The sequence below is a fragment of the Pituophis catenifer genome, unplaced genomic scaffold (assembly GCF_029215685.1).
Source record: "Pituophis catenifer annectens isolate HBS135680 unplaced genomic scaffold, rPitCat1.0.hap2 SCAF_2, whole genome shotgun sequence".
In the NCBI taxonomy this organism is placed as follows: domain Eukaryota; kingdom Metazoa; phylum Chordata; class Lepidosauria; order Squamata; family Colubridae; genus Pituophis; species Pituophis catenifer.
The window spans coordinates 186999268-187143446 of record NW_027256882.1 but is presented as its reverse complement, the minus strand read 5'-3'; the positions used below and the strand labels follow the sequence as shown (position 1 = coordinate 187143446).

General features: G+C 42.2%; 1 protein-coding gene across 1 annotated transcript; it reads left to right on the top strand.

Moving 5' to 3' along the window:
- Nucleotides 1–59223: 59223 nt before the first annotated feature.
- MFAP5 (microfibril associated protein 5) lies at nt 59224–122500 on the top strand. Its single transcript, XM_070935292.1, has 8 exons — nt 59224–59246; nt 59537–59599; nt 62005–62043; nt 63248–63286; nt 81171–81197; nt 98131–98218; nt 120773–120846; nt 121654–122500. Exons 1-8 carry the CDS (start codon nt 59237–59239, stop codon nt 121770–121772), a joined length of 459 nt encoding a protein of 152 aa, XP_070791393.1. The 5' UTR covers nt 59224–59236; the 3' UTR covers nt 121773–122500.
- The last annotated feature ends 21679 nt before the right edge of the window (nt 122501–144179 follow it).

Below are 144179 nucleotides of genomic sequence, written 5' to 3'. Positions count from 1 at the left end.
ACAAAGTGTTGTCCAGGCAGGAAGTCACAGACAATGTAAGGGTCACGAGTAGACTAGACACAGCTGAAACCGAGGCACACGAGAAACACAAATCCAAACACCAAGGTGTAGCCACCATGGGATGGAAAGAGGACCACCCCGTCATAAAGGTAGATGCACTCAGAAAAGGAAGCCAAATACATGCATGACACAGAAACACTACCCAACAGGCCCGTCAGACACAACAGGAACAAAATGCCAAAAAGGTTTGAAGATTACGTACTATCAGTACACACAAACATCACGACACCCAACTCTTACGAAGACATTCTTAGGTTACCACGAGAAGAAAGGATTAGGTGGGAGGAGGCCATGGAGAAAGAGATGAACAGCCTGAGAGAGCTAAATGTGTATATCCCATCCAAGGTACCAGACAACAAGGTACCCATTGGGACAAAGTGGGTTTTTAAAATAAAGGAGCTTGAGGCCAATAAGACACTGTACAAGGCTAGGTTAGTAGCACAGGAGTTTGCGCAAAAATACCCGGAGGACTACACCGATACATATTCACCCACGGTCAGGGCCGAGAGTGTAAAGAGCGCCCTGGTGATAGCAACAATTCTAGGACTAGAAGTCTACCAATTCAACGTGTAGACAGCCTATCTTCACGCGAAACTAGACAAAGAGATCTTTGTCAGGGCACCTCCCGGAAGAAACACACAGGAGGGGGATACCTGGTTGTTAAACAAGAGTCTGTATGGGCTGAAGCAATCCGGTAAGAGGTGGTATGAGTGCCTAGCAAAAATTCTCAGGGACATGGGGTTCACAGCCACCTCCGCTGACCTATGCTTCTTCACCAAAAGGGAGGGCACATCCATTGAATACGTGCTTGTTTATGTGGATGATATTTTATACTGTGGCCAGCATAAACAGAAATGTGATGATTTCGCTGATAAGTTGGGGAAGCATTTCGCACTAAAAACTCTGGGGAAGGTAAACAAGTACTTGGGTGTCCAGATTGACAGAACACAGAAAGGGTTCAGGGTCTCCCAAAAGGAGAAAATATTGGAACTATTACACAAGTGCAACATGAGGAATGCCAAGCCGTGTGAAACACCCATGCAAATTGACTTTTTAAAACACATGAATGAAGAAGGTGAGACATTTAAGGACAATACCCTCTATAGGTCTGTCATTGGGTCCCTTCTATAGTCCAACTGGACTAGGCCAGACATCCTCCTAGTGGTCAACCTCTTGTCTAGGCACATCAGCGATCCAAAAATGTACCACTGGGAAGGTGTAAAATGTGTGCTCAGATACCTAAAGTAGAGCATGGATGCTTACCTAAACCTAGAGCCAGCGAACTCCAAAAGGCCCATATTAACCTGCTATGCCGACGCTGATTGGGCAGGCGACACAAAGAACAGGAATAACCTGTGGGTCGGGACCCCTTTGGGGGTCGAACAACCCTTTCACAGGGGTCGCCTAAGACCATCGGAAAACACATATGGTTTTAGGAATAATTTTCTGGTTGGGGGTCACCACAACATGAGGAACTGTATTAAAGGGTCGCGGCATTAGGAAGATTGAGACCCACTGTTCTAGAAGAACTGCCAGAAACGACCCAAATTAATAAAAAAAATAATAATAGAAGAATATGGTGAAATTGCAGGATTGAAAATAAATAAAGAGAAAACCAAGATACTATCAAAAATCTTACAGATAAACAGAAAAAAATTTATGAAGAAGACAAATATTCAGATAGTTAAGAAGTAAAATACTTAGGAATTCAATTAACAGCAAGATGTGCAGCTATTAAAGAAGATAATTATACTCAGCTAATGCAACAAATTAAACTAGATCTGGAGAAGTGGAAAAACTTGCAATTATCGATGGTAGGTAGAATAGCTGCAATAAAAATGAATATCTTGCTGAGATTATTATTTTTGTTCCAAACAATTCCAATAAAGTTAGAAAAAAAATACTTTGAGGAGCTAAATAAAATGATGTTAAAATATATCTGGCAAGGGAAAAGAGCAAGAATAAGATTGAAAATGTTACAAGACTCTAAAAACAAAGGAGGTTTTGGGTTGCCAGATTGGGAGCTATATTACCAGGCTTCTGTAGTTACATGGGTAAAAGAATGGATAAATTTGAGGCATAAAAGATTATTAACCTTGGAGGGATATGATCTTCAATTGGGGTGGCATGCCTTTCTATGGTATGGGAAAAACAAAATATATAGATATTTCCAAAGATATTATGTCAGAAATGCTTTGCTATTAGTATGGGGAAAAATCAAAGGAAAACATTATATGAAAATACCAGTCTGGCTCTCCATGATGGAGGCACCGATACATCCGAACGGCATTGATGTTTCTTGACGCACAGAAGGCTTTTGACAATGTGAATTGGCAATTTATGATAAAACAACTACAGACTATGGATTTGGGGGGAAGATTTATGATTGAGACAATTTATAGCAAACAATCTGCAAAAGTGATAATAAATGGAGATATGACAGAGAAAGTTAATATCATGAAAGGAACAAGACAGGGATGCCCTCTATCCCCATTGTTATTTGTGTTGACATTGGGGGTGTTAAATAGAAATATAAGACAAAATGAAGAGATAAAATTAAAAAAGAAGAGAATAAACTGCAAGCATTTGCAGATGATCTAGTGTTTATTTTAGAGGAGCCGTTAGAAGTAGGACCCAAACTGATAGAACAAATAGAGGAATATGGAGAGGTGGCAGGATTTAAAATTAACAAAGATAAAACAAAGATATTGGTGAAAAATATTACACAGAAACAAAAAAGAGACTTAATGAAGAAACTAGATATTCAGATTACCAAAAGGTAGGGTATTTAGGAATACAATTAACAGCAAGGTGTGCAATGATTAAAGATGAGAATTATTGCAAATTGAAAGGAAAAATTGAAACGGACCTGGAGAGGTGGGAAAAACTGCGAATTATCATTAATGGGAAGAATAGCAGTATCAGGATGAACATATTACCTAGACTGTTGTTTTTATTTCAAACAATACCGATAAAACTGGAAAATAAATTTGAAAACTTGAACAGAATGATATCGTAATTTATATAGCAGGGAAAAAAGGTGAAAATTAATATGAAAATGTTACAAGATGCAAGACTAAGGGGAGGATTTGGCCTACCAAATTGGGAATTATACTATTATTATATAGTATTATATAGTTTAATATTATATATATATTAATATATTATGTCTTTGCTCTTGCCAGTACACCAATATTCCTTCTGGTATTAAGCATATAAAGTTTACTCCTTTTTTAATTAAAGGTTTTGTCAAAAATTGATATTCTTTCCTCAGATCCCTTACTCTTCTAGGTAACTGTACCATCTCTCTATCTTTATACTTTACTGAAATATTTCTTGGTGTCTGCAATATTTCTTTTTTTATTGCTTTCCTGGTAAATCTTACATATACCTCTCTTGGCAATTTATTTCTCATTGCGTATCGAGTATGTATTCTGTATATCTCGTCAATCCCATTTAATATCTTTTCCTTGGTTTCCTCCATCACTTCCTCCAGCATCTCCGCTATCACTTCAGCCAAATTCTCTCCCTTCTCTTCTTCTATATTTTGAAATCATAAATAATAATCCACTCAATCCATTTCCAGAGAAATAATTGTTTTTTCCTGATCTTTGTCAGTTATTGTGAATCTATCATCTGTCTCCTCTGCTCTTTTTTCTGTTAAGTCTGCCTTTTCTTCCACTTTTTGTATTCTTTCTTCATTCTTTCCAATCATCCCCTTCACATCTTTAAGCTCCCCTTCTATCTTTTCCATTCTCTCATCCAGTTTGCCTATTCTTTCTTTAAAGTCTTCATGAAAAACCTGTATCATATTTTTTAATTCCAATTGCATGGCCATAGTGTCTTGAAGTTGATGTTGTGGAAGGTAACTATGCTGTTGTCACTATACAAGACCTGACAAGATGAAGATTGTCACGTTTTGTATACTGTAATCCACTGGGTTTATAATCCAAGTACGACTTTAATTTATAATCCAAATACCTAATCCACCCCGTTGGATGGATTAGCTAAAAATAGAGACCAAAAAACTCCACCAATCCAAAAAGAAAAAGAAAAAAGTAAAAAGAGAAAAGAAAGAAACAAAAACAAAAAAGACCAAAAAATCCAAAACTTCACACTCTTCAGGTTCTTCTTACCTTAATTCAAATTTTTATGTAGTAAGTTCAAACATCCAGAAAACCAACCAGCCAAGAAAGGAAGGAAAAAGAACAACAACCAATAATAATAATAAAAAAAATCCTGTGCAAAGAAAAGAAAAAAAGGGGAGGGGAGGTCAAAAAGAAAAAGCACAATTCACACTCTTGGTCCACCACAAAAATAAATAAAAATAGTAAAAGAAAAAAGGGTCACTAAGAGTGAACAAATAATAATAAAGTCCCAAACCAAAAAAAAGGAAAAAAAAAAAAAGCTCTCACAGTCAAGGCTGTATATAAAGTATCAACAATCTTGCTATTGCTCCTGCGTATTCACAACTTCAAAAGGCACACTATTCCGGCTTATGTTAGGAATAACAGTCTCAATATGCAGCTCTTTGCCAGACTCTTTCTTATCAGTCCAATCTACAGTCACATTTATTCAGTTTATTCAAAGCAATGTCTTTTTAGTGGTGCCTCTAGGTGGCACTGCAATTCACTTTCACTCAAGAAAAATAGGAAAAGTTTTATAACTATAATTCATACAATTGTTTCAACTCAATTCTATTTCATTTAGTAAAAATCCAAAAATCCAAAGTTTAAAAATACCCAATCAGGCTTCCTGCTCTTATTTTCTCATTTCCCAAATCAATTTTGCTAATTCATTCAATTCATTTCTTCCGCTTGGGCCAATCCTCTTTCTTGCTGGTAAGCTACTGGAGGTGGAGAGCTGACACATGCCCCACTTTCCCCTCCTCTCCTTGTGCCATTCACTTTTCTTCAGGGTATTTCCAGGGATTTATGAAAAGAAACATATAATCAAAAAGCCGGCTTCTCACCCAGATGGTTCCATGTCTGTTGCTTCTCTGCTTCCGCTGTGACTGCCCCAGCTTCGTTGCAGCTCATTTAATGGCTGCTTTCTCAGTCGTCTGGTTGAGAGGCTGCTTCTGACTAACCAGGGAATTTGCGATTTCCCTGTGTTAGTGTTGTCGTCCGCCAGCGGCCTGTGCAGATTGTGGCTGATCCTGACGATGAGGAGGGTAGTGTGGTGTTGTGCCAGCAGCCTGTGTAGCCAGGGCTCAAGTCGGACAGTGAGGAGGCTGAAGAAGATGTGGTGCCAGAGGCAGAGATTCAGCCAGGGTCTTCAGATCTTCCAGAGACTCCTTCAAGTGAAGAGAGTGAAATGGAGGAGCCTCTTCTCAATGCACGAGCATGCAGAGCTGCCAAAAGGCAGGAGTGGTTACTCGAGAGTAAGGCTTGGGGCTAATTGGCCACTCCCTTAGCCTATTTAAGTTTGCACACAGCTGGCAAACGTTGCAGGAAACAACGTGTGTTCATCTGGTCGTTCGTTGAGGATTTGAGAGTGAATTTTCCTTGCAAACCTGGTTTCTGGGCTAATTGCCAACTATTGTAAGCCTTTATCTAATCTTTGGAATTTCTGGCAGGCTGTTAAGGACATTTTTAGTAATAGCCTGCATTTGAAAAAGACTGTGTTTTAGTAAACGGAGTTGTTTGGAGTTTTGTGTGTGTTACATTTCTTGGGTTCCGTAGCTGGGGCAGAACAGTTAGCCAATCCACCATCCCTCTGAGACAGTTTCGGTCAATAAAGACCCCCAAATGGCTTTGATATCAACATTTCTTCGGGAGCCCCCAAGGAAAGCGTTGTCTCACCGTGACGCTGTCCATGCCTCTCCCCATACTCCAAATTTCATTATACCATTCATTTCTTTGGATATCCCAATTTCATCCCCAATATTTAGCCATCACTAATCTAGCTGCCATTATCAAATTTACAATCCTTTCTTTTTTTATTTCATTTATATCCCATTGTTCCACCAGCAACAATAATGCAATTCTTAGTGGACTTCCGGTCTGGCGCCGTGGCGCTAAAGTCAGGGAAATAGCAGGCTCTAACGAGCCCACGAAAACCCCGACTGACAAACCACTGTCCGATCAATCTTTGGACCGACCCCATCTTGTAGGGATGGGGGGAGAAGAGGAGCACCTCGGTGGGCCAGGAGGAACAGGCAAGTTCCTCGGAGGCCAGAGGGAATCCCCAAAGTCGGCGGTGGGGGTAAGCAGCCATGGCGGCTGCCACAAAGCCGCGGCGGACTGGGAAAAAGATTGTGCAGGAGGGAAGAAGAAAAAGCGAGTTTCTCGAAGCCGGGTGAGTGACACCAACCCAGGCAAGAAACAATACAATTATATGGATTTTAACAAATAAGACCCCAAACTTTAAGTAGCAGCTACAGATTCTTGGGGCTTGAAGATTAGGAGAAAAAAAAAACAATAATTGGAAATAAAGACCCATGACAGACTTTGTCTTAGTAAATTTGACTTGGAAGAATTGGCTTTTAACAACTTAGAAAATTGAGTTTCTCTTTAATTGGAATGGATTGGAGAAATGTCTCTTTGGGAGTTTACACCTTTGAAAAGTTAACGAAGCTAATAAAGAAAGACAGACAGATGGTTACATAATTGCCATGGAGTCTGCGGTGAGTAAGCAGGAGAGTGGATTGAAGAGATCTCCCTTTTGTTTGGAAAAGAAACGTTTTAAATGGCTTTTTACCTTGGATTACTTTGAAATTAACATCAGATCTATGGATTTTGGAGATTTCTATTCTGTCCTTGGGTGATTTTATGAAGAAAGAAGGAACTGTTTGGACTTTTTACAATGGAAACCAACAAGCCTAGCAAAAAAAAAGGTGTGGCGTAGGAACAAAAGAGAGGAAGTTGATGCATTATACATGGAACAGACATTATAAAAGCATTAAAGTGACATACAGAATTTTTTAATTTGAACAGATAGACTTTGAAGTGGAACATTTATGGACAGATAGGAAAAGGAAGAAAGAAAGCAGATAAAATTAAATGTAACTAAATTAAAATGTAATGTAATGTAATGTTTAAAAGCCTAAAGGTATAAATGATTTTTGGATAAAAACAGGAGGGTTTTTGGAGTAATAAAGATAGGAGGCACACCTAACACTAAATCATTGTCCTCTTTGCTGGTCTGGAACACTGTTGCTCCTAAGACAGGATTGTTTGTCAAAGTCATGAAATGTTCTTGGCATGGCTTCAAGTGGGATGCTCTCCCGTTATTGAGAATGGAGGTCGCAAAGATATTCACCTGGTTTGGGGCCTGCAGCCAGTCAACACAAACCGTTCCTAAGATGGCCCATCCGAGTTCTGTCTTGGGCAAATGGAGAGCCTGCTGGGCCTCTAACCACTGCATGGTGAGGGAAAGCTTTGGGGGCATCCACTCCCAACAAGAGCAGGATTTTGGCTTCAGGGTCTAGGACAGGAAAGAGATTAGCCATGTGTCTCAGGTGAAGTGTATTGCTTGCTACCTCTGGTGTTGCAATCTGACTGTGATTATCTGGTAAAGTGTCCCATTCTAGCAATGGTGGCAATGTGAATTTTGAATTCCCATCTATCAATTCTATGCAGAATCCAGTGACCTTCCTCCCTGTCGTGCACTGTAACCCAGTGCACGTTAATATCATGAAGTGTGTTTCCTCGGTTTGGATGTCAAAGTGGTCAAAGAAAGCTGATCTGGCTAAATGATTGTTTGCTCTGTGAGTCCATTATTGCATACATCTTCACAGCTTTTTCTGGGTGCCCAGCTGAGTAGACTTTAACTAGACAGATCTGGTGACATGAGTGAGGGGATGGTGAATCACCACACACTGATGTGCAGTTGACACTTGTTGCCGTATCTGGTGCGCTTTGTTGCCATGCTGAGACTCCTTAGTAGGAGGAGGGGTAGGAGTTGGCCATGGTGTAGGAGTCGACTGTGGAGTAGGAGTTGGCCATGGAGTAGGAGTCGGCCTTGGTGTTGACTCATAGTCTGGATGCAGGGCAGTTGGGTGATGGTTGCTTTGGCACAGGTAACAATGCACCTTTGCTATGCAATCTTTGGCCATGTGCTCCTTAGATTCACAGCACTTGAAGCAAACCCTATACTCCCTGATCAAATCCTTTCTTTTGTCTAGAGGCTTCTGTGGAATCCTCTGCACCTGTTCAGAGTGTGTGAGGACTTGTAGAATGGACATAATAGATTTCCATTTGTTGTTGGAGGTCTATGTTGAGCTCTCTTTGAAGGTTCCTCATCTGAGTTCCTTGTTGGCAAGGTGACGACCTGTGTTTTATGCACAGACACAGAAGTTTTTCCTTTTGCAGTTTGCGCTGGGCTTTTGGTTGAACCAGGTGGCTGGTTCTTTTGGCTGCAGGGGACCCTTTTCCTCTAAGGTTGAGATTTTGAGAGTCGTTGTATAATTTCGTTAGGTGGGCAACAAATTCTTGAAGGGCAGCGAAGGGTGGGTCTCTGCCTAGGTTCTTCACCCTGTAATTATCAGATAACTTGATTCATTCTTCTACAACTGCTGTTGTAGTTTTTTAATGATAGAACTTTGCATCTTAAACATGTCAAGACAGATAAGTCCGAGCAAGGCCTTATAAGTCCTTTTGTGCTGACCACAGCTGTGTAAGGAGGACAGAGAAGCTCCATAGCTCATCAGGTTCACTGAGGCTGATGGCAGGGAAGGGGTCAACATGATCTAGGAGTGATGACTCCGTTAGCGTAGACACGCCATACCGCTGATCAAGCATTTCCCATGATAACTTGAGGGCTTCAACTGGCTCACTTAGTTGGGATGCGTAGATCTCCTTTACTACTCTTGCAGATTGTGGTCCTAGCCATGCTATCATATGGCCGAGTTCTTTGGCTGGCTGCAGTTCTTTGGCTGGCTTCATCATTAATGGCATTTGAAAAGAAATGCTATCATAGCAAATATTCTGTGCCCAACCTGTCGAAGAACTTGTGCACCCCCCTAGATGCCAAATCTGCAATGTATTAAGTCTGCTGAAGTAGGAAGTAACATTCTGTTCGTTGATTGGTTAAAGTAACGTTCTGTTCGTTGATTGGTTAAGCTGCCTGACAGTTGGCAAGATAAGAGCTGTCAGGCAGAGTTCCAAGCAGTTTCAGTTATAGCTGTGGCAGTTAGCACAGCTGTTGTTAATAAACGGTTAATTACATGATCTTCGCATTGTCCATCGTCATTGATCAAGCCAATATATTTCAACTGGTGACGAGGATCAACTGGTCGATCTACCGGTCATAGTAATAAGGAAAAAAGAGAAATTTAAACTGAAGAAGCAAAACGTGAGTCAGTTAGGAAAAAAAAAAGAAAAGAAGAGGAAATGGCATCTGCACAGACCTTTCCTCCTTTCAATCCCAGTGCAGAGACGTGGGAGTCTTATTTGGCACATTTTGAATGTTTCTTAATTACAAATGATTATACAAAGCTGATGCCTGAGCGCAAACACGCTTATTTCCTAAGTTTCTGCGGTATTGAAATGTTTGATACTGCAATGACATTAATGACCCCACAATCTGTACATTTGGGAACATGGGAAGACTTTATAAAAAAAATAAAAAAAACATTACGCACCAGCCCCCTCAAGAATAGCCCGCCGCCAACACTTTTACCATCGTGATCAGGCCCCTGGAGAGACTATTAATCAATATGTTGCGGCTCTGAGGAGGGCGGCCAGGCATTGTGAATTCTTTGATTTAGAAGATTATCTCCTAGATAGACTTGTCAGTGGGGTCAGGGACCAAAGTCTTAAAAGGCGTCTGATTGCAAATTATGACCTCACATTTCAAATGGCATTGGATGAGGCGTGTGCTGCAGAACTGGCAGCATTGTCAGTAGCCAAGTTGCCCCGTGGATATACTACACCTAAGACGGAAAAAGACTCATCGTCTGTAAATGAGACAAATGAGAATCTGTCAGATTCTGATGGTGACTTTGAAGTGTGCCGTCTTCAAGAGTCTAGAAAACAAAACTCTGGCCCAACTAACATGTCAAGGAGGACGAATGCGTGTTTCAGCTGCGGAGGAAATCACCTGCGCACTAATTGCCGTTTTAAAAACGCAGAGTGCTGCCGCTGCGGCCTCAAAGGTCATCTCGCCAGAGTATGCAGAGCCCCTCAGCCACAGTTTGAATCACGTGTGCCACAGGATGGGGGCCGACAATATCGTCCTAATCCGTCTAAAGTTCGTAATAGTAACCAATGATCTTCTTCTGATGTGAATTTAGTAACACCACCAAATATGTTGAGCCAGCAAAAGATTCATCTTACAGTATTCATCGAACGGAAACCGTGCACCATGGAAGTTGATTCCCATTCTGCTACATCCTTGGTGTCATGGAGTACAATTAAATGACTAGTTCTGAAACTGGCTAAACGACAACTAGACCCCTGCCATCTCCTGCTAAAAGATTGCCAAGGAGCCAACATTCCGATTGTCGGAAGTGGCACATTCCGAGTACAATTTAAGAAGTTTGGTGGATTATTATCACTAGTCATTGTGGAAGGAAAATTTCCCAGCCTGTTGGGCCTTAATTGGTTCGATGCATTAGGTCTAACTATACAAGGGGTTAATGCCATCTCATCATCTGAACTGGACATGTTATGTAATGAATTCCCCTCAGTTTTCTCTGAGGAATTAGGAAAATACACCAGACAACTGGTTTCGTTCAGTCTCGACCCTCAAGTGCAGCCTCGCCGCCTTAAGCCGCGAAGAGTACCGTTTGTGTTGTGACCAAAGGTGGATGCTGAACTTGACAAATTAATAGCACAACGTATCCTGGAGCCTGTTGAGTATGCACCATGGGAGACCCCCATTGTTATTGCCATGAAGGTGGATGGTTCAGTGCGCATCTGCGCAGATTACCGAGCAACAATTAATCGTGCATTACAGGCACATGCATACCCCGTTCCTGTTGTGCAACATTTGTTGCACTCCTTGGGTAGTGGCTCCGTATTTGCTAAATTAGACTTAGCACAGGCATATCAACAACTGCCTGTGGATGACCAAACAGCGAACGCACAAACTATAGTGACACACCGGGGTGCTTTCCGTTGCTGCCGCCTCCAATTTGGGGTTTCAGTCGCCCCGGGAATCTTCCAGAGCATGATGGAGCATTTACTTAATGGAATTCCTGGGGTTGTACCGTACTTTGATGACATATTAGTATCGGACACCAGCACCACCGAACTCCTTAAAAGACTCAGATCGGTTCTAACCGAATTCCAGAGAGTGGGGCTCAAAGTTAAGCGAAGCAAATGTATTGTAGCTGTTTCCAAAATCGAATTCTTGGGTTTCCTAATTGATGGTAAGGGTATACATCCTACAGAGTCTAAGATGAATGCTATTTTACATGCCCCTGCTCCCACCAACAAGGCCGAACTTCAAGCCTTCTTAGGCCTTTTAAACTTTTATGCAATTTTCATACCACACAAGGCATCTATTGTGGAACCTTTGCATCATTTGCTGAACCGGGGGACATGTTGGGACTGGGATTCAACTGCAGCCTCTGCATTTACTAATGTCAAACGTATACTCGTTTCAAACTCTGTCCTCGCTCACTACTGCGAGTCTACCCCTCGTACTAGCTTGTGATGCTTCTCCTTATGGGGTGGGAGCAGTCTTAAATCACTGTTTCCCTGATGGCCATGAAGCCCCCGTTGCATTTTTCTCCCAGACTTTGGCTTCAGCGGAGCGAAATTATTCACAGCTAGACAAGGAGGCTCTAGCATTGGTAGCTGGAGTCAAGTGGTTTCATCATTACCTATATGGTCGACCTTTTACACTAGTGATGGATCATAAGCCTCTGCTTGGTCTACTAGCAGCTGACCATCAAACTCCGCAATTCCTATCCCCGAGATTCACCAGGTGGTCTGTGTTTTTATCTGCCTATGACTACACGCTCCTGTACGTTCCAGGCAAGAATCTGGCCCATGCTGACACCCTCAGCCGGTGCCCCATGTCAACGTTGCTCTCTGACCCAGCTCCCGCCTCGTCAGTCCTATGATTGAAGACTCACCTTTCGTTTTGATGGCGGCTGACATTGCTTGAGTTTCATCCCTTGATCCAGAGATCTCCACAGTCATGTCAGGTTACCAATCGGAGTCCAGCAGAATTACTGATGGGTCGCCGGCTGCGTACAATTTTGGATAGGTTACACCCCCGTTATGCCCCTGCCAAGCCTTTGGATTCAAGTAGGACATCTAAACCTTTTGGTGTGGGTGATAAAGTGTACGCCAGGAATTATGGGGGTCAGCCGTTATGGTTACCAGGTAAGGTGGTGGATATTACAGGTCCATGCTCATATAAGGTTGATATGGGACAAGGCAAGGTTTGGAGATGTCACCAAGACCAGCTACGGGTCAGATGGGGTACTGAACACAATATAACAGAAAGAGAGAACCAGGCAGGAGAAAGTTTCAACCAGGGGTTAAGGGGCGTACCAGAAGCTGAGAAGCTACCAGACGCTGAGCAGCAGATTTTGAGCCGACAGATTACTTCGGACAAGACAAACCCCGAGGGAGAAATCGAAACACAGGTTGAAAGCAGTAAATACCTGTAGTTATTAGAACTGCTGGGGAAAGTAATTCCTCGCAAGAGTCTGTGAGTGAGGCAGGGTTAAGACGTTCGATCAGAAGCCGGCGCCAACCGGCATACCTCCAGGACTACACATGCGCCATCCAGGTGGAAACGGGTGCAAAGTATTAAGTCTGCTGAAGTAGGAAGTAACATTCTGTTCGTTGATTGGTTAAGCCGCCTGACAGCTGGCAAGATAAGAGCTGTCAGGCAGAGTTCCAAGCAGTTTCAGTTATAGCTGTGGCAGTTAGCACAGCTGTTGTTAATAAACGGTTAATTACATGATCTTCGCATTGTCCATTGTCATTGATCAAGCCAATACATTTCAAAATCTATCCTTCTTTAGGATGTTGTAGGATCCTTTTGGACTTCTAGAGAGTTGTATGGTGGGTGCTGGTGGTAAGGTGCGACCCACAGAGTCTGGAGCAGGGCCAAGTGACAAAGACAGCTGGTAGTTTCCTACAGAGTGTTTCTTGACAATTTTGTCTTGCCATGACACAGGCAATGGTTGTTCTCCTTGCTGGCAGGCAGGCTGACTACTTCCATTGGGCTGGGCGTCCGCGCTCAAAATGCTTTGAAGGTTTGGCAGGAACATCTTAGCCTCAGCATTGAGGTTATGAATTGTGGTTACCTGTGTACCATCCTGCTGAGGATCCTTCATTGCTGCTGATGGGGTACTCTGGTTACCCCGAGTGTCTTGGTTTGTTGGGGTAGGTTGTCTACTTCCAAGGGAGGAGTCTCATGATTGTATGATATCAACTATTTGAGTAGTTTGTAGATCTGGTGGTTGAGGTTCTCCTCCTTGTCCCTGATGTAGAGAGTTCTGGCCATCCACATAAGCCCTGACATGCTCATACAAGTTCTCCTTCTCCAACTGTCTTGGATTGAGGCTGAATAGCTGAAGAGGCTGAAGAGTGGTTAGCCTCTGCCTGTAAAGTTTCAGCCCGTGCTGCTTTTTCCTTTGTCACCCATTTGTGCTTCAAATACTCAAGTCTGGCCTGAGCTTTGACAATTTCTTCCTTTTGTCTGACCATTTTTTCCTTCTGCCATTGCTCTTCCTCTGCCACCCTTAAGGTTGCCTTGGCTGCCACAGCTTCAACTCGTGCTTCTGCAGCTTTAGTGGCTAGATTCTCTGCTATCGAGGCCCGTGACCTCTGGTTATGATGAGAAAATGCTTTGAAGAATGGTAGGTGCCTGAGACGGAAGCTTGCTGTGAAACGCTGCTACCCGTCTGAGAGTGGGATGATTTGTGAGGTGGTGAGCACATGTGATCGATGGGATGGTGCATGCGAATGATGGGTTGCTTTGGACTCGGCCTTCTAGCTCATTGTATCCTTGAGATGAGAGGATGAGGCAAATGTGGCCTCATGTGGCCGGTGTGATGGTGCATGCGAACGATGGGATATTTTGGATTTGGCCTTCTTGCTCATTGTGATCTCTGCCTGAAGATCAGCTTGAGGCTGAAGATCAGCTTGGGGAAAGTCATTCCTGTTTAGAAAGAAGTTATTGTGGTGTTTGTTTAATGTTTGGATGCATTTTATGTCCTTTTCAAGCTCTGGGTCTTCTAACTTTTATTTATTTATTTGTTTATGTAATTTATATGCCGCCCTTCTCCCGTTGGACTCAGGGCGGCTTACAAAAACAAAACAAAGAATTACATAAACAATTAAAATCAGTTTAAAATTAAATTAAAATCAATTAAAAATTATTAAAATTATTTGAAGTCACCCCTATGGATTCAGCCCATTTGGTGAAAAAGCCACGTCTTCAATTCGTGGCGGAAGGAGAGGAGGTCCGGGGCTGTCCTGAGGCTGGTGGGCAGCCCATTCCAGAGGGTCGGCACTCCCACAGAGAACGCTCTCCCCCTGGGTGCCACCAGCCGACATTGTCTGGCTTACAGCATCCTGAGGAGGCCCGCTCTGTGTGAGGGCACTGGACGGTGGGAGGAAGGCAGGAGATGATCCTGCAGATACCCCAGGCCTAAGCCATGTAGGGCTTTATAGATAAGCACCAGCACCTTGAAACGAACCCGGAGAGCCACCGGCAGCCAGTGCAGCTCGCGCAGGAGAGGTGTCACACGGGAGTACCGAGAAGCCCCCATAACAACCCGCGCGGCCGCATTCTGGACTAACTGTAGTCTCCGGGTGCATCCCAAGGGCAGCCCCATGTAGAGGGCATTACAGTAGTCCAACCAAGATGTAACAAGGGCATGAGTGACCGTGGCAAGGGCATCCCAATCTAGGAAATGGCGCAACTGGCGCACAAGGCGCACCTATGCGAAGACCCCTGTTGTCATGGCCATCAAATGATCTTCTAGGGATAACCGTGAATCCAGGAGGACCCCCAGATTGCGGACCCTTTCTGAGGGAGTAAGGATCTCCCCTCCCATCACTAGTGATGGGGCCACTAGATCAAGAGATGCTGGTATCCACAGCCACTCAGTCTTGGATGAATTGAGTCTGAGTCTGTTTCTTCCCATCCAGGCCCGCACCGCTTCCAGGCAGCGGGACATCACAGAAAGGGCATCCCCGGGGTGATCCGGGGTAGTGATGTAAAGCTGAGTGTCATCAGCATATTGATGACACCCCGAAACCATGAATGATCTCACCCAGCGGCTTCATATAGATGTTAAAGAGCAGAGGGGAGAGAACCGACCCCTGAGGCACCCCACAAGTGAGGGGCCTTGGGGTGGATCTCTCTCCCCCTGTTCACAAAAACTGCGAGTGGCCCAAGAGGTAGGAGGAGAACCACCGTAAAATGGTGCCTCCCACTCCCAACCCCCCGAGTCACTGCAGTAAGATACCATGGTCGATGGTATTGAAAGCCACTGAGAGGTCAAGAAGGACCAGGATGGAGGAGCAACCCCCATCCCTGGCCCGCCAGAGATCATTTACTAGGGCGACCAATGTCGTTTCCGTGCTGTAACCGCGCCTGAAACCTGATTGGTATGGGTCTAGGTAGTCAGTTTCATCCAGGAACTGTGGGAGCTGCTGTGCCACCACAGACTCAACAACCTTCGCTATAAAGCAAAGGTTGGAGACTGGACGATAGTTATTTTTTTAAAATTTGATTTAATATTTATATTAAGGGAGTCTGGATCCAGGGTGGGCTTCTTGAGGAGGGGACAAACCACCGCCTCCTTGTGGCGGGGAAGACCCCTTCCCTCAAAGAAGCATTGACAACTGCTTGAATCCAGCTTCCAGCCACCTCCCTGGCTGCAGAAACGAGCCAGGAGGGACAAGGGTCCAATAAACATGTGGAGGCACCCAGTCGACCCATGATCCTGTCCACTTCATCCATCGAAACAGGCTCAAATTCAACCCAGATGTTACCATCAGGACAGGCCCCTGTCGGCTCGTCAGACTCTGACCAGTCAGAGTCCAACCCAGTCCGAATCTGAGTGATTTTATCTTGCAGAAACTGTACAAAATCCTCAGCTCTGCCCTGCAAGGGGTCCTCCCTCGCTCCATGATTGAGGAGAGAGCGGGTCTGTTGTGACTCCGGCTCCCGAGCCTGTCCTCATGGAGAAAGATGACTCTGAAAGTGATGGGGAGGAACTGACAAGGCCTCCCTCTCCAGGACCCTCCTTTCTGGCAACGCCTCAGGTTCCAGCTGAAGGCCAGGAGGAAGGCATGTCGGAGCACCCACTAATAGGGAGTGATGAAGATCAATCTTGGATTGATCCCAGGCAGCGTCGGAGGGAGAGGCGTGCGCAGCAAAGGAAGAGGTGTGAAGGGCCAGAGATTGCTGAGTCACTGAGCCATGCCCCACAGGGGATAAAAGTGGGTGGGGTTGCTCTGCAGGCTCTGTGATGGTCAAAAACTGCATATCGTGAGCTTCGGATGGGATATTTTTTGAAATTAAGGCTTGGACTTTGTGAATGACTTCTTTTTTTAAAAAAATAATTTTTTATTAATTTATTAACATACATGAATCATAATATATAATATATGACAATATACACAATACAAACAATCAACAAGTGCTCCCCCTCCCCTCGGGATCATTCCTGCTTCCAAAATCTTAAAGCTTCTTCTGGTGGTGGTATCCCCCTTCCTCCCAAAACACATATATTAGGAACTGTTTCCAGATTCCATTGAATTCATTTACTTTCATTATGCCCCTCCTTACTTTAATATTACAAGTCAGTTTATCATTTATGGCAATATCCCATACTTCCTTATACCATTCTTCCAAACAATAATCACCACGTGTCTTCCAGTTCCTAGAAATCATTAACCTTGCTGCAGTCAACAAATTTGTTATCAACTCTTTAGTCTCTTTTTTACACTTTATATCTTCCAATAGTGAGAGTAATGCTACCTTTGGTGCCTCTTCTACCTTTATTCCTACAATTTCTTCAGTCTCCTTAAACACCATTTTCCACAATTTTTGCACAAATTTACAATCCCACCACATATGTAAATACGTTCCTTTTCCCCCACAACCTCTCCAACAGTTATCTGAGTAATTCTGATTCATATTGCTTAATCTAACCAGAGTTAAATACCACCTCCATACCGTTTTATAATAATTCTCTTTTATTCTTACTGACATATTTCTCAACACTCTTTGTTGCCAAATTCTTTCCCAACTCTGTTGCCCTATTTGTATCTTCAAATCAGTTTCCCATACCATCATTCCTAAATTTTCCCTCTCCTCTTCCTCCAACAATATTTTATAAATTCCACTCATTGAGCCTTTTATCCCTTTATTTTCTTCCTTTACAATTTCAATTTTTTCAATTAATTCCTTGAACCTTGTTCTTTTTTAGTTTTTTAGCTTTTAAATTGTCAATGGGTTTTAATTCGAATTGTTTTAAATTTGGGCCAAAGTTATGTAATTCTTTTAATAATTTTAAATTTTGTATTGGTATGTGTTTTAGTTCTGGCTGTGCACTGCCCTGAGTTCACTAGGAGAAGGGCGGTATACAAATTGAATAAAATAAATAAATAAATAAATAACTCTCTACACTCTCCATTTTCTCGTATCCAGTTTTTAGTCCATTGTTCCACTTGGCTATAATTTAATCAAGACAACCATTTTCCTCCTAGAACCTCTTCCAATTCCCTCATGTCCTCATTCCTCCTTAGTTTCATTTTATTTTTCTCTTTTAAAATTTTATTCACTTTATTCTTCAAATTCCCTGGGAACTTTTCCAAGATTACTACCGGTGATAATGGAGAGTTCTTCGGAAGTAGCCTCCCTTTATATTTACTCCAAATTTCCCAATGAAACTTCAGGAGAGGATTGCTTATGCTTTCAGCCCATTTCTTTCCACCTTCCATAAAAAATATATTTTCCAGCTTCCATTCTAATTTGGTTTTAATTTTAGATTTATCTTCCAACCATTCCAATTCTCCTATTCCTAAAATTGCCTCTATAACATGTCTAAGCCTATTAGCGACATAATATAATTTAATATTGGGGAGTCCTAAACTCCCTTTTTTTGGCTTAGATACCACTTATTTTTATTTATCCTTGCTTTCTTATTCCCATTACAATAGTTATTCAATATATTCTGGCAACTCTTTAACTCTAAATCCGATATTTTTATTGGTAGCATCCTAAAAGCAAAATTAATCTTTGCTAAAATCTTCATTTTTACTAAAGCAATTCTTCCAAACCATGATAAATTCAACCTTTTATATTTATTCAAACTTTCCAAAATCTCCTTCTTTAAGCTGCCTAGATTTTCCTTTTCTAACTTCTCCAATTTTTTTGTAATTCTAACTCCCAGGTATTTAATATGATCTTTAATTCTCATTTCACTTCGCTTCCCTTCCCAATCCTTCTCTTCCCTTTTAGTATAATTAAACAACATCAACTCAGATTTTGACCAATTTATTCTTAATCCAGTTATTTCTTCAAATTCTTTTAGATGCCATCCAATTTGATCTGTCCCCGTCCACACACACACACAAACACAGCCAGCCGAGGATTAAGGAAACACTTTGGAACGCACCCAGGTCTTATCTCCAACTTGGCAGCAATTTACACACCGTCTGCCAAGTGCCTTTATTTTCACAGAAAAACAGAAAGACAAATACTCAGCTTCCAAATGTCCGACAACAATAAATCTTTCTCTCCACAGTTCCGAACGAGGCTTTAGTGACTATCCCAGGTTAGTTTTGTTCGTCACAAGGATCACTGACCACAACCCTCTATTATATAGTCTTTGGGGTGTGGTCCAGTGACTCAGTTCTAATCCCTAGCACGCCTCCTAAACTGCTGCAATCGTTTATCACGCCTTCGGAGGCGTGCGTCCAGGAATGATGTTTCTCCGTCACTCTGATCCGAGCCACCTGTCTCCCTGCTAATCTCCTCTCCCTCGGCCGGCACCTGAGACAATGCCAGAGGGGAGGGGCCTGGAGAGGGAGGCCTGGCTGACTCCTCTTCCTCATGCTCGGAGCTTTCTTCCTCCGATGGGACAGGCTCAGAGGGCGGGGCCACAACACAATTCTTTCCATCTTATCTACTATGTTCTTAACTGTTAACAAAGTATCATCAGCAAACATATTTAGTTTTATTTTACCTATCCCTTCTATCTCCCCATCATCTCTTAATGCCAATAGTTCCATAACCAATACAAATAGGACAGGTGAGAGTGGGCACCCTTGCCTTGTTCCTCTGGCGAGTTGTATCTTGTCTGTAACTCCATCATTCACTACCACTAAGGCAGAGTTCCGAGAGTATAATTGATCTATTACAACTTTGAATTTATTTCCAAATCTCATTCTGTCTATTACTATCTTTAATGCTTGCCAGCTCACACAATCGAAGGCCTTAAAAATGTCTAAGGCTAATATCCCCGCTTTAAGCTTTAGATTTTTAATCTCGTGAATTGCATTTAACACTCTTCCAACCAAATTATGCATTTGCCGACCCATTACAAATCCACAATGATCTTCCATTATATAATTACCTATAAAATTATTCATTCTTCTTGCTAAAATAGTTGAAAAATTTTTTGCATCTTGATTTATTAATGATATAGGTCTGTACGAGTCAGGGAGCGTTGGATCCTTATCTGGTTTATATATTAATATTATTAACGACTACTCCCATGATTCTGGAATCTTTTCCCCTTCTAATATCGCATTATACAGCTTTAATAATTTCGGTACTAATAATGTTTTAAATATTTCATAGAATTCTGTTCCTAATCCATCTACCCCGGGTGATTTATCCACCTTCAAACTTTCAATTACTTCTACAATTTCCCTTTGCGATATACTCCTTTCCATTAATTCTTTATTGCTCTGTTTCCAGACCCCTTTTTATATATTTCCCAATATAAGCTTCCATTCTGTCCTTCTTAACCTCCTTACCCTTGTACAACTCTTGATAAAATTCCTGGAATATTTTTAACTTTCCTTTCATTGTACTACAATAATTCCCCAATTTATCTTTCACTATACCTATTGAATTTTTAGCTTTCTCCTTTTGTGTGAGCCTGGCAAGCACCTTAGAATTTTTATTATTTTCAAAAAATTCTCTTTTCATGTATATTAAATTATTCTGAACTTCCTCTAAATTTTTATTCTCTAATTCTTTTTTCTTAGCTTGTAATTCTATTAATTTCTGTTTATTTCTTTTATGCCAATACTCTTTTTCCAATTTCTTAATCTGTTCCTCTAATTTTTCCCGTAATGCAGCTTCTTGCCTTTTAACATTACAAGCTTCCCTAATACATATTTCCCATGTCACCGCATTCATGGTGTCCCACACCAATCTCATTGCTATTTCTCCTTTTTCATTAATTTCCCACAATTCTGATATCTCCTTTTGCATTTTCTCAACCACTTTCTCATTTTTAAGAATCCTTGTAGTCAACTTCCATCTAATCACTTCTCTATAGTCTTTTTTTACCATGAAGTCTAAACTAACCACCGCATGATCTGTTACTTTAATTACTCCCACTTCCATTCTACACAACTTAGTTGCCATATCCCTAGAAACAAAAACATAATCAATTCTAGTATAAGATTTATAAATTGGGGAATAATATGTAAAACTGGGCTCCCCACCTTTAAGAAAATGCCACCCATCCACGTAATCTTTTTTTTTTTATTAATTTATTTAAAATGGTGGTATTGTTCCTCCTTTCAGCACTTGTGGAATTGGTCCTATCCAATCTATTATTCATAACCATGTTAAAATCTCCACCTAAGATGACATGTCCTTCTTTAAATTCTTCTATTACTTTAAACAATTCTAAAAAAAATTCTCTATGTCTCACATTTGGGGCATAAACATTAACCAACGTATATGCTGTACTTTCAATTTGACCTTTAATCATAATAAATCTACCATGCCCATCTTTTTTTATATTCTTCATAGTAAATTCAGTTCTTTTAGAAATTAGTATGCCACCCCATTTTTTTTTTTAAGTCCCCAGTGACTTCATAATGGAGTGACCACTTCAAACGAACTTCATTTACTCCATCTACTTATCCTGGTGAGTTTCCTGCAAAAAAATGATGTCAGATCTTTCTTTGTTTAGCAATTGTTCGATTCTCCTCCTTTTCACCACTGCCCCCAAACCTTTGACACTGAGTGTTGTAATTCTTATAGTTTTATCCATATTCAGCACATACAAATCCTTTACAATCCCTTGTGCACTTTAACTTAAACCAACATATAAAAAAACACAAAACAAAATCAATTAAATAACCCTCATAACCTACCCCCCTTCCCCACCCCCCACCCCCAAATCTCCCCAAACTTTTCCCCCCCCACTAAATCCCCGGTAGCCTAATGCTCCAGCCATTCCCTTAAAGGGGGGGGAGATGAAGCCCACAGTCCGGAACCAGCAAGCCTTCTGGTATTAATATGTTACAAATTTATCATCTCAGTCTTGTCGATTTCACTTCCCACTTGCCGTGGCTCCTCTTCCTCCACCATTGGCACTTTTAAGAGCAGCATCGCCCTGCAATTCCAGCCCCAGACTTTTAAGTAGCTCAATGCCTTGCTCCAAAGAGGTAATCCTATATTGTTTCCCATCATACATAAACCTCATAGATACTGGGTATCCCCATGCGTACTTTATCTCCCTTCTCTTGAGCTCTTCGGTGATTGATTTAATGCTATGCCTCCATTTAATTGTTTGGTGACAAAGATCATTATAAACTTGAACTGTAGATCCTTGAAACTTCAACAAAGCTAACGACCTCAGCTTCATCATCAGCTGCTCTTTTTTGTAATAATTAGAAAATTTTACCAAAATGTCTCTGGGATGAGACCCAGCTCTGAAAGCGCCCACTCTGTGGGATGGTTGATGATCGTCTGGAAGAAAAGCACTCTCTGGAGTTTGATGAGCATGAGAAAAGACTGATTTCTCTGGAAGATCAAAGCAGACGATCATCAATACAAATTCGAAATTTATCAGAGATGACAGGAGAGGACATGAGGAAATTGATCCCACGATGGTTTAAAGAAATAATCCCTAACCTGGCCACGGGAGAAGAGGACATTGAGCACATCCACAGAGTGGGGGCAGTGGTGAAAAGGAGGAGAATCGAACAATTGCTAAACAAGGAAAGATCTGACATCATTTTTTTGCAGGAAACTCATCAGGATAAGGATGGAGTAAATGAAGTTCGTTTGAAGTGGTCACTCCATTATGAAAAGTCACTGGGGACTTCAAAAAAAATGGGATGGCATACTGATTTCTAAAAGAACTGGATTTACTATGGAGAATATAAAAAAAGATAGGATTTATTATGATTAAAGGTCAAATTGAAAGTAGAGCATATACGTTGGTTAATGTTTATGCCCCAAATGTGAGACATAGAGAATTTTTTTTAGAATTGTTTAAAGTAATAGAAGAATTTAAAGAAGGACATGTCATCTTAGGTGGAGATTTTAACATGGTTATGAATAATAGATTGGATAGGACCAATCCCACAAGTGCTGAAAGGAGGAACAATACCACCATTTTAAATAAATTAATAAAAAAAAGATTACGTGGATGGGTGGCATTTTCTTAAAGGTGGGGAGCCCAGTTTTACATATTATTCCCCAATTTATAAATCTTATTCTAGAATTGATTATGTTTTTGTTTCTAGGGATATGGCAACTAAGTTGTGTAGAATGGAAGTGGGAGTAATTAAAGTAACAGATCATGCGGTGGTTAGTTTAGACTTCATGGTAAAAAAAGACTATAGAGAAGCGATTAGATGGAAGTTGACTACAAGGATTCTTAAAAATGAGAAAGTGGTTGAGAAAATGCAAAAGGAGATATCAGAATTGTGGGAAATTAATGAAAAAGGAGAAATAGCAACAAGATTGGTGTGGGACACCATGAAGGCGGTGACATGGGGAATATGTATTAGGGAAACTTTGTGAATGACTTCTGACTACTCTTTTGTGTCTTGTGAACTCTTGGTTGCCCCAGCAACTGACTGCAGATACGCTGTTTCTAGAGATGATAAGAAACTTGGCAGCATTCAGAAAGTAGCGCCAGAACTTTTATCTGCCAAAGGGATTCAGGTCGGCTTGTAAAAATAAATTATTGGTAGATGTCTTTTGCTCGTGTGTCTGCCTATGTGAGGTGGGGGGACAGAACAGGGTCACTCTAAACAGAGCGGCTGGGCGATTTTCTGCAGATGCAATGAGAGCGGCAAAATATTGGTGCTTTGCCACTTCCATTGCCACAAGATAAGACCTAATATGGGTTCTTAACTGTGTTCAGTCAGATTCGGATCGGGAGGATCTCCAACTGCCCTCCAGGTGTGTTCTCCAACGCTTCATTTCCCTGAGCTCTGCGGTGAACCAGGGAGCTATCCGGTTCAGCAATTTGCACTGGATGAAGATAAGTTGGCGTTCACAATCTTTCCATTGTAGGTACAGCTCATCCATATCTTCATCCAATGGCGGATGTGCCTGGGGGAGAGCCCTTCTTTGGGTGTATCGCAAAGATGTATCAATTTCTCCCAGGATTAGTTATGGTTTCGATATTGCTTATCCCATTCCTCCTCTAGGCTCAACCACCTGGCATCGGTAAGCTTTCTATGCTGCCTCAATGCATAGGTTCTTTGAGGTGCCTCTGCCTCTTCTGAAATTTGTACATTAAATTCTGAGTTTGAATTGTGGTTAGGCAGGGGGAGGATTGGTATTCCTGGTAAATCAGATGCTTCTGCCATGATTGGATAAGACTTCATGATGTCAGATTCTTTATTCGTGTTGAGATTAGTTGGGAGGACCAGCTCTGCTGACAAATTAGAGGCCTCAGCCATGACTGGGAAGACTCAGGGATACTCCTGGATACTTTAGGAATCTTTGTTGCAGTTCACCTTTTGGCCACTAGGGTGTGTTGCTTGTGTGCAGCGTGGTTGGTGATGTTCACCTTTTGGCCACTAGGGTGTGTTGTTTGAATGCGGCGTGGTTGGTGCAGTTCACCTTTTGGCCACAAGGGTGCATTGCTTGCATAGAATTAACTCTGGTTTGTAGTTTGTAGATGAGCCACCAGAGGGCGCTGTAAACTAACTAATGCTTGGGCTAAACTGGTTTCAGCGTGTCCTTTGTTGAGTGCCACAAAGCAAATGGCCAATTTGGATATCCTAAAGGGCCTTTTGCCAGACCTTGGGTTTCTTTCGACTTTAATTGCTTTGCACTATAAAAAGGGATTTTGCCTTTCCAGTATTTTCAAACAAGGGTCAAAGAAAACAGCTAAATTAGTAACTTAGATTCTCTGCAAAACTGGGGGTTTTCTTAGCCTCGCTTGTTAGCATTGTAAAGCAATTCCTTCTGCTTTATGATGTAAATGAAATGGCTGAGCTGGGCTGTAGGAGCTGCTTGTATCATGCAAATTTTAACTCCACGGAAGCCTCTGAGGGTCAACTTGCTTTGTGCAAAAGAAGGCTTTCCTTTCAGTTTACTGCTGAGGTAAGCTCCTCAGAAAACATACCCACAAAATCTTTGCAAAGGAGATTCAAACATGCAGTTTTCTGGGGGTCCTTTTTAGCGTGGCAATCTTCTTAGTTAACACAACAAAGACTTTCCTCTTTCTGAGCAAGGAGAACTTTTAACTCTTTACTTAAACAAAGTCTTTTGTAAGGAGAGAAGTAGCATCTTTTTATTTCACTGCCAGGGCAGCTGTTTTTAGTTAAATTCAAATGGAGTTTGGATGCAAAGAGAAGGAATGCAAACATCACTCTTTTCACTCAAACAGAATGTCCTTCTTTGTTCCAAGAAAAAAAGGGGGGTATCCAATTAACATTCTTTTACTGTTCTGTTCCGGGCTTTGTGATTTGTCCCCCTATTCAGAAAGCATGTTTCTCTCCTCCGTGGCAATTCGTAATGGCCGGGGCTTTGATCTACACCCAGGCAGAGAGCCTCAGTGGCCAATCAGACATACAGATGTGGTCACATGTCATGGACTACATTTCCCATAATGCAATCTCTGTCTACATCTCCCACAATGCAATCTCTTAAGGAGACAGGTCTTAATTCTTAAAGTAACTAATTTATTATCTAAGCAGCACAAGTCTTCCCATTTATATATCTGATTTTCTTTTAGTTTACTAATCCATTCTTTCAATTCAATCTTAGGGAATTTCTCCATTTCCACCACAGGTATTAAAGGAGAAATTCCTGGCATTAGCTGGTATCTCCATTTATAGTATATACTATAAATAGTATAGTATAGCTTTTATTGTCATTGTACATCATGTGTACAACGAAATTGGTTTTAGCCTCACTGGTACAATCCATGACAAAAAATACAAATAACATAAATAGTATAAAGAATAATCCCTATGCAAGTAATAGGAGGGAAAAAGAAAAAGAAAGAAAAAGAAAAACTAGTCATAGTTTTGTGTGTGGAGTGATTGTGGTTGTGTTTAAGAGTCTGGCAGCCCAAGGATAGAAACTATTTTTAAACCTATTTGTTCCGCTGGCTATGCTTCGATGTCTTCTGCCCAATGGTAGAAGTGCAAAGAGACACTGACCAGGGTGTGAATCATCTCTGAGTATCTTTCCTAGTTTGCTAAAGCAGCAAGACCTGGCAATGTCATCCAGTAGTGTTAGAGGGCAACCAATGGTTTCTTGTGCCAAATTGATCATTCTCTGTAGTGCTTTCCTGTCCTCAGCAGTCATGCGCCCTGGAAAAATCAGAGGCTACTGAAGCTGCCCTTTGTTGTAACCTGGCTGCAATGCGGATTCAAAAAGGAATTTTGAATCCTCCTAGCAATTTTTTTTAATATCCTTTTTAAACCAATATGTTTTATAGGATCACCTATTTCCCTTAATTCTTTCAACTTTCATCTTTCAATCCCTCCATATTAAATCTCTAGGAGATGCTAGATATCTGGGGCCACCTTTAATTGATTAGCTACCCAATAATTTCTAACATTTGGAAGACCCACCCCACCCTTTTTTAATGGTTCACACCACAGGGTTTTACTTATTCTTGCTCTCTTACCTCCATTACAATACATCTCCAGCAACCTCTGTATTTGTTTAATTCTTGATCCGAAAATTTAATTGGGATTATCCAAAACAAAAAATTAATTTTTGGTAAAACTTTCATTTTTATGATTGCAATTCTTCCAAACCATGATGATTTTACCTTCTCATATTTATCTATTTTATCTTTTATATCTTTCTTTAGCTTTTCATAATTTATTTTCTTTAACTCTAGAATATTTTTTGGGATCTCAATATCTCAATATTTAATACTATGTACTATTTTTAATTTATATTTTCCTTTCAATACATCCACTTCTTTACTATGATTATATAACATCATTTCTGACTTTTTCCAGTTTATTTGTAATCCACTATATTTCTCAAATTCATTCAGATGTAAGTATATCCTCTCTATATTAACTATGGGATTTTGAAATGTTAATAATGTATCATCTGCAAATAAATTTATTTTAGTTTTCTTCTGTATACCAATTCCTTCGATCAATGAATCTTCTCTATTGCATTTGCCAAAACCTCCATCAATAATGCAAATAAAACTGGGGATAAATGGCAACCCTGTCTCGTTCCCCGGCTTAAGGTTATTGTCTCTGTAACACCATCATTTATAGCTATACTCGCTTTATTCTCTGAATATAATTGATTTATTACTTGTCTAAATTTTTTCCCCAAAACCTAATTTCTCTATTAATATCTTCAATGTAAGCTATTTCACACAATCAAAGGCCTTAAATACATCTAATGCTAATACACCTGCCTTCAATTTTTGATTCTTTATATAGTAACCTATGTTTATTATGCTTCCAGACTTACAGGATGTCTTTAGTGAAAGGGAGTGGGATATCTTTCCTCCCCACCATCCTATTGATTGTGGCATAGAAATCCTCCCTGGGGCAAAGTTGCCAAAACCAAAGATGTATTATTCAATGACACCCCAGGAACTGGCCGAAATGAGGGCCTACATCAAAAAAAACCCTAAAAAGGGGTTTAATTCAGCCAGATAGATCTTGGGTGGCAGCACCTGTCCTGTTCAGGAGGAGGACGGGGGATTATGTTTGTGTGTTGACTTTAGGGAAATCAATGCAATGCAGTGTGTGTGGAACACCTGTACCCTCTCCCTCTGTTAAAGGATTTGATGGCTCGGTTGTTGGAAGGGTGGGTTTTCACCAAGTTAGATCTCTGGAAGGCCTATTATAGGGTCAGAATCAAGGCTGGAGACAAGTGGAAGATGGCCTTTAATTGCCCCCCAGGGAGTTACCAGTTCCAGGTGATGCCCTTCAGGCTGCAAAGAGCGCCAGCAATGTTCATGCAGCTCATCAACAAGGTCCTGCATGAACTCTTGTATAAGGGGGTACTCGTTTATTTAGATGATATCCTCATATTCACCCATACTATGAAGGAACATGTAAAACTGGTGATACAAGTACTCCAAAAACTGTTAAACACACACTTGCATGTCAAACTCTCCAAGTGTGAGTTCCATAAAACAACATTGAACTACATATCACCAAAAGGCATAGAAATGGACCCCACTAATGTAAAGGCAGTATTTGACTGGCAAGCCCCGAAAACATGGAAACAGCTACAGAGCTTTTTGGGGTTCTCTAATTTTTACCACCAGTTCATCCCGTCCTTTGCCCGAGTGGCGCTCCTGCTAACTAATCTGTTGAGAACCAAATATCTAACCAAAAAGCCACATCTGGGGTGTCCAGTGATATGGACAACTAAATGTCAGAGGGCCTTTGAATGCTTGAAGTCCCTGTTTGCAAACGAACTGGTGCTGAAGCACCTGGATCTGTCATGACCTTTCATAGTGCAGGCGGATGCCAGCAAGGGAGTGGTAGGAGCGATTCTCTTGCAGGTTAACAAGGAGGGGATCCTCCAACCATGTGCATATACATCATGGAAATTAAACGAAACTGAACGTAACTGGCCCATATGGGAAAAGGAAGATTTTGTGGTTTGGTGGGCCTTGATGACAAGGAGGCACTTACTGGATGGGGGGGGGAGTATCCCCTTTGAGTTCTGGATGGACCACAAGAACCTGGAGGCCCTCCAGGCCCCCCGTCGGCTGTCCCTGAAGCAGGTCTGGTGGGCATTGTATTTCTGGACGTTTAACTTTCGGTTGAAGTACATCCCCAGTGGGAAGAACTTCCTAGCGGATGCCTTATCCAGGAAACTGCAGTACAACAGTGGGCGGGAGGAGATAGTCAAGGCAATAATACCAGCCATGCCAGCTCAACAAACAGTAGTGGCATCTCAAACACGATCCCCAGGCTATCCAGGAAGCCCTCACCACAGATTCATGGTTCCAGGGGAACCAAGCATGGCTGACACAGAGGGATGGGTCTGTCTGGAAGGGGTCCAAGCTTTATGTGCCCAGTACCGTCCGGTTGAACGTGCTATGAAGGTGCCACCACATTTGGCTGGCCGGTCATTTCAGGTTCCTAAAAATCTTACATCTAATGAACCGACAGTTCTGGTGGCTGCACATGAAGAAAGATATAGAAGAGTATGTGCAGAGCTGTGCTGTGTGTACCACCATGAAAGCCCGGCCTGGGAAACCTCCCGGCCTCCTACAGCCTGTTGCAACTCCAGTCCAACCATGGCAACAGATAGCCATGGACTTCATCATATATCTGCAAGAGAGTCAGGGAAACACAGTAATATGGATGTTTATTGATATCTTTTTGAAGCAGGCACACTTTGTTGCCTGCTCCAGCCTTCTGTCGGCCAGAAATTTGGGAAAGCTTTTTGTTCACATCTATCGGCTCCATAGAATCCCCCAATGGATAATTTCCAACTGGGGGTACAGTTCACCACCAAGTTTTGGCGTAAATTCCTGGCAAGGATAGGCTCCAAACAGGGTCTCAGTTTGCAATTCCATCCAGCCACAAATGGGGCAGTTGAAAGAGCAAACTCGATGGTGGAGCGGTACCTGTGTTGTTATATTAACCATCAGCAAACTGATTGGGCTGACCTACTCCCTTTTGTGGAGGTAGCGTACAACAACGCTGTACACAGTAGTATCGGCTGCACTCTGTTCCAGGTAGCCTCTGGGAGGAAGTATCTGGGCCAATATCCAAATGCCCCCAGGAGACCATGGTGGAGCCAGACTTACAATAGTAGATGGCTTGGACACAACGTGTTTGGAAAATGGTCAGGGAGGCATTGTGGCATGCAGCCGCAGACTATAAGCTGCAAGCTGGCAAAAAAATGGAGGCCCCAGGCCCCTTTCTACGAGGGTCAGTGGGTATATCTTTCTACCAAATATCTGAAATTAAAAGTCCCGCGTAATAAATTAGGCCCAAAATACATTGGCCCATTCCCAGTAGTGAAGGTAACTAACCCCATTACAGTTCAGCTCCAACTACCTCAGCTGTTGGGAAAAACACACCCGGTTTTCTGCTGCAATCTTCTCCATCCAGCCCACTCTTCCCAAATCTAGGGACCTTACCCTCAACCACCCCCACCAGTCATAGTGGACGGTAACCAACATTATGAGGTGAAAGAGGTACTAGATGCCTGGTGGCATAGGGAATGGCTTTAGTACCTCATTCTATGGAAAGGAAATCCCCTCTCTGTAGCATTATGGGTGCCCAATACTTACATACAAGCTTCCCAACTAGTCACCAGGTTTCATCGGAGGTATCCTGGGAAGCCGGGGGGGGACTCTTTCTCTGTATCCCTCTACTCACCATGCTCTTTGTCTTCCAGATACTGTCTCTATGGTGGTGGGGGCGCATGTCAGCTCCAGCATGCCAGCTGGCCCAGAGCTGCCATTCGACCAGGGCGCTGCCACCCTGAAGCCGCCACCTAGCCGCCATGCTAGGAAATGCTGCTCGCCTGAATGACCCATCCAGGAGCTGCCTGTCTCACCACCAAGCCAGGACTCACCTCCCAGGGTGGCGGAGATGTGGCAGAACCACCAGAGATCTCCAGGACAGGGCCGTCACCCAAGAACATGCCAGGAGCTAGCCAAGTGGCCACCAAACAGCTGACAGGTGGTCACTCAGTGATGACGTAGTCAGAGAAGCCACGGCAGCAGCCAGGAGGCAGCCCGTAGCTCGCAGGGTGTTCTGGCTCTCCACCATCCATCTGCCATCTGATCCAGCTTGCTCCAGCCTCTTCCTTCTATCCACTGGTGATGCCGGTTACCTTGCTCCACTGGCTGTTTCCTAATCTCCAAGGGACAGCCCAGTCCTTAAGGGAGAGCCAGGACGCCTGCCTCCCTTGTTAAAAGAGTAAAATGATTAATAAGGAAAAAAGATATGATACTCTGGTCCACTTTTAGAAAATAATGGATATTTAGAAATAAGTGTGAAATATCAAATGATTGTGTGTAAACTAAAGGGTTTCAATAGAATAAAGAACTACTGAAAAATATATGTGAAAGGGAGAAATAAAAGAATGAAATGAAAGAAAACTAAGCTTAGGAGGTTAGGGCAGATGGTAATACTGATTATACATTAAATATAAAATAGAGATGAAAAAGGGAAAAGTTGAAAAGGAATATAATGGCAGAAACTGAATTATATAAATTAAATTTGGGGAAATAAGCTGTATGAATTTTGACCCAGTCAATATTCTATTCAGAAAAAAATGTATTGTATTTTTTAATTTTAAAAAATTAAAAAAAAAATTAATTTTTTTTTTCAAAATTTAGGGGAAAATGTCTAGTTTAAAATTTAAAGTTCTAGCAGTTTATTTAAAATGTTGAACTTTAAAATTTTCAGTGTTGAGTGGGGCTTAAATGCAAGGTTCATTCTTATACCGTAATGAAATATTCTATAATTATCTCTTTCCTCCCTGCCTTCTTGTGATCCTTTCCCTCCCTGCCTTGTAGTGACAGTTTCCCTTTCTTCTCTATCTTTATATGTTCCGTGCTTGCTATAGATTAGCCTATGAGCAGCTATAAAGAAGGAAATTTGGAAAAGTATTTGTTTCAACAGGCAAATTCTGGAAGTTCAGGGAAGCTAGCAATCAAGAAGCATTACTTCCAGGCCCCCACCCTTTTGGTTATTGGACTATATATTTTATGTTGCAAGCATTTCAGGAAAAATGCAGGATTTGATGCTGCCTAGAACATAGTAAATGGACAGATGGGTGGGTGGGAAGGCAAGTGGAGAAGCATTTGGAGTGGAGCCTAAAGTAAGCCCAGGAATGAAGCCAGAAGGAGAAACAAGCAGAGAAGCATTTGCTGATTCTGGGAGTGCAGCCCAGCACAAATGCTCTCTTTGGTTGTTTTTCAGGAAGCAGAAGGAGAAATAGCTCAACTGGAGACACATATGGAAAACTGTAAAACCTATGGCTCAAACCCAAGGAAAAAGTGAGGTGAAATATTAGATGGGAAGTAGCAGTTTGTAAATCTGACACACCATGGCTGGCTTTTTCTTCCCCCTTTCTCATCCCCAGACCACTGCTGCTAGAGAGGTAAAGGAAGCCCAGAAATGCCCCTCTCCTCCCCCCCCCACTACACATTCCATTCTTCCCCTGCTCTCTCGGGCCTGGTCCCGCCTGTCCCAAAGAAGCAGCCAAAGGGAGGATGTTTGGCTTCAGAAGCATTTGGCTTTTCTGCTCTTAACCAATGTCATTACACAATCTCCCAGCTGATTGGCTGACTGCCAGAGCCTCCATCTGTATCCAGATATGTACTGCAACCACATATTTTTATTCCTGGTTTGCCTTTCTTATTTGTTCTGTTTTTCTATGCATGCAACACAAGTCTAAGGATAGAGATTCAGTCATGTTCAAAAAGAATGAAAATTGAGTTCTGTCTCTAGTCTAAATGAGCCCCTCATTTTTGTGTTTGCTTATAGTTTTTGTAGCTTTGCATATACATGATTACAGGTGCCTCTAATTTTCATAGACAGTGACAGCCTCTCCCTTTGGGCAGAGGGGAATATCAGATGATAACAGCCCTGAGCTACAAATCATTCCCCATTTTTTTTAATACATTGCCTTGATGCAAAAAGGAAGAAACAAATTGTCAGATGGACTCAAGGTTGAACATGAGCTGAGCAAATAGTTAACAATCTAAAACTTGTGACTATAAGAATAGACTAGGGGACATGTCTGGTAAGTAGTTGTCCCGATCACAGAGCTGGCAAGAGGAAGAGAGTGAGTAGATCCTGGATTTAAGGTTAAACTATTTAAGGATTTAAGTTTATCTCTGGAGTAGCTCGATTTTAAATGACATAATTAATTCACTGGAATTTACAAACAGAATAGAGAAAATATGATAGTTTTATAATACTTGAATAATCTGTTTATTGAGCCATAAATAAAATTGTTTTCTGCAACTTAAAGTGAGCTTTTCATCTCCTCAGAAATAAGTATCACTTTAAGTTCATTCCATAATTCATCTTGTTTCCTATCAATGAAAGTCAGGACTTCACAGTTTCCTGATGATCTCCTTGAAAATAATGGGTACTGTATATGTTCAAATCATATCATGGAAACTGACTGGTTTTCTTCTTCTTCTGTACCTTAACTTGGAACTTGTACATGAACAGTTCATGATTTATTCTATAATCAGCTCCTGGCCATGTCTTTTATACTATGATTGGCTCCTCTGCCTCCTTTTAACAATAATATTGTTGCGATATTTTCAGGATCAGACTCAATAAATTGTTTAAGAATTAAGAGTTCAAATATATTTCTCTTTATTTACATAAGGCATTCTATATTCACTGAATATTCACAGATAGAAGCACAGAATGAACGTATGCAGCTCCTTATATATACAATGGGTGGAGCTAATTATGGGAGTGGTAAAGTATGAATACATTAAGAAGTGAAGAATAAGTTAACCCCTGACACACTGTTCATATATTATTTACATAATGGAGAATAAGGCATTTACTTGTGACAAATCCCCCTCTAAATGCCGATTCGATATATTACAACAATTACATTCAGATTCAGAACAATATAATACATGTAACTTGGAAGTCAAGTATTTATGTTGCTTAGATGGCAAAGGCTTTGTTAATATGTCAGCTATTTGCTCCGATGTTTCGCAATGAACTGCTTTGATAAATCCATCCTGAGACAACTGTCTCACGTGTTTAAATTTTATATCTATATGCCTGGATCTTTGTCCAATGGCATCAGATCTAGATATTTCGATAGCAGCTTTGTTATCTTCATGCATGATAAAAGGCAAAATGGGTTTTTTCCAAATGTCAGAGAGTAAATCATTGAACCATACAAGGTTATTAGCTGCCTTAGATAGACAAACATATTCTGCCTCTGTTGTTGAGGTGGCTACTAAATCTTGTTTGCCAGTATACCAGTAAACTGGACAGTCATTGAGAAAGAATATATAGCCAGATGTGCTTTTTCTACATGAGGTATCTCCAGCCCAATCCGCATTGGCGTAACATGTGAGGATGGGCTCTTTGACATTTTTAGGTTCCAACAATAAACAGAAGTCTAAACTATTTTTCAAGTATCTTAATATCCTTTTGACAGCTTCCCAATGGTATAGTGATGGTTTGCTAACGTGTCTGGACAATAAATTGAGAGGCAAAGCAATATCAGGCCTAGTCCAATTGGAGATGTAAAGAAGTGAACCTATGACAGACCTGTAAAATGTATTGTCTTTGAATTCAGGAGATGATTCTTCTGTATTCTTCAAAAAATCAGTTTGCATGGGAGTGTCACATGGCTTAGCGTTACTTAAATTACATTTATTCAAGAGCTCTATGATTTTGTCCCTTTGAGAGAGTTTAAATCCTCTTCTGGTTTTACTGATTTGAACACCAAGATACTTATTTACTTTACCCAAAGATTTCAATGAAAAATGTTCATTCAGTTTTGTTACAAATGCCTCTTTCCTTTCTTTATGTTTACCTATGTATAAAATGTCATCCACATAGATTAGTACAAATTCTAGGGAATTATTATCTTTTTTAACAAAGAAGCAATTGTCAGCAGTAGTGGCATTGAAATTCATAGTTTTGAGAACTTTTACTAAACAATCATACCATTGTTTACCAGATTGTTTTAGCCCGTATAAACTTTTATTTAATAACCAAGTCTCATTTTTGTTTGTGTATTGACTGTGGGGTGCTCTTACATATATTTCTTTATCTAACTTTGCGTGTAGGTACGCAGTCTGTATGTCGTATTGAAACACATTGAGGTTGAGTGCTGATGCTATAACCAGAGCTGTTTTGACACTCTCTGTTCTTACTGTGGGGGAGTATGTGTCTGTATAATCCTCGGGATATTTCTGTGCATAACCTTGTGCAACTAATCTAGCTTTGTATAGAGTATTGCCTCCTTCTAAATTCTTAATTTTATATATCCACCTAGTGCCAATGATGGTTTTGTCTTTTGGTGCAACTGTAGGGGTGAACACATTTAGCCCTCGTAAACTATCCATCTCTTTAGTCATGGCTGCTTCCCATTTTTTCTTTTCTTCAGGAGGAAGTTTTAACACCTCCTCATATGTGTTAGGTATTGATGATTCTCCATCCATATACATTACATAATCTTTGTATTTGTTTGGCATTTGATTTCTGCTACTTCTGATTGTTTTTTCTGGTTTACTATCATTGTCATGTAAATATCTTGCTTCTTTTTTAGTTAATGAATCTGTCTTTATTTTATGTTGACTGTTTGTCCATGTTTTAATTTTATTTTTATGTGTATTGTTACTGTGCTCTTCTCTAATTCTTTTTTCTTGAAGTTTGGTATCTGTATTGGTGTTTGGGAATATTTCATTAAGATATATTTTAGACCAGTTGGCCTGTTCATGGAACACAGCTGTTCTGGAGACTATGAATTTATTATTATTATCGATAAATCTGTATCCTTTTGTACCTGTCTTGTATCCCATGAATCTAAGTCTCCTGGATACGTTCTCACCTTTGCGCCTTAGTTGTTTAGGTATGTGTACGTCTGCAGTGACTCCAAATATGTGCATGTGTGCTAATTTTGGTTTCCTATTATACATCACTTCGTATGGTGTCTTATTTACAATGCTGGACCAAGTTCTATTTTGTGTGTAATTAGAGTATTGTAGGGCTTCTGACCAGAATTGTTTACCTAAGCCAGCATCTTCTAAAGTGCATCTAATCATGGTTTGTAATGTTGAGTTCTTTCTCTCTGCCACTCCGTTCTGGAATGCAGAAAATGGACTAGATGTGTAATGTAACATTCCTCTGTCCTTTAGCCATTGGGAGAATTCCTTAGACATGAATTCACATCCCCTATCTGTCATGATTTGTTTTATTTTAATATTGTGTTGTGTCTCTATACGTTTGTAAAACTCTTTAAATTTCTGAAAAGTTTCATCCTTATGTTTTAATGTGTAAACAAATCCATAACGACTATAATCATCCACAATTGTTAGAAAATAACGTTTTTTATAAGTAATTGATGGTGTTAGTGGACCAACTAGGTCCATATGTACCAAATCAAAAATTTTGTTGGTTGATCTCATTGACTTTCTAGGTCTGGGACTAGTTTTGAGCTTTGTAGATTTACATACTGAGCATTCCAAATAGTTTTCACAATTTTTTATTTTAACACCTTCTGCATGTTCAGTCATCTTTTGTACTACAGGAAAACTGGCATGTCCTAATTTCCTATGTAAGACATGAGCACACTCATCATGAATTGGCTTACCTATCTTAGGTTTTTTTTCATTGTGTGTATCTTTGTGATTATGGGTTACCTCACGTTCTTCATTGTCACTGTTACTATTCTCTCCATTATCTATTTCACTATCATTTTCCATATTTGAATCAATGTTGTGTAACCATTCTTCCTTTGTCATTAAGTAAGGTAGACCTCCTTTGGTTATTACTGTACCTATGTTTATTTTGTTTTTTTCTAATGTTGCTTTTCCTTTTGAGAATACAATGTTAATGTCAGAATCTCTGCTTAGTTTTATGGCACTAAGTATATTATGAGGAATTTCAGGTATTAGTAATACCCCCTCTATTTTTCCTAAGCCAGGTAAGATTACATTCCCTCTACCTATAACTTGAACTTTTTCTTGGTTAGCCACTTTGATTACAAATTTATCTTCTACAAATGAAGATAATATGTTTTTATTATTAGTAGTGTGATTAGTTGCTCCAAAATCAATAAGCCAATTATTGTTCTCTGGTTGTGGTGTGTTAATGTTGTCATGTTTGTTTAGCCCATTCAGTGAGCCAGATTTTCTATCCTTTGAATTATCTCTGCCCCCTCTATGTTCTCTATAGTTGGGTGGACTTCTATACCTGTCTATCAATGGAAGACTGTCTGTTGTTGTACCTATTTCTATATTCTGACCTATGTCTTTCTTTTTGAATTTTGGGACAATCCCTCCTATTATGTTCTTTAGACCCACAATTGTGGCACCTAAATGTTTCATGATATCTTTCTTGAAATGCTACCCTTTTATATTGTTTGTGTTCTATTTGGTTGTTATAACGACTTCTCCTTGAATTGTCTTCAGCTATTAACTTATTGGATAGGCTTTCTATGGATAAGTATCCTAGATTGATTGTGTCTAAGTGTGACATATAATTATCCCATGATGGGTCAAGCGAATTGATGATAACACTTTTCATCGTTTGATCTGAAATCACCTCCCCCCTTAAATGCAGTTCTGCTCTAATCTTGTTTAAAGATATTAAATGTTCACTTATGGTAACCCCTGGCTTTATCCTAGAAGAGAAGAAATCTTTAGACATTCTTGTGGTAGTGGCTACGCTTTCACTGTGAAACAAATTAAACATGCATTGAATAATTTCTGAGACAGTCAGATTTTGCTTAATACTGTGATACATGGCAGGGGACACACTGGAAATTAATAAGAAAAATGCTCTATGATGTAAGCAATCTAACTTTAGAGTCCAAGATCTTTTTGGGGGGTTGGTAATAAAAAACATTAAGTTTTCTTTCATAAAGACAACCTGGAGCTGCTGATACCATTCTTGCAAATTAATGCCATCTATTCTCAGCTTTGGGAAGTCACTGGGTAAATTCCCAACATTGTTGGGTCCATTACTTACAACCGGGGGTAGTCCGTGGTCTTGCAAATGTCAAAAATTGCAAAACGGCGTGGGAATGCTCGCAACGAGTCTGCATGGTTCTCTCTGCATTTCATGACTTCCTGGGTTGTCTGCGTAGTCCCGCGCATGCGCGTTGCTCATTTCGTTCCTGGAGTCATCGTGAGAGGTTCTCGCTGCTGCAGCTCCCTCGCTTCGTTCTTCTTCCGATGAATCAGTCTCCGGCTCGATCTTGGGAGTCCTGGTGATGGCGGGCGCTCGTCTTCTTTTGCTGAAGGCGCTGGTCCTTGGATCAGTCTGTGGTGTGGGGTGATATCTGCAGGGCTCTCTGGGTTCAGGTGTCGGTGCTTTCACCATCTGGATAGGAGCGGGTAGATTTTGAGGCGTTGGCTCGCTCGCTTGCCTTTTGGTTGATTTTTTAGTAATCTTCAGTTTCGGCCCAAATGCAGCAAAAAGCGTTTTCATTGCTGACTTTACTTGTGTGTCTATCGAATCTTCTTCATTCTCTGTTTCTGATTCTTCTGAGGTATATACTTTTTCTTTTTCATTTTTCATATCGAGTAAGGCTTTTTGCGCCAGACATTTTGAATCCTGCTTTCTGATTGGCTCTGCTTCACTCATCTTGGGAGTCTGTTGAAACCAAGATGGCTGCCATTCGAAATTTTGCGCGGGATTGTTGGTTTTCTTCTTTGCTGCATTTTTATCTGTAAGCATATCACTTACTATTTTTGAGTCTTTTGGTTTTTCAGTAGCGATGTGCTTCTCTCTCGCTGCTCCGTTGTTTTTTAGTATATCTTGGAGGTCCGTGACAAGACTTTCATCGCTCTTTTGGCTTTTTAGGAGTTTTAGTATCTCTGACCTGAGTTCGTTGTATTCTATTTCGTTTTCTTCTTGGTCATCATCTTCATTTATTATTTCTTCGTCTTCTGTGGTGTATTCTTCAGATTCTCTCGAAATTGCATTTGTGGACTCATCTATTATTTCTTGATCCGCTTCCATTTCTTTGCTGTATGCCCTGGTGTTGGGCCTATCTCTTTTAGACATGTTTAAGTTTTTATTGAGTCAATTAAACCATCCTCTGCTACCAGATTGTTGCGATATTTTCAGGATCAGACTCAATAAATTGTTTAAGAATTAAGAGTTCAAATATATTTCTCTTTATTTACATAAGGCATTCTATATTCACTGAATATTCACAGATAGAAGCACAGAATGAACGTATGCAGCTCCTTATATATACAATGGGTGGAGCTAATTATGGGAGTGGTAAAGTATGAATACATTAAGAAGTGAAGAATAAGTTAACCCCTGACACACTGTTCATATATTATTTACATAATGGAGAATAAGGCATTTACTTGTGACAAATATGTTCCATTTCATTTCTATATACTCTCCACCTGGTGATGTCCATGCATAGAGGAGTCATTTTGGTTGTTTTAGGGCAGTATTAGTTATGAAGAAATCATTGGAATGTCTGAAATTGATAAATTGTTCCAGTGATAAGTTGTTCACTGCCTACCGGTTCTGTGGGCGTGGCTTGGTGACTGGGTGGGGGTGGCCCAGGGTGTGCCTGAGTGGGGGTGGCCAACTCAATGTCACTCATGTCAAGGGTGCCTCATCTGGCACCTCCCCTCCCAGCCATTCCTTGTCACACCCAGCATCAACAAATCTATAGTTCTGTAAAAATGTTGTTCACCTTTTTTCAACTTTATTATCTACACACTATAGATGTACTTTCATGGACCACTGAAAGGAGGAAATGGCTCACTTCCTTTGCCCCAGAGTGTGATAGGCAACAGGCTTTTAAGGGGCTTCCAGAAAGAAGGGGGGGCAATGTATTTTCCAAAGCATCAGAAGGCAAAACAAGAAGCAATGGATGGAAACTGAACTGTCAGCCTCCGCTCTTTCAATGCTTGCTTGTCGGCTGCCATGGAAACAGGGGGGAGAGGGAGCTAGGAAGTTGCTAGACGGGAAGCGTGCTGGAGGATAGGAGGACAGGAAACGAAAGCGAAACTTAGCTGCAGTCCTGTGCCTTTGAAGCTGCTATCAAGTCAACATTCCAGATTGATGACACTGCCAGACGTGTGATTCCACCTGACTTCTGGAGGACCTGAAGGAAAGCCTTGGCTGCATTCAGTTCTATTTTAGTAAAAGTACCTTTATCCATGAAAATGGAGTCGGGGTCATTCTTTCCTGAAATCTGAAAGGAGGCACGCCTGACACTGAACAAAGAGAGAAGCAACCTAAAACAAAGAAGAAACTTCCTGACAGTGAGAACAATTAACCAGTGGAACTGTTTCACTAGAAAGGGCTTTCTTTTGCTCCAGGAGAAAATCAGAATAAAGACCTGTAAAAGCCTTCACAGCTTTTTTGTTCTGCTGTGGAAGAAAAATAGAAGACACAGAGAAATCTACCCTGGAAGAGGCACTCTGCTTTTGCTCCAGAGGAAGCAAAAGGCAGTTTCTTTTGAGGCAGTTTCTCAATTCAGGCAAGGTGGTTTGCAGTTTCACAACATTTTAAGGAGGTGATAACTGCTCTTAGCTGAATGCCCAGACATCTCATTAAAGCTAGTATTCCTTTCATTGCTTGGGGGGGGGGAGGAAAAAAAGATGCAGAAAGTGTCCCTTTATTATTCTAGCTGAGGGCAAATGAGACTAAGACTAATTTGCCGTTTCTTTGCTCAGCTGAGGCTGCAATCACTCTGCGCGCGAATCAGCTGAGCTAATAAACAACAGAATATAGGAGAGGTGAGAGGAGGGAGAGGCAGGTGGGCAGAGCCAATCAAAATTATCCTTATCGGTTCTCTGAACCAGTCAAAATTTTTCCTACCCAGACGGGGTCCGAACCAGTAGCATTTCACCCAGTGGTGAAATCTAAAATTTGTTACTACTGGTTCTGTGAGTGTGGCTTGGTGTGGGGGGGGTAATGTGACTGGCAACTCAACTGGGATCATCAGAGGCTTTTAAAAACATTTTTTCTACAACCTCTTCGGCCAAAGAGGTTGTAGAAAAAATGCTTTTAAAAGCCTTTGACGATCCCAGCTGAGCCACACGATCATCAGAGGCTTTTTTTTTACTTTGAAAAGCATTTTTTCAGCCGAAGAGGTTGTAGAAAAAATGCTTTAAATTTTTTTTTAAAAAAGTCTCTGATGATTGCGTGGCTCATGGGGGACAGGGGCAGGGATTTTTGCTACTGGTTCTCCGAACCACCCGCCTCCATCGCTACCGGATCAGGCGATGGAGCATTTCACCCCTGATTTCACCCCTGAGTTGTTCTCCTGTTCTGTTTCAGTTTCCTCAGTCATACAGTCCAACAACATTTTCCATTTTCATGTTTTCAACTTTGGCATTCTAAGTCTCCAATCACAAGCAACACATCTTGCTGACATGTTCTATTTATTTCAGCGGTCATCAACTAGTGGTCCACTGGTGGTCCATGAGAAAATTTTGGTGGTCCACAGAGAAATCGTTGCATTTCTCTCATGGAGCCCAGCCAAGGTTTCCTGTTTTTTTTGAAGAATTTTTTTTATTTTCAAACAAAAACAACATAAAAACATCATTCTTTCAAATAATTACAGACAGTGTTTCGATCAGTTAAAATCCTTTCATGCTCCCAAAATCTTCAAAATATCAATATATGATATTGTTCTTTTCCCCTAAAAGAAAACAAGTGTTTACACATTTTATCTTTATTTCATTTCATATATCATATTTCATCTCCATGTTTTATTGTCTATCCATTGATAAAATAACTCCCATATCAAATAATATTGTTTATCTTCCTGTTCTCTTATTTCAAGTGTCAGTTTACTCATTTCAGCACAGTCCAGCATTTTCTTAATAATTTCTTCATCAGTATCGTCTCTCCTTTCCAGTTTTTAGCAAATACAATTCTAGCCGCTGTTAAAATATTCACAATTAAATATTGCAATCCTTTATTGAATGTCTCTGGTCCCTAATAAAAATGTCTCTGGTTTAAAATCAATGTGTCTTTTTATCATTTTTTCCAACCACATGTGTATCTTAGTCCAATATCTCCTTGCTTCTACGCATGCACAGGTTTCCTGTGCTGCTCGCGCTTCAGCGCTTTGACTCCCAGAGACGGGATGGGGTCCTTCAGGCAGTTAGCTTGGCTGCCTGTTAGCAGAGAGAAGCAGCTGGAGTCAACCCTGGCTTTACTATCCATTGCAGACGCTAGATCAGCCCCCTGCAAACTCTCATCTCTCAAGGAGCACTCACTGAAGAGGCATGGGAAACTTCGGCCAGGCTCCTCGAGAGGCGAGAGTTTGAAGGGGGCTGATCTAGCATCTGCAATGGACAGCAAAGCCAGGGTTGACTCTGGCTGCTTCCCTCTGCTGTAGTCTTCCTGGATGTGGTTTACTGCTCTCAGCCCCAAACGCCCCCTCATCAGTCCCCCGCAGCAGCTCCCCTCCAGCTGGCAGGTCGAGCCCAGTGCCGGCTCTCGTATGCCAAGCCGAGCCCTTTGTCTACTTCAAGCTATCCCCCATCAGGGGGACCCTACAAAGCCCTCACCACCCCTTCCATCCTACTGCCCCCAGCCTTTTGGATGAGGTGGAAATACTGGATCTTCAGAGGTTGGGTGGCTACGGCCGGGAAGAAAAGGAAGAAGAGCAGCAGCGGTTCCAGGAGGAGGAGGAGGAAACCTCCCCCCTCCTCCTCCTGGAGATATCTTTGCCTGACTTTTCCATACAAAGCCGAGTGGCTCTTTCCCCTTCTTTCCCTGTGGCTCTTTCTGGGGGAAAAAAAATCCCTTCCTCTTTTTGTATCCAGCTGGTGCTTTCCAAAGCTGGCTTTTCCAGTGTTTGTTAGCTGCCCAAATCCCCTTTGATTGTGATTTTTTAAAATTATTATTTACATCGGCCATCCCTTTCTGGACATCACCAGGCTTTAAAGACTTCTCTTTGATTAGATTGGTGGATAAATCCCAGGCATGAATATGTCTATGCATTTAAAATGGGAATGAGCAGAAATTCTTAAAAGAAATTTAGCATGAAGCGGGGGAACTGAGATTTGTTAGCTTTGCTTTCTTTGCTGCATTGCCTTGATTATGTTGTGCAAAAAATAATAATGGTGCAACGGTTAAGATTCTAAGTTGATGCTGATTAAATTTAAAATAGGACAGTTATGAACAGTGTACTGTAATGTAGCGAAGAAATAATAAAATGGAAAAAAGCTGTAGTGCTTCCTGGATGCGGTTTACCACTCTGAGCCCCAAATGGCAGGAGACAAGGGCTGCCTTGGTGCCACCAGCTGACACAAATATACCATGGTGAAGGCGGAATGCTGATGCCATGCAGATGCAAGTAGCACTTCACTCCTGCACCTTCCAGCCATCGCCACTGCCACTTCAGCCCGCTTGAGCCGCCCCCCCCTGTAACAGCACCATTATCTCATTAAGGCCAGCAAGGGCTGTGCTCCTTTTCGCATGTTGCACCACCTGCAAAGTTGCACATTGCACGTACCACCCCCTATGGTGGAGATTTCCAGCCCCACCATGGCCTGGTCCCATATTCCAGAGCTGTGGTAGTCACAGGACTGGCCCTTTGGTCATCCCGGAGCAGCTCCTCCACCCGGGTGCACTGGTCTGCCAGGGAGCAGGCAGCTCCTCTGCAGGCCGGTGACTACCACAGCTCTGGAATATGGGACTGACTTTCCCACCAATATCAGCAAGCCACCGTCAGTCTGCCTGCCTTCGTTTTCCTTCACTCAGATTGACCAAGCTTCTTGAGAGAAGGAACGCAAAAGAGGTTTCCAGGCTGTGTGCCTGCTCGGGCCTCCCACCTGAAGGCCTTGCAGAAGCAGACAGGTGGGCCCGAAAGGCGGCTAAGCCTCCCCCCCCAGTGGTCCATGGGATTTAAAATTATGAGTTTGGTGGTCCCTGAAGTCCAAAAGGTTGGAGACCCCTGATTTATTTTAAATTGAACATAGAGGTTATCAACCTCCTTTTCTTGTGCATGAATGGTTGTAGCATAAATTGAATTATTGTCACATTTAAGAGTTGTCCATGAAATTTAATTGATATTAGTTGGTCACTGATTGCATTGTAATCAAATACTATTTTTCTTTTTTTTTTTAATTTTTTTATTTATTTAAAACAATACATCAAAAAAAAAAAAGAAATAGTCAAACAAATGATCGCGACAGGAACTTTACATGATATTTACACTTTCTACGATATGTAGGCTTCAGTCAGATTTAACATATATTAAACATAATCCTGGTTATACTTGACTTTTTGGGCGTCTGTTGTTCAACCAAATGTACCATTTGTCCCAACATTGGAAATATACGGAGTCCTTTTGATCTCTCAATGCTTTAGTCAGTCTGTCGGCTTCCGCATAATCCAAAATTTTCTCCAAAATCAAATCTTCAGCCGGCAGGTCTTTCCCCTTCCAATGTTGGGCGAAACATATTCTTGCTGACGTGGTGATAAATACACACAGACACCATATATTTGTGCCTATGTTGTCTGGCCTGATGTTCAAGTAGATAGTACTCTGGTTTCAGAATTAGGTTATAACCTGTGATTTCCATGATCCATGCCTGTATAATTTTCCAGAATTCAGTCGTCCTGGAGCAGGTCCACCACATGTGGAAATAGGTGCCAATCTCCCCACACTTCCAACAGTTTGGTGAGAGATTTGAATACATTTTAGAAAGACGAGCAGGTGGAAGGTGCCATCTATACAGCATCTTGTACACATTTTCTTTGTATGATGTTGTCCATAGGAATTTCATATGTTTAAGCCAGATTTCTTCCCATTTTGTCAAATCAATTGGATAGCCAATATTTCTCCCCCAGGCAATCATAGAGTCTTTAACTATTTCATCCCCTATCCAATAGTCTATTAAAAGTTTATATATCCTTGATAACATTTTGTCTTCTTTTCCTAGAATGATATTGTCCAGATCATGCTGATTCAAATTAATACCATCTTGTTCCCTATCTTTTTTAAATTTCGAGCAAATTTGGGCATAAGCCCACCAATCCAGTTGTCTTCCCTGCAACTCCAACTCATTTCTTGATTTCAGACTACCATGGGGGTCCAAAAGTTCCCGGTAAGCGAGATGATTTTCTTTGTTATATAGAGGCCTATACGTTATAGCTTCGAGTGGGACCAGCCAAGAGGGGATTGAAGAGTAAAATTTACCCTTAATTTTCCTCCAGGACTCAATTAGAATATTCCTCACATAATGTCCTGCAAGGCACCTGTGCTTTGGGATTCTGTTTTGCCAAAGAAAATAATGCCAACCTTGATGTAGCCCCTCCCCTTCCAAGATCAACAACCTCCTTCTTCTCAACAATATCCAATCCCTGATCCAGACTAAATTTGCGGCCTGATAGTAGTATTCCCATTTTGGAACACCAAATCCTCCTCTTTCTTTAAGCTCTTGAAGCATTTTAAGTTTGATTCTGGGTTTTTTATTTTGCCAAATGAATTTAAGGACATAGTAATTTAGTTTTTTAAAAAAATTATTATCCAATCTAGCTGGTGCTGTATAGAATAGGTATATCCATTTCAGGAGTATGTAAGTTTTTATAATTGCTATTCTACCTAGTAGGGATATCTGCATGTTCTTCCACTTCTCTAGATCCTGACCTGTTCTCTTGAGAAGGTTCAGATAGTTGTCTTCTTTGATCGTGGAGCATTTGGCTGATATAATAATACCTAGATATTTTAGTTTATTTACAATTTGGAACCCCAAATTCGCTTCTAATTCTTTCCCCTGCTTTACTGTCAGATTTTTGGCAATAATTTTAGTTTTTTCCCTATTGACTTTTAATCCCGCCACTTTACCATATTTTTCTATTTCCTGGGTCAGACACGGTCCCGATATCAACGGATCTTCTAATATAAATACTAAGTCATCAGCGTAAGCCTGCACCTTATATTGTTGATTTTGGATATAAAGACCTTTTATCCCCGTATTACATCTAATTTCCCTCAGTAGGGGTTCTAATGACAAAATAAATAACAACGGGGAAAGCGGACACCCTTGTCTAGTTCCTTTCTCAATATCAATTTGACCGGCTACATCACCATTAATTGAAATTTTAGCAGTCTGCTTCAAGTAAATTGCACGGATTGCCCGAATAAATCTTTCTCCAAATTGCATATGTTGCAGTAAACCTATTAAAAAGCTCCAGTTCACACGATCAAAGGCCTTAAGTGCATCCATGAATACCAGGGCCAATTGTTTATCAATATGGGTTTCGTAGTATTCCAAAACATTCATAACTATTCTTACATTGTCTCTAATCTGTCTGCCTGGTAAGAAGCCATTTTGATCTTCGTGTATAAATTGGTTAAGAAACCCTTTGAGTCTCTCTGCTAAAACTGCTGCGAATAATTTATAATCTGCGTTAAGGAGCGAGATGGGCCTATAGTTCTGAATCTGAGATAGGTCACTATCGTCCTTTGGCAAAAGAGTTATTAGTGCTTCTGTCCATGATTTCGGGGTCTGTCCCTCCCGAATCACCCCATTAAATAACTCAGTCATATGTGTACCTAGTATTTCCCAAAGTGCTTTGTAATATTCAATTGGTAGGCCATCTGTACCGGGAGTTTTCCCTGTCTTTTGTTTTCCCATGACCCTTTCGATTTCCCCCTCTGTAATTTCTTCATCCAATACTTCCCTAGATAAACCTGGTATTTGGGGTATGTCTGATTCCTCTAAGTATTTCTTTATTTCCTGCTCAGACTTATCATCCTTACAATATAGGTTAGTATAAAATTCCTGTGCAATTATTTTCTTCCCTTCTTCCCCTGTAATGCCTTTCCCATCTCTCAAGTTATGGATTCTATTCTTTTCCTTTTCTTTATTTAGATGGTAAGTGAGCCACCTCCCTTGTTTGTTTGGCCTTTTGAAGTATCTTTGCTTCATCCACCTTATTTTTTTCTCCAAATCCTGTTGATCTAATAAATTAATTTGGTGTCGTGCTAATTTCAAGTTCATTTTAAGTCCTATATTGCTTGGATCCTGCTGTAACATAGCCTCACTTCTTACCAGGTCATCCAATAATTTATTGCGCTCAGCCCTTTCCTTCTTTTGTTTCCCTGCCATATAATTAATCACCAAACCACGAAACACAGCCTTCGCTGTGTCCCATACGTTGAAAAGGCTTGCATCCTCCCTGTTGTTTTCCTGAAAGAAGAACCCCATCTCTTTCTTTAAGTGTTTTAAGAATAACTCATCTTTAAAAACTCTTATATCCGATCTCCACTTAGGCCTTATTTTCCGGCTTCCCCATGTTATCCAAAGAGGGTTGTGGTCTGCCCACTCATTGACGCCTATTTCTGCTTTCTGTATCCCCTGACTCAATTCCCCTGACAACCACGCCGCATCTATCCACGACCAAGATGAGTGCCTGGCGGAGAAGTATGTATATTGTTTATCATCTGGGTGCTTTTCCCTCCAAATATCTCTGAGTCCAAATTCTTCTTGTATTTGATGCCAGATAGAAGGCAACCTTTTCTTTACCATATTCTTTTCCCCTTCCTGCTTCTTCTTTCCAGATGTATAATCTTTGCTTTTATCCTCTATAGCATTAAAGTCTCCCACTACACAGATATGTGGGTAATCATATTCAACCAGTTTAGAGTGCAAGGTCTGAAAAAAAACTTTCTGATTTCCATTGGGTGCGTATATACAGACCAATAGACATTTTTTATCACATATTTCTACCTCAACTATCAGCAGTCTCCCGTCTTCATCTGCAAAAATCAGCCTCGACTTTATATGTTTTTGTACATAAATAGCTACTCCTCTTTTTTTTTGTTTCTGCTAGGGATGTATATAATTGACCCAGTTTATTATAATTCAATAAATAGAGGTGATCTTTTTTTATATGTACCTCTTGGAGGCATACTATATTCAAACGTGCTTTCATTAATTTAGTGAAAACCTTTTTCCTTTTATTTGGACTATTCAATCCATTGATATTAACAGACATTAAACGCATCTCTTCCCCCATCCCGTCTTCCTTATTACCCTTACTTGCCTTCTGCTTGAGGTTTCTTTTTTGATTGTCTTGTTTCGACACCCCCCTCTACCTGAGTCTGAGATTGTCCTTTCTCTTTCTTCCTTTCACCTACTTGTTCTATTTCTCTTCTCTCTTCCTCCTCTAGTACTTCTTCCCCGCTCTTGCTCTCTAGCTCTTCTCCCACGTCTGATTCTGAGGGGTTCAAATGTCTAATAAAGAAATCTCTAGCATCTCTAAAGTTGTCGATTCTCACCCTTTTTTCTGCCCAAGTAAATAATAACCCTTCCGGGAGTAGCCACCTATATAATATTTTATGCTTTCTCAGTTGGGCCATTAAAAAGTGATAATTGCGCTGTATTTCCCGAACCCGCCTAGGGAGTTGCCTTAAGAATATCAATTGTTTGTCCTTATAAGTTACTGTTTTATCTCTAGCCTTCGCAATCACATCTTCCCTAAGGGCTTTCTTAGATAGTCTGATATGAACCTCAGTCGGAAGTTTCTGTCTCCTGGCATAACTCGTGTGAACCCGAAACACATCGTCTATATCCCTCAAAACCTCTTCCTTTGGGATCTCCAAAGTCCCAGCCAATATTTCTGCTACTATATCTCTTAACGGCTCCCCCCTTTCTTCCACCACGTTTTGAATCCTCAGATAGAAAGATGATCGTTCCATTTCCAGAAAAATAATTTCGTCTTCGAGGACCCTGTTCACCGCTATTTGTTCCCTTTCCTCTCCATCTTGTCTTTCCTCACATCGTCCCATCCTCCTTTCAATGTCTTGTATTTTACTCTCCTGTTGCGTCAACACCCCCTGAACACCTTCCAAGCTCTCATTCAACATTTTGATATCATTTCTAACGGCTCCCAGCTCCCCTTTAATATCTGATGTTAAGTCCTCTAAATTTTTAGAAATAACTTCTTGATTTTTGGTCATCACTTCATACATTGCCTGCAGCATGTTCTGTAAGCTTGATAACGATGGTGGTTTCCCTGCAGCAACCATATCATCCAGTGACCTGGCAGACGAAGGCGATGAGGTGGGTGTAGCTGTGGTGGCCGTAGCAGCGACCATAGGGAATGTCAAGACTTTTTTCCCAGTTTTTGTGGTTACCACTGATGTTGCCGTTGACATTTTGATTGAAAAGATTTTATCCGATCAATTCCAAAAAAAGGGGGTAATCAAGGGTAGACAAGATTTGAATTAATCAGGTGAGCAGTCTAATCGGTAGTAGGGGTAGTATTCAATACATAGTTCAGAGAGGAAAGAAAAGTAAGGAGAAAGAAAAAAAAAAGACCAAAAAATATAACTTGGCAGAATTCTTCTCTTCCTGGAGTTGCTATACACAGGTTATAATAAAGATCTCCACTAGATGGGGGTATAGCGCTATTCTGCACACACACTCTTTAATAAACACGTTGAGAGGAAAAGGGGGTGGGGAAAGGGTAATAGATTTCTAGCAAAAAGTATAACTGTTTGTTCAGTCACAGGTCCTCCCAAATCCTCTATAGAAAATATAAGAAAGGAGCAGGAGATCAACCCAAAATCAATCACACCCTCCACTAGATACAGCTCACAACTCGATCCTTTTCAAATGTTCCATTCAGCCAGCACAGTTCAAAATCGGCTCCACAAGTAAGGAGTGGGACACACATAGCCGCTATCCCGTCTTTGCTCCAACCACACACAGGGCACTTTTCATAGATCTCACCACCTCAGCATATCCAGTGGGGCTCTCAGAAGAGTCAAAACACCGTCTCCATTAGCTCTTATTTAATTGAAGGTGTAGGGCGCCTTGTCCATCGCGATCAGGTTTCCCTTCCAATATGGGCAGTCATTGCTACAGAGCCGCCATTACTGGCGCTGCCTTCTCAGCCTGGGACAGGAGTGATTCGCTTTCGCATGCTGGATTGCCACTCCTAACACGCTCCTAGCTCCTCCCCGCTTGCGGCCGCCTCTCCGGGGCCGCCGCCGGCAAAACAAAGCCGCCCAGGCTAGGAAGTTGGCAAGATTGTGACAGGAGCTAACTCCAAATCCATCTTGCTAGCACGATGACCGGAACCGGAAACCTCTGACCGGAACCGGAAACCGGTTTGTAATCAAATACTATTTTTCTATACCTTCCTAACTATAAAACAACAGAATTTCTTCTTTGTTTTTATGTCCTGAGTAATAATGATGATGTGACTGAAAGTGTCTGATCTCAGTCCATCTCTAGTCACTGATGCCTAAAACAAAACAAAAAGTTTTGTTGTTTAATTTCACTTTTTCATTGTATTGAGATTTCCTGTGTTCATACTTTTTACAGTCAATGTTTCTACTATAATTTTATTTTTGCAGCTTTGGATTTTATCTTCTGCGTGGCAGCTAGATGTCCTGAAAGCTTTAATCTAGCCACATCATAAATACCATTACTACTCTGAAAGATACTCAGCTCTTCCTCAGTATCATGTTGAGTATCATTAGATCTGAAGGGCCTGTCATCCGGCATTATTGTATGTCATCAATCATTTTATATTTTCCATCCATGTGAGTTTTTTATAAAGATTCAGGAGTGCTTTCTCACACAGTATGAATTGATGTCTTTGCCATTGTCACTACATAGATCTTCTGCCTCCAGCATCTTCCTGTGTCAATTCTGCCAAATGTAGGTGCCTGTTTTCTTTTGCCTTGGATAATCGTACTGGGAATTCCCAACTCCTGACATTTTTTACTTATCCCTCCCAGGAACACTACCACCACCATCATGAGGCAGCACAGCAGGATTTTTTTTTTTTTATTTGATTTATATGCGGCCCTTCTCTGGAGACTCAGGGTGGCTTACAATGTGCTCAACAATAGGATTTGGGATGGGATGATATAGGATTTGGGGGATGATATAAATTACCATTTAATAAATTAAATGCATGAATAAACAAAATAGATATTCTGCTTCCAGAACAAGCCAGTGATATTTATTTATTTCTTTATATCTTATTTTTCTTTCAAAGAAAAGAAATTGCACTCATGGTTTCTTCCTCCTGTTTTCTCCCAAAACAATTGTTTCAGAAAAACATGGAAGCCTCATTAGATATTAATACTCTAATGTATATTTGGGAGCATGAATGTATATATACACCTTAACTGCCATTTTTTTCAAACTAAAAATTATTCTGTGCTCATTTTACACAAATGCCCATATGTACACACATACAACCTTGTCTTTCACATTTAAAAAAATTAAAATATGGAAAATATAGAAAAATACCTGAAAAAAATATAGTGGAAAACTCTTCATATAACTGAGTTTTTCAGTGAACAGTATCACCAAATTGAGAGAAAAAGAATAATTTCAAATCCCCACCACAAAAAGAAAATGCCCCACCTGAGCAACCCATTCTCACCTTTCCTTTTTAAAATGGCAGTGAATGTCCACATCCTCACACCTGGAAAAGGCAGAGCATAATCAAGCACTAATTTAGATTTCTTTGGATTAGAGTCCAGATTATGGAGTAAATTGGAGGTTCACTCCTTACTGATGTTTTTCCCAGGTTTTTTAAAGCTATTGATTCAATGCTGTCTTATTTAATTTTATTTTAAAACTATTTTACCTTGGAAAGTGCCCAGATCCTAGAATTGGCAATATGAAGAACGGCTGCATGATTTGGAGAATTAGAGGTGACATGATAGCAGTATTCCAGTATTTGAGGGGCTGCCACAAAGAAGAGGGGGTCAAATTATTCTCCAAAGCACTGGAGGGCACGACAAGAAACAATGGTTGGAAACTAATCAAGGAGAGAAGCAACCTGAAATTAAGGCGAAACTTCCTAACAATGAGGACAATTAACCAGTGGAACAGCTTGCCTTCAGAAATTGTGGGCGCTCCTGATTCAACCGGAAGTGTTACAGTGACAATGTCAGGGAAATAGTGGTCTCTGACAAGCTCCGAAAAAACCTTGAACTTTTGATAACAGTCGTGAGAACTTCTAAGGAGGATTTGTTTGTCTGCAAGTGGCTTGACTTTGATTAAAAAAAAAGAAGAATACAATAAAACTTTTAATTGGAACAATATCAATTTGGAAAGAATAAAATGGCACAGAAAATTAGGGAAATGATGAAAATGATGTATTTGTCACTGAAAACGGAAATAAGGGAAATAATTATGGTACTACAGTGGTTTAAAGCACCCTGTTATTAACACAGCTGCCTGCAATTTACTGGTTCGAATCTCTCCAAGGCTCAAGGTTGACTCAGCCTTCCATCCTTTCTAAGGTAGGTTAAATGAGGACCCAGTTTGTGGGGGCAATAAGCTGACTTTGTATAAATATACAAAAGTATGAAGGCTATTCCTTAACGCACTGTAAGCCGCCCTGAGTCTCCGGAGAAGGGCGGCATATAAATCAAATTAAAAAAAAAAAAATTACAATGTTACATAGAGAACCGAAACCTGATGATCCAAAAATTGTGTTAGAGTATACTCAAGCTGACAAGGAAACAACAAATGAGAAGCAAGACATAGAGATTGAAAATAAAGAAGAAGACAAAGACAAAGAGATTGACTATGGAAAAGTAAATTATTATGTGGATAGTAACATTAAAAATGAGAATTTTAAAGATTACATTGGGATTAATAATGGAAAAAACAGAAAGGGTAGAAAGAGACAAAGAGGGGGGAAAGGAATAGAAAACATATAAAAAACTTAAATGATTACACTGGGATTAACAGTGGAAAGACAAGAAAGAGGGAAAAGGGATGGAAAACAACAGGAAATAAAGGGCAAAATAGAAGAGTCCATGACTTTGAGATACAAAATGATTACATTGGGATTAACAGTGGAAAAATAAGAAAGAGGGAAAAAGGATGGGAAATAATGGGAAATAAAGGGCAAAATAGGAGAGTTTAGGATTTTAAACCACAAAAGAAAAAAAGGGGAAAGAAAAAGAAAATAAAATAAAAACAGAAAGGGAGAAAAGGAGAAAGAAATGAAAGAGGAATGTGTTATATATATATTTAAAATTGAAATATGAATTGAAGTAAGATTTATAGACGTAATGAATATTAAGAAAAAGTTGAGAATGTGAAAACTATATGGATGTATGAATTGAATAGTTGAATAGTTGGAATATTTTTAATTAAAATTATGGAAATTGTAACAATTGGAATATTCTTTTTTTTTTTTTGGTAATGTTTTTTTTTTATTTTTGAACACACAAACAAACATACAATATGTCTTTTCTGAACAGAATATTAGCCCGGTCTTAAATTTATACAGATTTTTGTTCATCTTTAACACAATTTTATATATTTAATTTTTCTCATATCATTTTTTCTAATTTTTTTAAAAAACAATATTACCCTTCATCTTAACTTCTCATCATATTTTTCTTTCCCCTCCTTAAAATTTGAACCCCTAAATTTAAATTCACATAACCTAGTATGATCCCCAATTATTTCCCTAAATTCTCTTATTCTAATCACCAATGATTCTTTTATCAACTATTCCAAATATTACAATTCAGAATACTAGTAGGAACTATTTAGATATATATCTTAACCCAAATTAATACAATTTCATGTATTAAACTTCTTATTTCTGGGTCCTATTTTCAGTTCTTAAACATTGTCATTTCTTCATATTGACTTAAATAATTCATTATTACCATTCTGTTACTTCATCAATTATTTATATTCTTATCTCTTATTTTAAAACTAATCCATTTATCATAATTTCACTAATTAGTTAAACATATTTAATAAAAAAATCAATTAAGTATCAGTCTTACTCCAGTACCCCTAAATTTTAATTCATACAACATAATACAATTCCTAATTATTTTCTTAGAGTCTCTTGTTCCAATCTCAAATAATTTTTTCTTTATCAACTGTTCCAGATAATACACTTCAACATATTTATAAAAAACAGTTAATTATATCTAATTAATTCATAATCCAGTATCATTTCAGCTTTCTTTTCTTATTTCATTAAATTCCAAATATGTAATTGAGAATATTCCCGTTATTACAGTCCCCTTCAGTGATTAAAAATATTCCAATTATTACATTCATCATACATCCATATAGTTTAAAATCACTTCATTAAAAATACAATTTCATCTTTTCTCTAGTATTCATTTCATTTACCCCATATTCCAGTTCCATTTCTTTCTCCCTTACTATCTTTATATTTTATTTTATTTTTCTTTCCCCTTTTTTCTTTTGTATTTTAAAATCCTGCTCTCTCTTTTCCCTTTTTCTTATCTTTGCACTGTTAATTCCAATATAATCATTTTGTTTTTTAAGATCATAAACTCTTCTATTTTGCTGTATCTTTCCCATTCTTCTCCACCTCTTTTCCCTTTTTCTTATGTTCTCACTGATAATCCCAGTGTAATCATTTAAATTTCTTATATTCTTTCTGGTCCACCCTCTTTTCTTTCTTTGTTTCTTTCCCCTTTTTCTGTTTCTTCCATTGTTAATCCCAATGTAATCTTTCTCCTTTTTATTATTACTACCCACACAATCATTTAATTTTCCATAATCAATCTCCTTGTGTCCTTCTTTATTGTCAGTCTCTTTTTCTTGTTTTTCGTTTGTTATTTCTTTGTCAGCTTGAATGTATCCTAAATCAATTTTTTGGTCATCAGGTTTCAATTTTCCATGCAATATTGTAGTCATTTCCCTTATTTCCATTTTCAATGATAAGTACATCGTTTTCATCATTTCCTTAAGTTCCTGCGCCATTTTGTTCTTTCTAGGTTAATATTATTACAATTGGAATATTCTTATTGGATTCTCTTGGAATTTATATAATGATAAGTTTTAGAAATATGAATAAGTTTAATAATTAGAGGATAACAACTAGAATATCTTTAAATTTAATTAGGGAAATTGTAATTATTGGAATATTTTTAATTGCATATCTAGAACCTAATCAAAGAAGGAAAAAAGTTGAAATGATATTGTGTTATGAATTAATTAGATTGTGGTGAAAGTAGAAATGATTAAGTTGTTGTTTGAAAAGGTATAAATACATACGTTTGATAAAATAATTGAAAATTAGAGAAGATTCAAGGAAATATATGGTGAAAGTTATTTGGTTTATTATTATAAAAAGAGAAAAGATGGTTATATAATTATATAACCCAGGTGGCCGCCTGGGATACGGTGGCCGCTGGTGCTTTAGATCAGGTTGTGCCTTTGCGGCCTCTGACCTGGTGCCGAACCTGCCCAACACCTTGGTTCTCCGAGGAGCTGAGGTGGATGAAGCACCGGAAAAGACGCCTAGAGAGTAGTTGGAGGGTCAGTCGCTCCGAATCTGACCGTACACTAGTGAGGTCTTACATCAAGACCTACTTAGTGGCGATAAAGGCGGCGAAGTGTAATTACTTTTCCGCTCTTATCACATCAGCAGATAATCGCCCAGCTGCCTTGTTTAGGGTGACCAGCTCCCTTCTCCATCTGGGAGCGTGGGAAGACCCCTTGCAAGGTCGTGCTGAGGATTTTGCGCATTATCTGCACAATAAAGTCGCTCAAATTCGGGAAGGCTTGGACTCTGACTGGGTGGGTACAGGCGGGTTGTCCGAGGTGTGTCTTGAGAGTGTTACCTGGGATGAGTTTGACCCTGTGACCCCCGAGGATGTGGACAGGATGCTGGGGAGGTTGAACGCAACCACATGTTTATTGGACCCGTGTCCCTCCTAGTTGGTGCTGGCTACCCGGGAGGTTACACGAGGCTGGCTCCAGAGGATTATAAATGCTTCCTTGAGTGAGGGTTTCTTGCCTCCCGCCTTGAAAGAGGCGGTGGTGAGGCCCCTCCTCAAGAAGCCCTCTCTGGACCCAGCTGTTTTGGCAAACTATCGTCCAGTTTCCAACCTTCGCTTCTTGGCGAAGGTTGTTGAGAGTGTGGTTGCGTGACAGCTTCCACAGTACCTGGATGAAACCGTCTATCTAGATCTGTTCCAGTCCGGCTTCAGGCCCAGGTACAGCACGGAAACGGCATTGGTTGCATTGGTGGATGATCTCTGGAGGGCTCGGGACAGAGGTTGCTCCTCTGTTCTGGTCCTGTTAGACCTCTCAGCGGCTTTTGATACCATCGACCATGGTATCATGCTGCGCCGGTTGGAGGGATTGGGAGTGGGAGGCACTGTCTTACGGTGGTTCTCCTCCTATCTCTCCGACCGGTCGCAGTCCGTGTTGGCTGGAGGGCAGAGGTAGACTTCAAGGCACCTGGTTTGTGGGGTGCCACAAGGGTCGGTCCTCTCACCTCTCCTGTTCAACATTTATGTGAAGCTGCTGGGCAAGATCATCCATGGTTTTGGGGTGCAGTGCCATCTGTATGCTGATGACACCCAGCTGTACATCTCCACCCCAGACCATCCCAACAATGCCCTTGATGTGATGTCTCGCTGCCTGGAGGCCGTGCGGGTCTGGATGGGGAGGAACAGGCTCCGACTCAACCCCTCCAAGACTGAGTGGCTGTGGCTGCCAGCGTCCCGATATAGTCAGCTGGTGCCATCATTGGTTATTGGGGGCGAGACATTGGCCCCCACGGAGAGGGTGCGTAACTTGGGTGTCCTCCTGGATACACGGCTGTCTTTAGAAGAGCATATGATGGCCGTGGCCAGGGGGGCTTTCTATCAGGTTCGCCTGATACGCCAGTTGCGCCCCTTTCTGGATCGGGACTCCTTATGCATGGTCACTCATGCCCTCGTCACTTCCCGCCTGGACTACTGCAACACTCTCTACATGGGGCTCCCCTTGAGGAGCACTCAGAGGCTCCAACTGGTGCAGAATGCGGCCGCACGGGTACTTATGGGGGCGACATAGCGCTCCCACATGACACCTTTCCTGCGCGAGCTGCATTGGCTTCCAGTGGTCTTCCGGGTGCGCTTCAAGGTATTGGTCCTCATCTTCAAAGTACTCCATGGCTTAGGGCCGGTTATTTACGAGACCACCTTCTGCCTCCGATAACCTCCCACCGGCCAGTACGCTCCCACAGAGAGGGCCTCCTCAGGGTGCCGTCTGTCAGGCCATGTCGGCTGGCGACCCCCCGGGGAAGAGCCTTCTCTGTGGGGGCACCCACCCTCTGGAATGAGCTACCCCCAGGGCTACCCCCCGGGACTGATCCCGGACCTCCGGACCTTCCGCCGGGCCCTGAAGACTTTTTTATTTCAGCAAGCTGGGCTGGGTTAAAAATCTTTTAATTGGGGAATTTTATGGGTAAGCGGTTTTAAATTGGGGAAGCCAAAGATAAATTTAATTTTGTTTTAAAGTATTTTAATATTTGTATTGTGTGTTTTTAATTTTGGCTGTTCACCACCCCGAGTCCTTCGGGAGAGGGGGCGGTATAAAAATTTTAAAAATAAATAAATAAATAAATAAATAAATAAAAAAATAAAAAAATAAAATAACTGACTTTTATTGGATCTTGGGACGGCTGAACGCGAACACGTTTATTGGACCTGTGTCCTTCCTGGTTGGTGCTGGCTTCCTGGGAGGTTACAGGAGGCTGGCTCCAGGGGATTATTAACACTTCTTTGCGTGAGGATGTTCTGCCGGCCGCCTTGGAAGAGACGGTTGTGAGGCCCCTCCTCAAGAAGTTCTCCCTGGACCCGGCTGTTTTGGCTAACTATTGTCCAGTTTCCAACCTTCGTTTTATTGCAAAGATTGTTGAGAGTGTGGTGGCACGACAGCTTCCCCAGTACCTGGATGAAACTGTCTATTTAGATCCTCTGCAGTCCGGTTTCAGACCTGGGTACAGCACGGAAACGGCATTGGTCGCGTTGGTGGATGATCTCTGGAGGGCTCGGGGTAGGGGTTATTCCTCTATCCTGGTCCTGTTAGATCTCTCAGCGGCTTTTGATACCATCGACCATGGTATCATGTTGCGCTGGCTGGAGGGACTGGGAGTGGGAGGCACCGTCTTGCGGTGGTTCTCCTCCTATCTCTCTGACTGGTCGCAATCTATGTTGACAGGGGGGCAGCGGTCGACCCTGAGGCGCCTTGTTTGTGGGATGCCACAAGGGTCGGTCCTCTCGCCCTTCCTGTTCAACATTTATGTGAAGCCGCTGGGTGAGATCATCTGTGGTTTTGGGGTGGAGTTCCATCAGTACGCTGATGACACTCAGCTGTACATCTTCACCCCAGACCATCCCAACGATGCCTTGGAAGTGATGTCCCAGTGCCTGGAGGCCATGCTGGTCTGGATGGGGAGAAACAGGCTTCGACTCAACCCTTCCAAGACTGAGTGGCTGTGGCTGCCAGTGTCCCGGTATAGCCAGCTGGCACCATCATTGGTTATTGGGGGTGAATCATTGGACCCCGCGGAAAGGGCTCGCAACTTGGGCATCCTCCTGGATGTACAGCTGTCTTTAGAACAGTATATGACAGCCGTGGCCAGGGGGGCTTTCTATCAGGTTCGCCTGATACACCAGTTGCGCCCCTTTCTGGATCGGGACTCCCTACGCACGGTCACTCAAGCACTCGTCACTTCTCGTCTGGACTATTGTAACGCTCTCTACATGGGGCTCCCCTTGGGGTGCACCTGGAGGCTCCAACTGGTGCAGAATGCGGCCGCGCGGGGGATTATGGGAGCGACTGGGCGCTCCCATGTGACTCCTCTCCTGCGCGAGCTGCATTGGCTTCCGGTGGACTTCCGGGTGCGCTTCAAGGTGTTGGTGATCACCTTTAAAGCGCTCCATGGCTTAGGACCGGGGTACTTATGGGACCGTCTTCTGCCACCAATTGCCTCCCACCGGCCAGTTCGCTCCCACAGAGAGGGCCTCCTCAGGGTGCCGTCAGCCAGACAATGTCGGCTGGCGACCCCCAGGAGGAGAGCCTTCTCTGTGGTGGCACCTACCCTCTGGAACAATCTACCCCCAGAGATACGAGTGATCCCAGACCTCCGGACTTTTCGTCGGGCCCTTAAAACCTATTTTTTTCAGTTAGCCGGGCTGTCCTGATTTTATGGTGGGTTTTTAAAATTTGAAATTGGTTTTGAATTGAAATGTTTTAAATTATGGGCCAAACTTTATTTAATTATTTTAAATCTATTTTAACTTTTGTGTACAAATGTTTTACTTTGGCTGTTCACCGCCCTGAGTCCAAAAGGAGAAGGGCGGTATAGAAATCTGAAAAATAAATAAACAAATAAATAAAAAACTGAATTTGGCTAAGATTAGAGGTTAGGATGAAGGGTAATATTGCTTTTTTAAAAAATAGAGAGAATAAATATTATGGTAAAAAGGGAATATATAAAGTGTAAATTTAGTTGAAATGACTAAAAACTGCTTAAATTTGTGAACCGGCCAATACTCTGTTCAGAAAAAATACAATATATGTTTGTTTGTGTGTTTATGGAAAAAAAAAAGAAATTGTGGGCGCTCCATCACTGAAGGTTTGTAAGAAGACATTAGACAGTCACTTATCTAAAAATTCTCCTGCTTGAGCAGGGGGCTGGACTAGAAGACCTCCAAGGTTCCATTCCATTCCATTCCATTCCATTCCATTCCATTCCATTCCATTCTATTCTATTCTTGCGCATATACTTTTTCTTAAAAACAACAACAACAACAACCCCCAAAACAAGCAAATAATGTGAATACCAAGATGAAAAGAATAATTCTCTGATCCAAAAACATGTTAGTGCCTAAGATGGAAATTTCCAGTCTCTGGAAAGTAAAATATTAATTATGATTTAAATTGTTAACTTTTTTTTGTCTGTTTGATCCACTGCTTGGGCATGGCTACTTCTCCTGTCTTAAGACCAGTTATGGTTTATTTGTATGTTTTTTTCAGGAAAGGGTTATGTTGTATAGAGAGAATTTTCCTGGAAAAACAAATGCTTCTTCACTGTTCCAAGAGCAGGGAGACAGTGAGACTCCATTCCTGTCCATTTTTCATCCAGTGGGAATAGGAGGTGCTGAAGTCTTTGCAGTTACATTAAATTCTGGAATGAAATCATGGTAGGAAAGATTCCTCCCCCCACACTTTTCTCCTCATTCCATTGGGATGATGATATTGAAGCTTTCTAACTTTTCTTAATTAAATTTTGAAGACAAGCCAAATAAAAACATTGGGGAGTGGTTAGGAACTCTGGCCAAAATAGGGGATTAGTTGAAGAGGAAAGAAACACATCTGCAGTGAAAAGAAGCAGAGTTCATGGACAGCAGTGAGTGGGGAGGATTGTGTCCCAAAAACAGAGGATGATTTTTGTAGGAGATGATGCAGATGCAATTTACAACGAAAATCAGAAAATAAATGGATAGGAGAGAAGGATGGAAAGGAATGTAGTGTTATCTTCAACTCAAATTATTTGGTTTTCAGATAGAACAGTTGAGCAGCTGAGAAGGGAGGTTAAGGAAACTTCAGTTGCTGTTGTACATCAGTGAGTGAAAGGGAAGGGTATGTAAGATGTACGTAAGGAACTTCCATTTATTTTCTTTCTTTCTCACTTTGCAGGGATGGTGGCCTGTGGAACTCAGATGTTGCTGTGCCTCCTAACTATTGTTCTCCTGCCATCTGGTGAGTAATGTAACACTGTCAAAGTACAACACTTCTTCTGTTCCACCTTAAATTTGTGTTAGCCCATGGTATATTTTTTAAAAAAATTGGACTACCTCCAGAGGCAGGATTTGTAGCATTACTAAACTACAGAGCAACTGTCTTTCCTTTTCTCTTTAGTGTAATTTCTATGGTAGGAAAAATCCATGTGGACTATGATATGATCTCTCCATTTCCCTGCACAAAATGTGAAGGAGGCAAAATGTTTACACAACCTGCAAGAGCCCCAATCTTCCTTAGATAAACTTGTGAGCTTATATAGTGTGTGTTCTTACTAAATCAGAGAAGCCACCCTACACCTCAATATATTGTGCAAGTGAATTATCAGTTACCATTTATTTTGTTACATACTGAAATGAAACAATCAGCGGTTATTCAGATTTCAAGAAAAAAGCTCTCTGTTATTTGCATCTTTTTTGTTTTTTAAAATTTGATTTATATGCCGCCCTTCTCCGGAGACTCAGGGCGGCTTACAATGCGCTAAGCAATAGCCTTCATACTTTTGTATATTTATACAAAGTCAGCTTATTGCCCCCACAACTGGGTCCTCAATTTACCTACCTTAGAAAGGATGGAAGGCTGAGTCAACCTTGAACCTGGCGAGATTCGAACCTGCAGTAATTGCAGGCAGCTAGTCTTAATAACAGGGTGCTTTAGACCACTGTACTACCAAGGCTCTACAAGTGATATACATATGTTATATACATATACAAATGATATACATCTTACAAGCAATATACATTAACTTCTCCCAACAGATTCTTTAGGGAAAAAAGAATCTAGTGGGCACTAAGTTGGGGTTCTGAACTTGTATCTTTAAATTATAACTATGGCTGAGTTCACAAGTTAAGTTTGTCATAATGTGCCTTGTTCAATTTGGCTTAGTACTTTGTGTGAGCCATGATATTGTGGTTTATAAAACATGCCTAATGCATTAACAAGCTTGTTATCCCAATGGTAGGTTGTTCAAGAAATCATGGAAAATAAGCCAAGGTTTAATATAATGTGTAACTCCTCCTTGTGTTGCCTCTATTGCTTCACTCATGCTGTGTGGTCTCAGATATTAATATGATTAAATTCATAGACCTACTTTAAATTAACAGTATTTGAGCTTTCAGTATAATATTTATTTTAAGAAATTTTTTTCTAAGGAATCATTGGGACCTGTTCTATGGGATGGCTGGAAATTTCAAACAGAAAATGCTTAGATTTATCACTCAGTAACAACTCCAATTATTCATGCGAGGACATAGGATGATTAAACTGATAAAAAACAGTATATAGCTGTGGTTTTTGTTTGCCAATTCCTGAATTCTCAAGCAGAATTCTGCTTTATAATTTTACCCTATACAGGATAAGTAGTGCCTACACATGCCCAACAAAATGTATTTTCTGAGAAGTAATAGTTTCCAGGATATCTTTGCGGAATCCTTTTTTTTTTTTTTTTTTTTTTTTTGGAGCTGAGAGTTCCTTGGTGTTTTTAATAAATGTTTATTTTTAAAAGTGTAGATGCTGACATTTGAGCTGGGAAAAAAGCACACTAGCAGATAGTCCAAATATACTTTAGCATCCCAGAAGCTACAAGCCTGCTTCTATCTGCCAAATATGAACATTTCAAATTGCCCCCACCTCTGCTTCTATTCAATATTAATTTAGCTACTAGAATATTATGGGCTGAATTACCTAACACAAAATTGTTGCACAATTCAAAATTTGCTTTTTCTTCAGAATTCAACATATATATGGGGACTTTTAATGTTTAGCAACCATTACTGAGATAAGGAGAAGAGAGTTAGCTGTGATATTTTACTTTGCAGTAATGCTAATTTTGATTAGAGAAATTTACTCTCATAAGTATATGGCCATCGAACATTTATTAACAAGAAAATTATGTCTTTTGCTATCATTATATATGTATAATGATATATTGTATTATATATTGTGGTCAAAGAGTAGCAAAGAGTAGAGGGAACTAACACATCTTCCCACTGTGCTGTTCCCCTCATAAAATGAGCAAACTCATCTTCCTGTTCGCAGGTATTTTAATGTAAAGAAAAAATAAATTAGTCCAGTCCAGTCATCTATGTCATATCTAGCTTTAATTATGATATTTTCTAGGTATCTTGGAATAGATGTTGTTCCTTGCAGCTCCCTGATCCAAATCCTACAGTTTACCATGAAAGTTAAACTATACAAAATGAACACCAATAATGGGATTACAATGGCTAAAATAATACTTCTTTAGCAGCCTGAAGATGTAGTTCCATAACCCAAAAAGTAGGACAAAGAAACCATGGCTTTTTTGTAACAATTATTTTATGTTCATGTATACAAATAAGAAATAACTTTTTTTTCTTTCTATTTAGAGTGGCTTTTGCTGGGAGTTGTTGCTCAAACAACAGCAGGTACATTTTGATTGGTTTTGTACTAATGCTTAAATTGATGTGCGACTGTATGGAAATTCTGACCTAATTTCATACATAATATTAACCTCTTTGATATAATGTATTTAATTTGATATAGTGGGTAAGGCATCAAGTTAGAAATCCAGAGACTAGGAGTGCTGTAGGCACAAATCCAGCTGGGTGATCTTAGGTCAGTCACTTTTTCCCAGCCCCAGGAAGAAGGGAATGTCAAGCCATTTCTGAAAAACATTGCCAAGAAAACTTCAGGCACTAATCTAGGCAATCACCAGGAATCAAGACTGCCTCAAACACACACACACACACACACACACACACACACACACACACACACACACGTGATTCAAATCATTGAATCCTTTATTCTGAAGAATTATGGGTTTGGCTTCAATGTAAATCCATAGATTTGTTCAGAGCTGTGAGCTGAAAATAGGGGAAGCTACTCTATATTCTCTTGTACTGTCTGCTCTGTTTCCTACAATTCATACAATTGGAGGGCTGAACTGAAGTTGGTCAAACTGTTAAAGATGAAAGCTTTTCCCTATCAATGGAATTTTTGGCTGAAAATTGCTACTAAATTTCTGGTTTCAATCAGGTTTAGCTGGAGGATGATTTAGGTTTCATAATTAATTTCTTAATCCACTTTATCCTCTTGTAACTGCACCGTGTAGCTTAATGATTCAAGTGATTAAAAGCTTTGTTCCCTTTTTCATTTTTATAAATTGTTATTCACAAATTGTGGTTAAGGTGATTCATTTTTTCAACAGCCTGCCCCAGGCATATTTGCAATACAAATCTTTACATCAATTATATTATATATATATAACTATATATATCCAAAGGGCCTTAGCATACATGGCTTGGAGAAGATATCAATTCCTCTCTTGCTTCACTCCTTTTTTCTTTTCATTCATTCCTTTCCTGTTGTCTTTACTTATTCTATTTTTCTCAGTTAGACCAGGAGTCACTTGCAATATAAAAGCATGAATATTCTAGATGTATTTCAGAATAAAAAAAAGTAGAGCTTTCCTAAGGGCAATAAAATGAGAATGGGAATAAGATTTCACCAGCACATCTGATTTACCTCTAAATATGCTAACATGCTGGTTGATGTGCATTGCTGTCATTGCTGCATTATTGTATACAGTGCAACAGATGACTCCAAGCCCATTGCCTCTTGTTTCAGGGCCTCTGGAATCACCCACAAATCCAGACAATGACTTAGGTGAGTTCTTTCTACTTTTTCTACATCTATGGTAAACATCAGGGCTGACTCATACACTGCATTTACAACATGTATGGCTTTCAAAGTATGCAGTTTAACAGAATTTTAGAATAACAGAGTTGAAAGGAACCTTGAAAATCTTCTAGTCCAACTCCCTGCACATGCAGGAGATCCTATACCGTTCTAGGAGATCCTATACGAGCCACCATTCCAGATAAGTGGCTTGCCAGTCTCTTCTTAAAAGCGATGAAGACTCGGTTTAATGAAGTTTTGATCTCTCATGGCCAGACTCATCAGCTCAACTTACAAATGAGAAGTGCTGGAGAGGCAGTGTTGTGCATCAAATAGCACAACTCTGACTAATTTCTTTCCTATCTGTCACTTGTTCCTAGGTCTGTCACTTGTTCACCAGGATACTTTTAAAAAAATCTTACCTATAACCAGGTTAAAAATAGTTGACAATTTGTGAAGAGAGGTTACTCAGTGTGATGCTCCCAGTGTACAATGCAACTGCCCACTACCCTCTTATTTGTTGCACTATTTTAAAATATGGCTAAACGCTCCTTCCTGGGGCTGCCTGTTACAGATGACACATGTGCAGAAGGGTTGAGCAATGCTTTGCACTGCTTCATCATTAATCCCACTCCCACCCCCATTGTGCCTGCCAACTGCCAGTGTCCTAATTCCCTGACAAGCTCAGCGAGATGACTTATGGTGCAGTGAATAGCCACCTCCAACACCTGCTTTGCTATACTGTTCTGTCCATACTGCTTAACGTGCAACTTTCTAATAACTGTGATTGATAATTCTCTCAGATGAAATTCCAGTTCTGCCCAATTGACAACACTCTGGTTACTCCATGTATTGCATTTTTTTTTTACCACAGAAACAACTTTAAGGTCTGAGTATTCCTTGCTGCCAGCTAGTTGCCATCCAAATTGTAGCCACTATGCAAGCTGCTGAAGAGCTAAAGTTTGAGAAAGGGGGATTAATTGTGAAGGTCTTAGCAGGAGCTGTAAACCCTAAAAACATCAGGTCAGGTCTGAGGAATTGGGATGAGGCTTCCCTAAGAAGGCAGGCTATAGGAATGTGATAGCAAACCTTTTGGGTTCAGTGTGTCAAAAATTCAGAAAATTCCAACTTGACTCTGCTGGCGTGTCACCCAGATCCCTCCCTTCACCTCCATCTAGGCCAGCGGTTCTCAACCTGGGGGTCGCGACCCCTTTGGGGGTCAAACGGCCATTTCACAGGGGTCGCCAAAGCCCTCTCTCGCCCCCCCCACGCCTTCACTCACCCTCACCCTCTGCCTCTGTTGGATCACCATTCGCCGTTCGCTTACCCCCAATCTATTCGCCCACTCCCAATCTATTGCTGCCTCTAGCTGATGGCTAGAGGGAAAAAAACTGTTTAAACTCTTGCCGCGGGGCTTCAAAGAGCCGCCCTACAGCTGATTAGTGTTAAAAGAAAACAAATGAATAGACCGGTGCCTGCAAAAATAGAAAAAACAGCCCCTTTCAGCTTCAGCATAGGTTAATTACCATAAGTTGATTTGATCAGCCTCCGCACTCTCAGCTGATTTGCTCTCAGCTGTTTTGTGGAGGCTCTGTTGCTAGCTAGCTGCAAAGAGGTAAATTCCTGGAGCAGATTTTTTTTCCCCCTAGCTATGCTGAAAAAGCGAAATTGAAAGTAAAGCAGGGTCTTTGCTGCAACGTGACAAAATGAGGCAGAGAGATTTCTTTTTCTTTTTCCTCACCAAAAAAGGTAGGTGCAAAACTGCAAACAATGGGAAATTTAGGGCAAAAGAGGAGGTTCAAGATTTTAAAACACAAAAGAAAAAAAGCTCTATTTAACTAGGGAATTGTAATAATTGAGATACTATTAATTGTATATTGTGTTGAAAGCAGAAATGGTTAAGTTGTGGTTTGGAGGAATATATGGGGGAAATTATTTGGTTTATTATTATTGGTAAATATAATTAATTGATTTGTAAGAAATTGGATTGCATTGAAATAATTGGAATATTCATGTTCATATTGATTAATATACAAAAAAGATAGTTATATAACTAATTGATTTATATTAAAATGTTGAATTTGTATTAAACAACTGTATTACATAATTACATAATTAACCAATGTGAGGATGGATATAAAAATAGATGACAATGCGAAGGGGTATAATATAGAATAGAAGGAAAAAATTGAATTTGATTAAGATTAGAGATGAGGATGAAGGGTAATATTAGTTTTTTTAAAAAAATAGATGAGGAATAAATATGGTAAAAAGGAAATATAGAAATTGTAAATTTAATTGAAATGACTAAACACTGTGATGGAAGAAATATCCTTCTGGGTTCTGCTCCAAGTGGGGAAAAAGACACTGGAAACATGGAGACTGCTTGGAAAGATGGTTTAATGGTGGACAGGATGACATGGCTTGAGTTCCTGAACAGAAAAGGGGCAGATACAGTAAATCCTCGGTTTTTTATGCTCTCTCTGGCTTTGCATTTCTTGAGGCCCCAAAAGAGTATCCTGATGGTGTTATGTATGTATCTATTTTGTGTGGGAAATTCAAATGCAACAATGCTTTGTGATTGGTTAACTGGTGTTTCAGTACTGTATATAAGGAGGGCTGTTGCCTGTGGTTCTTTCCTGAAGTCTCACCCTGAATTAAAGAGCTGTTGTCACTAGCTTGCTTGTGCCTCTCGTTATTCCCGCGCTACAACATTGGCGACGAAGGTGGGATTGAGGCCACAAAAAGCAAATCAAAAGAGCTCTGAGTTTCAGCCAGGGTGACGAGCGAACACGGAGACACACGGCAATGTCTGCCTACTTTCCGCCAAAACCCTTCGACCTGACCCGTGAGAAGTGGGGGTCGTATCTGACCAGGTTCGAGTGTTCCCTGGAAGCAAGTGAGATGCAAGGGCTCTCTGCGAACCAAAAAAGAGCCCTATTCTTGAGTCACTGCGGGCCAGACTTATTTGAGATGGCCAAGTTGCTCTGTGAGCCAACCCCAGTCCAGACGGTTCCCTGAGACATCCTACAAGCAAACTTAAGAGCCCACTACGCTCCCGTTCCTTCGAAATTTGTACAGCGCTACGAACTCCGGCAACGAGTACAAAGAGAAGGAGAACCGGTCAGCGCATATGTGGCTGCCCTTCGAAAAACCGCAACGCATTGCGACTACCGGGACTTAGACAATGCGCTACTCGAGCAGTTGATTTGTGGCATGAGAGACACTAGACTACAGAGGCGCCTTCTGGCGAAGCCAGATTTAACGTTAGCCGGTGTACTCGATGAAGCCAGAGCACACGAAGCGTCTACAAAGGCTTCTGAAACGCTACAACGGCCACAGCTGAGCAAAGATGGTCCAAAGACAGCCCCCGTTCACAGAGAAGAGGCATGAACCAGTACAGAGGAAGAGTCAGATGAGGACGTCTTCCATACAGACAAGAAAAAGAGCGAGCAAAGCCGCCGCTGCGAGAACTGTTCAAGTTGCGGCGGAAATCACAAGAGAGAGTCCTGCAAATACAGAGATGCCATTTGCAGGCGCTGTGAAAAGAAGGGCCATCTGGCGAGAGTCTGTAGAGCTCAATTTCCGCGAAATAACAAGTCACGTGACTACCGCGACCAACCAGAACCGACACGTTCAAAACAGCCAACCAGAGATGATGGCGCGAGAAAACGGTGCGAGATTCAAAAACGGGAGACCTACAGCACGAGAATCGGCCAAGCCAGCATGTCTGCAGAGGAAAAGGTCTACACAAGAGTAGAAATTGAAGGGAGACCATGCGACATGGAAATCGACACCGGATCTATCCTGTCCATCATGTCCTGGGCTATGCTTAAATCGCTTCTACCGAAGATTCAGAAAACCCAGCTGTCCCGGCAAAGAGTTCGCCTCCTCGCCTACCAAGGAAACCGAGTTCCTGTGGAAGGCGTGGGCACGTTCAGGGTCACCTACGGCGAGTTCCAGAAAGAGCTTCCCCTGACCATCGTCAGCAAGCTGCTACCAAGTCTCCTGGGCCTAGTGTGGTTTCGAGCCCTCGGCATGGGCTTCACGGGTGTCCACAGCATCGGTGGGCCATCGTTTAAAGAAAACCTCCTACACGAGTTTCAGGACATTTTTGAAGAGACACTAGGCAAGTACGTGGGGACCCCATCTCTTTTAATTTAGATCCTAATGTAGCCCAAATCCGGTTAAAGGCAAGATGAGTACCATTTGCCCTAAAACCAAAAATAGACGCAGAACTTGACAAATTAATCAAACAGGGGGTGCTAGTTCCTGTAGATCATGCTAAGTGGGAAACCCCAATAGTCACGCCAGTAAAATCAGACGGATCGATTAGAATCTGCGCTGACTATAAATGCACGATCAACAAGGCATTGCAGCAGAGTGCCTATCCCGTTCCGATAGTCCACCATCTACTTCACTCCCTAGGCCCTGGCAAGATATTCGCCAAGTTAGACCTTGCGCAGGCGTACCAGCAGCTGCCAGTAGATGACGCTACAGCAGAATCACAAACTGCTATCAAGAGCCTTGATAGTACAGTGGTCTAAGCACCCTGTTATTAACACAGCTGCCTGCAATTACTGCTGGTTCGAATCTCTCCAAGGCTCAAGGTTGACTCAGCCTTCCATCCTTTCTAAGGTAGGTGAAATGAGGACCCAGTTTGTGGGGGCAGTAAGCTGACTTTGTATAAATATACAAAAGTATGAAGGCTATTGCTTAACGCATTGTAAGCCGCCCTGAGTCTCCGGAGAAGGGCGGCATATAAATCAAATTAAAAAAAAACAAAACTATAGTAACGCACAGAGGTGCGTTCAAATGCACTAGACTACAGTTTGGGGTTAGCATTGCCCCAGGGCTCTTCCAGAGCACCATGGAGCGCCTTCTACAAGGACTCCCGGGGGTCGTCCCCTATTTTGAGGATGTCCTCATTAGTGGCCAAAATGAGGCGCAGCTTGGGGATAGGGTTAGACAAGTCCTAACCAGGTTTAGAGAAGCGGGACTTAAACTTAAAAAGTCCAAATGTAAAATAGCGGTACCCTCCGTAGAATTTTTGGGCTACCGAATCGACGGCACAGGCATTCACCCCACGGAAAGCAAAGTAAGGGCCACCCAAAATGCACCCACGCCCAAATCGAAGCCCGAACTGCAGGCTTTCTTGGGACTTCTTAATTTCTACACCATGTTTCTCAAAGACAAAGCCACCATTGCGGAACCATTGCATAGACTTCTAGGAAAAAACGTTCCCTGGGTGTGGGGCAAATCTGAAGCAGCTGCATTTAGGGCAGTAAAAAAACTTTTATCCGAGGACAGTTTTCTCATACAATATAACTCCGAACTGCCGCTAGTACTTGTTTGCGATGCGTCCCTCTTTGGTGTGGGCGCTGTGTTAAGCCATAGACTACCAAATGGGTTAGAGGCGCCCATTGCTTATTACTCTTGCACTCTGTCTAGTGCAGAACGAAATTACAGCCAGCTGGACAGGGAGGCATTAGCGGCTGTAGCAGGGGTCAAAAAATTTCACGAATATTTGTTTGGCCAGACTTTTGAACTTATCACGGACCATCAGCCATTATTGGGACTTTTGGCTGGTGACAAGCCGACCCCGGCAGCTCTCTCCCCCCGGATGACCAGATGGTCTATTTTCCTGGCTGCTTATTCGTACAGACTACTCCACCGACCGGGCCGAACCCTGGGCCATGCTGACGCCCTCAGCCGATGCCCCTTGCCCGACCTATTGGAGAACCCGACTCCGGAAGCCCCTGTGTTACTGATTGATGTTGTGTCCCTGGGGCCCCTTTCTTCTGGCGAGGTGGCGAAGGTTTCTGCCAAGGACTCTGTTTTACGTACTGTGATGGGCTGGGTAATGCGGGGTTGGCCTACTAAGGTGGACAGTGGGGATTTTCAATTGTTTTTCAATAAAAAGAATGAACTGTCAATGTTGGGGGGTTGTTTGCTGTGGGGCGACAGGGTGGTTATTCCCTCTCGTTTAAGGCATAGGGTGCTAGAGTTGCTACACGAAGGGCACCCAGGTATTGTTAGAATGAAAACTCTAGCTCGAAGCTATGTGTGGTGGCCACATCTCGACCAAGACGTCACTGAGTGGGTGGGGAAATGCAGGCCCTGCCAGGAGTCCCACCCGGATCCCCCTGTAGCTCCCGTTAGAGAGTGGGAAAAGCCAAAGGGACCATCCATATCGATTTTGCAGGCCCCTTCCACGGCCAGAATTTTCTCATAATTGTAGATGCTTTTTCAAAGTGGCTAGAAATTGCTTTGATGCCCTCGACCACTTCTGAGGCCGTAATTAAAGTCCTCAGGAAACTTTTCGCAACTCACGGAATGCCAGACACCCTGGTCTCGGATAATGGGCCCCAATTCACAGCAACCCAATTTGAAGGCTATCTGGCCGAGTTAGGCATACGACACTCATTATCTGCTCCTTTTCATCCAGCTTTGAATGGCCTTGCAGAGAGATTTGTATGAACAGCCAAGGAAGCACTGTCCTGGCTCGATGCGGGAGACTGGCAAGCTAGGATTGATCAATTCTTAGCAATACAACACGTAACCCCGTGCTCTTCCACAGGGCGCAGCCCAGCCGAGCTTTTAATGGGCTGTAAACTCAGGTGCATTCTCGATCGCTTACACCCAAACTACTCCACAGACAATTACAAGGGGGAAGAGGGAGGATTAAGACAATTCCAAATTGGAACCCCAGTATTCGCTAGGAATTATGCCAATGGCCCACTGTGGATCGAGGGAGTTATTGTAGGGATCACCGGTCCAAAATCATACACAGTGGACGTAGGGCATGGTAAAATTTGGAGAAGGCACATAGATCAATTGCGTAAACGTTTGCATTGTGAAGCCTGTGAAAACCCCAACACTGTAAAACCTAACTTCCAAAGTTTCCCCGAAACAGCTATCTCAAGCCCGAGTAAACCGGAATACTTATCGGGCAAACCTGAGTTCCAGCACTGCCCCAGCGAGTCGACACTCCCAGCTGGGGATGGCCACACCTCTGGAGAAATCCAGGAGGTTCCATTGGTGGAGCCAGGAGAGATGGGAGGTCCCTCTGACCGGCTCAACGCCTCTCCAGCAACTGAACTGTGCAGGTCAACCAGAGTAAAGTCACGCCCTGGTCACCTGCGTGATTTTGTATGTAAATATGTAAATAGATAGGATAAGTGCCTTCTGGGAATGGAGGGGTGTTATGTATGTATCTATTTCGTGCGGGAAATTCAAATGCAACAATGCTTTGTGATTGGTTAACGGGTGTTTCAGTACTGTATATAAGGAGGGCTGTTGCCTGTGGTTCTTTGCTGAAGTCTCACCCTGAATTAAAGAACTGTTATCACTAGCTTGCTTGTGCCTCTTGTTATTCCCGCGCTACAACAGATTGGTTGTCAGACTCCCAGGGGGTGGGGGTCTTAGCTAGCCTTGCTGGCTGATGGTCACATGTGCTTCCCAGGTCACATGCTTCCCAGGTCACGTGTGGTGAGTTTCGGTTGCTAGATGGAACCCATTGTGTTAGTTTCTGTTGCTATTGTGTTGCAAATGTCCTTTGACAAAGGATTGACTTTCTGCCTCTGGCCCATTAACAAAGGGTGGGGGACAGGAAGGTGGGAGCTGCTTTGTCTGTAAAATATGCTTCTCCATTTCTGCCTTTTTAATATTTCCCAAAATATTTCATTCTTCTAGGAAAGGGGTGGGTGCTAACCTCCTACAACTGTTTAAATTTGTGAACCGGCTAAATACTCTGTTCAAAGAAATACATTGTATGTTTGTATGTGTGTTTCTAATTATTGCTATTTATTGCTATTTGTTCTCTTTTATTCTTTAAAGTTTAACAATTCATTCTTTATCCTAATATCTTTATATTTGTTTGGGGTTGGCTTTCTTCCCTTTCATCTTTTTTATTGTACAGCAATCTTTCTCCTCAAACCTACCACCTCTGTCTTTTCTTTCCTTCTTACTTTCTCTTCCCCCCCTCTTCTTCTTCTCCCTACTTCCTCTTCCTTTTTCCTTCTCCTCCTCTTTTCCTCCCTCTCTTACCCTCACTCCTACTCTAATTTACCTTCCCTTCCTTCATCCCTCTCTATTGCTGTGTCCTTTTGTGCATATGGACTACTCAGAGGGCTGAAAAAGTTATTTTTCACTGGTCCTCGCATTTTTGACCAGTCCTTGAATTTACGACTGTCCTCACAATTTACGTTTTTGCCCTATCTTGTCACCATGGTGAAGAGAAGCAGTTGTGAAATGAGTGACACGGTTGTTAAGAATGCTACAATGGGCATAAATGATGACCAGTCATAACTGCGAAGACTGGTCAAAAGTGTGAGGACCTGTCAGAAATCACTTTTTTCAGCCCTCTGGGTAGTCCTTTTGTGCACAGGGACTACTCAGAGGGCTGAAAAAGTTATTTTTGACTGGTCCTCGCACTTTTGACCAGTCCTTGAATTTACGACTGTCCTCACATTTTACGTTTTTTGCCCTATCTTATCACCATGTTGAAGAGAAGCAGTTGTGAAATGAGTGACATGGTTGTTAAGAATGCTGCACAGGCATAAATGTGAGGATGGTCATAAGTGTGAGGACCAGTCAAAAGTCTGAGGACCTGTCAGAAATAACTTTTTTCAGCCCTCTGAGTAGTCCCTATACACATAGCCATGGCCACCCGGCCACATGACCAGCTAGCCACGTCCACCCAGTCACATGACCTCCAAGCCATGTCCACAAAATAAGCCACGCCCACAGAACCGGTAGTAAAAATATTTAGAACCCACCCCTGGTTGGGGGTCACCACAACATGAGGAACTGTATTAAAGGGTCATGGCATTAGGAAGGTTGAGAACCACTGATCTAGGCCAACCTGAAAAATGATACTTGGCTGTGCTGCAGCTGTGCCTGAAAAGGGGGCTCAAGCCTCAATTTCAGCACTAGTGCCACAGCTAAAACCCTCCCCAAAAAGACTACCTCATACTGTTCCCAAGGGAAGTGATTCTTGGGGAATGGCATGATTGTCTGCAGTCCAGTGCTCTCAAGGATCTGCCATGTACTACTTATCTTCAGACCATGTCCTTTTCTGTTGACAGGCCTCTGTGGCCTACCCTAGGCTGCTGTTGGTGGCATGAGACTTTTATTGAAGTGGCTTTAGAGAATGCTCTTCTGTGACCTCTGCAGCCTCTGGAAACAAGGCAAAAGCATGTCCCATTCTTGCGTAATTTTTGGACGCTCTCAAGACTGCTCCAGAGCACATCCATTCTCTTGAGGTCTCTACAGCCTTGGAAAATCACATAAGAATGGGACATGCTTTTAAGAATAGTTGTTGTTGACTTCCGGTGGCACCGCAGGCACCAAAGACGCTCCTTTTGTGAGCGCCAGCCCCACGATCTCATAAAGCCGCTAGAACAGTGCAAATCAGCTGTCTAGCGGATTGGAAACTTTCTCCCTGGGAAAAGGGGAGGAAGAGAGCAGACGGGCGTAGCTAGAGCTCCCCAAGGAGCCCCAGGAACAATTCTGGGGCTCGAAGGGTGAGAGCTTCCTGGAAGCCCGACAGAGCTCTGGATCCAGGACATTTCTGCTTTAAGCAGAAGAAGACACCACGACCACCCCTGCAAACAACCCTTGGAATAAACATCGTTCGGAAGCAGTATGAGCAAACTCAGGAGAGATCAGATTTGCAAGTACTGAACTTTAACTCCAAATGTGTATTACTTCCTTCTGACTCATTAAGGGGAGAAAGTGAAACCAAGATGGCGATTGAGCTTTAATGGGGCGTGAAAGTGAAAGTTAAAAAGGAAAGTTTAGTTTAGCGCTGGCAGCCCCTGTTCAAAATTAGAGATATCTGCTTTTTTTTTTAAAAAAAAAAGAAGATTAAAGGCTAAAAAAACTACAGCAGTGATCTTTTTTTAAAAAAGGATTGATATTATTTAAAGATTGGGAATTTTTGGATTTGGTGGATTTATTGTTCTGGCTGCTGAATAAATTCAAATTGGAAACTAAAAATGGCTTCAAAACAAATAAAGACTATTGTCCCCAAAAGTGCTGGGAGCTCGCCAGCTCAAATGTCCAAATTGCAATCTCTCTCTGTTCCAATGGAACCAACAATATTAACACTTGAAATGTTGCAGGAAGCCCTTAAAACACAAGCCTCTGTTACGGGAAAAAAAATTGCTTCAGTTTTTGAGGATAAAATTCGAGATATTGCTGAGGAGATAGTTCAAATTAAAGAGATTATTCAAAGCGAAATCAAGAAATTAGAGAAGATATTATCATGGCAGTTCAAGGTCTGGCAGGCCACATTGAAGCAGTAGATGAAAAAGTGGAAGAAATTAAGCAGCCTAATGAGAACTTGGAAAATAAAATGGTGGAGGTCCAGGATAAGATGGAAAGAGCAGAGGCTGAGGTGATAATGATACAATATAGAGATATGGAATTTGCTTTGAGAATAAGAGGCCTCAAAGAAAATAAGCAAGAGAATTTGAGAGAGATCTTTTCAGAAGCATTTGCACAGATAATGGGAGCAAATTTTGAATGGCAAATTGACAAAATTTATCGTGTCAATTCATGAGTTGCCAGACAGAAACATTTACCAAGAGACATAGTAGTCTATTTTACAACAAGGAGAATACGCAATGAAATCCTACAAGTCACTTTTAAAAATAAATTTCAAGTGCAGGGACAGGAGGTTTTAATACTGAAAGAGATCCCCCCCAAAATGTTGAGAGCCAGAAGGGATTATGCCTTTCTGGTGGAAGAACTGAGAAACTGTCAGATACAGTACAGATGGGAAGTTCCAGCTGGACTAGTGGTGAACTATTCAGGAGAAAGATATCGTCTTAACTCAGTGTGGAAGGCAAGAGATTTTTACACCAATGTACTAAAGGCTGGATGCCCACAGCCCCCAGAAGCCAGAAGGAAGACGGAAACAGAGGGGGCAGGAAAGGGGGAGAAGGAAGAAAATGTTGGCACAGGCCCAAAAGGGAGTTTTGATTACTCAAGAAGAATGAATACAACCTTCGACTACTGTTCAAGTCTTGGAGATAGAAGAACCTAAGGATCAAAGACAGACCCGAGCGGCAGCCAAGCGTCAAGAAGAATTAAGAGTGCAGCAACTTCAGATGATTGAAGACACTACAAAAACAGAAGCAGTGGGAGGAGCAAGGCCAAAAAGTAAAATGAATGGAGATTTCCACCAGATGCTCCAAAAGCTTCAGGGGGCCAAGAATGGCAACTAGATTTTTGACTTGGAATGTTAATGGCCTAAATTCACCACAAAAGAGGAGAAAAATATTTCATTATTTGAAACAGTTTAAAAATGATGTAATTTGTTTACAAGAAACTCATATTAGAAGTAAAGATCAAAAATATTTAATAAATGCAAGGTTAGGTATACATTTTGTTGCATCTGCTCCTGAGAAGAAGAATGGTATAGTTATATACCTAAAAAAAGATTTTAATTGCCAAATTAATTGAAGCAGATGATCAAGGAAGATTTATAGCAATTGAACTTTTAATAAAAGGAGAAAAAAATACTTTTAATTGGAGTCTATGCACCGAACCAACAACAGGAAAAATTTTATAAGCTTTTACATTCCAAGTTATTACAATGGGATTATAAATCATGTATTTTACTGGGTGATTGGAATGGAGTTTTGGACACTAAAAAAGATAAGAAGGAGCTCTTGCAGAATATCTCAACGCATTCAAGATTGCCAAAATCGTTTTTTGAAATGATGGATGATATGGAGTTGAGAGATATCTGGCGAGAGAAGAACCCCAAAGAAAAAGACTTTACCTTTTTTTCTGATAGACATCAATCTTTCTCTAGGATTGATTTTATATTAATTACTAATGATCTTTTTTCTAGGGTGAAGAAGACGAAGATCTGCCCGAGAGTTTTAACGGAACATAGTCCAGTTTGGATGGAATTAGAGCATGGAATGGGATCTAAGAGGTCTTGGAGGTTAAATGAAAATCTATTTAGATATGAGGAAAATGTAAAAGAATGTAAAAAATTTATGAGAGAATTTTTCATTATATGCATAAGGGTACATCTATGGAAATGGTTTGGGATGCAAGTAAAGCATATATGAGAGGTATTTTGATATATTTGAATAATAAACATAGACGTAAACAGAAAAAAAAAGGAAGGACTTAGAAGAGGAAATTTTAAAAAAAGAAACAAGCTTTGATATTGAACCTAGTAGACAAGAAAATAAAAGAGGCAATTAACTTATTGTGAGGGCAATTTAATATGTTAATGGCAGATCAGGTCGCAACTAATTTGCAATATGCTAAGCATAATACTTTTTGCAATGCTAATAAACCAGGGAGATGGTTAGCATATTTGTTAAGGAAAAAACAAAAGTCGCGGACCATAGAGAAAATAGAATATAAAGGTAAAGAGGTTTATCAGCAAAATATGATTAAAAAAGCATTTTTAGAATTTTATGCGAGGTTGTATGATAGTGATAAAATTCAAAGTATAGATATAGATAGATACTTACAGAAAGAGAATATTCCTACAATTACAAAAGAGCAAAGGGAGGGTCTAAATCAACCAATAACTTCCGAGGAGATTATGTTTGCAATTAAGCAGTTGAAAGTGGGTAAAGCTCCTGGGACGGATGGTTTGACAGCTGCTTATTATAAACACTTGCAGTCAGAAATGGTGGGACCACTCAAAGAATTAGTTACCAACATACAATTGGGAGGAGTTGTACCCCCATCCTGGAGGACAGCTTATATTTCTCTGATTCCAAAGGAGGAGCAAGACCACACTCAGCCAAAAAATTATAGGCCTATATCACTTTTAAATACAGATTACAAGATTTTTGCTAAAATACTAGCAAATAGGTTAATGACAGTCATGCAACAAATGATTCATAATGATCAAACTGGTTTTATAAATGGTAGACAAATGAAGAGTAATGTAAGGCAAGTTGTTAACCTATTGGAGTATTTGGGGAAGAACAACCAAATCCCTGCGGTGCTGATATTTCTTGATGTGGAGAAAGCATTTGATCGATTGAACTGGCAATTCTTATTGAAAATAATAGAAAAGATGCAGTTTGGAGAATATTTTACACAATCTATTAATGCAATATATCAGAAACAAACAGCGCAAATAATAATTAATGGTAGTTTAACAGATACTTTTAACATAGAAAAAAGAACGAGACAAGGATGTCCTTTGTCTCCATTATTGTTTATCTTGACCTTGGAATTTCTGTTAAGTAAGATACGTGGGTCGGATAAAATAAATGGAATTAAAATTAGGCAGTATGACTACAGATTACGAGCATTCGCAGACGACTTGGTTGTTACTTTAACCCAACCATTACAGTCGGTTGTAGGTTTAATGGACATAATCAATATGGACAAGTATCTGGATTTAAAATAAATGCAGGGAAAATGAAGATAATAACTAAAAATATGACTATAAATAAAAAAGATGAATTAGAAAGACTAACAGGATTTGAAATTGTAAAAAAAGTTAAGTATCTAGGGGTCTATATTATGACATCAAATGCAAAATTATTTAAGCATAATTATGATATGTTGTGGCAAAAAATACAGAAAGAGATGGAAAACTGGAAAAAATTACAATTATTCTTGTTAGGAAGGATAGCAGCAGTAAAAATGAATGTTTTGCCTAGGTTTTTGTTTCTTTTTCAAATGATACCAATACTTAAAAAAGATGAGAATTTGAAGATATGGCAGAAAGGTATTAATAATTTTGTCTGGTTAGGGAAGAGACCGAGAATAAAACAAAAAATAATGCAGGATATACGTGAAAGAGGAGGTCTCAAAATGCCCAACCTAAGACTATATTATGAGGCAGCTGCTCTGTCAGTAATTAGTGACTGGATGAACTTAACAGAAGAAAGAATATTGAATATTGAGGGATATGATTTGGTTTATAGTTGGCATGCTTATTTATTATATGATAAGAAAGTGGATAAGGCTTTTAAAAGTCACATATTAAGGAATGCTTTATTGCGTGTCTGGAAAAAGTATCAGTATAGATTAAACTGTAAATTACCAATGTGGGCAATACCCAGACACGCGATAGAGAATATAAGTGTAGAGCAAAAACAAGAGGTGATTACATACAAAGAGCTTCTTAACAAGGAAAGAGGTATACTAAAACTAAAATCTTTGAATCAACTAAGAGAAGAAAGGATAATTCAAACATGGTTTCAATATGTACAGTTGCAAGCTAGATGGAGAGAAGATCAGAAAATTGGTATTTTGCAAAATGAGGAGAACTTGGTAAAACAGATTAGAGATCAAAGTCAAATGCATATAAAAAGGTTGTATAATGCATTGGTAGAAATAGATTCAGAAACCGAGTTAGTTAAGGACTGCATGATAAAGTGGGCACAAAATATTGAAGAACCAATAATAATGGAAACATGGGAAAAAATATGGGTTAGAAATGTAAAGTTTACGCAAGCCCAAAACTTAAGAGAAAATTTTTATAAAATGTTTTATAGATGGCATCTAGATCCCAAAAAGCTAGCCTGTATGTATCCAAGTTTGCAACCTAAGTGTTGGAGATGCGAATGTGATGATGCCACGTATTATCATATATGGTGGACATGTAAAAAAATTAAGGCATTTTGGATAAAAATATGGTGGATTATCCAAAATATTCTCAAAAAGAAGATAAAACTTACTCCACAGTTCTTTTTGTTAGGTATAATTACAGATTGTACTGTTATAGAGACTAAGCTGATTTTAAATTTAATAATTTAAATTTAATTATTTAATTAAATAATGCGGTGCGGGTCTGGATGGGGAGGAACAGGCTCCGACTCAATCCCTCCAAGACTGAGTGGCTGTGGCTGCCGGCGTCCCGATATAGTCAGCTGGTGCCATCGCTGACTATTGGGGGCGAGACATTGGCCCCCACGGAGAGGGTGCGTAACTTGGGTGTCCTCCTGGACGCACGGCTGTCTTTAGAAGAGCATTTGACGGCCGTGGCCAGGGGGGCTTTCTATCAGGTTCGCCTGATATGCCAGTTGCGCCCCTTTCTGGATCGGGACTCCCTATGCACGGTCACTCATGCCCTCGTTACTTCCTGCCTCGACTACTGCAACGCTCTCTACATGGGGCTCCCCTTGAGGAGCACTCGGAGGCTCCAACTGGTGCAGAATGCGGCCGCGCGGGTATTTATGGGGGCGACATGGCGCTCCCACGTGACACCTCTCCTGCGCGAGCTGCATTGGCTTCCAGTGGTCTTCCGAGTGCGCTTCAAGGTGTTGGTTCTCATCTTCAAAGCGCTCCATGGCTTAGGACCCAGTTATTTACGAGACCACCTTCTGCCTCCGATAACCTCCCACCGGCCAACACGCTCCCACAGAGAGGGTCTCCTCAGGGTGCCGTCTGTCAGGCAATGTCGGCTGGCGACCCCCCGGGGAAGAGCCTTCTCTGTGGGGGCACCCGCCCTCTGGAATGAGTTACCCCCAGGGATACAACTAATCCCGGACCTCCGGACCTTCCGCCAGGCCCTGAAGACTTTTTTATTTCAGCAAGCCGGGCTGGGTTAAAAAATTTTAATTGGGTGAATTTTATGGGTAACGGGGTTTTAAATTGGAGAAGCCTAAGATAATTTAATTTTGTTTTAATGTATTTTAATATTCGTATTGTGTGTTTTTAATTCTGGCTGTTCACCGCCCCGAGTCCTTCGGGAGAGGGGGCGGTATAAAAATTTAATAAATAATAATAATAATAATAACAGCAGCCAGACTCTTGGTGGCGCAGTATTGGAAGAAGGAAGACTTGCCTACCATTGAAGAATGGACACTAAAAGTAGTGAACTTAGCAGAGATGGCTAAAATCTCAGGGTATTTGAAGGACCATTCAAACAAAAGATATATATCAGAATGGAGAAGATGGATTGACTATATTCAAAACAAATATCGGACTAAAAAGTTCCAAATAGCTTATGAATGAAACCAATATTTTATTTTTGAATCATGTTTCGTTAGTTGAAAGGGGAGTTAAAGAGCAAGAGGGAGTTTGGGGACTACAGAAAGTTAGCTTATTTTAGCTTATGTTTGTTATGCTATACCCTGTTTTTGCTCTGGGAAGTCCAGGGTGGGTGGGTGGGGGGAGGGGGGTTGGAGGGAATGGGGGGGAGGAGGGATGGGAAAAATTACTGTAATACTTGTTAAAACTTTTTAATAAAAAAAAAAAAGAATAGTTGTTGTTGGGTGTTAATGAACACTGGTGTGTCACCCAAAATGTTGTGGCATGGTATCTTTGACATGATTATTATAGGTTCGTCATCATTACTATAGGACCACAAAAACTGAATACTTTTAATTCTACATTTATTAAGCCCGGCACATGCAGCACACACAGGGTCAATTCCAAAATCTAAAGATTAACGAGTTGACCAATCTATATAAAAAAGAATATAGAAGTGCCTGCTCTCCCCTGCAGCCAAAAGAGGCCTGAGAATCAGATTGAAGAGGTTGTCCCATGGGAATTCAGCAGAACCAAGTGAAGCCACAAAATTGTCAGCACCAAAGTGACACTCTTAATGCACAAAATATCACTTCCAGTGTGTAGCACCTTAAGCTGCCCTTGCACTGCCTCAGCTATGGGTAGACATTGAGATATATGTGGTTGCATGCTCAGGAAATGATTAAAAGGCCATTCCTGTGACTGGGCAAAAATACTGTGTAGGTTTCTCAGAAAGATAGTCAGGCAAAAGCTGAAGCTCCCCTCACTTCATCACACTGCCACCCCGTGGCATCTATCACTTTTAGTTAATCAGAACCTGAAACAAATTTTAACAAATACAGTAGTTAAACCTGCTGACCTGGCCATCTGTCAAATCTCACTTCCCCTCTGTCCAGCCCCAGTATATAATAAGGAAGAATAACTGTAGGATGCTTTCCTGCTGCCTGGTGTCATCTAGTGGGAGAAGAGGAACAAAGCTAGGGGAACCCTTCTATTCTCATTTAAGTTATGAATTTGGACTTTGAACATGAAACGTTATTTCCACATTTAAAATTTAAATTAAACACATTAATGTAGAATGTGTTATCTCTATAGTATACAAATATACATTGAATATTCTGTGAAATCCCCTTAAGATATAATATATAGCACAGCCGTTGCATTGATTTCTCATGCAAGCAAGATTCTAGATTTAACTGTCTAGTCTTCCTCAAACTGAGGTCCATTCCTGGTGATATTATGGATGCATCCACCTGGTTCACTGAGCTGACAATTATTGAAGTGAATAGCATTTTATATCAATATGAATTTAATGTAATTTTAATTTTAATTAATTTTAATTAATTAATTTAATTTAATTATTTTACTTACTTTAATTAATTAATTAAATTAATTATAACTTTAATTACTTTTACTTACTTAATTTTAATTTTAATTAATTTTAATAATAAATTTTTATATAATTAATAATTAAATATAATTTTAATAATAATATTAAAATATAATATATAGACCAGTCACCTTCTAGATTTAACTGTATTTCCCATGAATCCCAGTCAAGGTTAGCCAGTTGCAAAATATCCTCAGCAGTTTGTGCTGTTAAATATTCATTGTATGTTGTTTGGACTGATTGATAAATAACATTGTGACGCTTATTATTCAATTATAAACTGAATAATCAATAAATATTTAAATATTTGACAGGATTATTTCAGTTTTTGCATTTGTTTTAATGCATTTGATTTATTTGATCTACAAAAAGTCTCCTTCAAAATGAGGTCCATTCCTGGTGTTATTATGGATGCATCCACCAAATACTGAGCTGTCAGTATTTGAAGTAAATAGCATTTTATATCAATATGAATTTAATTTTATAATTTTCCCTTTTTTGTTCCAGTTGATAGTGGTCCAACAACATCTCCTGGTAAGTTTAGTTTTATCACTTCTTCCTTGGTATCCCATCAAAGTCATATGATTTCCCTTCTAAAGCTGAAATTTAACAGCTAAGGGCTTGCCTTTGATGTTTTTGATATTTTTGACAATTGCATCTTCTTGGAGGCTTTGGAGAATTCAATGAATTTAAAAAAACTCTGGGAGTTTAGAAGACAAGAAAATCTCTCCCCCCCCTCTCCCTCTCCCTCCCCCTCTCCCTCTCCCTATCTCTCTCTCTCTCTCTTTCTCCTATCTATCTATCATCTGTCTGTCTGTCTGCTTCTGTTTGCCTGCCTGCCTACCTGCCTGTCTATGTCTTATGGCCACTCAACTCAACAAGTGACTCTGGGCAGCTTCTTGAACAAAAACAGCTTGCGGCAATTCAAACAATTATTCTATAATTTAACAGGGTATGTTTAATTCATCTACCTTTTTTAAAGGAAACACATCAATAAATAAAAATAAATTTACTAGTTATCCTTATAACATTTTTGTTACATAAAATTGTTGTTACATAAAAATAAGTTCAGCATGTTCAGCTGCCTAAGAATGGATAAGAATATCCCTGTAGGATCAATTTGGGGTGATCGGAGTGAAATTTTATTTTAACTCTCGCTAAAATCAGTTTGGAACAAAATTTGCCACTTCTTTCCAAATACATCATTGCTGACAGGAAGGGCTTCTAGCAGGGGATGTGATATACCTAACAAGGACCAGGAGGAATATGTTTGGAAAACATCTGGCTTATCCGAAGGGCTTTAAACTAAAACTGGACAGGGAAGGAGACCAATTTATAGGACCAAACCCAAAGAATAAATCTCACTACAGCAAATCAGACAATGTGGAAGGGAGGGAAAAGAAGGAAGGGGTGAGAGGCAGGAAACAAACACATGGTTCAGTATAATAAGGTCTCCTGCCAGGGGTGGGTTCTACTTACCTTTACTACTGGTTCGCAATGGGAGTGCACACGTTTCTGCACATGCGCAGAAGCTTCTGCTCATGCGCAGATTGTCAATTATGATGTCCGGGCGGGTGGGCAGAGCCTTCTGCCACTTTTACTACCAGTTCTAAAGAACTGGACAGAACCAGGAGCAACCCACCACTGTCTCCTGCCCTGGACATGGGGTTGGACTAGAACAGGGATCCCCAACCCCTAGTCTGGGGACCGCTATCATTGGATGAGTTCAAATCGTTGGGAGCAGATGGTTTACATCCCAGGCAGTGGTGGGATTCAATTTTTTAAACAACCGGTTTGGTGGGTGTGGCTTAGTTGGGGGTGTGGCTTGGTGGTAATGTGACTGGGGTGGGCGTGGCTAGCTGGTCATGTGACTGGGTGGGCGTCACTATGCGCATAGGGACTTCTCAGAGGGCTGAAAAAAGTCATTTCTGACTGGTCCTCGCGCTTTTGACAGGTCCTCACACTTATGACCATTCTCACATTTATGTCCGTTGCAGCATTCTTAACAACCATTTTCTCCCCCCCTCTCTCTCAATCTCTCCTTCTCTCCCTCTCTTTCTCCCCCTCTCTTTCTGTCCTTCATCTCTTTCTCTCCATCTCACTTTCTCTCCATCTCTTTCTCTTTCTTTCTCTCCTTTATCTCTCTTTCTCTCCTTCATCTCTCTTTCTCCCCCTCTTTCTCTCCTTCATTTCTCTTTCTCTCCATCTCTCTCTTCCCTTCTCTTTCTCTCCATCTCTCTTTCTCTCCATCTCTTTGTCCCCCTCTCTTTCTCTCCATCTTTCTTTCTCTCCATCTCTTTCTCCCTCTCTTTCTCTACTTCATCTCTCTTTCTCCCCATCTTTCTCTCCATCTCTTTCTCTCCTCTCTTTCTCTCCTTCATCTCTTCCTCTCCATCTCTTTCTCCCGCTCTCTTTCTCTCCTTCATTTCTTTCTCTCCATCTCTCTTTCTCTCCATCTCTCTTTCTCTCCATCTCTTTCTCCCCCTCTTTCTGTCCTTCATCTCTTTCTCTCCATCTCTCTTTCTCTCCATCTCTCCTTCTCCCCCTCTCTTTCTCTCCTTCATCTCTTTCTCTCTATCTCTCTTTCTCTCCATCTCTTTCTCCACCTCTTTTTCTCTCGTTCATCTCTCTTTCTCTCATTCATCTCTCTTTCCCCCCTCTCTTTCTCTCCCTCTCTTTCTCCCTATATCTCTTTCTCTCCATCTCTCTTTCTCTCTATCTCTTTCTCCCCCTATCTTTCTCTCCTTCACCTCTTTCTCTCCATCTCTCTTTCTCTCCATCTCTCTTTCTCCCCCTCTCTTTCTCTCCTTCATTTCTTTCTCTCCATCTCTCTTACTCTCCATCTCTCTTTCTCCCCCTCTCTTTCTCTCCTTCATTTCTTTCTCTCCATCTCTCCCCCCCGTTTTCTCTCCTCCATCTCTTTCTCTCCATCTCTCTCTCTCTCTTTCTCTCCATCTCTCTTTCTCTCCATCTCTTTCTCCCTCTCTCTTTCTGTCCTTCATCTCTTTCTCTCCATCTCTCTCTCTCCATCTCTTTCTCCACCTCGTTTTCTCTCGTTCATCTGTCTTTCTCTCGTTCATCTCTCTTTTCCCCGTCTTTCTCTCCATCTCTTTCTTTCCTCTGTTTCTCTCCTTCATCTCTCTTTCTCTCCATCTCCCTCTCCCCCCTCTTTCTTTCCTTCATCTCTCTTTCTCTCTTTCTCTCCCTCTCTTTCTCTCTATCTCTCTTTCTCTCGTTCATCTCTCTTTTTCCCCCTCTGTTTGTCTCCATCTCTCTTTCTCTCCATCTCTTTCTCCCCCTATCTTTCTGTCCTTCATGTCTTTCTCTCTATCTCTCTTTTTCTCCATCTCTCTTTCTCCCCCTCTCTTCCTCTCCATCTCTCTTTCTCTCCATCTCTTTCTCCCCCTCTCTTTCTCTCCATCTCACTTTCTCTCCATCTCTTTCGCCCTCTCTTTCTCTCCTTCATCTCTCTTTCTCCCCCTCTTTCTCTCCTTCATTTCTCTTTCTCTCCATCTCTCTCTTCCGTTCTCTTTCTCTCCATCTCTCTTTCTCTCCATCTCTTTGTCCCCCTCTCTTTCCCTCCATCTTTCTTTCTCTCCATCTCTTTCTCCCTCTCTTTCTCTCCTTCATCTCTCTTTCTCCCCATCTTTCTCTCCATCTCTTTCTCTCCTCTCTTCCTCTCCATCTCTTTCTCCACCTCTCTTTCTCTCCTTCATTTCTTTCTCTCCATCTCTCTTTCTCTCCATCTCTCTTTCTCTCCGTCTCTTTCTCCCCCCTCTCTCTCCATCACTCTTTCTCTCCCTCTCTTTCTCCCCCTCTCTTTCTTTCCTTCATCTCTTTCTCCCCCTCTCTTTCTCTCCATCTCACTTTCTCTCCATCTCTTTCTCCCTCTCTTTCTCTCCTTCAATTCTCTTTCTCTCCTTCATCTTTCTTTCCCCCCTTTCTCTCCTTCATTTCTCTTTCTCTCCATCTCTCTTTTCCCTTCTCTTTCTCTCCATCTCTCTTTCTCTCCATCTCTTTCTCCCCCTCTCTTTCTCTCCTTCATCTCTTTCTCTCCATCTCTCTCTCCCCCCTCTTTCTCTCCTCCATCTCTCTTTCTCTCTTTCTCTCCGTCTCTTTCTCTCTCTCTCTCTTTCTCTCCATCTCTCTTTCTCTCCATCTCTCCTTCTCCCCCTCTTTCTCTCCTCTTTCTCTCCATCTCTTTTTCTCTCCATCTCTTTCTCCACCTCTTTTCCTCTCGTTCATCTCTCTTTCTCTCCTTCATCTCTCTTTTCCCCCTCTTTCTCTCCATCTCTTTCTTTCCTCTGTTTCTCTCCTTCATCTCTCTTTCTCTCCCTCTCTTTCTCTCTATCTCTCTTTCTCTCCATCTCTCTTTCTCTCCATCTCCCTTTCTCCCCCTCTTTCTCTCCTTCATCTCTCTTTCTCTCCATCTCTTTCTCTCTCTTTCTCTTTCTCTCCATCTCTTTCTCCCCCCTCTCTTTCTCTCCTTCATTTCTTTCTCTCCATCTCTCTTTCTCTCCATCTCTCTTTCTACCCCCTCTTTCTCTCCTTCATCTCTTTTTCTCTTCATCTCTCTTTCTCCCCCTCTTTCTCTCCTTTCTCTCTCTTTCTCTCCATCTCTCTCTCCCCCTCTCTTCCTCTCCATCTCTCTTTCTCTCCATCTCTTTCTCCCCCTCTCTTTCTCTCCATCTCACTTTCTCTCCATCGCTCTTCCCTTCTCTTTCTCTCCATCTCTCTTTCTCTCCATCTCTTTCTCCCCCCTCTCTTTCTCTCCTTCATTTCTTTCTCTCCATCTCTCTTTCTCTCCATCTCTCTTTCTCCCCCTCTCTTTCTCTCTTTCATCTCTCTATCTCCATCTCTCTCTCCCCCCTCTTTCTCTTTCCATCTCTCTTTCTCTCTTTCTCTCCATCTCTTTCTCTCTCTCTCTTTCTCTCCATCTCTCTTTCTCTCCATCTTTTTCTCCTTCCTCTTTCTCTCCTTCATCTCTTTCTCCCCTCTCTGTCTCTCCTTCATCTCTTTCTCCCCTCTCTGTCTCTCCTTCATCTCTCTTTCTCTCTCTCTCTCTTTCTCTCCATCTCTCTTTCTCTCCATCTTTTTCTCCCTCCTCTTTCTCTCCTTCATCTCTTTCTCCCCTCTCTGTCTCTCCTTCATCTCTCTTTCTCTCCATCTCTCTTTCTCCTCTTCTGCCCGGCGGTGGTGGTGGCAGCGCACCTACCGCCTTAGGCCTGGAGGTGGCACCTTAGGCCTGTGCCCCGCTGCGTGTGCGTCTGCCTGGCTGCGCCTGCAACTGGCTCTGGTTGCTCTTACTGAGCTTCACAATGGGGCAGATGGTGCCCCTCCTCCTCCTGGAGCCCATTACGATGTGGAGTATCGACTGCAACCTGGCCAGCCAGTGTTCCCAGATGGAGAAAAGTCACACGTCTCCCCCAGCAACTGGATGGGGTAAGGTAGGCTGGTGCCACATGGGTGGGAGGCGGCCATAGTTCAGTGTGCTGTGAGGCCAATAAATTATGAAAAAACACTGAACCATTTGTTAAATTGCTGGCTCGCCGGCCCATCGCCCCACCCACCACTATTTATTGGCAATAAATAGTGGTGGGGAGAGGTGGGTGAGCCAGCAACTTAACAAATGGTTCATGTGCTGCGAGGGCCGAGGCCAATAAATAGTGGTGCGCAGGGGCAGGGCAAGGGGTGGGGCAAGCCAGCAATTTAATAAACAGTTCAGCCGAACCACCTAGAACCGGCAGAATCCCACCACTGATTCCAGGGTTCTGAAAGAGCTGGCAAATAATTTCAGAACCACTGAATTACCGTGTTTTTTGGAGTATAAGATGCACCAGAGTATAAGATGCACCTTAATTTTGGGGGAGGAAAATAAGAAAAAAGCTGATTGGCAGGTGGATCAGCTTCCCAGAATACCCCCAATCAGCTGTTCCCAGAGTTGAATTATAGCAACAGTTCTTTGGTTGTGAGCTCTGTGCCTTGCTTTTTTTTCTGCCTCTGAAACTTCTAGAACTCCGTTTCAGAAAAAACTTTGTTTTCTGCCTCTGAAAGTCTCTGAAACAGCTTCAGAAAAAAAGCCTCTAAACCTCTATTTGGGGGCTTTTTTTCTGAAGCTTTGTTTCCTTTTTTTTTTTTATTGAAAAAGTTTTACAAATACAAATTTTCCCCCTTCCCCCCCCTTTCCCTCCCTAGCCCTCCCTTACCCTCCCCTCCCCCCATGGCTTCCCCAGGATGAAATCCAAATCCAAATCACATTATATAATACCGCCCATCTACTCTACCCCCTGTGTACTATACATTTCTACCTGACATTCTAGTATTCTATCCCCTGTATGCTATACATTTCTACACAACATTCAACTAAAAGCTATCTGGTACTTCCTAGTTTAATATTTATTCTGCACATAATCTATCCATTTCCTCCACTCCCATGCATAGATCTCTTGGGTCCGGTCTTTTATGTATGCTGATATCTTCACCATTTCTGCGAAACTGGCCTTCAGAATCCATTCTTCAATAATAAACATAACATCCCTTTTCCAATATTGAGCAATCAGTAACCTAGCCTATCCCCATATACTATATCAATTTTGTTTCACCCACTTTCCTGCAGGTCTATAAATAATAATTTATAGCATCTAAACAATCACATCAAATCCTTCTTCCAACAGTGTATTTAATGTCTTTAATTGCCATCTGCCCCCATCATTGAAGAGTACTTCTGTATATAAACCCCCCCTGAGTGACTTTATATTTATATTCCGTATGATATCTTCTATAGTCTTTCATCTAGATTATTAATTCCATCGACCGTGTTAGGGTAACAACCAGATCAACTGCAAATGCCCTTATTCCATAATCCTCTTGCCTCATAGCTATTCCCTTCAACATACAAATAGTCCATCCTTCTTAAAGTCTGTAATAGAAAGTTCCAATTCACTCGATTACAGGCCTTTTCCGCATCCTAAAACACCAGCACTGCAGGGATCTGTTTATTCTTCTCAAGATAGTCCAATAAATCTATAATTTGCCTCACATTATCTTCATGAATCAGCTCTTGGATAACTGGCATTAATCTGTTGGCTAATAATTTTGCAAAGATTTTATAATCCATATTCAAAAGAAATATTGGTCTAAAATTTTCTAGTTTTGTAGAACCTGCTTCTTTTCTTGCCTTGTGCTAGCTTAAACCTCTGCTGTTGTTTTTCTGGAATTTGTTTGTAGACTGATCGAGTTATATGCTGATCTTTAACTTTGTAGGACATCACTGAAGCTTCGTTTCTGATGCTTTTTTCAGCCTCTGAAACTTCCGTTTGAGGAGCTGGGTGGGGCTACTTTCGGAGTATAAGACGTACCCAGATTTTCACCCTCTTTTTTGGGTAAAAAAGGTGTGTCTTATACTCCGAAAAAAAATGGTAAATATTTCAAAGGGAGTATCTTGGAGCACAGGAGAACTGCGAGAGGATTGGAAAAGAGCTGATGTGGTTCCAATCTTCAAAAGAGTAAAAAAAAAAAAAAAAAAAAAAAGGATTCAGGAAACTACAGACCAATCAGCTTGACATCAATAGCCAGGAAAATACTGTAATGATAATTAGGCAGAGTTTTTTTGAGCACCTAGAAATGAACAGGATGATTCCTAAAAGGGTTTTGTTTTGTTATGCGTTTGTTAAAAATCAGATCACGCCAGACAAACCTTATTGCCTTCTTTGATAAATTGATTAAATCAGTGAAATGCTGTGGATGTACTATACCTAGACTTCAGTAAGACATTTGCAAAGTAAGCCAACAATCTATTTCTTGGTAAGCTAGAAAAATGTGGGATAAATAGCATTACCACCTGATGGATTTGTAACTGTTAGGTGTTTTGTGCCAGCCATGGCAGTCTCTTCAAAGGCCACCAGATGGGGGCAAAGAGGCACCTTTGATCCCACTGGTGGGTCAAGGGGCTCCGGCCCCTGCAGCCCCATTGGGGAAAGTTAATGGCCCTCTGGCCCCCTCACACACTTTGTAAGGGAGGGGCCAGGGGCCCCTATAAGAACCCCTGCACAGGGGCTGCTCTTCCCTTCTTCCCTTTTTTTTTTTTTGCCCTTTTTACCCTTTCCCTTTTGCCTGCTCTTGTTCTAGTCTCGTATGGGACTGATCCATGGGCTCAATCCAGGCATGGATGTCTCCATGCCTGGGACCTTATTTTACTCCACTTTTACTTCTAAATAAAGACTTAATTTGATTGCATCCTTGTGTGCTGACCTTTTCTCGGAAGCGCCCTCAACGAACCATCATTCTTCGTGAGATCCCTCACAAAGTGGTAGCTGAGGATGGTTTGAGGCAACGCTTCCAAGCCAGCAGAAGCAAGATGCCAGGAGGTTCCAGCAAGAACCCCCAAAAGATGGATGGCAGGACTTCCCCGGTCATGACCAGGAGTCTCCAAGCAAGGTTGGCAGCCCTGCATCCAGTCCCTGATGCGAGCTTCGATCCAGAGGATGGTACAGATGATCTCTATGCCCCCAGAGGACCCAGCGGAACGCAAGGGACCCCTTTGCATGCTTCCTTGCAGCTGCAAGCCACAGAGGAAGGCATGGAAGACCAGCAGTCCACCCAGGACTGCCAGGACACCGGGGATGTGGCCAGGGACCAGGCCACCCCCAGTGTAGACCAGCTCACTGGTGAGGAATGCAGAGAGCTGCTACGATCGCTTCTAGCAACCCGAGGAACGCCAGGAGCCCAGCCACGTGGGACACCAGCGCAGGGGGCCTCTGGACACCAGGTAAGTTCTTCCCCAATGCCCAGGAGGCTCCCCAACATAGCGCCGGCCACTCTGGGGGCCCCCGGGGCCCCAGAGCTTTTGGTGGGAAAATTCCTGCCAAATCGTGACCTGCAGCTTCCGGGGCCAACCGGAAGCAACATGGTGGCCCCCAGGCCACCTACTCCAGCGAGGCTTGGTAGGCCTCAGCTAGGCGACGAGGCCCAGCAACGGATGGCAGCCAGCCAAAGCAGCATGCAAACTGCTCGCCCCCCCCCCCACAGGCAAGCCTCGAAGTCTGCCCAGCCGCTCCTGCTGCAGTGGGCATCAGGGCTGCAATCCAAGTCCTGGTCGCAGCCCTGGAGGCCACGATGACCAAGGCCTCAACCTCGGGGGCAGCCAGCCTCCCTCAACACCCCCAGGGGACTAGCGAGGGGGGGCGTCCAGTCCGGAGCCCCCCAGCCAGGGCCCAGGCCTCCAGAGAGCCCCAGAAGAACCCCTGGGGGCTCCAGCCTCCAGCTCCAACCCAACACCCCCACCGAGGCAACGGAGGACTCACCTGGATGACTTCAGGGGCCTCCAGCCGAGCCTCCCACTTCCCAAGATAGCTGCCTCCTCCAGAGTCTTCAGGACCAGCAGTGGGCCCCTCCAAGTGATCCTCAGCATTTTCGGGCTTTTCCGGCCCCATCCTGCAGCCTTTGCCCCCTGGTAAGTGTTCCAGTACCAGGGGGGCTTCCAGAAGACTCTTCAGAGCCCCACAGGCCTGGGCCCAGGCCTGGCTCTGAAGCACAGAGGGAGAGCTCCGTCCCAGTCGGCTCCTGGGCTGGAATGAGATCTGAGCATGCCCAGCAGTCCGCACATGCTCAGTTGGCTCCACCTGAAAAAGAAAAGAATAATCAGAGAAAAATACCTACACCAGCCAGCAGAGGGATGCCTCTCCCATTTACTTCATTTCATTTTATTAGATTTCTATACCGCCCTACTCCCGAAGGACTCAGGGCGGTGCACAGCCAAACAATAAAAACACATACAATACAAAATTTAAAAAATAGAATAAAATCAAATTAAATAATTTTGGCCCTGACAAATTTAAAACCCCAAACTTTTAAAACCAATTTAAAATTGAATATATAAAATTCTAAAAGATATTTAAAATTTTAAAAATCTTTTATAAAAGAGGGGGAAAATTAGGCCAGGCCGGCCTGGTGAAATAGTAAGGTCTTTAAGGTGCGGCAGAAGGTGTGCAGATCCGGGATCCTCCGTATCTCTGGGGGGAGCTCGTTCCAGATAGTAGGTGCCCCCACAGAGAAGGCTCTCCCCCTGGGGGCCGCCAGTTGGCATTGTTTGGCTGACGGCACCCGGAGGAGCCCCTCTCTATGGGAGCGTACCAGCCAGTGGGAGGCTATTGGTGGTAGTAGGCGGTCCCGCAAGTACCCGGGTCCTAAGCCATGGAGCGCTTTAAAGGTGGTAACCAGAACCTTGAAGCGCACCCGGAAGACCACCGGGAGCCAGTGCAGCTCGCGCAGGAGGGGTGTTACATGGGAACGCCATGTCGCTCCCATTACCACCCGCGCGGCCGCACTCTGCGCCAGTTGGAGCCTCCGGGTGCACCTCAAGGGGAGCCCCATGTAGAGAGCGTTGCAATAGTCCAGGCGGGAGGTGACAAGGCCATGAGTGACCATGCGTAACGAGTCCCGATCCAGAAAGGGACGCAACTGGCGAATCAGGCGAACCTGATGAAAAATCCTCCCGGTCACGGCCGTCAAGTGCTCTTCTAAAGACAGCCGTGAATCCAGGAGGACGCCCAAGTTGCAAGTCCTCTCCGTGGGGGCCAATGATTCGCCCCCAATAGTCAGTGATGGCGTCAACTGACTATATCGGGATGTTGGAAACCACAGCCACTCAGTCTTGGATGGGTTGAGCCTGAGCCTGTTCCTCCCCATCCAGATCCGTACGGCCTCTAGGCACCGGGACATCACTTCAAGGGCATCGTTGGGGTGATCCGGGGTGGAGATGTATAGCTGGGTGTCGTCAGCGTACTGATGGTACTCCACCCCGAAACCACGGATGATCTCACCCAGCGGCTTCACATAAATATTGAACAGGAGAGGTGAGAGGACCGACCCTTGCAGCACCCCACATATGAGGGGCCTCGGGGTCGACCTCTGTCCCCCTGTCAACACAGACTGCGACCGGTCAGAGAGAAAGGAGGAGAACCACCGTAACACAGTGCCTCCCACCCCCAACTCTTCCAACCGGTGCAGCATGATACCATGGTCGATGGTATCAAAAGCCGCTGAGAGATCTAACAGGACCAGGACAGAGGAGCACCCCCTGTCCCGAGCCCTCCAGAGATCATCAACCAACGCAACCAATGCCGTTTCCGTGCTGTACCCGGGCCTGAAGCCCGACTGGAATGGATCCAGATACGTCGTTTCATCCAGGTGCTGGGGGAGCTGTTGCGCGACCACACTCTCAACAACCTTTGCAACAAAGCGAAGGTTGGAGACCGGACGATAATTTACCAACATTGCCGGGTCCAGGGAAGGCTTCTTGAGGAGAGGCCTCACCACCGCCTCTTTCAAGGCGGCGGGAAAGTCACCCTCACTCAGTGAAGCGTTTATAATCCCCTGGAGCCAGCCTCGTGTCACTTCCCGGGAAGCCAGTACTAACCAGGAAGGACACGGGTCCAATAAACAAGTGGTCGCGTTCAGTCTACCCAGAATCCTGTCCACGTCCTCAGGGGTCACAGGATCAAACTCATCCCAGATAACATTCTCAAGACCTGCCCCTGTCTCTCCCCCTGAGACTACCCAGTCGGAGTCCAAATCTTCCCGGATCTGAGTGATTTTGTCATACAGATACTGAACAAAATCCTTGGCTCTACCCTCCAAGGGGTCCTCCCGCGCTTCCTGGTGGAGCAGGGAGTGGGTCACCCTAAAGAGGGCGGCCAGGCGATTATCTGATGACGCAATAAGAGCAGCAAAATAACTACATTTCGCTGCTTTTATCGCCACTAAGTAATTCCTAATGTGGGATCTTACTAGTGTCCGGTCAGATTCAGAAAGACTGGCACTCCAACTACTCTCTAGGCGTCTTTTCCAGCGCTTCAACTCCCTCAGCTCCTCGGTAAACCAAGGAGCCAATTGAGATCGGCGCCGGGTCAGAGGCCACAAAGGCATGACTTCAATGGAACCAAAGCAAAGATACCTTGGACAGCAAAATATATCAGCATTTTCTGCCCCAGCTGTGTCTGTTCTCCCAAATAATTTCCAGAAATTACATCTGTCAGGGGAAAATTATAATATATGGAACAAAGAGACTCAGGTATGTCTCTTAAAAGAGGGGACCCTAGAAATGGTTTTAGACCCCCCACCTTTCCCTTGGGGACCTCAAGAAGAGTGGTACCACAGGAGAGTCTATACCACTCTACTGAGCTCACTGGATGCTAGATTGTACCCTAGCATTCCAGATGGGCTCACAGCTGGTGAAATTTGGGGGTTGTTATATAGCCTATTTAACTGTGATAGCTTGGGCTCCACCACAAGACTCACAACAGAGTTCTATAACACTAAGCTAAAATTTGGGGCTAGCATGGCTGAGCACCTGGGAAAGTTGAAGGCACTCAGGGCAGAGCTGGTGCTCAGGGACTACCCTGTGACTGAGGCCAACATGATCGCTATCATTCTGGCATCCCTGGACAAAAGTTGGGGCAATTTTATTGTCTCACTAGAGGGAACCAGAAAGGAAGCCATGACTCTGTCCTACCTCACAGGGAGGCTCAATGAGGAAGACAGGAGGCGTAGAGATGCGGGAGAGTACACCAGGGCCACAACTCATCACCATCAATATGGTTTGCCATATTTCTCCCCCGAGTACCCAGCCACAGGAGACAGCTCACAGGGTGCCACCCCAGAAGGGGCCTGCGCGCAGAGAGAAAGGGTCCACAGCCAGCTCCCAGGCTGTCAAAGATGCACAAGACTGAGAGTTGTGCCCACGCAGCCTCAACCAGTACCACGGCCCTCCAAGGCCAATGCGGGCAAGAAACCTGAGCCTTAGCAGGCACCTAAGGCAGATAAGCCCAAAGAAGGGCCTAAGGTGCTAGCACCGCCCAAGGCAACCAGAGCCAAGGGGGTGTCAGTGGGAAAGCCGCTGCATACTAAATGTGCCCACTTCTTACATCGGAGGCTAGGCCATGTGAGCTTCCCAGTGGTTAAAAAGATGGGGGAATTCGCTGAGGGGATTCATCTCCAGGATTGTGAGGTGTTTCTGGACTGTGCCATCTGTAAGAGGGCAAAGATGAAGGCCACCCCAATACCTAAGGTGTCACTGCGTAAAACTCAATACCCATATCAATTAATACTTGTTGATTTGGTTGGGCCATTTACACCGTCCGTAGGAAAAAGGCAGTATTTCCTCACTGCCGTCGATGATTTCTCGAGGTATGGCCATGTGTATACCCTCACAGAAAAGTCTGAAGCCTTTGATGCCATAAAATCATTGTACAACTATGTGGAAACTCAGTACAAGACAAAGATCGTGCAGCTGCAGAGCGACCGTGGGGCTGAGTTCATGTCCCGAAAATTCCAGGACTGGATAAGGCACAAGGGCATTCACCATTTTCATACAGCCCCTTTTACACCTGCGCAGAACGGTGTGTCAGAAAAACGCAACGGCATTCTGCAGACCATGGTGCGCAGCCTGATTGCGGATGCTGGGGTTGCGGAATCGTACTGGGCGGAGGCGGTACACTACGCCAACTACACCCTGAACCGCACCTTGGACAGCATTGTGAACCAGACCCCATATTTTCTGGTCCACGGTAGGAAGCCAAATTTGGGACACTTGCGTGTGTTTGGCTCCTACGCTTGGGTGCACATCCCCAAGCAGCTGCAAAAGAAGGGGAGATCCTTCTCCCAGAGACTGAGGTTCTTGGGCTATGCCCCTGACTCCAAGGCCTACCGATTCCTGGGAGAAGGGGGCAGGATTGTGATCTCCCAAAGCTGCACCAACCATGACACCGCCTGAGACAACCACAGACCCTGCCACCGATGAGAGTGAGGAACAGGACGAAGAGGTCAGCCTACCTGGTCCAGATGAGGAGGATGAGCCATCCAGTCCTGAGGGGGAAGACACGCCATCTTCACCTGACTCTTCGCCTCCAGCAATGCTCCAGAGGCCCATGATGCCCAACGCCTGGGACCGAGGGCCTCCACATCCTGGTCATGAACAGCCAGTTGGCGAGGAACCCACAGAGGAAAAGGGTGGTGAGTGGCAGGAGGTCAGAAGGTCAAAGTGGTCCAACAAGGGGGTCCCACCTAAGAGAATTGACATTGGGCACATTGCATCCGTCAACAGCATCATGGTCACCCCAAAGACTTTCTCTGCAATCCAAGAACTGCCCATTAAAGAACAGGACCCTCTCACACACATTCACCATCACTTGTCATTGGCTGGCAAGAAGGGGAATTGTTAGGTGTTTTGTGCCAGCCATGGCAGTCTCTTCAAAGGCCACCAGATGGGGGCAAAGAGGCACCTTTGATCCCACTGGTGGGTCAAGGGGCTCTGGCCCCTGCAGCCCCATTGGGGAAAGTTAATGGCCCTCCAGCCCCCTCACACACTTTGTAAGGGAGGGGCCAGGAGGTCTCCATGCCTGGGACCTTATTTTACTCCACTTTTACTTCTAAATAAAGACTTAATTTGATTGCATTCTTGTGTGCTGACCTTTTCTCGGAAGCGCCCTCAACGAACCATCATTCTTTGAGAGATCCCTCACAGTAACTGGCTGACCAACTGCACTCAGTGTGTAGTCATCAATGGAATTATACTGTATCTACATGGAGGGAAGTACGCAGATACCTCAAGGTTCTGTTTTGGGGATAGTGCTCTTCAATATTATCTATGATGCGAGGATAGAAGAAGAGCACATCAAATTTGCAGATGACAACAAGTTGGGGGGAATTGCTAACACTTTGGAAGACAGAGTGAAGATTCAGAAGGGTCTTGACATCTCCAGCATTGGACCCTAGCTAACAAGGAACATTTCAATGGTGATCAAAGTAAGGTCCTGCACAAAATCAGGAAAACCAGGTGCACATGTATAGAATAGGAGGTACCTGGCTCATCAGCAATAATGGTGAGAGGGATTTAGTTCATAGTGGACAACCACTTAAGTATGAGCAGCAGCTTGCTGCAGCTGCCATATAATGCATTAGTAAAGCCATACTTGGTATACTGTGTCCTGTTCTGCTCACCATGATACAAAAAAAGATGCTGAGACCTTAGAAAGACTGTAAAGAGCAACCAAGATGGTAAGAGGGATAGAGACTGAACTGTGTCATTAACAGCTAAGGGAAATAAAGAAGAGAAGACTTAGGGGTGATGATAGCCATATTCCAATACTTGAAGGATATGATAGGGAAACTGATTTATTGTCCAAAGCATTTGAGGACAGGATAAGAAATAATGGAACTAAGGTGAAATTTTCTGACAGTGAAAGCTGTCCAATTAGTCAGTGGAACAATATGCCTCCTGGAATTGTGGAAGCACAATCGCTGGTGGTTAAAAAAAAAAAAATAGACTGCCATTTGTTCAGGATGGAATAAGGATTCTGTCTTTGGACAGGGGGCTAGACTAAAAAAATCTCCAATGTCACTTCCAGTCTAACAATTCTATGGTTCTAAACCACAGTTTCACCGCATTTTCTGAAAGCATTTTTCATTTCAGCTAAGCAAGCATGGCAAGAGGGATTCCCTATTACCATTTCCTCTTCCTAACCCCTCAAAGGCACTTTAAATACATTATACAATTGTCTTCTCTTCTGCCACTTTTGCAGTGCTGAAAATTATTATTATTAGATTGTTATCCCACCTTTTTTTTTTATCTAAATACCAAAGAAAACAAACAAGTGTCTATCTGATGACACTATCAAAATAGCTGATCAGCAAAGAGCAGCCAAAGCCAAAGGCAATAAGGATAAAGTTAAAAAGCTGGATGCAATTTTTCCATATGAAGCCAGGAAAGACAAAAATAGGCAGTGGGAGGAGCAGTGTCAACATCTGGAAGAATTTAATAGAAAGGGACATACTAAGGTCATGTTTGCTGTAGTGAAAATGATGCGATCCAGCATTTCAGTATAGCAAGGAACTCTTAAAGACCACAATGGGAATGTACTAAGTGATCAGCAGAAGATCAGGAACAGATGGAAATAATGTATGGAAGAATATACAGAAGGACTCTATAGCAGTTTGACTTACCATCAAGATGACAACAATGACAGTCCTTAATAAAGAACCAAACATCCTGAAATTTCCAAACTGGAAAGCCCCAAGTATTGATGGAATACCTCCAGAATTACTAAGACCAGCGTCACTTAACATCATCACTATCCTGTGTCAAGAGATATGGACTACATATCAATGGCCTCAGGGCTGGAAAATATCTATTTTATCCCATCAGTAAAGAAAGGCAATGCCAGAGACTGCAACTATTGCACGATTGCATTGATTTCTCATGCAAGCAAGATTCTGTTAAAAATTATTAAACTTCAATGCTATGTACATTCTCTGTTATCTAAAAATACAATATCCTTGCAGATAAATAATTTGGCTGTAAATAATATTTTGAATATCACCTTTACAGAATTACAGAATAATAGAGTTGGAGGGGAACTTGGAAGTCTTATAGTCCAACACCTTGTTCAGGCAAGAGACCTTATACGATGCCAGACAAATGGCTATCCAATCTCTTCTTAAAAACCTCCAGGGATGGAGCACTCATAACATATGGAGGCAAGACATTCCACTGATTAATTGTTGTCACTGACAGGAATGCTTTGGACAATATCCTCTTTGTGATAGCCCCTCAAATATTGGAAGACTGCTAACATGTCATTCCTAGTCCTTCTCTTCATTAAAGCACACAACCACATTTGTGCAACAATTCATCATACACTTTAGCCTCCAGCCCCTAATCATCTTTGTTGCTCTTGTGTTGTTTGGTTCTGTTAGCTTCTAGTACAGGAGTGTCAAACACAAGGCCTGCGGGCTGGATTCAGCCTGCAATGTTGGCTCATTGGCTCATGGGGCCATCCTGGAAAATGTAAGGGGCCAGTCCGCGTCTACCCAATGTGAAGAGGAAACATGCCAGCAGTTTGGGGAGTGGCATCAAGCTGGCCATGCCCACCTAGTCAGCCACGCCCAGTGAGTGGCGTCAAGCTGGCCACACCCACCCAGTTGGCCACACCTGCCCAGTCCCCTGAGGTCAACCACAGGCCTGATGTAGCCCTCAATGAAATTGAGTTTGACACCCCTGTTCTAGTAATAGCTTTGATTGTTTCTAGGTGTTCACAGATCCATTGCTTGAATATCTTTTCCAGGATTTTCCCAGGTATTGATCTCATGCTGCTTGGTCTGTAGTTTCCTGGATCCATTTTTCCCCCTTTTTTGAAGATGCCTCCACTCAGTATTCATTAGTTTTATTTAAAATAAACTTTTGCTCATTTTTTTTTTAATTTGATTTATATGCCGCCCTTCTCCTGTTATTTTAAGTAACAGGTTACGATTTCAGTGTGCAAATGCAAATCATACCTGTGTAAGTTGGTTCCAGTTTCTTTAAATATGATGGATTGCAAATATTTAATGTGATTGTAATATTATCTGGAAACAATTTTGAGGCATTTTTATGTGACTGAGATAATTTATTGGAACTGTGGTTTGCTCCCAGGATGCCGTGAAGAGCAGTTTCCTTGCACACGCCTGTACTCTGTTCACAAGCCTGTGAAGAAGTGCATCAGTTATTTTTGTGTCACAAGGTAAGAGAAAAATCTAAGCATATTATTTGTTAAGAAAAAATGACATACTGTTTTAGATTAGGTTATAAAAAGTAGGGGTGATGCTATTTGTGTTGCATGGTAATTTTGGCAAGTTAGTGAATCTGAATACTTTTAATTTCTACAAACAAAATAGTGAGGTAATAAAGAGTTAATGGGATATTGTTGATAGGCAAAATTCTTCTCCCAAACATATACCATTTTTAAAAGAACTTAGGTAGAACTGGTTGTTCGTTTTCATGTAGACATTTTCTGCAGATATAAAAGATTTGCTATCCCCTACACACCTAAATTCAAATTGTTCATTTTTCAACAGTTTTCACACACACACAACCCTCTGAATATAAAGTTGATTTTTAATTATCTTGGGAAATGGTTTTAAAATTAAAAATTGCTGAATTGATTCTCTTTACTGAGCCTGTAAACCTAGGTGAATTGTTATAACACCTTATAAAAAATAGGGATTTGATGCAAAAGGACTTATGTGGCCCAGAATGGAGCTAAGCATTAGGATCAGTGGTGGGTTGCCTCCAGTTCGATCCGGTTCTATAGAACCGGTAGTAAAACCAGTGGGAGGCTCCACCCACTGACCCTGACATCATGAGGAACGATTTGCACATGCAGAAGCAAGGCGCATGCGCGAGCAAAGTGAGACCGCACGCACGATCCCGTTGCGAACCGGTAGTAAAGATAAGTAGAACCCACCCCTGATTAGGATCTAATTGTAACTGAGGTCAAGTATTCAACTGATTGCTTAGGCACCTGCATAGAGAACAGTTTTGGGCATTCAGCTCTCTGCTTCCTGAGTCTTCATATGTTTACCTGGAAGCAAAATTGTACTTTCCTTTGCCCAAATGCCAGTATATCCTTATATGACCCAGTAGCCAAATACAGAAGGGTCCCAGATTGGGTGGAGAGCAGTGGTAGTATTCAATTGTTTTTAACTACCGGTTCTGTAGGCGTGGCTTATTTGGTGGCTATGGCTTGGTGGACATGTGACTGTGGGCGTGGCTTGGTGGTCATGTGACTGGGTAGGGGTGGCCAACTTGATGTCACGTCAAGGGTTAGGATTAGGGTTAGGGTGCCTGGCCTCGCCTCGCCTCACCTCAAAGGCCTCAATGAAATACAATTTCCCTGTATATTTATTTACTACTATTGAACATCCAAAATATACTATTTAATCCTATGTATATATGCCATATGTGTACATACATATTACATAGTATGGAGTGTGTATAGGCACACAAAAAGACACATTATCTACTATACATACTGTATGTGTGTGTCAGTAGAGGTATTCATTTACCTTTGCTACTGGTTTGCAAATGTGAGCGTGCACTGTCTGTCGCAAATCTGTCGCAAAAGTTGAACAGATCTGTCGGCGTCAATATTTGGTCGGTTAATGGTCTCTGGAGGCTGGCTTGAGCAGCCAAATGTTTAGTTGTGCCACCTACTCCATCGCATGGTGATTCAGTGAAACAAAACAAAAAAATTCACGGACTTAAATATATATACATTCCGAAGAAAGAAATCGAAGACAGCAGGATGCTGCAAGAAGAAAGATGGAAAGTTAGCAGCACAATAGCTGGCACAAGAGATCATCACCAGTTTGTGCCAGTTGATTCAAATTTGATTTCTGTCAGCAAAGTTTCAAATGACACAATTAACTTTGTGGGCAAAATGTCCAATACCGTCAATCCGAATTTAAAATTGGCCAACATATTTCCCAATTGTTATGTTCCTGCATTCATGACAAAAAATGGTGGGTAGGCAACATCGTGGAAATTTTGATTGAACAAAATGATGCGTTGGTAACATTTATGCATCCGCGAGGCCCTGCTCATTCATTTTATTGGCCTGAAAGACAAGATGTTTGTCGGGTTCCAGAACTACATCTTATTTGCATGCTTTCAATGCCTTCAGTTACATCATCAGGTCAACAGTATCAATTCTCAGAAGCGATGCTAAAGAACGTGGAGCATAAATTCAATAATAAATAAGTGATCATTGGAATTTGGCAGTTCATACGAACAGTAGAAACTTCAGCTTGGGAACCATATAAGTGTTGTGGCCCGTACACGGCCTGTGCAGCTAGTAGCTGATTCAGACAGCGAGGAGGCTGGTGTGGTGCTGTGCTAGCAGCCTGTGCAGCTGGCACTCAAGTCGGACAATGAGGAGGCTGGAGAAGATGTGGTGCCAGAGGCGGGGATTCAGCCAAGGCCTTCAGAACCTCCAGAAGCTCCCTTAAGTGAAGAGGATGAAGAGGAGGAGCCTCTTCTCAATGCACGGGCGCGCAGAGCTGCCAAAAGGCAGGAGTGGCTCCTCAGGAGGAGGTCTCCTCAAGAGTAAGGCTTGGCGCTAATTGGCCACTCCCTTAGCCTATTTAAGGAGGAACGCCGACTGAAGCAATTTGCAGGGAACAACTTTGTTCACATATCTTCGTGTCTTGTCTTGCTTATTTTATCAGCTTCCTGCAAATTGCTTCTGGGCATTCTGCCAACCACAGTAAGCTTTTAGTATTATTCTTTGAATTCTTGGTGACTGTTAATGCAGTTAATTAACAGCCATTGTTGTAAAAAACTGGTTTATTTAGTAAACTAAGGTTTGAATGGACTTTGTGCTACGTTCTTTGGGGTCCGTAGCTGGGGCAGAACAATAAGATACCCACTTTAGGCTTGGGAACCTAGGATAAGCTGCCCGATTGCCAGTTTGGGAACTGGATAGATACACACACAAGGCTTTGGAACCTTGAGAAAGAAACCAAACTACAGGCTGATCCTGAACCAAGAAACCCACCTGTGGCTGGTATTGCATGGCTATCAGGCTATCAACCCCTATGGCGATGGGGTTGCTGGGTCAAGTGCCTGAATTGGTAGTGACAATGTCACCATGGACCAATGCAATATAATAGTAGTACTGATGTCTATATAAAACAAACAAGATGAAACAATAATAGAATGCATGTGACGCTGCCATAGCAATGTCCTCAACTTTTTAAGGGCTTTTTAGGGCTTTATTTGTCAGCAAAGAAACACCAACCCTACTTTTTAAGAGGTTTGAAACATGCTCTTTCCAATGAGAATGATTTAACAGTTTCCAGAAGGTCTTTTTTTGTAAAAGTGGGCTGAAAATATTTTTGGTTCAAAAATAGTTCAATTTGTGAACTATTGGAAAGTAAGAGAATGAAATTTTATATTTGACAACCTTGTGTTGCACAAGGTTTCACATTTCTCTTACCTTTCCTTCCAGAGATATAAGAAGCCAAACTTTACCCTTTTTTCGCACTACAGTCATTTTTGGCCAAATTTGCTCCAAATTATATAGACAGAGATCGCTCATGAGAATGTTTTTATTATTTTGTTAAATAGAGCACAACAAGTTGTACAAGATGGCCAAGTTTTGTTTCTCTCAACAAAATATTGCCGGAGATATTATGTTTCAAAGTTGCTGAAACCTGAGATTCATACTGTAGAAGGCTGTGGTATGGGGTCAAACAAATAACTATATCTCCGCAAGTATTGCATCAGCAAACATAACACTTTACCCATGTTCATTGGGGATGTGTGTGCGTATTCACACCAAAAATCATTGAAATCTGTGATGGTCAAGCTGGGCACTTTTCTGAAATCAGACCACTTGACATGGAATGACCCACCCAGAGTCCACTTTCTGTCACACATTTAACTATAACTTCTGTACATTAGAACATTACAAATGCCTTCAGATGTTCTTCCCTAGCTTGCACGTGATTGTTAGAGCCAGGTGAGGTCATGGATTGAGTAAAATGTGGTGAAATTCACTTAACAATGCTCTTGCTTAGCAACCAAAATTTTGGGCTCAATTGTGGTCATAAGTCAAGGACTAGCTCTGCCTTCCTCTGCATGGCAGCCTTGTCCTAGTAAACTCCTTCTTCGTTCTGGCAATTTTCCTCTGTTAAAGGGACCAAAATAATCCAGACGATATAAGGTTTCCTGCTGGAGCAGGGGGTTGGACTAGATGGCCTCCAAGGTACCTTCCAGCCCAAGATTGCTGTGCTGTTTCAAATCCACGTCTAGTGCCAGGGTTTGTTGTCCTTCCTTCCACCTCTTCTCTCTCTCTCTCTCTCTCTCTCTCTCTCTCTCTCTCCCCCCCTTCCTCTTTCTTTCTTTCTTTCTTTCTTTCTTTCTTTCTTTCTTTCTTTCTTTCTTTCTTTCTTTCTTTCTTTGTCTCTTTCTTTCTCTTTCTTTCTTTCTTTTCTCTTTTCTCTCTCTCCCTTCTTTGTCTCTTTCTTTCTTTTTCTTTCTCTCTCTCTTTCTCTCTTTCTTTCTCTCTTTCTCTCTCTTTTCTCTCTCTCTTTCTCCCTTACTTCCTCTTCCTTCTTCTTTTTTTTCTTTGTCTCTTTCTTTGTCTCTTTCTTTGTCTTTCTTTCTTTCTTTGTCTCTTTCTTTCTTTTCTTCCCCCCCTTCCCTTCCCTTCCCTTCCCTTCCTCCTTCAAAGTCTAGGAGAGTGAGACCGGGAGGCTTGAGAGCAAGCGCCTGGTGGCAGACGAAAGGAGAGCTCCAAGCGGGGGCAGTGGTGTGGGGACAAAAGAGGAGCTCCAGGTGGCAGCAGGTGGGGGGGCCAGCGGCCAAAAGGGGAGCTCCAGGCAGCGACAGGCAGGGGGCCCCTTGGGGCCCTGGGAAAGTGCAGGCTTTCCAGATGGGATTTACAGGAGTCCGACTCCCAAAGCGCAGTGCTGTAAATGCACTTACACTGTAAGTGTAAGTCCCATCCAGAAAGCCAGGCAAGAGCAGGGGGCTGGACAGACCAACCCCCAAGGTCCACCCTAACCCAATGACCCCTCCTTACCTTAGCCACGCCCCAGGGGTACTTAAGGTCCAGCCATGCGGTCCTGGCTCAGTTCCAGATCTGTACCTGCAATGATAAGATGACTTGTAAATAAAGACTACTGATTTAAAGAACACTTGCGTGATGGAGTTATTGGGCATGATCCTTGAACATCCTTAACAAAGTGGTAGCAGAGGATGGTTTAATACTCCAGGACATGCCAGGAAACTCCATGCAAAGGACCACGACGGACAGGGTATTCACCAGGGCATTCACCAAGAAGATGGCAGAACGGCCTGCCCAACCTGAAGCCATGCAAGGAGAGGCACCCGAGATGAGCGGCCTACTCCACCATCCATGCACCCCAACCAGAAGCGACGAGGGGGTGGAAGGAACCCGAGAGCCCAACGAGCGAGAAACTCGACCTAAAAGAAAAACTCCTGAAGCTAATAGACTCGGCACAAAGCAACATCGACCTCATCGCGAAACTCCGAAGCCTGGTCAAAGGCTGCGAAGCAGCAAGTGAGGAAGATGAAGACGAGTCGGACTACAGCGACGAAGACGCGGTAAAAAAAAACTGCCCGCACCAGAAGCCCACTGAAAAGGCCGAAAAAGGATTCATGCCCTTTTTGCGGAGGCCATCTTGCGAGGTGATGTCACCAAAGATGGCCGACCAACCACCAATAGATTCCCGAGATTTAAATCTCATGGCGGGAATTGGGGCCTACTCGAGAGTAACCACCCAAAACTACCGCGACAAACAGGAAAACCCCAAGCCAAAACCTACGAGCTCACCTACCGAGCCTGAAGTCAACAAAGCAATAGAATTGATCACCACGGCCCTAGGGGACAAAATGAGGCTGCCGGACACACACCCCGGTGCCAGGCCAAAGCAAGGAGGGAACACTGACACGAAGGGAACCAGCGCCGATGCCCACCCAGGGGAGCAGATCACTACCGCGCAGACCCAACACTACCCACGACTCCCAGGAAGCCGAACCATGGGGACGGGACACCGAGGGCGATGGGACTACTCACCCGACCGGCGACCGGGACCAGATCCAGGATCCGCGGGACCGTCTGCAGGCAGGGGACGACCATCGGTGGGCAGGGGACTCGGCCCGACACCAGGAGGCAGCATCCACATGAGGCCGGGCCATCCGGGACCACTCGCGGCCCCAGCGGGACTTCCGACCTTCACCGGCGATCCTCACCACTTTCCAAAGCTCCAGGCGACGATCCAAAGCGACTTCGACCAAGCGAGGCCGGCCAAAGAGGAACCAAAGGCCCATCTGGAAGATTGGGGCCTTCACCCGGGAGCTGCAGAGACGAGCTCCTCACTCCACGGCGGCTGGGCTGGAATGAACTTCAGGCATGCGCAATGCCTCCCTGCAAGAGAAACGGATCGGGACATAGAGCTAGACCGACGCAAGCACATAGAAGCAAGTCAGTTCAGACTTGCCACAGTCATCCCTCTGCCTTATTGCGAGTATCCTTACGTGAGAAACCATGGACAGCGACACAATGTAAGTAATTTAACTTACAATTCAGGGACTTTACCAAGTGACTTTCCCAAACTCAGACTAGATGGGGAGAATTTTCTGGACTGGAACCAGCAGCTCCAAGTCACCCTGCTGAAGGAAGACCTATTATCCCTAGTTACTGACTCCCCCAGAAAAACCTTGGACTTTTGAATTAGATTGCACCCATCATAAGGCTTATTATATTGTTATTGCTAGCATTACCCCCAGCATTTACCCTAGCATTAGCCACCACTTAACTGCTCTAGAGGTAATACAGAGGATGCACAAACTATTTTACTGTCAAAGCGTAGCAAGCACCACCAGACTCTCCAGGGAGTTCTATGCCACCAAACTCAAGGCAGGGACCCCAATGAGCGAACATTTGTTGTCCTTAAATGCCACCAGGGCCCAATTGACACAAAGGGGCGAGGTCATAAGTGAGAGAACCATGATAAGTATCATCATGAACTCTCTGGACCCCAGCTGGGACACATTTATCATGCAGATAGATAACCTCGGCTCAGGGAAACTTACACTAGAGTTACTAATCAGCAAACTCATAGCTGAGGATAGCATTAGGAAAGATCGCTCACTAGGCCGTAGAGAGCAGAGACCCAGCAGAAAGATCGAACCACAGGGCAGGAGCCACAACAACACAGAGTGCTACATATGTGGATCAAAGAACCACTACAAAAGGGACTGCCCTAGGAACATTAGGGACAGGGACAGGCCACACCGGAGGGACAGGCCAGAACAAAGGGCGAGATACAGCGACAAACACTCACCAGATGACAGGCACAGGCGCAGGGACTCCCCTAGCCTAGGGACAGGAGAAATTACAGGGACAGCTCCAGAGAGAGCCAGACTGGGTCACTATATGGACTGGGGGACCAAGAACAACACACTGATCAGGACAGGGAAGAAGGCACATGGCTACTGGACTCGGGAGCCACCAACCACACCACATATGACCAGAACTCACTGACCTCATTCACAAAAGAAAAAATTATAATTAAAGTGGCTAACCAAAACAATGTGCAAGTGACAGGGAAAGGCGTGCCAGGGATAGGAACAATACAGGGAGTGCTACTAATGCCAAACATACCCTATAACATCCTTGCCACACTAAAACTGAGCAAGGACAACAATGTTGAGGTGACATTCAAGGAAGGGAAGGCACACATAACTAGAGGGGGTAAGAGCATAGGCAAAACAGTGATCAGTGGGGACTTGCCATTCTTCCACCCAGTCAGAGAAACACAACCCAAGGTAAACAACCATCGGAAGACGAAACCCAACAACTCAAGTAACACAGATGAGGAGAGCAACAATGAGGAAATAGAGGGGGTCAGCCATGCACACACCACCGGCGACCCAAGAGAGCAGGGGCCACCCAGGGAGAGGAAGCCAGCGATAGGGAAGCTAATGCATGACAACTGCGCACATCTGTTACATAGGAAACTAGGGCATATCAGTTTTCCCGTGGTACAGAAAATGATGGAATGCTCCGAAGGTGTAAAAATAAAAAACTGTGAGAACTATCTCGAATGTTCTATTTGCAAAAGCTCCAAATTAAAAACCAAACCTAGGCCCAAAAAGTCAGTACGCACAACCAACTCAATTTTCCAACTCATACACATGGACCTAGTGGCACCACTAAAGCCCTCCATTAAATTTATTTATTTATTTATTTATTTATTTATTTATTTATTTATTTATTTATTTATTATTGAATTTCTATACCGCCCTTCTCCCTGAGGACTCAGGGCGGTGTACAGCCAGAATTAAAAAACATGCAGGACAAATATTAAAAAACAATTAAAAGATATATAAATTTGGCCCAATTAAAACTCACTACCAATTAAAACAATTTAAAACATTTAAAAACATTTAAAAATTTCTTCTTAAGCCAGCCCGGCTTGCTTGAAAAAATGGGTTTTAAGGGCACGACGGAAGGCACTGAGGTCCTGGATTCTCCTTATCTCTGGGGGGAGCTGATTCCAGAGGGTAGGTGCCCCCACAGAGAAGGCCCTCCCCCTGGGGGTCACCAGCCTACACTGTTTGGCTGATGGCACCCCGAGGAGGCCCTCTCTGTGGGAGCGCACGGGTCGATGGCAGGCGGTCTCGAAGATAGCTAGGCCCTATGCCATGGAGCGCTTTGAAGGTGATAACCAGCACCTTGAAGCGCACCCGGAAGACCACCGGGAGCTAGTGCAGCTCGCGCAGGAGCGGTGTTACATGGGAGCGCCATGCTGCTCCCGTCACTACCCGCGCTGCTGCATTCTGGACCAGCTGGAGCCTCCGGGTGCTCCTCAAGGGGAGCCCCATGTAGAGAGCATTGCAGTAGTCAAGGCAAGAGGTGACGAGGGTGTGAGTGACTGTGCATAGGGAATCCCGATCAAGAAAGGGCCGCAACTGGCGAATCAGGCGAACCTGACAAAAGGTCCCCCTGGTTACAGCCGTCAGATGTTCCTCCAAGGACAGCTGCATATCCAGGAGGACTCCCAGATTGCGAGCCCTCTCTGTGGGGGCCAACAACTCGCCCCCAATAGTCAGTGATGGAGTCAACTGACTATATCGGGATGCTGGGAGCCACAGCCACTCAGTCTTGGAAGGGTTGAGCTTGAGCCTGTTCCTCCCCATCCAGATCCGCACAGCCTCCAGGCACTGAGACATCACTTCAAGGGCATCGTTGGAGTGGCCTGGGGTGGAAGAGGTTCTTCTTGACCATAGTGGACGATTTCAGCCGCTATGGCTTCGTATACACCCTGAAGCACAAAAATGAGGTATTCCAAAAATTTAAAGAATCCTATGCAAGGGTGGAAACACAACATAACACTAAGATCAGACAAATAATGACAGACCGGGGGTCTGAATTTTTGTCAAGTGATTTCTCGCGATGGCTGAAGGCACACGGGGTAGTCCATTACACATCATCTCCATTCTCCGCCTTCCAAAATGGCGTTGTAGAATGAAAAAATGGAACCCTACAGACCATGATGAGGTGTGCACTAGAGGATGCCGGTTTAGGACAGCACTTCTGGTCAGAGGCACTCATCTATTCAAATTATACGTTAAACAGGCTGTGGTCCAGTGTACTGAATAAAACTCCATATGAGTTAATGTACCAGAAGAAACCACAGGTGTCACACTTACATATATTCGGGGTCACAGCCGACGTGCACATCCCCAGGCAATTGAGACATAAGGGAGACAAAGTATCCAGAAGTTTGAGGTTCATGGGATACAAACCAGGGATGAAGGGATACAGATTCATAGACAGCAATAACAGATTTGTAGTATCACGAACAGCTGTCTTCCACGAGAATGCCAACTGGTCCAAGATACACCTCAACGAGGTGTCCCTTAGCAAGGATGGACCAGGAGGTAACCAAAAGGTGACAGGGCATAGCACAGGAAAGGCCACAGAACAGGAGAAGGGCCAACCCAAGAGGCAGGAAGTACAAGTGAAGGAATGGAAGGAGAACCACCCCTGTATTAAAGTGGACTCACTCACAGAGAAAGAAGCTAAGTACCTTCATGACACCGAGACACCCCCTGCCAGACCAGTCAGGGCAAACAGGGGTAAAGCGCCAAAAAGATTAGAGGACTATGTTTTATCCCTCCACACTAACCAACTAACCCCCAACACATATGAGGATGTGCTGAAGTTACCAGAGGGAGAGAGGACAAAGTGGGAACAAGCTATGGAGAGGGAAATGAGCAGCCTAAGGGAACTAAATGTATACACCCCCTCCGAAATCCCAGCATATAAAACACCCATAGGCACCAGGTGGGTCTACAAAATTAAAACATTAGAAGGAAATAAAGTCCTCTACAAGGCCAGACTGGTGGCACAAGGGTTCGCCCAAAAATACCCTGATGATTACACAGAAACATATTCCCCCACAGTCAGGGCTGAAAGTGTGAAATGTGCACTGGTAATCACATCACTACTCGGCCTAGAAGTACACCAGTTCGATGTACAAACCGCTTACCTGCACTCTGAGCTCGACAAGGAGATATATGTAAGAGCGCCACCCAGCCAAAGCACCAGGAAGGGGGAAACCTGGGTCCTGAACAGAAGCCTGTATGGACTCAAACAATCAGGGAAACGCTGGTACGAGTGCCTGTCCAAGACTCTGAAATCCATGGGGTTCTCAGCCACCTCTGCTGACAACTGCTTCTTCACTAAGAAGGTAGGCAACTCTGTCGAATATGTCTTAATATACGTGGACGACATACTGTACATCAGCGATCAGTCTAGCAAATGCAATGACTTCGCCAACGAGCTGGGGAGACACTTCTCGCTGAAGATATTGGGTAAAGTGGATAAATACTTGGGGGTACAAATCACAAAGACTGACAAAGGCTTCCAACTATCACAGAAAGACAAAATATTGGAATTATTACATAAATGCAACATGACAAACGCCAAAACGTGTGAGACACCAATGCAGCCAGATTTCATAAAAGACATGTACAATGAGGCTGAGGTGTTCAAGGACAATACATTATACAGATCCACCATAGGTTCTCTATTATACATTGCGAACTGGACAAGGCCCGACATTGCCCTATCAGTTAACCTACTATCTTGGCATGTAGGTAACCCCACTGTATACCACTGGGAAGCCATCAAAAGGGTATTGAGATACCTAAAGAATAGCGCTGACGCCTGCCTATCACTAGAACCCGAGAACGCCACAAGACCCACACTCACATGCTACGCTGATGCTGACTGGGCTGGGGACGTGAAAAGTAGGAAGAGCACCTCAGGTTACATATTTTTCCTCAACAACAGCCCAGTACATTGGTACACAGGCAAGCAGGACCTGGTAGCTACATCCACAACAGAGGCCGAATACATATGCTTGTCCAAAGCTGCCAACAACCTGGTCTGGTTTGATGACCTGCTCACGAACATATGGGCAGAACCCAACTACCCAATAACCATTCACGAGGACAATAAAGCCGCTGTGGAAATATCAAAAGCTGAAGCAGTTGGTCAGAGGTCGAGACATATCGACATAAAATGTAAACACGTTAGACAGTTCTCAAGCATAGGATTCATAAAGGTTATACACTGTGATACAGAAGAACAGACAGCATACATATCTGACATCCAAATTGGGTGTCCTCTCAAGAACAACATTCCAGGTACACACAATCCAAGGGCACCTCGGCCAGGCATTTAGAGGGGGTTTTGTCAGGAATAAATGCCTTGCCTCAGATCCAGGGCTAGAGGCAGGGGGGCTGGACAGGCCAACCCCCAAGGTCCACCCTAACCCAATGACCCCTCCTTACCTTAGCCACGCCCCAGGGGTACTTAAGGTCCAGCCATGCGGTCCTGGCTCAGTTCCAGATCTGTACCTGCAATGATAAGATGACTTGTAAATAAAGACTACTGATTTAAAAACACTTGCATGATGGAGTTATTGGGCATGATCCTTGAACATCCTTAACAGGAGAGAGAAGCAGCAGCCACTGAACTGGAGAGCACATGACGGAGTCCTCCATGTGTTCTCTAGCGACCTGTTTTCTCTCTCCTGCTCTCTTGCTGGGAGGGAGAGAGAGTCTTTCACAGCACTGCTCTTTGAGTCCTGGTAAGTCCAGAAAGCACTGCACCAAAGAGAAACAGGATTCAACCTGTTTCTCTCTGCCTAGCTTTCTGGATGGGACTTACACTTACAGGACCCAAAGCGCTGTGCTGCGAAAGACTCTCTCGCTCTCCCAGCAAGAGAGCTGTGGAGAGAAAACAAGTTGCCAGAGAACAACGCTCCATGTGATCAGCAGCTGCTTCTTCTCTCCACCGCTCTCTTTTTGGGGGAGCATCTTTTGCAGCACCCATCCAGAAAACCAGGCACAGAGAAACAGCCAGGTTGAATGCCAGTATTTTCAGTGTCGACGAGGAACCCAGGCTTGGAGCAGTTTGAGCTTGTTAAGGAGGATCTATCCTCCATCCCAGCCATGCATTTTCAAGCCCGGGCTGCTTGGAGTGAAAAGCTATTGCAATAGCCTGGCCTTGAAAACGCATGGCTGGGGCCGAGGAGTGATCCTCCTTTTTTTTTTTTGAAAAAAGTTTTTTATTTTATTTCTTATAAATATATTGTAAATGTACATTCTCTTATCTATAATTAATCCCACATATACATATATTTTCTAAAGAATTTTTTTTTTTAAATTATATTCAGGGTTGCTTTTCTACCCTTTCTTCTCCCTTATTTTACAACAATCTTTCTCTCTTTCCCTTCCCTGCCTTCTTCTATCGTTTTCTACTTTCTTCTTACCTCCTCTCCTTCCTCTTCTCTCCTTCCCCTTCCTTTTCCCCCTTCCCCCTTCTTTCCCTCCTTTCTAACTTTCTCTCCTACTCTTTTCCCCTCCCTTTCTTCCCCTCCTTTTCCCTTTCTTCTGTTCCTCTCTCCTTCTCCCCTCCTATCTTACCCTCTGCTCCTCTTTCCATTCTGTCTCTTTTGTTGTCCAATATTTCCCTTATTGGGAATTTTCTATTAATATATAGAATTTTCTATTAATATATACTTTCTTTTCAATTTCTTTTCTATTTTACCAATTACACATATATCATAATGGTTGTACATTTATGTAGTAACATTTTTCCTTTCCCCCCCATCCCCCTTTTCCATTTACACATGTGTCATCTGAGTTTCTCTTTTTGTCTTCTCTCTCATTTGCCATCACATTGTCTAATTTATTAATCTGTCATCTTTTATTCATATTTCTTTTCTAACAATACATAAAATCATCCCCATGTCTTGAAATGCACCGATTCCTCTTTATCTTTTATTCTTAATGTTAATCTGTTCATTTTTGGGCAATCTAAAATCTTCTTTATTACTTCACCTTCTGATGGGATTTTTTCTACCTTCCAATTTTGTGCAAACACAATTCTTGCTGCTGTTATTATGTGTTCTTTACTAGCTCTTCTTTACTATATCTCTCTGGTAAAATACCCAATAGAAAAATCTCTGGTTTTAATTCTATACGCTGGTGTATCATTTCCTCTAATCTTGTCTGTGTTCTAATCCAATAATGTTTTGCTTCGGTACATGACCACCACATATGATCCTGGCAAGTGCAAACATTTCCAACATTTAGCTGATTTATCCTTAAACATTTTTGCTAACCTTTCTGGTGACATATGCCATCTATAAAACATTTTATATAAGTTTTCTTTATATGCAGTTGCCATTGTTAATTTATAATTCCTGTCCCATAGTTGTTGCCATCTCTCTAATTCTATTGTATAACCAAATTTTTTTGCCCATATTATCATTGTCTCTTTTACTTTTTCGTCTTCTAATCTAATTTGCAATAAGTAATTATACAATTTCTTAATTATTTTTCATCTGTTCCAGTCATTATTTCATCCCGATCTGATTTTCCAAAATTAAAACCATACTGTTTCAAGTCTTTATTGTATCTTGATTGTATTTGAAATCGTGTATACCAGTTTGTCTCAATCCCTTGTTTTTCTAGTTCTTGTTTCTGTTTTAGTTCTCCCTTTTCTGTTAAAATTTATTTATTTATTTATTTATTTATTTATTTATTTATTTATTGCGATTTATATGCCGCCTTTCTCCCTAGGGACTCAAGGCGGCTTACAAAATGACAACTTCAATACAAGTCACAATACAATACCAAATTAAAATCAGTAACCAATTAAAAACGATTTAAAATTATACCAGTGTACCCCCAAACGGATCAGTTTAATTGGCGGAAGAGCCACGTCTTCAGCTCGCGACGGAAGGAAAGAAGGTCGGGGGCTGTCCTGAGCTCAGTGGGCAATCCATTCCAGAGGGTCGGGGCTCCCACAGAGAACGCCCTCCCCCTGGGGGTCGTCAGCCGACATTGTTTGGCCGACGGCACCCTGAGGAGGCCGACTCTGTGAGAGCGCACAGGACGATGGGAGAACGGCTGGAGATGGTCCTGCAAGTACCCCGGGCCTAAGCCATGAAGGGCTTTATAGGTGAGCACCAGCACCTTGAAACGTATCCGGAGTGCCACCGGTAGCCAGTGCAGCTCACGCAGGAGAGGTGTTACACGGGAGTATCTAGACGCCCCCGTAACTACCCGCGCGGCTGCATTTTGGACTAGCTGAAGCCTCCGGACACATCCCAAGGGCAGCCCCATGTAGAGGGTGTTACAGTAGTCCAACCTAGAGGTAACAAGGGCGTGAGTGACCGTGGCGAGGGCATCCCGGTCTAGGAACGGGCGCAACTGGCACACAAGACGGACCTGTGCGAAGGCCCCCCTGGTTACGGCCGTTAGATGGTCATCTAAAGACAGCCGAGAATCCAGGAGGACACCCAAGTTGCGGACCCTGTCGGAGGGAGCAAGGATTTCACCTCCGATCATTAAGGATGGAACCTCCAGATCCCGGGATGCCGGCATCCACAGCCACTCAGTCTTGGAAGGGTTGAGTCTAAGCCTGTTCCTCCCCATCCAAACCCGCACCGCTTCCAGGCAGTGGGACATCACGGAAAGGGCATCCCTAGGGTGGTCAGGGGTGGAGATGTAAAGCTGGGTATCATCAGCATATTGATGATACCTCACCCCAAAACCACGGATGATCTCACCCAGCGGTTTCATATAGATATTAAAGAGCAGAGGGGAGAGAACCGAGCCCTGAGGCACCCCACAAGTGAGAGGCCTCTGGGAGGATCCCTGACCCCCTGCCCAAACAGACTGCAGACGGCCCGAGAGATAGGAGGAGAACCACTGTAAAACAGTGCCTCCTAACCCTATCCCCCTGAGCCGCTGCAGCAGGATACCATGGTCGATGGTATCGAATGCCGCTGAGAGGTCAAGAAGGACCAGGATGGAGGAGCAACCCCCATCCCTGGCCCGCCAGAGATCATTTACTAGGGCGACCAATGCCGTTTCCGTGCTGTGGCCATGCCTGAAACCAGATTGGTAAGGATCCAGGTAGTCAGTTTCCTCCAGGAATTGAGGGAATTGCTGTGCCACCACGGACTCAACAACCTTCGCTAAAAAGCGAAGGTTGGAGACTGGACGGTAGTTGTTAAGTACGTCAGGATCCAGGTTAGGCTTCTTAAGGAGGGGTCGAACCACCGCCTCTTTAAGCGCAGCGGGAAAGACCCCTTCCTTTAGTGAAGCGTTGACAATAGCCTGGATCCAGTCTCCAGTCACCTCCCTGGCTGCCGAAACAAGCCATGAGGGACAAGGGTCCAGTAAACATGTGGAAGACCCCAACCTACCCATAATCCTGTCCACGTCATCCAATGAAACAGGCTCAAACTCAACCCAGATGTCTCCACCGAGACTAGGCCCTGTCACCTCAACGGACTCTGTCCAGTCGGAGTCCAACCCGGTCCGAATCTGAGTGATTTTATCTTGCAGAAACTGTGCAAAGTCCTCAGCACGGCCCTGTAAGGGGTCCACCCTCGCTCCCTGATTAAGGAGGGAGTGGGTCACTCTAAACAGGGCTGCTGGGCGATTTTCTGCAGATGCAATGAGAATGGCGAAATAGTTACGTTTCGCTACTTCCATCGCCACAAGATAAGACCTAATATGGGTTCTTAGTTGTGTTCGGTCGGACTCGGATCGGGAGGATCTCCAACCACCCTCCAGGCGTCTTTTCCGACGCTTCATTTCCCTGAGCTCTGCGGTAAACCAAGGAGCCGCCCGGGATCTGCATCGGATCAGAGGCCGCAAAGGCGCGATTCGATCCAAGGCCCCCACCGCAGCCTGTTCCCAGGCCGCGACAAGGGTCTCAGATGAATCGTGGGCTAAGGAGGCGGGAAATGACCCAAGCTCCATCAGGAAACTTTCGGGTTCCATCAGGCGCCTGGGGCGGAACCATCTTACTGGTTCCACACCCCTGCGACGGGGGGTGGCGGAGGAAAAGTCGAGTCTAAGGAGGGAATGATCGGTCCATGACAGAGGGTCAATAGAATAAAATATCCTTATATCTCACAATATTTTCCATATTAATCATATCTGGATGTGTCAACATTTCTATTGTTGAAAGCCACATTGATATTTCCATATAATGTTTTTCTTTCACTCTTTCCCATACTGTTAACAAACCATTCCTTACACAATGTCTCTGGAAGTATCCATGTATCCTGGTTTTCCCGTACCATTGAAAAGCGTGCCAACCTAATTGCAAATCATGTCCTTCCAAAGTCAATAATCTTACATTTCTCAATAAAATCCATTCTTTTACTCAAGTTAACATCGCTGCTTGATGGTAGAGTTTTTGATGGAAAACAAACTGTTGTGACCCAGGCCCAAGTGGACACAACAGTTCCAAACAAACAGACTTTATTAGAGCAGCTGAGAATTAATTCATTCTCAGCGTAGTCCAAACTAAATTAAAACAAACTCTTCATAATACAAATTCTTCAGTCTAATCCTCAGTCTAATCTTGGTATAATTAGGCAAACTGCCAAAGGCTTCTCTTGGCAAAAGTTCAGAAGCAGAAGACGCCAACCAGAGATAAGTGCAGAAAGACAAGAACAAGTCTATCAACGTTATTTTCTGACAAAGAGCCCAAGAGCCGTTGCTGGTCTATTAAGCCTTATGGAAGGCTTGGCCCTAGTCATATCTTGGCCCTACTCCCAAGTCATCCTCTTTGCTGTAGCTGCTCTTGCCTTCTGGCAGCTCTTCTCATACGTGCACTAGAAACAGGCTCATCCTGTTCCTCTGCCTCTCTACTGTCAGCCTCTGGAGGCTCCAGAGTCCGCACATCACTTCCCAATGGCCCTGGCCCCATCTCTGCCTCCGACGCAGAGCCCTCATCCGGGCCTCCCCCAGCCTCCAGGACTGGCCCCTGTTCTTCCTCAGCCTCATCGCTGTCTGACTCCACTGCCAGCTCCACAGGCTGCTGGCAAATCACAACAGAGCTATTGTATTGCGGTAGTCTAGAAAGAGGATTTGGACTGGTGTTTTAAGGACTTTGCTTTCATTTCATTTAGAATAAACTGAGAATGAGTTAATTCTCAGCTGTTTAAATAAAATCTGTTTGTTTTTTGGAACTGTTTTGCATTTAATATCAACTACGTGGGCCTGGGCCACAACAGGATTGGCTACAAAGTTCTTCCCTCCTGGGAGATATTGCAATGTAAAATTGAACTGGTTGAAATATTGAACCTTTGCTTGGGGGACAACCTCCTGGAGGTTTTTAGGGCCTCCAATTTTTTGTGGTCTGTCCATACCTTGAAGGGGGCCTTATTTGCTTCTAGGAAGTTCCTCCAGGTGAGGAGTGCCCAGCATACCATGTACATCTTCTCCCACACTGCCCATCTGCATTTGGTCTCAGGGAGTTTTTGGAGGTGTATGCACATGGCTGCTCATTCTTTTGTAGCAACATAGCTCCTACCACTTCACCACTAGCATATGCCTGAATAACAAAAGGGATGTTCAGATCAGGGTGCTTTAAGTCTGGCTCCACCATGAACAAGTATTTGAGTTGACATTCCATAGACCACTTTGGCTATGGGGCTGGCTAGGTTTGGGTTTCCCTTCACCTTTGGTTTTTAAGAGATTAGTGGTGGGCAATGCTATTTGTGCAAATGATGGGATAAATTAACAGTAAAAGTAGGCAAATCCCAGGAAGCTTTGAAGTTGCTTCCTTGTACAGGGAGGAACCCAGGCCAGGACTGCCTGCACTTTTTCAAGATCCATCTCTATCCCATCATGGAAAATGCAGTATTACAAGTAGTCAAATTTACTCTGGTGGAACTCATACTTAGACAGTTTAGCATACAGGTGAGCTGCTTTAAGTTTCTTTAGCATGGCTGTGACCAATTTCACATGTTCAGCCATGGTTTTGCTGTAAATTAATGTCATCCATAAACTAGGACCCCTTTATACAAGTGCTTATGCAGCACTTCATTAATTAGCTGCATAAAGATGGCTCATCCCCCTCCTTGATTCAGACTTGATAATATACTTCTCATAGTCCAGTTTAGTAAGTCCCCTTGGCCAGGGGGGCCAACATGTCCTTCGTGAGGATAGTGGGTAAATGTTTTCCACGTTTACCAACTGTGGTAAGCTTGCAATAGGGTCTCATCTTTCTTTTCCCTGAAAAGTACCAGGGTCTGGCTGGTTGTGTGAACCCATGCTTTAAGTTATTGTCTATGAATGACCAGAGGTCCTTGAGCTCTCTCGGGGTCATTGAACACAGTCTCGGCTTGGGAAGCTTAGTTATTGCTAGGATTTCTATGGAATAGTCCATGGGGCAATGAGTGGGGAGTGCATCTGGGCCCCTTATGCTAAAAACATCCTGTAAGTCCCAGTACTCCTTGGGTATTCAGGGGTCACCCTTAGAGCATTCTTGTGTGGCTGCCCCATCTCTTTCTTTGCTTTCTCTCCTAGTGGTGCTGATAGCATCTGCTTGGGTTCAGCCCAGGCACTTTCCACCTGATCTTTAACCAACTCCTCCTCCCATTCACATAAGGATTCTATTTTAAGAGCCATGCTAGACCCAGTACTAGGGCCTGCTCCGTGCCTGGTGCCACAATAAAGCTTAGGGTTTCTGTATGGGCCCCAATTCTCATCTCCATGGATTCAGTAACAAACATTGCCCCCCCCCCACTACTGACCCATCCAATTGGCAAAAGGCCACCGGCACTTTGAGTTCTCTGAGCTGCAGGCCTAACTTTTTGACTAATGCAGGGTTGACCAAGCATCTAGTGCAACCCGAGTCCAAACCAGCAACTGGCTTCCCTTATGCCCCGAGGAGTGTACTGCCAATTCTATAGGGATGATCACCAGGTTCACAGGGTGACTTACTCAGAACTGGTAGCAGCCTAGAGGACAAATGAACACTGTTTTCCATTCATCCCCTTCCTTAATCCTCACTCAGTAGTACGCCTCAAGTACAAACTCAAGTCTAGTTTGGTGAAGATTTTTCCTCTTGCCAAATAGCCCAGCATATCCCTCATCAGGGGGAGGGTGTACATGTTTTCTACACATATGCAGTTTAGCCCCCTGTAATCTACATTTTACCTAAAGAAATTTTCTTTCTTTTCTTTAAAAGCACTGGGGCTGTCATTATTATTTCATTGGCTAGATCTATGATGGCGAACCTATGGCACGTGGAGCCATATTAGTGGGCATGCCAGCTCAGCTCTGGGGCGCATGCGTGCGCTGGCCAGCTGATTTTTGGGCCTTCTGGGCCCACCAGAAGTAGGGAAACAGGCTGTTTCCTGCCTCTGGAGGGCCTGGGGGGTGGGGTGGGGAAGGCCCATTTTTCTTTCTTACCTGGCTCCAGATCCTCTCTGTGTATCTGGGAAGGGCGAAAACAGCCTTTCCCATGTTTTTTCCTGTCCCCAGCCTCCAGAGACTCCTAGAGATGCTCCTAGAGAGGTTCTGGAGGCTGGGGACAACAAAAAATGTCACTTCCTGTCCCACCGAGAGTTGGGAAATGGGCCCTTTCAGCCTCCGTAGGGCCTCCAAGGGAGTGGGAAAGGCTGTTTTCGTCCTTCCCAGATACACAGAGAGGATCTGTAACCAGGTAAGAAAGAAAAAGGGGCCTACCAGGCCATCATGTGCCAAGAGCGGGGGGGAGGGGGTTGTGCACGCATGCATGTGCATGCATCTCCCGCCCCCCCTCTCCTGGCACGCAATGGTAAAAAGGTTAGCCATCACTGGGCTAGATGAAATTCTTGTTGATGAATTCTTAGAGCTCATCCATCTCTCTGAGGACCATAGAGTACATTTTTGGCTTGGTTAGGTTGGCTCCTGGCATAATTTCTATCACACAATCAATGGTTCGGTGAGGTAGGAGCATGTCTGATTCCTTTTCACTAAAAACCTCAGCTAGGTCACGATAATCTGCTGGAATTAGTGGCTCTAACCCATTGTCTCCTCTTGGTATATTCATGATTTCTGCTTTCACTTTTCTAACCGCAGGCATGTGGCCAACTCTCTGCACTCTCCCTAGCTCTTACCAATTAGTGGCTTTCTTTGCATTCGCTACTTTTCCTTGTCCCAGCTCATGGAGTTGGGACCCAGCCATCATTTGGGTGTTCTACAGGGTCAACTCTCCAGTGTGGCATGCTCTCAGAACTCCATCAGGTTGATGTCCACTTCACTGGCCATTTGGAACCACACTTGTAGGTTGTGCAGCACTCCTCAGGGTATGCAGTTTTGGTACAGCTCTCAGTTCAGCCCTTCTTGGAAGTAGGAAATCAGCATATTTAATTAATTCAATTTAATTAATTCAATTTATATGCTGCCCCTCTCCGAAGACTCAGGGCGGCTGGTCATATGCTCAGACCAGTCCCTCAAGTGGCTAGCTAGGCTGTGGAAGTCTTGGAGGTACTCTATTACTGGCTGCTTTGACACATGCCCCCTGCTCACACAAATGAAGTGCACACATATACACTTGCCAACTGCTCATGCAAGTGGATGCAGATGTGAGCTTGCCTGCCACTTGTGCAGCCTGGTTCCATACATCTCAAGGCGCAGTAGTAGGCCATGGCTCAGGGTTTGGGGACCCTGGCCTAGATCTCACTGATCACTGATGAAGGCATACCCCTTCCCTTTGGTACCCATGCACTATCCTTCAAGTCCATTCTCGTTATTGCAGTAGATGAGTCCAGCTATTCCACTAAACCAGTTGTCAAACTCAAGGCCTGCCTGGAAATATCAGAGGACCGGCCTGTGGTGCCTCTGCCCCTCCCCCCATGACCCATGACCCACATGCACCCCCCCTCCCATGGCCTGTTTTCGGCCTCCCCAGCCTCCTGCAGCACTCTGCTGGCCAAAAAAGTGCATATGTGTGCACTCCATTTATGTGATCAGTGAGCATGCGTCAAAGCTGACACATTTCATCATTGCCTGCACCTCATTTCGGCTCACAGTTTGCCAAACAGAAATGGGAGGAGAGTTAGTAAATTCCTTGGGAGCAGGGAGGGCTAAAGAATGCATGACAGCCTTCTGCCACCTGAGAACACATGTTCCCCTGTGTGGCCTGTTTTTGGCCAGCAGAGTGCTTCAGGAAGCCATGAAGGCTGAAAACAGGCCATGTGGGGGCCGCGGGAGGCCTCTGCACAGCCCATTTTTGGCTGACAGAGTGCTGCAGGAGGCCATGGAGGGTGAAAGCAAGGCACGGGGGAAGCGCTTGGGTCCCCCGTGCCCTGTTTTGGCAGTCAAGTGCTGCAAGAGGCTGTTCAGGCTGAAAATGGGGTGGAAGGGGCCACATGCAGTCCCCCTGTGCCCCGTTTTGGCCAGCAGGGTGCTGCAGGAGGTGTCCATCCAGTCTCTCCCCACCCCCACTCCCCACTCCCCACCCCACCCCGCAGGACCACAGAGGAGAACTATAATGCTGATCTGGCTCTTGAAGAAATTCAGTTTGACACCCCTGCACTAAACTCTTCCCCCTTTGTGTCTCAGAACATATCAGTTTAGAGACGTGGCTTTGAAAAAGGAAAAAGACAGCTGGCTCTCCGGCACTTCACTGAACACCCACCACCACCCCTCAAATACCAGTTGGCTGTTATTTAGCTCTAGTTGATGGGGAATTTGTTTCTTGAATAGAGCTAACCCATGTTCAAAAGAAGCCTTGCTAAAGCTGGTTGGCATCAGTGCAAAGGAGGAGGGATGCAGTAAGAAAAGGTCAATCACCACCATCCCATCATGCCACTCCACCCCATGTAATGCTGCAATTAATGAGTGGTTTTCCCAGTGATCAGTGACATTGAGGAAGATGGCCAAGCCAAAGGAATGTAACAGCCCCTTTATTTAGTGCAATTTATGCAGGAAATTAGGATAACGCACTCCAGCTGCAAACACTGGCTTTTGGAAAACACAGAAGTATTTGGCATTTTCAGAAAGGAAAATCTATGTTTGGTTTGTTTTTTTGATAGTTTTCATCAGCTAGAAAACACTTTACTCTGCAGAAGAGTCTTGAATCTGCAAGCTTGGATATTCATAGAAGGAAAACAGCTAGTATAAGATGGTGTGATTAAGCAAAGGCATAATTATCCCTTCTCTTTATATTGCTTTCCCACTCCAAAAGATACACTTTAGCTGATTTTCTTGAAAAAGTGGAGTGTTTGGGTTAGTTGTGCATAGTTGTGTGTCAGGTAAAATAGGTTCTTATATTAGCAATTACAGTAGGTATTCATAATAGTTTGCTATTTAAATGCTGGGTTCTCAGGGATTTTTTGTTTCTGTTGTCTGTCCTTTTTGTCCTCTGCATTGCTGGTGGCAGTGTCCGTCGGGCATACATAATAAACAAGGAGATCTGCTCTCGCATTGTTTGCAAAGAAGATGAAGCCATGCAAGGTAAGTGACATTTTTTATCAAATTAAAATTATCATTTTTTATCATTTTTTTTATCAAAAATTCCGATATTAGACAAATGCATAGAAATAAATAATTGCATCTCTTTTAAAGAAGGAAAAGTCATTAGTATCAGAACTGTATGGTTATATAGTTCTAGTAACATTCAATTGTCAGCAAGACAATTTAAGAAGCCTGCTAACAAATGGGAGAAGGTGCAGAAATGCTAAATGTGCAGAATAGGAACAGGAAGCGGGGGCGGGGGGTGTTGGGGAGAGAAGGAAGAGCCAGGATTTGTTTAGGTGATTATTAGGTAATACACTGTTTCCAAAACAAGTATCTGGATTGTGTCCAATTGTGTCACAGTGATCCTAGGTGTATTTGAACTCTACTACACTCCTAAACAGATATAAAAATAAATAAAATGGAACAGTGTTCAGCAAAGAAAAACATTAGATTTGCTTGAAGATTTTCAAACTGCTCTGAATATTGTGATATTCCTTAATGACTAGAAAGAAAATTAAGGATGCTTAAAACACATATAGAAAAAAATGTTTAAAATAATATTTTTATATTTGCTTTCCCGAAACCTGGGTGACTTTTATGGAAATGAAATATCACCGACTGTGAAAGTCATAGATTGAAAACCATCCTTAAAATATATGTAATAATAATTAGAAACTGAACTGGGTGCCCTCCCCAATTCATATTTAGTCATGATTTTAATGCTATGGATCCATAAAATGATTCTTGCAAATGAAGCTGTATGTGTCAAATGATTAGTTCTTTCTTTCTCTGGCCTGTTTCTAGAGGAGATTTGCCGCCAGCTGGCTGGCCTGCCACCACGCCGCCTCCGCCGCTCTGATGAACCTCGAGGACCATCCTGTCAACAAGCAAAGGGCCAATCTCAGAACACACTTGATTCTTAGTGATCAGGAAGTTGTAGGAATGAGAAAAACAAAGAGGAACTGAGATCATACTGGAATTCCAGATTTACTTTTTCACACACAATTCCTGTCTCAAAGGATGCTTCACTAGCACAGGGGCCTTTCATATCAATAGGTCATCTTTGAGATGTTAGTACTTAGACCCTCCTGTGCATCTGCTTTTGGGTTATTTTAACCTTGGACTCCTTATATAAGTCCTACCCAAAACCCACCTTAAAATACACATAAAAAATACTTGTTTTCTCAGTGACTTCCCACCCAGTTTAGAGCCAGCTTCTCTACAGAAAATTGCTTGCACATAATTAATATAATTTGTATGGATGCTGCACTTATAGTCTATTCTTCATAGGGTTTGATTGTTTCTCTGCAAAATTAGAGGAAAATAACCATATATTGAACTCACCACTTGTATGTCTTATGCACCTACTTGAAGAGGAGGAGATGCTGAAACTATAAAATCATAGAAAGTAAGGATCCATATAGACCATCTAGTCCATTCTTGTTCATTATAGGTGTCCACCAGCATCCCTGGTGTCCCAGTGTCTGTTTAAACACTTCCATTAAGAAGAATTTACTATTTCCTTTTTTTTAAATAATCTTTATTTACATTTTTCATTAAAAAACAGAAAACGACACACACTATATAAATAACATACAAGACAACATAACAAATAACAAACATCGATACGCTATATCTACATTATATTCCAAGGGAGATAGAACAACTTATATCTCTTTATATATCAATTAGGTCTATCCGACCTCACTTTATTTGTATATTATAGGTTTCTCAATAAATACTTTTCCTCTTTTCGATTGGGTTATGATTTTCTCTTCGCTAGCCAAGTATATAATTTTTCCCAGGATAAACATGTTTGTGTTTGATCTTTATCTTTTAATTTTTTAGTCAGTTTATCTGCTTCTGCACAGTCCAAAATCTTTTTTATAATTGCTTCCTCTGATGGGATATTTTTGTTTTTCCAAAGTTGCGCATATATCAATCTCACCGCTGTGATAATGTGTAGGGCCAAATACCATAAGTCTTTTTTAATATTATCTGGTTTGGAGCCAAGCAAGCATGTCTCTGGTGCCCAATCAATCTTTTGATTTAAAATCTCATTAAGCCATTTTTTTATTTTCCTCCAAAACTTAACTGCTTCCGGGCATGTCCACCATTGATGATAGTAGTGCCTCGCTCCAGCCCGCACTTCCAACATTCAGCAGATTGTCCATTGAACATTTTAGCCAATCTATCAGGGGGAAGGTGTCTCCTATATATCATCTTATAAATGTTCTCTTTGTATGCCGTGGATACTACTGACTTCATATTCTCCCACCAAATCCCTTGCCATTTGTCTAGGTGGATTGAGTAACCGAAGTTTTTCCCCCAGGCGATCATTGTATCTTTGATTATCTCATCACCTATCTCTAATCTCATTAACAGTTTATAACTTTTTGAATTTTATCGATTGTAAGGAAGATGAGCTCAGTTAGAGAGGAGCTATCCTATTTGGGTTATCTAGTCTTGGCAACTTAGCTATTGAAATTTGATATTGTAAAATTTTAATGTCATGTATCATATATTTTTAGATTGCTATTTTTGTAACTGTTTTATCTTTTTCCCTTTTTCTTTTCTGTTTTGTTTGAAAAGGCCTTCGGGCTATTCAATAAACTATACTATACTATAACTTTTTGAAATCATGCCTTTTTCTTGGCCCATCAAAATTTTATCTAATTCTTGTAGGTCCATGTATATGTCTTTCCCATCTCTATCTTTCTTGAATTTGGATTGAATCTGTAGGTAGGTCCACCAATCCACTTGTAGTCTTAGAGAATTCAATTCCTGTTTAGATTTTAATTTTCCCTGTGTATTCAGTAAATCTTTATATATTAATTTCTTTGTCGGATTGTAGAGTTTGGGGTACATCAGCACTTCCACCGATGATATCCAGCACGGTGTTTTAATATAATGTTTGCTGACCTTTTCCCAATTTCGAATTAAAATATTTCTTATGTAATGTCTGGTAAACCATTTACTTTGTGGGATGCTATCTCGCCAGAGTGCCATATGCCAGCCCTTCTATTTTAAGAAGACGATTGTTACCCAAGGTAATCCATTCTTTTACCCATACTAACAGGGCTGCTGAGTAGTAATTCTCCCAACATGGTAAGCCCAGGCCTCCTCTTTCTTTTATCTCCTGCATCATCTTTCTTTTAATCCTGGCTTCTTCCCCTGCCAAATAAATTTGGTTATTATTTGGTTTAATTTAAGAATTTATTATTTCCTGAGGCCATTTGCTCTACTCACTGTTAGGGGTATTTTGTCTTGAAATCCAATCAAAAGCTACTTCATTTATCTAAGTATTTTTAGTTCTGTATTCTGGAATAACTTTGAAAAGGTTCTACATAATAGCGGTCCTTCAGATATATGAACAGCTACCATGTCTGTCTAATCTTCTCCAAATGAAATATATCAAGCACTTTCAACTATTTCTTGTAAACTTTACCTGACTGTTCTCTTCTAGACTTGCTATATGTCAGTGTGACTGTCTTTCCTAAGACATAGTGCTCAGAACAGGATACAACATTTTGTATAAAATCTGATCAGCTTTGAAAAAAAAGGAAAGAACTTTTTTATTAAACTCCTGTTTGCTCCTTGTATTTACTCACTCATCAAATGCATAACATAACAAAATGGTTTCCTTATATATCTTAAACCCAGCCCATGGGGCCAATATTAAATATTAATATTATTTCCCCATGGGGAAATATTAAAGGACCAACCTGCAGTGCCTCTGCTGACCAAAACAGCCCACATGCGTCGTCCCCCCATGCCCCATTTTCAGCCTCCTCAGCCTCCTGCAGCACTCTGCCAGCCAAAACTGGGCCACATGCGCCCTGCTCCCATGCCCCATTTTTGGCCTCCCTGGCCTCCTGCAGCACTCTGCCAGCCAAAACCGGACTGCATAGAGGCCTTGCAAAGCATGTGCACCAAAAGAACTGGTGATAACACCGGTTGGAACCCACCACTGGGTGAAACCTGGCTAAATAGCAGTAACTGGGAGAGGGATGTTGGAGTCGTACTAGACAACATATTATCTAGTAGGTACATGCCAGCAGTATGTGGCAGCAGCCAAAAAAGCCAACACAATCCTAGGTTGCATTATCAGAAGGATAGAATCAAGATTATGTGAAGTAATAGTCATCATCATCATTTTAGCCATTATCTGTCCACTGCAGCATGATGGCCTCTTCTGCATGTACAGTATCTAACCTATGCGGTCATGAGCTTTCTTTTGCCAATTGAGCCCACAATACTTCCTTGATGTCATCAATCCATCTTTTAGGTTTCTTTCATGGATGCTTTTTATCAAATGGGATTCATTCTATGACTGCTTTGGTCCATCTGCCATCAGTTCATCTTGCTATGTGACCAGCCCATTTCCATTTCAATTCTTTACTCTCTTGATATAATAGTATTAGTATCGCTTTATAAAGTCTTAGTAAACCACACTTAGGGTACTGCATCCAGTTTTGGTCACCATATGATAAAAAAAGATGTAGAGACTTTGGAAAGAGTACAAAGAAGAGCAACAAAGATGGGGGGGGGCTGAGGCTAAAATATATGGAGGACAGTTGCAGGAATTGTCTAGTCTACTGAAAACAAGGACTAAAGGTAACATGATATCAGTGTTCTAATATTTGAGGGACTGCCACAAGGAAGATAGGGTCAACTTATTCTCCAAAGCATCAGAAGGCAAGACAAGAAATAATGGATGGAGACTAATTAAGGAGAGAAGAAACCTAGAATTAAGAAGGAATTTCCTAACAGTGAGACCAATTAACCAGTGGAAGTGCTTGCCTTCAGAAATTGTGGGTGCTCCATCACTGGAGGCTTTTAAGAAGAGACTGGACAGCCTTTTGTATGGAATGGTATAGGGTCTCCTGCTTGAGCAGGGGTTGGACTAGAAGACTTCCAAGGTCTCTTCTAACTCTGTTACTCTGTTACTGTTTTGTTAAGTGAAAAATACTATAGAGTAGATAGAAGGATGGTATGATAAAAGCTTTATCTAAAACTTCCTTGGCAGTAGGTCTGTATAACTAATGCAGTATGGCTGGAAATGGACAATTGTTTTAAACAAACTGAACGGGATATTGTAGAGTGTTTCTTATTCTTTACTCTCTTCATCATTATCTTTGGTGGTAGGAGAGACATAAACAGGAGTTACCATATCCTGAGGTGGGAATTCCATTCAAAGTGCCGAGACTGCCTTCTCCTGAAGCATAGGCATTGGTCCATCCTACCCAGTCCTGTTTTTTTCTGATTGGTAGTAGCTATCCAAGATCTCAGCAAATTGTTTTAGAGCCCTCCCACCTTCCCTTATTTTTTTAAAAAAATTAATTTGCTGAACTGTGAATTTTTTCCTTCTCCTTCCTTCTTTCCTTCTTCAGAAATAATCTTCTTTCTGAAAAGAATGTAAATTATCACTGATTCTTCTCTTCAACTGCAAGTATTTGAATAAGCAATTAACTTTAAAATCCTAGAGCCGTGATGGCGAACCTATGGCATGCGTGCCACAGGTGGCACGCGGAGCCATATTAGTGGGCACGCCAGCTCAGCTCTGGGGCACATGCGCGTGCCGGCCAGCTGATTTTCGGGCCTTCTGGGCCCACCAGAAGTAGGGAAACAGGCTGTTTCCTGCCTCTGGAGGGCCTGGGGGGGTGGGGAAGGCCCGTTTTTCTTTCTTATCTGGCTCCAGATCCTCTCTGTGTATCTGGGAACGGAGAAAACAGCCTTTTCCACTCCCTTGGAGGCCCTACGGAGGCTCAAAGGGCCAATTTCCCCACTCCCAGTGGGACAGGAAGTGACATTTTTTCCTGTCCCCAGCCTCCAGAGACTCCTAGAGAGGCTCCTAGAGACTCCTAGAGAGGTTCTGGAGTGGGAAAGGCTGTTTTCGCCCTTCCCAGATACACAGAGAGGATTCGGAACCAGGTAAGAAAGAAAAACGGGCCTACCAGGCCATCATGTGCCAGGAGCAGGGGGGAGGGGGAGGGGGTTACGCACACATACGCATGGGCACGTGCGCGCACGACCCTCCCCCACCCCCCCTCCTGGCACGCGATGGCAAAAAGGCTAGCCATCACTGTCCTAGAGGAAAACTGGATGTTTATTTCTGTGAAAATTTAGAATTCCTTGGTGAGACCTTTCATATGACATATATGGAATTCTTACCTTTCAGTTTTTCCCAGTAGCAATGGTTTCCTTTACAGCTGCATAGTAATAAAAGAATAATTACAATTTCTATTATTCTGGCATCTGTCTTAACTTTTAATTCTATTCAGCATGTTGCCATTGGATCCTAGAAGTGCATGTCATTTATTTACTAATTCCAGTGAAATGGCAGAATGGCATTTGCTTGGTACTATCGCTATGTGACACAAATCTACAAAAGATGACATTGTCTGAACCTTCTGTGAATGGAACCTCTTGCTTTCAGATGGAATCTAAATGTTTGATTATTGTTTGTTAGTTGCGCAGTCATGTCCAACCCATTGCGACCCCATGGACAATGTTCCTCCAGGCCTTCCTGTCCTCTACCATCCTCTGGAGTCCATTTAAGCTCATGCCTACTGCTTCAGTGACTCCATCCAGCCACCTCATTCTCTGTCGTCCCTTTCTTCTTTTGCCCTCAATCTTTCCCAGCATTAGGCTCTTCTCCAGTGAGTCCTTCCTTCTCATTAAGTGGCCAAAGTATTTGAGTTTCATCTTCAGGATCTGGCCTTCTAAAGAGCAGTTAGGGTTGATCTCCTCTAGGACTGACCGGTTTGATCGCCTTGCAGTCCAAGTGACTTGCAGGAGTCTTCTCCAGCACCATAGTTCAAAGGCCTCAATTCTTTGGCACTCAGCCTTTCTTATGGTCCAACTTTAACATCCATACATTGCAACTGGGAAAACCATAACCTTGACTATACGCACTTTTGTTGGCAGGGTGATGTCTCTGCTTTTTAGAATGCTGTCTAGATTTGCCATAGCTTTCCTCCCCAGGAGCAAGTGTCTTTTAATTTCTTGGCTGCGGTCCCGATCTGCAGTGATCTTGGAGCCCAGGAAAATAAAATCTGTCACTACCTCCATTTCTGCCTCATCTGTTTGCCAGGAATTGAGAGGGGGATGCCATGATCTTAGTTTTCTTAATATTGAGTTTCAAGCCAACTTTTGCAATCTCCTTCTTCAAGAGCCTCTTGAAGAGCCACTCCAAGAGGCTCTTTAGTTCCTCTTCGCTTTCTGCCATTAGAGTGGTATCGTCTGCATATCTGAGGTTGTTGATATTTCTCCCGGCAATCTTAATTCCAACTTTTGATTCATATAGTCCCGCCTTTCTCATGATGTGTTCTACATATAAGTTAAATAGGCAGGGTGACAGTATATAGCCTTGCCGGACTCCTTTCCGAATTTTGAACCAATCAGTGGTTCTGTGTCCAGTTCTCACTGTTGCTTCTTGACCTGCATATAGGTTTCTCAAGAGACAAATAAGATGGTCTTAAATAGATGCTCCATCTCTTTAAGTACTTGCCACAATTTGTTGTGATCCACACAATCAAAGGATTTAGCAAGTCAATGAAACAGAAGTAGATGTCTTTCTGGAACTTCCTAGCTTTCTCCTTGATCCAGCATATGTTGCTAATTTGATCTTTAGTTCCTCTGCCTCTTCGAAATCCTGCCTGTACTTCTGGTAGTTCTTGATCCACATACTGCTGGAGCCTAGCTTATAGGATTTTAAGCATAACTTTACTAGCATGTGAAATGAGTGCAATGGTGCGATAGTTTGAACATTCTTTGGAATTCTTGCTTTGGAATTGGAATGTAAACTGACCTTTTCCAATCCTGTGGCCACTGTTGAGTTTTCCAAATTTACTGGCAAATTGAATGTAACACTTTTACTGCTTCGTCTTTTAAGATTTTGAATAGCTCAGCTGGAATACTGTCACCTCCACTAGCTTTGTTGTTGCTCAGATTTCCTAAGGCCCATTTGACTTCACATTCTAGGATGTCTGGCTCGAGGTCAGTGACCACCCCATCATAGTTATCAGGGACCTTTAAGCTCGTTCTTGTATAGTTCTTCTGTGTAATTTTGCCACCTCTTCTTAATCTCATCTGCCTCTATTAGGGCCCTGCCATTTTGGTCCTTTATCATGCCCATCTTTGCATGAAACTTTCCCTTCGTATCTCCAATTTTCTTTAAGAGATCTCTGGTCCTCCCTATTCTATTGTTTTCTTCTGTTTCTTTTAAGAAGGCATTCTTATCTCTTCTAGCTATTCTCTGGAATTCTGCATTCAATTGGGTGTATCTTTCTCTTTCTTGCCTGCCTTTTCCTTCCCTTCTTTCCTCAGCTATTTGCAAAGCTTCCTCAGACAGCCATTTTGCTTTCTTGCATTTTTTTTTCTTTGGGATGGTTTTAGTTGCTACCACTTGTACAACTAATGTACACTTGTAATTCTTCAGGCACTCTGTCTATCAGATCTAATTCCTTAAATCTATTTGTCACCTCTACTGTATATTCATCAGGGATATGATTCATACCTTAGTGGCCTAGTGCTTTTCCCTACTTTCTTCAATTTAAGCCTTAATTTTGCAATGAGAAGCTCATGATCAGAGCCACAGTCAGCTCCTGGTCTTGTTTTTACTGACTGTATAGAGCTTCTCCATCTTTGGCTGCAGAGCACATAGTCAACCTGATTTCTGTGTTGACCGTCTGATGATGTCCATGTGTAGAGTCATCTCTTGGGTTGTTGGAAAAGAGTGTTTGCTATGACCATCATATTCTCTTGACAAAATTCTATCAGCCTGCTTCATTTTGTACTCCAAGGCCAAACTTGCCTGTTATTCTGGTTATCTTTTGGCTTCCTACTTTAGCATTCCAATCCCCCATAATGATAAGGACATCATTTTTTGCTTTAATTCTTTAAGGTGCTGTAGGGCTTCATAGAACCGGTCAATTTCATCCTCTTCAGCACGAGTGTTGGGGCATACTGTGATATTGAATGGTTTGCCTTGGATTCAAACTGAGATCATTCTGTCATTTTGAGGATTGTATCCCAATATCGCTTTGCCTACTCTTTTATTGATTATGAAAGCTAATCCATTTCTTCTGAGGGATTCTTGCCCATAGTAGTATACCTAATGGTCATCTGAATTAAATTCACCCATTCCTGTCCATTTTAGTTCACTGATTCTTAAGATGTCGATGTTCAGTCTTGTCATCTCTTGTTTGACCACATCCAACTTGCCTTGATTCATGGATCTTACATTCCAGGTTCCTATGGATAAAAAATCTTTACAGCATCGGACTTTCCTTTCACCACCAGATGCATCCACAGCTGAGCGTCCTTTCGGGTTTGGCCCAGTCGCTTCACTCTTTCTGGCGCTACTAATACTAGCCCTCTGCTCTTCCCCAGTAACATGTTTGATTATATCAACTCACTAATAAAGAGAAAAATAACAGTTGAGCAGCTGCTACAATATCCTCTTGTACTGATGAAATTGAATTATGCAAAATAAGTAGTACCATGGCATTTGTGCAGAAGAGCTTCCCAGTGGATTGTTTCACAAGACCTCATCTCCACTACTATAGTAGGTACAAGTTCAGTTTAAAGGGCTAAAATGGTTGCTTCTGCCTGCAGCCCCACTAATGAATTGCATGAAATACTGTATAGTATGTGTCGTTTTGTACCAGCAGCAGATCTTGAAATAAAAGCATTAGAAGGAAGTCATTCATTCATCACAGAAATATGCTGTGTTGTGTTTGTGAGGACAAGTATGCATTTGGTGCCAAAGTATTTTAGAACATATCACATGATCACATGATCTTCTGCACTTGACAACTCTTGACTGAATGGATGAATAATTTGTATTGTTTATTATCAGGAAATAGGAAAACTCATTTTGTGATAGTCTGCTCACATACACAAGCAATTTTTAGTTTACTATAGGTAATAAATGAAGGATATGTATATGTGAATTTGGCTAAATGTTAGCAATTGTCTTTAACTTTTGATAGTAACGATAAGGAGAAATGAATAGAAATTGATTTTTCTCATCACTTTAGGAAAAACAATTGCCTGTTGCATTTCTGCATAACATCTAGTTATTATTAAGCTAGAGATGCAATTCTAATTAGAAAGAAGAGAATACATTGTCATATAGAAAATATCTACTTAAAAAAAAACTTTTATATGAGAAGCTGATGCATCTATGTTGTTAGAGGTACATATATAATAACTTTAAATCTGTTCTGAATGTGAAATATAGAATCAGGTACTTTTTAATGCATTATATAGCTATTACACACCATATTTTGAGAGAACACAAGATATTTCTTATGCAGCTTCACTGGTCTACTTTATTTAGTTAGGATGATGAATTTGTAGAAAAGAGCAACTATATAAATAACTTGTATTTTGTACAAAAATTACACAAATATATTAAAAGATAATTTGAGTTCTGTTTCCTTTTGCTCCAGTGTATGATCTGTCCTATAGTTTTATTTTATCAGAGTTCACTAAATAACCCAGTCTTCTTCCCAGAAGCAGCAGAATTCAAGGAGTAGGCCAAGCAGTCCACTAGCCCTCCAAGACCTCCAAGCAGTCCACTAGCCCTGTGTCAACCTGCAAAACAATTTCAGCTGAAGCCATTCTCTCTCATGCTTGCTCCTGCTTCATTTCTTGGTTGCCATTCAAGGAGGGAGGGATGAGGGAATTTAGGAATGTGGTGCCTCAGCTGCTAGTCAAAACATCTACCAGCCAGAGTGTGAACCAAGGTCACGTCAACGGACATCTGTTGGAGCTGAGCAGGAACCTGTGGCTGACTTGATTAGCCCATATGACCTAAAAGACACAGGGGGGTGGGGAAATCCTATTATTTTAACTATCACTGAGCACGGGCCTATTTAGACCTAGCTTCAACTTTCTAAATGCTGACATGATGCACTCAATAAAGCATTTCTTGAACCTGAGCAAACTGTCAGAGTCTTGACTGTTTCTTCCAACATATAAATAACAAGAAAAAAATCAAGGAAGCAGTCAGTCCACTAAAGAGAGAAGAAGACAAGGAAGTAACAGGCAACAGAGAGAAAGCAGAGCTGCTTAACTCATTCTTTGCATTGGTCTTCATGCAAAAAGAATGTATAGCCCTACCAGAAACATAACTGTAAAAAACAGACTGGAAATAAAAGTTAAAATAAGCCAAAAAAAAAAATAGTAAGAGAACACCTGCCTGATCTTGATGAACACAAATCATGAGGACCTGAGGGATTACATCCCAGAGTTCTAAAGGAGCTAGCAGATGTCATCTCAGAACCACTGTGTAAGGACTGCCTCTCCCTCTAACCTAAGAAAGTGGAGACTCTTGAAATGGAGTATTTCAAAAGGAACCTTTTATTAAGTGGAAGTGACAGCAATGAATTCAAAGTAACATCTGAATACCCTTAGGCAAGAGAAGTAGGATTAAAGCAGTAGAGACCCCTCCCTTTAGCCAGAATGCAGATTTTACACAATACACAAGTGTGAAGATGTTTTCTTTATCAGCTGCCCTGAGAACTGGATAAGCATGCATTCCCTTTGCAATCCTCCGTTATCCTTTAAAGTGAAACAACCCACATGGCCGTCATAAACATTCCCCAAATATAAGGAGATCTCAGGGCACTTCAGCACCAGGATATAGGTTGTAAAATATCTATTGACACAGGCAATGCTAATAAATCGAATCCAGCCTCCTCCCTTCCCCCAATTGAATGTCAGTATCACTCTTAGAGATCTGACATGCTGCCTTTCTTAGAAGAAGAAAGGATGCACCTGTGAAAAGATATAAACAAAAAATCCATTATCGTATTTTAACAAGGTTTGTTAGGGTATTGGGAGTAAAATTTTCTCAGTAAGGTAGGAGCCCTAACATTGAGTTTAGCGATCCATTCATTTTGGGATGAGGATAAATCTTTCCAAGCAACTAAGTATTGTATTTTGCTTCTGTGGATCCTAGAGTCAAGGATTTTCTTGATTTCAAAGTGTTTTTCACCTTCAATCATGATGGGAACAGATGGTGTAGATGCAGTAGTCTGAAGGATGAGATTACCTCTCATTTGAGTAAACTAATGTGAAATACTGGATGGACATGCCTGAATGTATTTTGAAGGAGTAGTTCAACTGATACTGGATTGATGATCCTAGTAATAGGGAAATGTCCAATGAAATTTGGCCCTAATTTCTTAGATGGCTGTAATGATTTCAGGAATTTTGTAGATAAGTATACTCTATCTCCAATATGGAAAGGTTTGGGTTCCATTCTTTTCTTGTCAGCTTGAATTTTAAAAGCCTCTCTAGCTTCCTTTAAAGCTAATCTAACTACTGGCCATGTGTTTTGTAAAGTGTCCATCCACTCCTTAAGTGAGGGGATGGTAGGTTCTTCTGTGGGTAAATCAGGCATAGGGCTGAAATCCTGGCCTGTTGCTACTCTAAAAGGGGTAAAAAAGTACTCGAATGTACAGAGTTATTAAATGTAACTTCAGGAAAAGGTAAAAATTTGGTCCAGTTATTCTGTTGAAAATTAATAAAACATCTTAAATATTGTTCTAGCACCAAGTTCACTCTCTCATAATTTCTGTTAGCACATGTGTGATGTGATGAGCTCAACCCCTGGGCAGTGCCAAGTAAGCTCAAAAATGCCCTCCAAAATTTGGAGGTGAATTGAACCCCTCTGTCGGAGATGATCCTTTGTGGAGCTCCATGAAGCCGATAAATGTGTATTAGGAATAATTTGGCTAAACTTTTAGCAGTTGGGTTCTTTTGGCAAGGTATAAAATGTGCCTGTTTTGAAAACAGGTCTGTCACGACCCAAATAACAGTATTTCCCACACTTTCTGGCAGTTCTACAATAAAATCTATAGCAATCTCTCTCCATGGTGCTGAAGGTTCAGCTACTTTCTGTAAGAGTCCTGGGGTTTTCCCCTGATGTCTTTTTGCTGCTGCACAAATGGGGCAGCTAGCTACACAGCTTTCTATGTCCTTTTTTAGTGATGGCCACCAAAATTGTCTTTTAATTAGGTGTAAAGTTTTCACAAAACCAAAATGTCCAGCTAATTTGGAGTCGTGGCATCTTGTCATTAACATAGTCTTTGGTTGGCTGGAACATACAACTTTCCCCCAACCCAAGCTAAGTTCTCTTTAAAGTACCCTGATAATAAGCCCAATTGGGCTTTTGAGCGCATGCACTAAAATAAGCCTCCCCCCGAAAATAAGCCCTCCCAAAAAATATTTAAACGCAGAGCTGGAAATCAGGTAAGATGGCAAGAGGAGCCCTATCTTGCTCCACGTGCCTCAAAATAATAAGACCTCCCCAAAAATAAGGCCAAGCGCTTATTTCGGGGTTCAAAAAAATATAAGACAGTGTATTATTTTCGGAAACACAGTACTGAGCCCATCGTATTTGTTTTGGGGAGAGTTTCCTTGGGGTCATTAGAGCTTCTAAATTTTTATGATAAGTCCAGACTTCAAAAGGGATCTTACTCCCCTCTAGGAAATGCCTCCAGGTTGAAAGTGCCCAATGAACTGCATAAGCTTCTTTCTCCCTAATGGCCCACCTTTGCTCAGTCTCATTCAACTTTTTGGATGTGTAAGCACATGATTGTAGTTGGTCTTGCTCATTTTTCTGAAGCAGGACCGCTCCTATTGCCACATCGCTGGCATCTGCTTGTATGATGAATGGTTTCTCCATATCCTGGTATTTTAGAATTGGTTCTGCTGAGAACAGCCGTTTAAGTTTTTCAAATGCAGCTTGGCACTCTCTCTCTCTCTCTCTCTCTCTATATATATATATATATATATATATATATATATATATATATATATATATATATATATATATATATATATTCGTGGGTGTTTGTATATGTAGGTCTTTGGTTATTTGGGTTTTCTCCCGCATAAAATTGGAGGTGTCTTGGCAACATTTCAACGAAGTCTCATTCATCATCTTCAGGCTGGTGTTCTCGGCTTCGTGCTGCTAGGAGCAATGTGTGTGATTGCAGCTGTTTCTTCCTTTTAACTGCCAGTGGGGGTGTGAACTGATTAGGTGGGAGCTTGGCTGTGTTCTGATTGGTTGGGGGTTTGGCTGTGTTCTGATTGGTTGGGGGTTTGGCTGTGCTCTGATTGGATGGGGGGTTGGCTGTGCTCTGATTGGCTGGGTGTGTGTTCTGTTTAGGTGGAGGCTTGGTTGTGCTCGGGTTAGTCTGAGTAGCAGGGGGATTTGAGCTGGTGACCTGTGTTGCTGTTGTTTGGCTTTGTGGTCATGGCTGTGCCATCTCATCATGTTGGGTGTCAGTCTGCTTCATGTATGGATTGGAGGGGTTTAAAGTGGCTAATGATGCAGCTGTGGTCTGGCTTCTGGTCCGTGGTCGTGCCTGATCATCAGTGTGGGTTTGAGTCTGCTTTCTGCATGGTGGTGGTTACATCCTGTGTGGCTCTCGTGAGTGTGGGTCTGGTGTCATTCTTTGTGTTAGGGACTCGTTTGTCAATAAGGGCGGGTTTCCAAATGGCTGGCAGGTGGGAGGTATCATCTCGTTTATTCATGCTGTGTGGACGTTTTTCTATCTCGATGGCTTCTCTGATTATTCTGTTGTTAAAATGTTCAGTTTTGGCGATAGTTCTGGTCTTTTTAAAGTCAATATCATGTCCTGTAGCTTTGAGGTGTTGGACCAGGGAAGAAGTTGGTTCCTCTTTTCTAACTGAGTTCTTGTGTTCTTCAATGCGTGCACTCATTGAAGCAGCATTATGCTGTCTGCTGCAAGACTTAAGGGGCAGCAGACAGCATAATGCTGCTTAAATGTCTGATAAAGCCTAGAAAATAGTGATTTGGGATGTCACTTAACTATGGCTATACAAACATCTTTTTTTATTGCAAAAGTTTTACAATTACATTTTCACCCCATTTCCCCCCCCCCTCAACCCACCCAAATCTCCCAACCTCATCCTCCCTAACCCTCCCTAACCCTCCCCTCCCCCCGGACTTCCATACAATATACTCAGATCAAGAGAAAAACCCCCCTTTGTATAAAACTTGAACCCCTCCCTCCCCCTTATAATTTTTCATCTTCATTACATTAAAATATTTCTATCTTAATATAACATTTTCAAATAAAAACTATTTGATACTTCCTGGTTTGATATTTGTTCTGAACATAATCTATCCACTTTTTCCATTCCCATTCATAAGTCTCTTGTGAACAATCTTTTAAATATGCCGAAATCTTCGCCATCTCTGCAAAACTGGCCATCTTCAAAGTCCATTCCTCGATCGTGGGCAAAGCTTCATTTTTCCAGTATTTACCTATCAATAATCTCGCAGCTGTTATCATGTACAATATCAACTTTGTTTCACCCGAAGTAAAACCCTTAACTATACCCAATAAAAACAGTTGTGGAGAAAATTGAACTTTTTTCTTCAAAACATTCTGCATAACCCACCAGATTTTTATCCAAAAAGCCTTAACTTTCTTACAAGTCTTACAAACATGATAATATGTAGCATCTAAACAATCACATCTCCAACATTTTGGCTGAACATTAGGGTACATACACTTTTTTGGGGTCTACAATTTTTTGGGGTCTAAATGCCATCTATAAAACATTTTATAGAAATTTTCCCTTAAATTCTGCGACTGTGTAAATTTAACGTTCTGAACCCAATTTTTTTCCCATGTTTCCAACATCACTGGTTCTTCAAAATTTTGTGCCCACTTAATCATACAATCTTTAACCAATTCAGTTTCTGAATCCCTTTCTAACAAAACATTATAAAGCCTTTTAATATGCATTGGACCTTTCTCTTTTATATGTCTAACCAGTTCTTCCTCATGCAACATAATACCAGTTTTTTGGTCCTCTTTCCATCTCAGTTGAAGTTGATTATATTGTAACCAAGTTAAGTTAATCCCTTCATCCAACAGTGTCTCTAATGTCTTCAACTGCCATCTGCCCGCATCTGTAAAAAGAACCTCTTTATATAACCCCCCCCCCCGAGTGACATTATATTTGTATTCCACATAATATGACCAAGATCCAACCATAGCGGTATTTTGTAATCCCACTTGAGTCGGTGCTTCTTCCAAACCCTCATCAAAAAGTCTCTAAGTATATGGCTTCTAAATACTTTATCCACTTTGTTCTCATAGAATAAGTAGGCATGCCATCCAAATTCAAGATCAAAACTTTCTATATTCAATATTCCAGTCTTTTTCCTTCCAAACCAATCGCTTGCTTGAGTCAAAGCTGCTGCTTCATAATATAATTGTAGGTTTGGAAGTTTAAGACCTCCCCTTTCTGGAACATCTTGCATAATTTTCAGTTTCACTCTCGGTTTTTTCTCGTTCCAGACAAATCTATTCACTCCACTTTGCCACACTTTCAGTTGTTTATCACTTTTAAGCACCGGAATCATTTGAAACAAGAAAAGAAATACAAACATCTTGATTTACGTAGGAAAAACCCTGGCTAGAACAGTAATGCACATATAGACCTACGAAAAAAAGAATATATATATATATATATATATTCTTACTTCTTCGTAGGGTTTATGTGTGTTTTTCCTCTAGCCAGGTTTCTCCTACGTAACCAAGGTTTTTCTGCAGCCCTAGCTCAGTAGATACTATACCTTTAATAGATACTATACCTTTACAGGGGGGATATATAAGATGTGGGTGTGGCTTACTGATGAAAGCAAACGAGCTGGAAATAGATCTATATAAGTCTCCCACCTGGCAGGAAAAACTTGCTGGCTGCCAGAAAAGAAAAAAGCCCAGAATTGAGTGGATGTGATTCTACTGAGCTAGGGCTGCAGAAAAACCTTGGTTATGTAGGAGAAACCTTGCTAGAGGAAAAACATATGTGTGTGTGTGTGTGTGTGTGTGTGTGTGTGTGTGTTAATATCTCGGGTTTCTTCCCATGTAATTGTAAACATATCCTTAAAAGGGTAGTAACAACGTTTCGACGAAATCGCATTCGTCATCTTCTGGCTGATGTTCTCGGTTTGGTGCTTATGGGCAAACTGTGTGATCGTAACTGATTTTTTTCTATGAAAAGAGGCAAAGGTATATTCTGATTGGTCGACAGTGTTGTTGTATTCTGATTGGCTGATGACGTAGCTGTATTTTGATTGGGTGGAAGCGCTGTTGCTTGGTTGTGGGTCAATGGATAAGTTATGCTGGAACTGGTGGCAACACAGGCATTTTGATGAACCTTTGATCTATGATTTATATTTTGTGTTAAGATTCGTCTGTCTATGAGAGCAGGTTTCCAAATAGTAGGCAGACGGAAAGTGTCATCACGTTTATTCATACAATATGGTCTTTTCTCTATTTCAATGGCCTCTCTGATTATTCTGCCATTGAGATGTTCTATTTTTGCAACTGTTTTTGTGTTATTAAAATTAATATTATGTCCTGTGGCATTTATGTGTTGTACTAATGATGATGTGTGTTCTTTCTTTTGTACTGAATTTTTATGTTCCTCGATGTGCACACTCATTCTTCTGTTGGTCTGTCCAATATATGTTGAGGGGCAGGAAGCACATGGGATTTTGTATATGCCTTGATCTTCTAATTCTATTTTGTCTTTAGGGTTTCTCAGAATAGACGATATCTTTCTATCTGTGCAAAATATGTTTTTTTTTTTGTTTTTTTTTAATTTGATTTATATGCCGCCCTTCTCCAGAGACTCAGGGTGGCTTACAACGCGTTAAGCAATAGCCTTCATACTTTTGTATATTTTATACAAAGTCAGCTTATTGCCCCCACAAACTGGGTCCTTGATGTTGTGTCTATGTAGTATTTTGCTAATTTTATCCGTTGTTCCTTTTATATAGGGCAAGATGGCTTTCCCATTGTTTTGTTCCTCTTGTTGATTTCTCTTCTGTCTGGGTGTTACATGCTGGATCATACTGATGATTTTATTTCTACAGAACCATTTGATGTCAGTATGTTAGTTAATGTATATAATTCTGTTTGTAAATGTGCTTCATCAGCCAGACGTTTAGTTCTTGTGGTTAATTAATGAATGAATTAATTAATTAATCAGCGAAGAGATCCAGCAAAGAATCATTCTCAGAGAGAAATCATCCAGATGTCCTAAGCTCTATGGTCTCCCCAAGATACACAAAGAAGAAATCCCACTTGACTCATAGTCACCTCCATAGGCTCACCTCTACAAAACCTAGCCAAATTTCTTGCCAAACAACTACAGCCCTATGCAGAATCCATCACCTCACACGTAAAAAACTCATTCCAGTTCATAGAGATCATAAAGAAACAAAACTTACAGCCCAGCGACCTACTCGTGAGCTTCAATGTCATATCCCTCTTCACCCAAGTACCAATCAAAGAAGCCTTGACAGCTATCCAAAACAAATATAACCCCCCCAAGCACATCCTAGATCTGACCAACCACTGCCTATCCAACACATATTTCATATATAAAGGACAAAAATACAAACTAATAGAAGGAGCACCCATGGGATCACCCCTCTCACCTGTCATCGCAAACCTCTACATGGAAGATTTTGAAACCCAAGCCCTTGAAAAATCGGCTCACAAACCCAAACTCTGGCTCAGATACGTAGACGACACCTTTGTAATCTGGCCACACGGGAAAGAAAAACTGGACAACTTCATCACACACCTCAACAGCCTACACCCCAAAATAAAGTTCACCATGGAAACAGAAGCTAACAACCAACTTCCCTTCCTGGATGTCTTAGTCTACAAGAAATCCAATGGCTCCCTAGGACACACCACCTACCAGAAGAAAACACACGCAAACCGCTATCTGCACGCACTCTCACACCACCACCCAGCACAGATCAACTCCATAGCCAAGACACTCATCTCCAGAACAAAACACTTAGCTGACGAACACCTAAAAACTGAACTACACACTCTCACTAATGTACAAACATCCAACAGATTCCAAAGAAATAAGATTACTAACCTAATCCAAAAAGAAACCCCCACTAAAATCCAAGACAGAGAACAAGAAAATGGCAAAGCCCTCCTCCCATACATAAAAGGCACCACAGAGAGAATCAGCAATATCTTCCACAAACACAACATCAAGACAGCATTCTGCACAAACTGAAAAATATCCACCATCCTAAGAAACCCCAAAGACAAAATTGAGTTAGAAAATCAAGGAGTATATGAAATCCCATGCACCGCCTGCCCCACCACTTACATCGGACAAACCAACAGAAGGATAAGTGCACGCATTGAAGAACCCAAGAACTCAGTCAGAAAAGAGGAACTAACTTCTTCCCTGGTCCAACACCTTAAAGCCACAGGACATGAAATTGACTTTAAAAAGACCAGAACTATCACCAAAACTGAACACTTCAACAACAGAATAATCAGAGAAGCCATCGATATAGAAAAACGCCCACATAAACGAGATGATACTTCCCACCTACCAGCCATTTTGAAACCTGTCCTTATTGACAGATGAGTCCCTAACACAAAGAATGACACCAGACCCACAATCACGAAAACCACACAGGATATCACCACCACACATCCACGCAAAAAGCAAACCCAAACCCACACCGATGATGAGGCATGACCACAAACCAGAAGCCAGACCACAGTTGCATCATTAGCCACTTTAAAACCCTCCAATCCATACATGAAGCAAACTAACACCCACCATGAAGATGTGGTACGACCACGAACGCGAAGCCAAACAACAGCAACACAGCTCAGCAGCTCAAATCCCCCTGCAACTCAGACTAACCTGGGCACAACCAAGCCCCCACCCAAACAGAACACACACCCATCCAATCAGAGCACAGCCAACTCTCCCATCCAATCAAAGCACATCCAAGCCCCCAACCAATCAGAACACACCTCCACCGAATCAGAACACAGCTATGCTCCCACCCAATCAGTTCATACCCCACTGGCAGTTAAAAAGAAGAAACAGCTGCAATCACACATTGCTCCTAAAAGCACGAAGCCGAGAACACCAGCCTGAAAATGACGAATGAGACTTCATCGAAACATCGCCAAGACACTTCTAATTTTAAGTGGGAGAAAACCCGAATAACCAAAGACCTACATACAAACACCCGCAAAAACCTCAGAATATATATATATATATATTAAACAAACAAACATACAATACATAATCAATCATTCAGTGTATCATCTAGATGTTTCTATTATGTCTTCATCTTCTTCTTACCTCTCTGATCTTCATCGTTTATTTTTCCCATTTCTTTATTATAACATTCTCCCCATACTTCATTTATTATAACATTTTCTTGTTTACTATTAATACATTTATCTATATCTCTTCTCTAACCAATTGTAAAATTGTCTCCATACCTTGTAATATTCCAAATCCTCTCTTTCTTTAATTATCAAAGTCAGTCTATTCATTTCTGCACAATCTAATATTTTCTTAATTACTTCATCTTCTGAAGGGATTTTCTCTACTTTCCATCTTTGCGCAAATACTATCCTCATGGCAGTTATTACATATATAATTAAATATACCATTTCTTTGCTAATTTTCTCTGGAAGGATACCCAATAGGAACAGCTCAGGTTTTAAATCAATATATTGTTCAAGCATTTCTTCTAACCATGTTTTAATTCTAGTCCAATAATTTCTCACTTCTGGACATGTCCACCACATATGATAGTATGATCTTGGTGTCTGATGGCATTTCCAACATTTAGCAGATTTGTCTTTAAACATTTTTTCCAATTTTTCAGGTGGCATATCTATAAAACATTTTATATTGGTTCTCTTTATATGCAGTGGAATTGTTAATTTATAATTCCTTTCCCATAGCTGCTGCCATTTATCTAGTTCAATTGAATATCCAATTTTTTTTGCCCAAGCTATAATTGTTTCCTTTACTTGCTCTTCTTCCAATTCAATACTAAGTAAGAAGTTGTATATTTTTTTTGATTATTTTATCATCTGTTCCTGTGAGTATCCTATCCATATCTGTCATTTCTAAATAAAAACCATATGATTTCGCATCTTTTTCATATCTTGTTTGTATTTGCATGTGGGTATACCAATCCATCTCAATCCCTTGTTCTTCTAGTTCTTGTTTCCCTTTCAATTCCCCCTTATCTGTTAGTATATCTTTGTATCTAAGCATATTTTTGAAATTAATAATATTTGGATGTATTAGTGCTTCCATTGTTGATAACCATATTGGTATTTTCAAATAGTATTTATCTCTGACCCCCTCCCACACCAATAACAATGCATTTCTTACATAGTGTCTGTGAAAATATGTATGCATCTTACTTCTACCATACCATAAAAATGCATGCCATCCCAATTGTAAATCATGTTTTTTCAAAGTTAATATGTTTCTTAATTCAATCCATTCTCTCATCCAAGTCAACATTGCTGCTTGATAATTCCCAATTCGGCAGTCCAAATCCTCTACGTAGTCTCACATCCTACAACATCTATATATTAATTCTTGCTTTTTTCCCCTGCCATATAAACTTCCTTATTATCTTATTGAGATGTTGAAAGTAGACAGTGGTGAAATGTAGTTTAGTTTTAGTTTTAGTTTTATTGAATTTGTATACCGCCCTACTCCCAAAGGACTCAGGGCGGTGAACAGCCATAAAATAAAACAATATAAATACAAAATTTAAAATAGAATAAAACGAATTAAATAATTTGGCTGAACAAATTTAAAAATTTGTTCAGCCAAATTAAAAAAAATTAAAAAATTTAAAAGAGCCTTGGTAGTACGGGGTTTAAGGCACCCTGTTATTAAAGCTGGTTATTAAGACCAGCTGCCTGCAATTACTGCAGGGTTCGAATCTCGCCAAGGCTCAAGGTTGACTCAGCCTTCCATCCTTTCTAAGGTAGGTGAAATGAGGACCCAGTTTGTGGGGGCAATAAGCTGACTTTGTATAAATATACAAAAGGATGAAGGCTATTGCTGAACAGATTGTAAGCCGCCCTGAGTCTTCGGAGAAGGGCGGCATATAAATCAAATTAAAAAAAAAATGTAAAATTTGTTACTACCGGTTCTGTGGTGGGTGGGTAATGTGACTGAGTGGGCATGGCCAACTTTTTTTTTAACTTTTAAAACCATTTTTTCTATAACCTCTTTGGCCGAAGAGGTTGTAAAAAAATGCTTTTAAAAGCCTCTGACGATCCCAGTTGAGTTGCCTGATCGTCAGAGACTTTTTTTTTAAAGCCTCTGACAATCCCAGCTGAGTTGCCTGATCATCAGAGGCTTTTTTTTTCTTTTAAAAACATTTTTAAACATGTTTTAATAAATGCTTTTAAAAGTCTCTGACGATCAGGCAACTCAGCTGGGATCGTCAGAGGCTTTTAAAAGCATTTTTTCTACAACCTCTTTGACTGAAGAGATTGTTTAAAAAATGCTGTTAAAAGCCTCTGACGATCCCAGCTGAGCCACAGGATCATCAGAGGCTCTTTTTTTAACTTTTAAAAGCATCTTTTCGGCCAAAGAGGTTGTAGAAAAAATGCTTTGAAAAATTAAAAAAAGCCTCTGATGTTCGTGTGGCTCAGTTGGGCATGGGGGCAGGCAGGGATTTTTGCTACCGGTTCTCCAAACCACCTGCTGCCATTGCTACTGGATCGGGTGATCTGGTCTGAACCAGGAGCATTTCACCCCTCAAAGTAAGTCTTTTCAACTTTTATAGGGATTGTTTGAAATAGAAACAATAGTCTCAGTAATATATTCATCTTAATTGTTGATCCCATGATATCCCATGAATGATAGCTGCAAGTTTTTCCATTTCTCCAAATCTTTCTCGATTTGTCTTTTTAAGATATAGAAGTTATCTTCTTTTATTGTTACACATCTTGAAATTAATTGTATTCCTATGTATTTCACCTTCTTCACAATTTGTATAGCTAATTTCTCATTTAAATCTCTTTTTGGCTTTTCTGTCATATTTTTCACCAATATTTTTGTTTTTTCTTTGTTTATCCTTAAACCTGCCACCTCTTCATAATCTTCTATTTGTCCTAATAATTTAGGCCCTGTTATTTGAGGTTCCTCCAATATAAACACTAAATCATCTGCAAAGGCCCCTTATACAAATGGTCATGTAGCACTTTGTTTATTAATTGCATAAAATGTCAGATGTGCTTCCTTCAAAGTCCAGGAAAGAATGACCCAAACTCCATTGTTTATAGAGAAAGGTACTTTTACTAGAAGATGAAGTGAATGCAACCAAAGGAAAGCAGAATCTAAGGCAATACGCGTGAAAATTGCATATAGAAAGCATCCCCTCCCACTGTCCACCATAAATCATCCAATCCAAAGGTCTCCCAAGGGTC

Bases quoted from the DNA above. Each gene is read 5' to 3' on its own strand.
- MFAP5 (XM_070935292.1), top strand. The intron at 81,198-98,130 runs GTAAGTTTAGTT...GTTTGCTCCCAG, and splicing joins TGGTCCAACAACATCTCCTG to GATGCCGTGAAGAGCAGTTT. The intron at 98,219-120,772 runs GTAAGAGAAAAA...TGCTGGTGGCAG, and splicing joins AGTTATTTTTGTGTCACAAG to TGTCCGTCGGGCATACATAA.